The 117,473-nt window shown below is 40.6% G+C and overlaps 4 protein-coding genes across 5 annotated transcripts; 3 read left to right on the forward strand and 1 right to left on the reverse strand.

Annotated features, from left to right (window-relative positions):
- The first annotated feature begins 1,809 nt into the window (after positions 1-1,809).
- Positions 1,810-40,029, forward strand: TRAPPC10 (trafficking protein particle complex subunit 10). Its single transcript, XM_064706178.1, has 23 exons — positions 1,810-2,004; positions 11,153-11,234; positions 11,928-12,063; positions 13,093-13,289; positions 14,576-14,771; positions 15,907-16,018; positions 17,022-17,269; positions 19,475-19,621; positions 21,032-21,146; positions 21,636-21,712; positions 23,574-23,665; positions 24,792-24,932; positions 25,824-25,936; positions 27,049-27,563; positions 29,969-30,110; positions 31,320-31,478; positions 32,508-32,737; positions 33,543-33,643; positions 33,993-34,119; positions 34,817-34,987; positions 36,366-36,543; positions 36,945-37,139; positions 37,989-40,029. Exons 1-23 carry the CDS (start codon positions 1,926-1,928, stop codon positions 38,225-38,227), a joined length of 3,792 nt encoding a protein of 1,263 aa, XP_064562248.1. The 5' UTR covers positions 1,810-1,925; the 3' UTR covers positions 38,228-40,029.
- A 2,073-nt stretch (positions 40,030-42,102) lies between these two features.
- PWP2 (PWP2 small subunit processome component) lies at positions 42,103-57,899 on the forward strand. The gene is made up of 21 exons (XM_064706191.1): positions 42,103-42,206; positions 42,317-42,429; positions 43,192-43,286; positions 43,640-43,739; positions 44,234-44,377; positions 44,774-44,909; positions 45,341-45,561; positions 46,033-46,176; positions 46,876-46,946; positions 47,716-47,852; positions 48,927-49,075; positions 49,675-49,822; positions 50,983-51,133; positions 51,475-51,655; positions 52,581-52,728; positions 53,610-53,718; positions 54,017-54,082; positions 54,230-54,448; positions 55,532-55,682; positions 56,700-56,774; positions 56,923-57,899. Exons 1-21 carry the CDS (start codon positions 42,189-42,191, stop codon positions 57,080-57,082), a joined length of 2,736 nt encoding a protein of 911 aa, XP_064562261.1. The 5' UTR covers positions 42,103-42,188; the 3' UTR covers positions 57,083-57,899.
- Positions 57,900-58,572: 673 nt separating this feature from the next.
- GATD3 (glutamine amidotransferase class 1 domain containing 3) lies at positions 58,573-66,689 on the forward strand. The gene is made up of 7 exons (XM_064706205.1): positions 58,573-58,840; positions 62,111-62,163; positions 62,797-62,910; positions 63,251-63,370; positions 64,517-64,609; positions 64,935-65,091; positions 65,695-66,689. Exons 1-7 carry the CDS (start codon positions 58,727-58,729, stop codon positions 65,821-65,823), a joined length of 780 nt encoding a protein of 259 aa, XP_064562275.1. The 5' UTR covers positions 58,573-58,726; the 3' UTR covers positions 65,824-66,689.
- Positions 66,690-73,798: 7,109 nt separating this feature from the next.
- LOC135444486 (V-set domain containing T-cell activation inhibitor 1-like) lies at positions 73,799-107,089 on the reverse strand. 2 transcript variants are annotated; one of them, XM_064706218.1, is made up of 7 exons: positions 106,956-107,089; positions 104,537-104,642; positions 86,112-86,188; positions 85,641-85,693; positions 79,712-80,050; positions 78,543-78,578; positions 73,799-75,426 (listed from the first exon to the last, which is right to left on the reverse strand). In XM_064706218.1, exons 3-7 carry the CDS (start codon positions 86,117-86,119, stop codon positions 75,323-75,325), a joined length of 540 nt encoding a protein of 179 aa, XP_064562288.1. In that variant the 5' UTR covers positions 86,120-86,188; positions 104,537-104,642; positions 106,956-107,089; the 3' UTR covers positions 73,799-75,322. The 2 variants fall into 2 exon arrangements, with proteins under 2 accessions (XP_064562288.1, XP_064562297.1); XM_064706227.1 differs by having other exon boundaries at positions 73,817-75,426; positions 78,543-78,575.
- Positions 107,090-117,473: the final 10,384 nt, after the last annotated feature.

The following is a 117,473-nucleotide window of genomic DNA, read 5'->3' on the forward strand; positions in this document are numbered from 1 at the left end:
TACAGCTGTTCACCTAAACCTGAAAATCAGATGAAAACATTTAATTGTTCTGTATAAAATATTATTAAAGTTTCACTGTGCTAAGAAACAAGTTACAACCAAGGTGAAAGCAAATTTCTGTGCAAATATTCAAATAGGAAACAACCAATAATCCCCCAGTAAAATAACTGGGAGTATTCAGCAGTATTAAGGGATGAAATATGTTACAAGGATGCTGTAATTATTTTTTAATCAACATTATGAGTCCAGAAAAAATGGTTAAGGTTTTACTGAAAGAAAATTCTAAACAAATTGACTTCTATAAATATTTGTACACCCAAACCACCTGAGCACAATGTCACTGTGAAATAAAGAATTATGATTAATTCACAGATTACTTATAGTATTACCTGAGGTTACATTTAGCTTTGCACATGTATGCAGTGTTTTCCATTTTTATCCCTTATGGTAGACTACTTTCAATATGTTCTTCTAGATCTTACTCACTTTTATTTGAGACAGTAAGTGCAAACCCTCTAAGTTTAGGATTCTTTATTCTGAAGAAACTGCAGATGACCCAGGTGAACAGCAGATTTTTTTAAAAGAAAGGAATAGCATCTCAGTCTAAAGTAAAACAAGGTCAATTTTATGGCTCTAATACCACTAATTAGACCCAAAAGAAGCGTAATGGGGTGTTATTATCTCTATGCATTTAAAACTCTACATTATAAACCATTAAACTTCAAGGGCCATATTCACTTATATATTTGAAGTCAGTGGAAAATATGATCCCTAATGCATTTACTCCCACTGAACTAGCCAGGAACAGCCATGGGAATGACACATCAGGCAGCTGCCCACGAAGTCCTCCAAAGCCTCACAGAAGTCCTGCAACAAATTTAAATAAATTTCATTTTAACAAACAGCATCTCTTTTATGAGGAGAACCTGTGGGAGCAGGGCCTGTTTAGTCTAGAGAAGGCTGAGATCTCATCCATACATATAAATATCTCCCAGGAGGATGCCAAGAGGGTGGCGCCAGACTCCTCAGTGGTGTCCAGCGGCAGGACAAGGAGCAGTAAGGCATAAAAAACTAAAAACAAGGGCATAAACTAAAACACGAGAAGTTTCACCCCTGCACAAGGAGGAACTTTCCATGGAGGTGGCAGAGCTCTGGAACAGCTGCCCAGGGAGGGTGTGCAGTCTCCCTGTGTGGAGAGACCCATCTATTCCTGTGTCACCTGCTCTGGGTGACCTTGCCTGGGCAGGTGGATGGACTGAGTGAAATCCAGCGGTCACTGAGCGATCTCAGGAGGTCACTGAGCGATCTCCAGCGGTCACTCCAACCCCGACCCTTCCGTGACTCCCGCCGGCTGTCACCGTTTAGGGCGGCCCGGGGGCTCTGCCCTTCAGGCGCCTCGGGCCGTCCCTCAGGGGCAGGAGGATGGACTGAGCGATCTTGGGAGGTCCCTGAGTGATCTCGGGAGGTCACTGAGCGATGTCCAGCGGTCACTCCAACTCCGACCATTCCCTGACTCCCGCCGGCAGTCTCCGCTCAGGGGTTCTGCCCCTCAGGGGCAGCCCCGCCCCGGCTCCCCGCGGCTGCCGAGGGCCGCAGGCCGGGACCCCGCTCCCCGTCCCCGCTTCCCCTCCATTCCCCGCCGCATTCCCCTTTTTCCGGGTTCCCCGGCGGCGGCGGCGCTCCCCGGAAGCGGTAATGCCTGCCCGGTGATCCAGGAAGCGGATGAGCCTCTCCCGCCCGCCTTCCCCTCCGGAGCGGCGCTGCGGGGACGCGGGGAAGGGGGTGGGGGGAGGCGGGGGGGGGGGGCGGCAGCGGCGGCACCACCCCCGCTCCGGCCCGGCCTGTCCGTCCCGTCCCAGCCCCCCGGCCGTGTTTCCATGGCGCCGGGCGGGCGGGGGAGCCGGGGCTGACGACCCCGCCCGCTCATGGACCCCGCCGAGGAGGAGGAGGGCAGGGAGAAGCCCCCCGTGATCTACACCATGGAGAACAAGCCCATCGTGACCTGTGAGTGTCCCTGCTGGCGGGGCTGGCGGTCCGGCCGGGGCTCCCGGCGGGCCCGGGAGTGGCAGGAGCCGGTGCCTGGTTCTGGGGGGCTCCCGCAGCTCCGGGTGGGGACAGGGCGCCTGCAGAAGGGATCTGATGGCGGGGTTTGCCTCTTCATTGCCCCCCCCCCCCCCTTTCTGATGGCAGTGGGCAAACTTGGGGTTGTTTCTGTAGTAAATAACAAGGCGAATGTGGTACTCAGAGGTGTTTAGGGGAAGAGGGTGAAATGTGAGAATAAATGGTGAACCCCAAACTTCCTGGCAGCGAGCTTTGTGTGGCTTTGCTGGTGCTAAGAGAAGTTGCGAGGAGGCATCCTCTGTGGCGATCCCACTGATGCCTGCCCGCTGACATTACACTTTAATCTTAAACTGCTTTGGTTCCATCCCTGAGAGGGCTTAGTTAACCAGAACGGGATCCCTGCTTCCAGCTGTGAATTAGTTCTTTCAGGTATCAGAGACAGGCAGGTGGTCCTGATGTAAAACGTAATCCCTTCTGTTCTTACAGGTATAGAGAGGTGCACTCAGTTCACTTAAAACAAGCACCTAGGCTGGGCTGGGCCTTAGGAAGCTTTTCTTTAACAGGAGAGGGGTCAAGCACTGGAAGAGGCTCCTTAGAGAGGTGTCTCAGTCTGTCCCAAGTCTGTCAGTGTCTGAGAGATATTTGGACAGTGCTCTTAACATGCTGTAACTTTTGGTCAGCCCTGAAGTGGTCGTATAGTTGGACCAGATGATCCTGGCAGGTTCCTATCAACCGGAATAGTCTTTTTTATTCTAACTATATCCATAATATTTATAAAAAGGTAAAGGGAATGAGATCAGCATAGAGAATTCTGCTTTTTCTTTTTTAACAAAAGGTAGCCAGCGGCTGGTCTTAGTCAGAAGTATCTCTACTGATGATGTAACAAAATACATATTTGCACTTTATCACTAGAACACTGGGAATGCTTTATGTGCCTGTGAATTAGAAACTTGTTTCACAGTTGTGTTGTCTTATTATGGAGCAAGCATTTATTGGTTTAGACCTTAGACCTTACTTAGAAAAAGTATCCAACTGTAACCTTGTAGCTGTATAATTGTGGAACTCTGTGGGTATATATTTTGTCCAGACTCTTTTGTAAATTTGCTTTTTTTTCTTTTCTGTCTTAAACTTTTTTCCTTTTTTTGAATGCAGTTCATAAGCTGAAGTGAACAGGATCTGTACTGAATCTTCTCTACTCACCTGTTTCAAGAATTTTGAAATCCATTTCACTTCAGATTTAAAGTCAGAAAAAATATGCATATCAGAAACATCTGGAAGTTATAGTTTGGTGGTGTTTATGCTACTGTACAGGCTGTAGAGACTTGCTTTTCAGATTTTCTGGCTATATGTGTATTCAGCATTGGAGAGTCTCCATGTGTTGGGCAGTGGGACTTGCTGGTGCAGGTCAGTCTTCCCTGTTCCTGTATGATTTAAGTAATATTTTAGTCTGTTGAAGTACACAAAGTTTTACCTCAGGGTAAAACCTTGGGGTTTTTATTAGGGTGCTGAAAACAACTCTGGTCTCTTTGTACAACAGAATTTTCAAACTTCCAAACTTGAAATTTAACCAGATTTCAATCAAGCCCAGTTGTCTGATATTGAAAACAGTATTAATTTTGTGTGGTGAGTGAGCATACATTATGGTTGTATAATGTTTTGTTCTTATCCCCATCCCGTATGGTAGCAGCAGACTTACAAATGAGATAGGAGGTGAGCATTTTGTGTCACTTGTGTGCCTCACTCCTGGACTGAGGAAATCATTTCTATTGCCCTGGACAAGCACAACAGGAGTATCTTTACTGGTATGGACTGGAGGGGCTTGGTCTGAGACAGCCTAATTCAGGAGTTCAGGTTAATTCAGCAGAATTGCTCAGAGATTACCTCTCTGTTGAATGTAGTAAGGGTGACTTGCTACATTTTAAACCAAAACTTTTGATTTCGATGGGGAATGCATTTTACTGTAACTGCATTTTACTAATGCTTTAGTTTCTCTTCTTCTCTGTTCAGAGGAGAGGAGTGCTTGGAGACTCTAATATTTCAAATAAGTGCATTCACCAATAATGACTTACTTGAAGGGAAGCTCCTCTAAGCATTTTATTGCTAAAGATTTACAGAGAGGTGAGGCTTGGCCTTTCAGGGAAGGGATTGACTAGGTGTGGGTTTGTTACAAAACACATTAAAAGCCATGGTATTAGAAACAGCTCAACAAACACAGTTTATCTTTGTCTGTGGTTCCACTTTCAGGCAGTTGGAGTTTTACTGGGATCAGTGTCCCACCCAGTGTGTTTTTATTGTGTCCCACCCAGGGGGGGCACGTGGGGTCAAAACGGACCTGTGAGAGGATGGCTGGGTTCTGATTTGGGAAGTAAGAGGTTAAATGAGGGTGCTTTTCAGAACAGAAGTATTTCCTTCTGCTACAAGATTCAGATTAATCTCTGCCAGGTAAACTTTTGCATCATGAAATAACTCCTGTTAACTCTTAGGGTTTGTTCTTAATGAGAGAGAACTGAAGAGGGAGTTTTGTTCCTAGTGAAACTTCTTTTCAACACTCTGCATACCAGAGTTGTTTTGTAAACTAATGTTTTTACCTGCTTGAAATAAATTTGACAGTGCTCTGAAAGGAATGCTTCTTTGGTAAAGAATGCTTTCAAACCTCTGAGTTAGTCTGTATTTTAACAGTAGTTATTTGCTATATTGGCACAACCCTTAATTCAGCACTCTGTCTACAGGCTTTGGCCTATGGGAAAAAGTGGCAGGTTCCACTGTCTTGGACATCTGATGCCAGTTGCAAATGCAGTTTTTGTCAGCATTTCTTTCATGTTAGTGCTGTAATTTGATTATTTTGCCCTCAGAAGCTGTCTGTAAGTGAATTAGCCTTGTTTTCATTGTGTTTGCATCACTGGAAACACCTGTAGTTTTAACAGAGAGTTTTTAGGTTCATAGAATTTGGCAATGCATGACCAGCTTCTGGAGATCCTTTCTCTAGGCATGCAGACAACTTTATTTTCCAAGTGTAGGAAAAGTAGTGTATTCACAGAAAGCTGCTGTTCCTTTATGTGTTTTCCCTTTTCTCAGTATGGCAGCACCCCTGAGTGTTAAATCACTCTTGTCAGGTAGGACTGAGTGCCATGATGACTCAGTTCCAAATTAATTTGAGCCATATTTTTTACACTGTCAGTCTTACTAGATTGCAAAGCCCCTGGGGAGTTTCTCTGTCCAGCTGTGGTTCTGCTCTCTCTGGCAGGTTACTTTGTAAACTCTCAACTCATTTGTAGCAGTTTATCTGCATTGCTGCCAGACCTGGGAAGCTTACAAAGTGTTTTGAGTCATTTTACAGCTTTCTCACTGCTGTAGAAGGATTATTTTTAGCTTCATTAATTTTTTTTTGGTTTTTTTTGCAGAGGCAGGTTGAGTGTTTGCATCAAACATCTTGAACTTGAGTAGTGTCCGTAAAATGTTGACTTTACAAAATCTCTAAGCCAGTGCAGCTTGCTTTCCTAGGAAACCCAAACAATGTTGTTTCTCTCTCAGGAATCCAATTTGAAACTTTGAGAAAGTCTTTGGAGCTTCAGTATAATGTTGTTGCACATATATATATCAGCCAAAGAACTCATCCTTAGGTAGCTGATTTGCACTTAAATTATTAGCTCTATCCATATGAAGAGGAGGCTGGAGCCTTAGGACAATTCTGCAAAATGAAGTAATTATTAAGCTTTTCAGAGCTTTCCTAACAAGCTGTTCTTTTGTAATTATCTTCATGCAGTTGTGGAATATTCCTTTATCAGCTCATAGTGTCTGTTTATATTGTCTTCTCTCTGTTTATATTGTGTGTTTGCATGTTTGCTCTCACTGTCAATAACCTGTTTTAGCACAATGAACTTTATATATAAATCTTTGGAGAGAATGGTGTGCATCCTTTTTATCTGGTCCATGTTCAGAATGTGCTGTGACACAGCAAGAGAAAAACCATCAGCAAATGCTTTGTAGGCCCAAGAAGAGAAAATGTTTGCAATTCTCTACAGCAGGAACAGAAAGATCAATAAAAGTAAGGGGTGGGGAGGGAAAGGGAAGAATTTGCATCTTTTTGTGGTGAAAATAAATACTTGCAGTTAAGAATACTGTCCTGGGACTAGAGGAGCTTGATTCAAAAGTTCTTCTGTTACTAGTAGATAGATGTAATAAAAAATGTGGCAGCAAGAAATGAGATGTAGCCCAAGTGATTAAAGTGATTTGCTGCTAGAGACTATTTAACAACTATATCCTATAAATTCATTTCCCTGTTCTCAACCAGAACTCCTGCCTGCATTATAAGTCAGCACTGTTGTGTAGCTGATACATTATTCTGTGCTTAAATATTTGATTACATTTGTCATGACAAGTGGCATCTACTTGTTAGTTCTAACCTGTTTTACAGATTCAGAAGTGCAGAAGTGGAGTTTTGCTAAAAGGATTTTCTTCTAGTGAATCAGCTATGGTTTTTATATAGCAATTTAGCTGCATTGTGTCTTAGTTTTTAGACCTCTTTTGAGTATGAATTTGAGTTAGGAGAGAGGAGGACCTTTAAAAGATGTAAATATAAAAATCTCACCAAAACTTCAGGTAGATCCACTTCTTACAGTCTATTGATTTAAGAAAAAAGATTCATAGTAGAACTTTTTACTAGTGGAAAAGTAAATGGGGTCAGAAAGGTTAGCTGTGAGTGATACTTGGAGATAAAACCCAAACAAAACTACACCAAAGTGTAGTCTTGGCTCTGTTTTCTTTTCAAGGTATTCAAAGCCTTTTATCTCAGTTGACTGGGCTTGTCATTGGTATCAAAGGAAAATATTTGTCTTCTTTAGTCATCTGACCTCAGGAGTTTTTGTTTTAAACTGCCTGTGTAGTTAGTGGGTTAGGATGATTTCCTCTAGAGGAAAAAAAAAAATCACTGTGGTATATTTAGATACTATAGTGACAGAACCTCTTAGCATCTAAGAACTTTGGAAAGTGTTAGGAAAAATATATTATTGGGGATTTTGGTGGTTTTAAGCAATCATGAACCTAATAAATGTCAATATTTTATGGTTCTTTGGTGTTAGCTGCTGCAAAGAGTGCATGTCCCCCTTGATTAGGTGGTCATTCTGGTTTTCACTGTTCCTGTACAAATTTAGAGTAGAACAAGTGTCCTAGATAGGAAAGGGGAAAGGGAGAAAGGTTGCACTGATTTGATCTACCAAAATGTCAGGAAGAAAGACAAGGAGGAAAGAATCACAGAATTGTTTGGATTGGAAAAGACTTCAAAGGTTGTCCTGTTCCAAACCCCTGCCATGAGCAGGGACACTTTCCACTGTCCCAGGTGCTCCAAGGCCCATCCAGCCTGACCCTGGGCACTTCCCAGGGATGGGGCAGGACAGCTTCTCTGGGCACCCTGTGCCAGGGCCTGCCCACCCTCACATGGAAGAATTTCATCCTGATGACTAAATCTACCCTCTTTCAGTTTACAGCCACTGCCCCTTGTTGTGTCGCTGCAGGCCCTGGTACAAAGTCCCTCTGCAGCGCTCTTGGAGGCCCTTTAGGCACTGGAAGGGGCTCTAAGGTCTCTTCTCCAGGCTGAACAAGCCCCTCTCTCAGCCCCTCTGCATAGCAGAGGTGCCCCAGCACTCTGGGCATCTTTGTGTCCCTCTTCTGGTCCCACTCCAGCTGGTTTCTGTCACTCTCATGTTGGGGACCCCAGGGCTGGAGGCAGCTCTGCAGGTGGGGCAGAATCCCCCCTCCCCTGCTGCCCACGGTGCTTTGGATGCAGCCCAGGACACTTTGGGCTTTCTGGGCTGTCAGTGCACCTGGCCTGGCCGTGTTGAGCTCCTTCTGAACCAACACCCCCAGTTCCTTCTCAGGGCTGCTCTGGATCCATTCTCCACCCACAGCAGTGAAGTGTTTAGATAAGTGCCAAAGGCCCTGCCCTTTGAACTTTGTCATGTAGAGAGAAAGGAAACAGGTGCTTTACATTACTGCTTTCAGTTGTTGTGTGTCACCACTTCATGTGCAGGAGCAGCCTGTACTAGCTGTGGTATCACTGAAAGTCTCTGTGTTTTTTCTGTGTTTGTGGGGTGTCTGTTGACATCCAGGTGGGGAGCAGATTAATTCAGACATACATGGTTTAAAAGCTGAGGTAGGTGTTCCAGGAGGTTCTCAGACTCTAATCTTACTCCCTAGTTATCATCTCTAGGGGATATTTGGTCTTATTTGCCTGTAGGTTCTGAAAGATGAAAACCCTTCTCCAGAAGGCTTCTTGATTTTAATTATGATAGGATTCCACAATTACTTTTCCTTCCTATATATGCACATCCTTCCTTTTCCCTTTCAGTTGTATCTGATAATCATTTACACTCTGGCCCCATTACTGACAACCATAGAATGGTTTGGCTTGGGTTTTAGTGTTGAGACCAGTCCACTGAAATGAATTTGCTGTGATATGGTTGAATCATCATCTTTTAAATTTTTTTGTTTCTTTTTCCAAAACACCTCAAACAAAGCAACCTCCTTACCAACTCGCAAAAAATGACAAAAAGTCCTACAACAAAATATTTGCAGCAATTCTCAGACTTTTGTTCAGGCTCTTTGGGGTTTGCTCTAAGTTTGAATTCCAGGGTTACTTGGGGTTTTGGAATGTTTCATTCTAAATTCATAGAACTCAGTCAGATACAAGCAAAAATTCCTGTAGTGGTGTTGTTTGTATTTTCTCCTTTATTTCTTCTTTATTTTCCATCTTATTTTTCCCCTTTTTTATATATTTTGGAAAGTAGATCATAGATACAGAGGCATCAGAGGCATATATATTTATATAGAGCAGAGAATGAGACTTCTGGAATGCTTGAGGTCTCTTGAGCTGTAGGAATCCTGCTCAGCACCACTCCAGAAATAGTGATCTTTTGGGACTTTCTGTTCTGGTATTTGTGCAGGTTGTGCTCCTGTGTCCCTCCCTGCAGCCCAGTAGCACCAGTTCACAATGTATTGTGCATCTGACAGCCCTCACAACTCCTTGCTGCACTTACTGGTGTCAGTGCTGCTCCTGTGTCAGTGCTGTGCTGGTGTTGCCTGCTGATAACTTCATTGTGGTGTTCTTGGCTTGATCAGCTCAAACATGCTGCTTACAGTAGATACAGGGTCCAGTTGGGCAGAACATGAAATGTTGCAGCCCTTTGGGTGCTGGAAATGCGTGGTAGCAGCTTTGGTCTGTGTTCAAAGACAGCCAATGTATTTCACATTGAAGGTCTCTTCTCACTTTTCTGCTAATCCTAGAGGGCTGTGTTGCCTTGATCATAAAACACATTCTTCTGTATATTTGATATACCCTCAAAACCAATGCAGGAGGAAAAGCTGCCTGGTTTTTAAATGAATATACCTGTTTTAAGCTGATAATGTGATGTGTCTGCCTGAATAGCAGGGTGCTTACACATTATCCTTTAGTTCCTCTGTATTCAGTAGCAGTCCTTTTTACTTAAGGTGTTGAATTCTGGAATATTTTTTGTGGCATACATTGAATTTTTAGGTGCAGTGTAGAAAAATTACTTTGTTATACTCCAGAGATAAAATATGTGGCTTGTTCTTTCCAGCAGATTTGGAGCTCTCAGACTCTCATTTTGATGTGGTCACGGTGCTGCTGCTCAGTCACTAAGCCATGTTTCACTCTCTGTGGGCAGTAATGAGTTGCAAATCAATAGGCTGTTCTCAGCTTGGCTCACAGAGGTGTAGCTGGGTATAAAACAGCATTAACACTATCACTAACACTTGTTTCAGTATTCATTCAGGCCATTTGCTTGTGGTCTTAAATAGCATGTGGTATGGTACACTTAATTCAGATGGCATGAAGGTGAAGGTTCAAGAATAAGGTACTTTTCTCGAGAAGCAGGGCTTAAGTACTGATTGTTTTTGTTCTGTTTTTAGCTATTTTATGAAATTGCATTGTTGAATAATAGCTAATGTGATCAGGCATGAGAAGAGCTGTTTTTGTTTGTTTTTGCACTTAATCAGCTTCTTAAACTTTAATTTTTAATATACTTTATTGTGTGGTGATAGAATTGTGGTAATCAAAGTATTATATGCGAGAATAATAATATATGTGAGAAAACTGGGGAAAGGAGGGAGGACTAGAAAAGGATTTCTAAAATGAACTAAAGAATGCTAAAGGAAAGTGGAGGCAATGCGTGGCTTTGTGCCTGGATGTGAGATTGGGGGTTGAAGGGAGAGAAAAGGATGTCAGGCACTTCTGCAGCTTCCAGTTCCACAGGAAGGTGAGAGGATCTTCCTGTTCTGGTGTGCAGAAAGATTGTGAAAAGGAAAACCACCAGGAAATAGCAGAATTGCCTATAAGGCTGTTAAAATCTTAATTAATGTCTTGCCCTTGTCGTACTCTCCCTGAACCTAAGAGAATTTAAGAATTCTTGTTGAAAGGTTACTGGTAATACATTTTTTTCATGTGGTAAATGCTGCATTTTGTTCTGACTTGTATCTAAGTACTCCTGCAGTGGTGTTGTATTTACTGGAGCTGTTTGGGAACTGTGTTAACAGACCTGGTGTTTCTGCAGAACAGCTTGGTAGTCAGGGAGGTGTTTTGTAGTGACAACAGTCCCAGAAAATGAGGAGAGAGGAATCATATCCAGTAAAACACAGAACATGTGCTAAACCACGTTTTCTCAGCGTAGGCCCAGCTACAGAATGATGGGAACCACTCTATTCAGTCCTCTGGTTTGGGGAGTCTAAATTCTGGAATATTTTTAAATATACTTTTTTTTTATTTTAAACCAATGACTCCAGCTAAGGAGCTGTTTGTTTTGTTTTTGGAGTTGGACCAGCTTTATGATACTCTCTTTGGTATATGGATTATGTAGCTCTGTGGAAAATCACAATAAGAAGTTTTTAACAGTGTCTACTTAAAAGTGTTATATTAGGTCTTAAGAGTGACTTAAAAAACACAATTCAATGCTGGACTCCAGTTTCCACATAACAGACAAAATTAAATGTTCTTAGTAACACCAGACCATGAGTAGAATAGCATATTAATATACATTCTGTAATTTGTACATGCTAATATATTAATGCCTTTCATTTTCAGGTGCTGGAGATCAGAATTTATTTACTTCCTTGTATCCTACACTTTCTCAGCAGCTTCCTAGAGAACCCATGGAATGGAGGAGGTAAACTTGAATTTTATTCAGTGATTCTGTTTCAGTGTCTGGTTTTGACCTGGGTAAATGTGTATTTGTTGTGTTCTGAGGAGCTCTTACCATAAATTGAGTTGAACAGAGCAACTGCCTTGAAGAAATTGGAGAAATTAGATAATCAAAGTGAATGTTGTGCACTTGAGGATGATCTTTTCAACCCTTCAACGTTGCCTAAAGAAAAATGATAGTAATGCTGTGTTTCTCTTCCTGATTTTGTGGTTTGTGGGTTTGTCTTGGTGTGCTTTGATGTACTTGGGCTGCAGTGTTCTATGTGTGGTATGCTTTCTCCTCAGTGAGAATATAGGTAGAGCTCACATGGAATTAGATGTATTTCCCTTCAGAAATACATTTAATATATTTGAATGTTTTGTGATTGGAAAATAAAAGGGGGGAGTTCTCTTATTTGGTATTTTCTACTCTTCCTAGAGATACAAAAAATCTTTTACTGAAAGAAAGCTGAAGATTTTCTAGCTGCTGTTCTTCAAAAAGGAGAACAGCATTTTATCTCATTTCAAGCAACACCAAATTTTAGTTGACTTTATACCAACTGCAGTGAGTGTAGTTTGTGGGTTTCCAGTGCCAGAGTATTTCAGTTTATTTCTCTTCCCCACCACACATGTTCATTTTTCTGTTCTGTCCACTAATTTCAGTTTTTCAACCCTGTAGGTCTTACGGCCGTGCTCCCAAGATGATTCACCTGGAATCCAACTTTGTTCAGTTTAAAGAGGAGCTACTACCCAAAGAGGGGAATAAAGCCCTTTTGACTTTTCCCTTCCTTCATATTTATTGGACAGAATGTTGTGTAAGTACTCAGAAAAACTCAAATTTAAAAATGAAATTGTTCATATAAGCATGAAAAGCAAATGAAAATAACAGCACAAGCAGAAAGTGCAAACAGTTAAGTCTGGGTTGCATAAGGATGCATACCTGATATATTGCTGGAAACAAAACTTAGCTTGAGCACTTCTTGCCATAAGCAGTATCTGTTTGTAATGTTACTTGACACTAAGAGGACAGGCATTTGAATAACCTGTTTTCAGTACTTTGTCACAAAGCCCCAGGATCTTACAGTGACACTGCAGTGGCACAGTCCACTTTCTTTGTAACGCAGAAATGTGGCCAGGGTAGTTCAGTTATGATCTGTTGGTGTACTGAAATCTAAATATACAATTTTTTTCTTTAGTTTCATCTTCTGTGTCTGTTAGGTACTGGTGGATGTCAGTAATTTAACTGGGCACGATTTGGAATGTCTTAATCCTGTTTATGTCCAGTTCACTGCCTTTTGGTTTGCCTCTGTTGTGAATTAATTATCCACTTGAAGGACATAGTTGACATCTGATCTGTGACCAGTCAAAAAAAATCCAGAACAGTGTTAAGAATTATCTGTATTTGTCTCAGTAATACCAACCCAGAAGCAAAATAAGCTTTTAAACAGGTTGAGATTCGAGCAGTGCAGAAGGGGGAAATATCACACTTCTGTTACTATGTGAGAATAAAACAGTTCAGCTTTGTCATTTCAAGCATGTTTTTATTGTAAAGCTCCAGAAGGTGTAAAACAAAGAGCTTAAATGATGTTTAAAAATCTTAATTTCAGTCATCTAAAGAATGATAATGTACCAACTACTATATTGAAATACTGGAAATGAATTAAATTAAAAGACTAGAATTTTACTATGCTTTACCTAATTTGATTTTTTTTCAGTAAGTGAACTTACTGTCACTAATTCCATTTGAGATGTCTTTCTGTTTGCCTTCTTTTGGAACAAAACTTGCCTTTTGAAATTGTGCAGAATGTCTGTTTGATTTGATGATTCACCACTTCTCATCCCAGGACACGGAAGTGTACAAAACCACAGTCAAGGATGACATCACCAAGTGGCAGAACGTTCTCAAGGCTCACAGCTCAGTGGACTGGCTGATTGTGGTGGTTGAGAGTGATGCCAAGAAAAAGAACAAAACCAATATCCTTCCCCGAACCTCTATAGTAGATAAAATAAGGAATGACTTCTGTAACAAGCAAAGTGACAGGTGAGCATTCTTGGGCTTGTAAATATTTTCACCTTTTGAGCAGTGTGCTGATTTATAAACTCAGCTCCATATACAAGACATTTCTTGCTCATTTAAAGGCTTCCCTTGATGTCCAGCATTCACACTGGTGGCTCTGTAAGATTTGTGCTTTGAAGGAGGCTGGCACACAGAATAAAGGGAGAAATTTTATTTTCAGTTTTCCTGGGTTTGTGGCAGCTTTGAAATGTGTGTCAAAGAGATTTCAAGTATCTCCTCCTGGCTCAGAGAGGTTTAAGAGGAACAGTGTGATGTTAATCAGCTTTTAGACCTTCAGGGTTTTTTGTTTGCTTAGGTGCTTGCAAATCTTACCAGAGTTGCAGGTAGTGGGAGTGAGGTGAGTAGGGAATATGATAGGGCTGAGTTTTGTACTTTCTGCTATTCACTTAATCACCTTTCCACTCTGAGATAATTGACATAAGCCCAGTTTCTTCAGATGTTTTTATTCTAAGGAAACAGTAATGAATGTATGAAACTGTTCTTGCTTTCATTAAAGCCAACAAAATAGAGTTTTGTTATCAGAAATAGTGTTTTACTTGGATGAGAGATTTTCCTGTCTTTAGAGATATCATTAGTTTTTTGGATGTTAATAAATTGTGATAGAAAAACTGAGGAAGGAAGATGCTCTGAAAAATTAGATTTGTTTGTAAATTAATAGGATCTGTTTATTTTCTGAGAAAAACAGAGGAAGTTTTAGCACATAGGATTGAGATATTTCAAGAATCTATTATGGATGATTATTTCAAATGAGTTAAGAAAGGCTGACTATATGTGAAACTGATAGATCCTGATTTGTATTTTGTAGACTCTTTACCAGGAGTAGCTATATTTGCTGTTCTGCTGATTTGTATTGCTAGGCAGACTTTTCTTTTCTAGGTTAGCTACAGCATTACTTATATTTAAGTAGTTAGAATAATGTATCCATTATTTGCTTCAAAAAAACCAAAAAAAGCTTTAGAGTGCTTATTCTAGGTAAAACATTTAGCTCTTCTCATAAACTGTGACAAAGTTTTTTTAAAAGCTACCAAGCTCCAACCAGAAAAAAAACAACCCAAAACCCCAACACAGCTGCCTCCAAACAAACAAACATAACCCTTATCTTGTTTTTTTTCCCCTCTGATTAAGGTGGATGGAAAACTAAATATTGTTCATTTTGAATTTGTCAGGAATGCACAGTATTCAGCTGGGCATATTTATATGTGAATGATGTGATTTCCTCCTCAAATAGAATTTTATCAATCTCTTCACAGATGTGTGGTACTTTCTGACCCTTTGAAAGACTCTTCCCGTTCTCAGGAATCTTGGAATGCCTTCCTGACCAAACTCAGGACATTGCTTCTCATGTCCTTTACCAAAAACTTAGGCAAGTTTGAAGATGACATGAGAACTCTGAGAGAGAAAAGGACTGAGCCAGGGTGGAGCTTCTGCGAGTATTTCATGGTGCAGGTAAGAGACTTTTGGTATTGAAGAAGAACTCAAGAAGAAAATACTTGAGTCCTAGTTTTAAAAATGGTGCTTTTTGTTGTGGTTGGATTTCTGGTCCTTCTAATGTTCTGATCATTCTTTGAGGGCTGTGGCAGGAATTATGGAGACTGGTTTAAAAGCAGCATTTTTGGATCCTGTTTGCTGCAGGTTTGGGTTACCTTTCAATACAGTTAATGCAGTAATACAGTTTCCTGCTGTTAGAAAAGCAGAATCTGTACAGGCTTGTCAAAATTTTCTGAACCTCAATTGAAGCAAACAAATTGCATCTGAAAAGTGTTTTAGTAGTTGATCTTGAATTTGGGGTAGATGTCCCATTACTGTGCATACACACTCAAACTCACAAGTGGTATTTAATATGAATGCTGCTGTTTTCTTTGTTCAGATTGTTATCAGTATTTATGAAGGTGATGTTTAGAAAAGTGTTCATTTTGAAGTAATCCATATAGAGAGTGCCATGAATTCTATTTTTTGTGTAGTTATAAATGCAATTTTGTTTTAGCTGGTTTAGAGAAAAGCAAGAATGTCTTGTGTGATAAAATTCAGTATCTTGATTCCTTTGGAATTTTCTGGTCCCTGTACAATGCTGATCTCTACTCCACTGCATCCTCCTGTCTCCTTTGACTGCATGTGCTATCTTTTGCATAGGATATATCTTATTTTGAGGCCTTTTCTATTTAGCAGTTTGGCTTTGTGTACAAAAAACCCTTTTATGATGCACTGCAGTTGATGCCTTCATGGTGTAAACTGAGAGGAAATCATCAGCACTATTATGGGAGATGAGTCTTCAGCATTTATTCATTTATTTATTTAAATGCAAACTTTTTATAGATCTATGAGCAATATCTTGTAGTGAATCAGGATCTGGATACACATCAGAATTTACTGGCAGAGCTGTAGGATTTAATTTTCTTTTGTGGACCTCCCTGTATTGGGAAGAGATCTGCTCCAATGGCAGATTTTTCTTATATATGTGAAATAAAAACTAGAAAAAGTAGTTCCTGGAGCTCTGTGGATGGATGAGGACTGAGGACAGGCTGTAATACCAGACATGAATAATGTCAGTAACATGTTCCCTGTGTTTCTTGTGTGCCAAAAGGAAGAGCTGGCCTTTGTCTTTGAGATGCTGCAGCAGTTTGAGGATGCCCTGGTGCAGTATGATGAGCTGGATGCCTTGTTCTCTCAGTACGTTGTCAACTTTGGGGCTGGTGGTAAGTGTCTGAAAATGTGAAATAAATGTTGAGTGCCTGAATTCCTTCACTGTGCTGAGCAGCCCTGGGCTTTGGGCAGTCCCAGGGAGGCTGCACCAGGCAGTTTGTGCTCTTGTTTTATGCTGTGTGCAAACACAAGTGTCCATCACTTACAGTCTTAACAAAATTTTCTTTCTTGTCTGTGAGGCTTAGAAGCAATTTTTAATGAAAACCTGTGTTTTGCTCTAATGGGATGATTGTTACAACCAGAGGCCTGAACTATGAAATGACACAAGTATTGATCTGGCTGAGATACAGCTGCTGTTTTTACAGCTCACTGCTGGGTTTTTCAGTAAAGAGCTTCCTGGAAAAGTGCATTCAGTGTTGCCTCAAATTACACAAGATGTTTGGTAATCACTGCAAAACTTAATAGAAATAGGTGCTTAATCTGCACTACAGAAGATTTAACTTCATTTTTGAGAAAAATTACTGTGCAAGAAGTATCAAATAGCTTTAAACTCTTTTAATGAGCTAAAGCACATGCTGTTATATAACAGCTTTAATCAGATATGTTTTATGAATCTGGTGAAAATATAGTGCAGGAGTAATTGCAGTGAAATAGATTTGTGCTGACTGAACCCAGTGCAATACCTAGAAGTGGGGGCACATCCATCCATGGTAGCTGAGTAAGAAATATTTTAGCAAATAAAGCTTGTTTGTTTTGAACTTCAGGTAGGCTTAATTGCTAAGAAATAAATTAGAAACTGGTTGCCACTATTCTGATAATAAACATACAATGAAGACAAAATGCCTATGGGAAATGAATGTGAAATTCAGTTATCTTACCTTGCTGTGGAAGTTGTGGTGGGTTTTTGGTTTGCCTTTTAAAGGTAAGACAATAAGTCATTTATCCACGTGATGAACTTGGGAAGGACTAAGGCAGCTCACAGCCTCTGGAGGGAGGATGAAGAGGCTTTCCTAGAAAGCAGTGCTTGATTCTTGGATATTAACTTTGTTCACTTAGATGGTGCAAACTGGCTGACGTTTTTTTGCCAGCCAGTGAGGAGCTGGAATGGTTTAATTCTGAGGAAGCCAATAGACATGGAGAAGAGAGAGCTGATCCAGAACCAGGAGGCCACGCTGCTGGACCTGCGCAGTTACCTGTTCTCCCGGCAGTGCACCTTGTTAATCTTCCTGCAGAGGCCATGGGAGGTGTCCCAGAGAGCACTGGAGCTTCTTCACAACTGTGTGCAGGAGCTCAAGCTGCTGGAAGTGAGTCAGTGCCATCTGTTCCATTATGTGAATTATTTCATCCACTGATGATCTGTGGCATTCTCTGAAAAAATCCCTTCACTCAGGATTTTTCTCCTGGGAAGCCTCAGAGAAAAAGGAAAACAATTCTTATCTCATTTGCTTCTCCTGTGTTGTGCTCATGTGGAATGTGTTTGGAGTTTACCCACAGGTGATTGTTTCATTGGATTCTGTGTGAGTTGTTCTGACTCATTGGCCAATCAGGGCCAAGCTGTGTTAGGACTCGGGAAAGAGTCATGAGTTTTCATTATTATCTTTTTAGCCTTCTGTGAGTATCCTTTCTGTATTCTTTAGTATAGTTAGTATATTATTCTTTAAGATAATATAGTATCATAAAGTAATAAATTAGCCTCCTGAGAACATGGAGTCAGATTCATCATTCCTGCCTTTGTCAGGGCAAGTCCCAGCAAATACAATCATGACCTAATGAGATCTCTCAAGTTTAGCTGTTGGTGACCTGCATTCAGTAAGGGCTGGCTGGGAGTTATCAAAATGATGCTGTAAGAACAATTGTGCTGTAGCTGCCTGTGTCATCATGAGGATGTCTTTGGGAAGAAATCTGGAGACATCACATGTGGGAACCAAATCTGTTTAATTAAAGTGTTTTAGTCTTCACCTGGAAAGTTATTCTCTAAACTAGTAGTCATTTGCCTGCTTGTTTCATGGATTTATTACCAATCTGTTGGACTGTAGCTCCCATAATTGAAATCTATAGCAGTGTTGTATTGAAGGAAATAAGGCAGAGTGGTTATTATGCTGTTATGCAGGCTAATCCTCTGTAACAAAAAGAGATTATTTCTGAATATCACTTGGTGGCTTACCCATGTCCTTATCCCATGGGTGCCCTGTTAGTTTTATCTGTGCCATTATAACTGCAGCTGCTAACTTTTGCTTGTCTGACATCGTGGTAGTAAGTTCCATCTGTTCATCTGCATTTAAAAACTGCAAATCTGCTTCAGATGCTTTGCTGACACCTTCATGTGTTCTCAAACTAATGTGTGATTCCCAGAGATAGTATTATTTGTGTGTGCATTTTGTGGTTTTTTTTTTTTTTTTTTAATTTCCAAAATGTAGCCTTCTAGATCTCTGAAGGCACTTCCTACAGTTCCCCTTTTGCTGCACCCCAGGTCTGTGCTGTGCCCCCAGTGTTTGGAGTTTTCCTCTGCACTGTCCCTTGTTTTTGCTGTTCCAGTCTTGCTGTGGTGATCCAAACTGAATGCAGTGTTCTGGCTGTGAGACAGTGACACTTGAATGTGCACAGCTTGTGCTTATCCCTGTTTGATCCTTTTTCTTAGTGCAGGCAAACCTCTTAACGTGGCTTGACACCACTGATCACACAGCAGAAATCTAAACTGCTCTCTTCTTAGGATCTCTATATTCCTGAAAATTCTTTAAGAATTCACTTCTTTATTATTTCTTCAAGTTCATTTTGCTCATACTTTGGACTTTCCTATCCCATTAGTCACTTAGTTTATTATGGGTTTTAGGACTTTTATAGTCTTTCTAAAAGGAACATTTTTGCATTATTATGAACAGGATTTTGAAACACCATTATTTTGTCTATAATCCATGTCTTTAGTTATGCTCATCTTTATCTTAATTCTTGAAAATACTTTAGTATCAGACTCTCTTGTCTTTCTCTATCTTTCTCTTTTTGCGTTCCTTTGTTTGTTTTCATCTCCATTTTTTAATTAATTGTCCATGACAGATGTCTTGTCTTTCAATGAATAAGCTTATTTTTGTGAAGGAATCTTAGAGACAAATTTGTTTTCTCCAGGTTTTTAACACTTCTTTACACTTTTCAGTTCAGTCTCAGTTAGAACTGATGTTTCCTTAGGAAAGTAGTAGTCTTTTTCCAGAAATTTTTCCTAACTGTATTTTTCTTAAGCTGAGTGTTCAGACTTCTGGAATTTTTCCAAGACCTATTAGTCTTCCTTTCCTTCTCTTTCATCTTGATGAATGTATCAATCTAGTTAATATGTTTCATGAACTAATATGTATAAATTATTTAGGAGGCAGCAAGAGTTGGGCTGTGCTTTGTGTCTTCTGAGAGTAAACTCTTCTAAGAGCTTTTGCTGTGTTGTATCAAAAAAAGTACTTCAGCTGAAGTATTTTCTCATCTGATGATGGTTTATTTCCCAGTTAATTTTATCTCTTCATCTCCAGGTCTCAGTTCCTCCTGGAGCTTTGGATTGCTGGGTGTTTTTGAGTTGCTTGGAAGTCTTACAGAGAATAGAAGGCTGCTGTGATAGGGCTCAAATAGATGCAAATGTTTCCCACACAGTTGGCCTGTGGAGCTATGCCACGGAGAAGGTGAGTGAGTGATGTGTTGGGGTGGTGGTATTACAATGTTGAAATAAAATCTTTATTAACCTGGAACAGATTTTGTCCTTTTGATTGTGGAATTTAATACTGGGTTCTGTACATTGTCTTGAGTTTAGTCTAGATAAGACATCCATGTTTCAAATTCCACTTGGTCCGTTGCTATGAAAGAGGTGATGTTTGAGTTTGCTGCTGCTTTCCACTGCTGAAAAACATTTTAGAAAGAAGATCAACTCCAGAAACTATTGAAATAGTCTACTGTGGTATCTGTGGATGTTTTTGAAGACCAACATCTTTTCAAGACTCACCTTTTTGTTTGCACAGCCTGTAGAATATTTGCTCTTTATTTTAATTATGGCTTGCTCGTGTTTCAGTAGACTTAATAATCCTCTAATTGAGCCCTTGAGGTCCTTGTTTTATTACAAAAGCAGGGAAATGAAATTTCACCTTGAAGAGTTATTGCTAAAAAAAAAAAAATGAGGGGGGTGGAGATCAGAATAAAGGAAGCAAAGAATTGTTTAAAATGGCAATTGGTGCATCAGATTCTTCCCATACTCCTTACCGTTTCTAGGGAAGATAAATTCCAATGTGAGCTGGAAATGTTCTTCCCTTCCATCATTTTTCTCACACAAAGGGTAAAGGGAAGAATTTTAGCATAATGAGTAGCAGTAAGGTGGAACTGACTGAATGAAGGAATTTAGTGACAAAATTAAGTGGAGTTTAAGATAAAATTTAAAAAAAAAGGTTAATACCCATCCCCATTTTTTATATTACAAACTGAGACCTTTATTCCTTTGCAGGCTTACCTCTGTAGTTGATGGAGTTTTCTAAGTAAATTAACCAAATGGCCAATAGATAAGAGCTTCTTTAAGACAATATTGTGGGTGTTGAGCCACCAGCTGCTGTCCAGAAGGGGTTTTATGGTAGTTAACTCTGGTAACACTGTTAGCTGTGCTAATCTCCTTTTCAGGAAGGTTTTCATCCAAATATAATACTTCAGGTGGATTTGCAAGCTGCCTGATCACTGTACTGCAGACTTGCCTGCTTTTCTTGATTATGCAGTTTTCAAAAATACAGACACAGCTATTAGAAATAATCTTTGGTCATAACTGCTGAACATCTCAAGCTTTGTTTGTGTTTGTGTTGAAAACCAGAAGGATTTATTCAGATTAGGGGCTGTGCATGTAGGGATCTGTGTGTGTAGGCACATTTGATGCAGTAACTTATATGCAATTTAATTCCTTAATAAGTTACTTGATACTTTGAGAAAAACAGTTAATTTTGAGATCCTATAAGCAGCATAATATGAAAGCAATGTAAATGGAACAATGTAATAGAACAAGAGGAGTTTTATATTGATTTTACAGCCTATTGAAAGCAAGCATCTGCCTTCTCTTACAGTTAAAATCTCTGGGTTACCTGTGTGGACTTGTGTCAGAGAAGGGCCCCAATTCAGAAGACCTTAACAGGACTGTGGATCTGTTGGCAGGGCTGGGAGCAGAACGCCCTGAAACAGGTACAGCCAGGAGTCTGGAATTCCTTCCACAGCTGCCATTATCTGAATTGCATAGCATAGAAATACATCAGTAATACAAATTTTTAAGTATCCCTACAAATACACACACACATTGATAGAACTTTATCTCTTACAAGTTCTTTTAATGCCTATTTAGTATTTCACACTACCAGTGCATCTCCTTAATGTTGCAAGTGTAAGTTTTTCCATCAATTCTCCACTTATCAGCATTTAAGTGAACTTGAACAGCACTGGATTTGAATTAAGTTCTTAATGCTTTCAGACAAGTATTTAAAATAAAACTATTGGAAAAACAAATGGAGCATCCTTGATTGTGTGCAGATAGCTAACCTGCACCTGGAGCTGCAAATATTAGTTTTTAGTTTTCTCTCCATTTTCTACTGGAGAAAAAGGAGGGAAGGGATGTGGGGAGGGCTGTTCTCAGAGTGTGTTTGTAAGTAACACCTCTTGTCCTGCCTTGTTCCAAAGCCAATGCATCACAGAGCCCTTACAAGAAACTCAAAGAGGCCTTATCATCTGTAGAAGCTTTTGAAAAACACTACTTAGTAAGTATATTTATATTAATTTTGTGTGTGTTTGCACTGTAGATTAAATAGGGCCAGAGTTTTCAAACCTGAGAAGATACATTAAAACATAAATTTGTATTTCCATCTTTTGGTATCAAAGGTTATTTCTTGCACACTGAACACAACAAGGCTGATTTATTTAACAGCTGGAACACTGTAGGGGCCCCAAGTTTCAAATATTTGCATTAACTTTAATATTTACAGTTATGAGCTGGAGGTTATTATCTGTGGGCATGTATACTTAGATATTAAAAAAGCCAGTGTCATGGCTGTCATGTTCTGCTAGCCCAAACTCAGAATTAACTGACTCTTTCCCAGAAAAATATTGATGTGTGAATTCAGCTTCCTTTTAAATGGTTTGGGCTTGCATTTTGCAACGAGTATTCCATGATTAAAGTTATACTGTTGATTTTTTTTAAAATATATAAACTGTGGGACATCTGTGGATAGTAGGGTTGTACCTGGCATAGACTGATGCACAATGAAAATTCTAATATTGTGTATTTATATTTCCTTACAGCTCCCCAACTTAGGAGCCATTGTAATGATTTCAGGATTTTTAATTTTGCTGGTTTTGTTTTTCAAATAGAAGATCGTTAAATAAAACAAAAAACTCTTGACTATCACAAGAATATGTTTGATTTTTTGAGGGCTTGGTTTGACAGTTTTTGTTGGTTTTTTGGTTGGTTTTTTTTTTTTTCCCAACCAGTTTTCCTTGGATTTTTTTTTCCTTAAATAATTTCCCTTTAAAATTTCTCATATTTGCATATGGCCAATAAGATTTTCTGGAGAAAACTTGAAGGAAAATGGAACACTTTTTTTGAAACATGGAAACTATGTGATACTCAATTTTACAAAGTTTTATCAAAAGAAAAGATCTCCAGAGATTTTGTCTGAAGATACTGGGTTTCACTTTTATTCTTCATTTATTTATAGGACTAATTGTGTGGCTGGATCACAATTAAAATCTTGAGAGTTGCCAGCTTCTCTTACCTATTCACTTCCAACTTGCACCTGAAGATCTCTGCTAAGCTCATCAGTAACTTCCTAAATTTAAGAGACTTAGTGGGATCTGTAGTGTTTGCCAGAGGAATTGCCATTTCTCTTTGTATTTATGACTGCACTTTTATGCAATAGAAATTCAGATACCAGATACACTCCAAAAGCTGGTTTTCTGTGTTGTTGTCGTCATGTAAATATGTACATTTGATGTGTAACTGTATTTAATCTTGTCCTGTATTCAGTGGACAAGAATTAGTTAAAACTTACTGACACACCTAAGAGAATTTATTTGCATTTTTAAAAAGAAATCTTCTCAGTTTGAAGCCATTCCTCTTTATCCTGTCGTGATGTAATGTATTTTTTATATTTTTATATATCTGGCCAGAGTTTATTATGGACTTTTGAAAGAATTTGGATGTTTGAACACAGTGTGTGTGTTGTAACTGTTAATTTTGTGAGACAGGTTTGCTGCTGTTATTAAAGCTTAGGGCAAGGGGAGGAAGATGACACTTGGACACTGTGGCTGCATTGGAGATTAAAGCTTAAAGATGAGGGATAAACTTCAATTTGGGAAGGCAAACAAAATTCCTTTAAGGCAATCTTGTGAAAATAATTATTCTGACTACAAGTTAGCATTCAGATATGGGATATGACCAGCTGCAGGAGCAGTGAAGGTGACCTGTTACAAACTGCTGTGTGTTTTGTGCTCAGGGCAAATGTGATTCATTCTGGGCATTTTGTTGCAGTAACTTAGTCTCTGGCTATGAGTTTGTGTGAAATAATCATACAGCTGCCAAAAATACATAAAGCTCATAATGGTTTCTTTTCTTTTATACAGGATCTGTCCCATGCCACCATTGAAATGTACACAAATATTGGAAGAATTCGCTCAGCTAAGCTTGTGGGAAAGGACTTGGCAGAGTTTTATATGTAAATGACTCTTTAAATTGTCCTAAATGCATTGCCTTTGAAAAGGTTGAATATTATCCCTGAGGAAGATGTGCTATAATTAAACAGGAATTTCAAAAAGTATTTTTAAAAATGTGAACAAACCCTATTTCAGGAAAAAAAAACAAACTAGCAATCTCTTTTATCAAACCTTAATTCTCACCTCATGATTTTGTACTCTTACCTTTAACTGTTCTGTGTTCTTTAGCTTGATCCTTTCATCTTCTGGGGAGAAAAGGCTGGGAAAGATAACTGTAAACTTTGAAACAAGTCAGAGGCCTCCTTAGGAAGCAGGCTATAGTGAATGCAGTTGTTACCTTAACTAAATATTAAACTGCATCTATCTAAAAAAACAGGAAACATGTCTTTGGAGAGTAATCCATTTAATATCTAAAGTTATCATTGCAAAATGTTTTTTTTTTCCTCCTGTGAAACAGTGATTTGATTCCTGATTTCCAAATTTTTTTATTGTTTTTATGCCTGCTTTTGAAATCCACTGAGAAAACCTCCTGCATTTTTCAATGATATTTTATTTTTCTTCTTATTTAGAGGAATTTGGGAGTCATAAGTGGTTTCTTTTGGAAAATGCATTGGGGCATGCTTCCCACTGATATTCACTTAAGCAGTCTGATCTCCACATTGCAACAGTTTCTCCCAAATTAACTTAAATTTTTATCAGAGGAAGTAATGTTAGGTTTAAAAACTGTCATGGAACTGCTGTGTGGTGATAAAATTTTCATTGTAGTATTCTTCTGCTTTAAAATTTTTGAGGAAGTAAATTTTTAGTTAACTCTCAGAACCTTTGGGTGGCTTTTGTTTCATTTGTGGGAGGTTCCTTCATCTCATTTGCTCTGACTTGGGATAGATCTGCATATGGAATAATGACATTTTTTAAAATTGCATTTCTACTTGCTGAAGTGAATTGCAATAAGGAAGGCCCATATGTTGATCTGTTACCAGAAAATTCAAGATCATAATGGTTTACTGCACTTTGTCCTGCATTTACTTGCAGTGTTCCTCCCCCATCAGCACTTTGAGAAAAGATGCAGAGTTTTCCTGGCTGCAAAGGTTCTTACATTACTCTGTGCTCATTTTTTCATTTTCTAAGGAGGAAGAAAGGTCCCCAGAAGGCAGAGGTGTATCTTCAAGGAGCACTGAAAACCTACCTGGCTGAGGGCTGGGCTCTGCTGGTCACACACACGAGGAAGCAGCTGGCTGAGTGTCAGAAGCAGCTTGGCCAGATAGAAAAGTATCCTCTAAGACAGAGCCAGGACAATGAAGACAGGAAAAATGATGCTTGGGGTTATTTTTCTGACATATCTCTAACTTTTATTTAACAGTAAAGGCTGCCAGACATTCTGAGTCTGAGCTGAGACCCCTGAGTTATTTGATACCACAGAGTGTATTTTGGGGGTTGTTTTGTTGTGCTGATTTGTTATTGGTTTGTGTTCTTTTAGAACAAGATACATTATACATGTCAGCCTCCTGTGCAAATTTGTTATTAAATAAAACAATGAAAGCTTTTCTAGATTTGAGCTGCAGTATTTACAAAATATTCTCACAGCACTTTTAAACACTCTTAAATTTTTCTGCTTCAGTGCAAATGCTCATAAGGAATCTGAGCCAGTAATATTGCATTCTTAGCTAAATAGTCAAGTGATCATTGATATCTCCAGCATTTAAAATTTTAAAGAATGTCTTGTGGCTTAGTTATGGTGAGTGGTGCTGTAACAGCTGGCAGGTTCTCAGCCAGGTAAATTGGAATAAAATAGAACACTCAAGATTATTTAGTGATAAATGTTGGCCAGTGGGATACAAGACACTGTGTCTTTAACTTGCACAGTGCATGGATTATTGTCAAATAATGAATTTTCTATGCTCATGAATCTTTTTAGATGAGGCAAGATTGCACTGGTTAATTATGGATCATATTTTTAGTAGTTCTGCTACAGAAGTATTGAGGTTCTGCAATGCTCTCAGATGATGGTAAATCTTGCATTTTTTCTTTTCTAGTGGAAAAGTGCAGAGATGATAGCAGCAGGTCTTGTCTCTAAAGCTCAGAAAAGCAGTCCTTGAATGTCTTGTTTTCAAATTTGTCATTGTTGTGGGTTTCTGTCTCCTGTTTCCTTAACTTCAGTAGTTATCTCCAAACAAGCAGCCTTTTAGCTGGTGATAATCACTTAACAGAGGAGGAACGCAAAAGATTTTGCCAAGAAATACTTGATTTTACCAATCAGCAAGCAGAGAACCAAGGTGAGTCTGGGTCTTAAAACTTCAGCTGCTCCAATCTGGTTCTTCCCTAAAGGTAGATGGGGAGGCTTTTTCTGATTAGGTTCATTATTTTGTGAGTAATTTCTGAACTTAGGTTTCTTAACTTGTAATTTTTGAACTTGTGATTTATAAATGTTTAAAGCATTTATAAATTTACACTAAATAAGAATAGTCAAAGATGAAAGGGTAATTAACATTTTCATCCTGCAAAGTCTTTGTTTTCCTTCAGTTATGTTTCTCTGCTTTAACAGCCCATCATTTATTGTGTCTTGAGTTTTTTCAATTCCTAACCTATCTTTTTCTCTCAGTGCTAGCATGCAGGTGACAGCCCTGTGATGTTACATCCTGGATTTTGATATTAGATCTGTGCCCATCCACATTGCAGTTTATTATTTTGTCCATCCTGTTTCCTCTCTTTATTCTTCATACTGCTTCAGTAATATCTTCTTATCAGATATTAATAATAATTCAAATTTATATGGAATACTTCCTATAGATCTGCTTATTTTATATGCAGTAATATTTTATATGCAGAAATATTTTATATGAAGAAATATGCAGAATTTTTTTCTTAATGATTTGATGTACCATAAGTAATATGTTACTTTAGACTTGATTCTTAATTAATTTTAGGTACTGCCTTAGGGTTGTTTTTGGAATATAGAAAAGAGAATGAAAACCCCTTGCACAGCAGAGCTGCTGGCTCAGGGCACCAGCCTGATTATTAGTTTCTTAAACTTGTACAAGCTCTGGGAAGCCTGATCATTAGTTTCTTAAACTTGTGCAAGCTCTGGTCACTTAATGCTACTGTGTTCTGTATTAGTGAAATGTCAACTTCTGCTTGGACAATCTTTCTTAATTCAGTTGTTTTTAATAGCCTGGAAATGGAAATTGTAGTGTAAGTAAAACAAATCTTGGTGTCTTTCAACTCTCATGCAAGATAAAAAATTGGAAAGCAGTGATTTGTTGAGACATAATTATTGTTGAAAAGTTGTTGATCCATTCAATTCTAGGGATTAAATTTTTAAGAGAAAAATACTGCTCATCTCCAGCAGTACTGGAGAATAATAAAATCCCTATTTTTATCTTTGCAGGTCAAAAGGTTATATTGCCTATGCACTCCTTTGCCCAGCTGAAAACTCTGCATTTTGACCCTCCAAATGCTGTTGTGCACGTGGGTGGGAAGCTGTCCATCGAGTTGACTTTGCTGAGCCAAATGCCCATCCCTGTGCAGGTGGACCAGGTCGCCATCCACGTTCACTTCAGCATCGAGAAGAACAGCTACAGGAAAACGGCCGAGTGGCTCACCAAGCACAAAACTTCCAACGGTGTCATCAGCTTCCCTAGTGAAATGACAGGCTTGCCTTTGTGCAGAAACAGCCTGCCAGCCCTGGAGCTGGCTGAAATGTACGAGAGGAGCCCCTCAGATAACTCGTTGAACACGGCAGGAATCATCTGCAAGAACGCGCACATGCTGCTGCGGCGCCAGGAGAGCAGCAGCTCCCTGGACGTGCCCTCAGGGCTCACTTTGGAGGATGGGGCTCACGTCCTGAAGTGCAACAACTTGACTCTGGAGCCAGGGGACAATAAAATAACCTTCAATATTCAGGTATGTTTTTGTAGCTGGATGATTTTAGCACTCATAGAAATGCTGGCTTAGGAAGAGCTTGTGCTGGGGAGTGGTGCCTGCTATTGTATATACAGGTATTGCTTCCTGTCACTCTTGGATTATCCATTCCCCTTGCAGCTTTCTGTTCTCCACCATCATTTCCCTTGAAAGGATGCTGTTGTGTTCATGCTAAAACATACAGATGACTCTTCTACTTGAAATCATTTGAGTCAACCTTCCTAAACCTGTTTTAAACATCTTGACTATTGCTGCCAAAAATTGAACTGATAAATTCATATACAATATGATGTACTGCTCATGAAGTCTGCCTGTGCTGTTGAGGTTATTCAGAATAACATCTAAAAGCTTTGATGTGACTTCTTTTTCCAGCCATTCAGTGATTGTGTGGTTAAATTTGGTTGACAGCCTTTTCTCCTCTACAGAGGGTGGTAGAATAATTCTTGGGGGATGCAGTAAACCTACCTGCAACAAGTTGAGATCAGCTACAAGTATTAGAATTTAAAAGATGTTAGAATTAAAATTGTCCCCATTAGTCATCATCTAAGATTACTAACTTATTAGTTATCATCTGTGGAATGGCAATGCAGTCATTTGAACTGCCTACTGACTTAATTTCTGAGGTTTCTCATCCTTTCAAAGGATTGGGACAGGTTAATGGGATTTGGGCCAGAGGCCTTGGTGGCTGGAAATGCCATTTCTGTAAAATTAATTCACATGTATGTAAAAGTGGATTTCAGATGAAGAGAGCTGTTAGGGACTGCACTGACCTGGCATTTGGGATTAGTGAGATTAGGATACAATTGGAAACACCAGGAGAAGAGATGGATGAAAAGCTAGATAGAGATCTGCTTTGAATTTGTCTGATCTGCTTTGAATTTGTCTGTTTCTGCTGTGAATCTGGTGGCCACTGGAGGATGGACAGCATTACTTTTATAACTTTGTCATTTTCCCAACCTTCCTTTCAAGAAAAGAACTTTGCATGGGAAGACTGCTCAGTGTGAATCCCACAATATAGTTGTTTAAGGCATGATTTACCTGTCCTTAAAGGGAAAATCTGAGCATGTTATAATTTTAACAGTGTATTATTAGATAAAACAATGACAGCTTCTCTAGATTTGAGCTGCAGTATTTACAAAATATTTACTAAAAATTCATTATCATTGTAGTAATACACTGTGTCACTTCTACTGGATTACACAGCTGGCCAGGGGATAGAAACTGCTGACAACTTATTTTCTGGATTTTCTTAAAGTAATGCTTAATTGCACCATTTCTGCAGGAAGAGGAATGACTGTGCTTCTGTGACCCAGAGGGAGTTTGATCATTTCTGTAGACCTTACACTGATGATTAACATTATTTATGCTGACAGCAATCTTCCAAATTTTTCCAAGCCTTAAAAGAGATCAGAAAGCTTTGTCTAAATTCTTTAGACCAATATTCCCATCCCATGCTAAGATTTAAAGTATGTGTATATTATATATTACTTTATTCATGCTTTTCTGGTTTTTTAGGGCTAAAATGTAGTGACTTTAATGTCAGAATGCATAATACTGAATTTCAGTCTGGATTTGCCATGTAAATAACTGCATGAGGTTTGGCTGTTGAGTTGGTACAGCTTTTCTCCATAATTTGTAGACTTATTTAATTCTACCCAGCATTGTTATTTATGTATTACACTTGGAAGGTGGCACATGAACAAAAGAAACATTTCCCATTCCCTAGCAGTCTCTAGAAGCAAATAGAATCAAGAATAAATATACTACAAGGTGTTGCAGATTTGCTTTTGTTTTTAATCTTATTGAGAAAAATCCAGAATCCCATTACTCAGGGTATGGGAAGAGTTGGAAATTAAATATGTATGTGTTACTTTCTTGTAAACATTGACTCAGAGTGTGTGGTGGGGAGTGTGTGAAATCAATAGCAGTGAAAGCTGTGCCTTAGATAAATGCTGTGGGATTTTACAATTGTTTTTATGAATTAGCCAAATAAGCACAGGTGTTGTTTAGGTACTTAAAAATGTTTTTTTATGTATGTTGCACTTTGGGGGGTAACCAACCAACAAACAAGGCAAAACACCCCAAAGTAACAAATTGACAGCACAACTATTACATTAGTTATCCTGATTATTAGTGCTGGTTAATTATGATGTTTTCTCTTGAATCAGACAGCACCCTAGAGCTTCTGTCTTAGTGAGGCAAAAGGTGCTCCTTTGTGTAAATCTTGTCATTTACTCAGAAAACTGAGCTTTCTGAAATCTGCAGCTTTAACTTACAAACCCAAAGTACCTGATAAAAATGAGATGGAAACATGCTGTTCTTTAGCAGAGGGCTTGTTCCAGGAGTATTTTCTTAAACTTAAAAAAATCAAATGTTTTTCTTCCAAGGCCAAAGAACCTGGGACATACACGCTCAGGCAGCTGTGCACTTCAGTGGGCAAGGTGCAGTTTGTCCTTCTTCACATCTACCCCATCGTGCAGTACGATGTGTACTCCCAGGAGCCCCAGCTCAAAGTGGAGCCCATGACTGGTAGGTGCAGTGGCTGTGCTGAAACTGCTTTGATGATTCCTCTTGTGCTCCTGTGAGAAAGTGTTTCATGGCTTCAGTATTACTCAGTTTGCCTTACTCTGCCTTGTGAGTCTAAAATCCAGCCTTGCTTTTCAAATTACCCATCATCATGTCCTGCCAGTGATGGCCCATTTTGGACAGCTGATTGCAGTGCTTGGCTCTGGACACAGAGTGTCACTTTTGAACCTTGATTTGAGCATGCACTGTCACTGAAATATCAGGTGTGATTTGAGCTGCCACACTGACCAGAAATGAATATTTACATTTGTGATTGACTGAGCTCCATATTGGTTGTGATCACAGGATCATTTAGGCTGGAAAATACCTCTGGGATTGAGTCCAGCCTATGGCCAAACACCACCTTGTCACCCAGATCATGGCTGTGAGTGCCACATCCAGTCTTCCCTTTAAACACCTCCAGGGACAGTGACCACTTCCCTGGGCAGCCCATTCCAATGTGTATTCTCCCTTTCTGTGGAGAAATTCCTCCAAACTTAATACTAGAGTCCCTTTGATATTTACAAGAAATAAGTAAGGAGTGGAATTCTGTACTAGAGAGGATATAAACTTATTAAAAATGAATACTGAGTGCATCCATTGGTTTCAGAGAAAGCTGAACACTAGTTGTTGCAGTGTTTATTAAAGTTAATAGTGATTTGTTTTCAGCCTACTGAGAGTGGCAGCTGAGGAGTTAATACAAATTTTGTGCTGTCATTCCAGGTTGCAGTGTGTGGCTAAGGAAAGACAGGCATATTGGGTATATATCAAATTAGGGACCCCTGTGAAACTGATAGCTGTGATTCTGTGTGCACACTGGCATTCCTGTTGTGCTGATCATGTTAATACAGCACGTGGGTGTGACTGGAATCACAGAGCTGTCTGCAACCTGGAGAACTTTAAAAGCTTAGTAAATTCTTTGGGGTTATTGAATTTCACTAAAATCTGTCTAGAGAGCTCATCTAAGCCATCCAAGATGCAGTGGGTTTGAGCTCTCAGGCTGAAATGTGGTTTTCCCACAAGTTGTATCTGAGCTGGGTTTAATGTGTCCCATAACAGCAAAACCCCACTCTTGTAAGTTACCCCAGTGTGTGATCAGCTGTCTGCTAACAAGGCTTAGTGCATTGTCACCACGTCCTGGGATCTGTTAACAATTCCTGCTGTGTCCTGCAGAGAGCCTTTTGGCTGGCATCCCCCAGAAGGTGAAGTTCACAGTGACCACTGGGCACTACAGCATGAAGAGCGGGGACACTCTGCAGCTGAGCAACGCCGACGCCATGCCCATCCTGTACCACCCCGAGAGCAAGGCTGTCATCTACTCCAACACCAGGGGTAAGCAGGAACTGGAAACCATCATCTTTAAAAGGCTCACAAGTTCAGGCATCCTGAAGCTTAATACTTACAGCATTAAGAACACTGACACTGTAAATAGTCATTATTAAGAACAATTGTAGGAATTTACAACTGAGTATTTCAGTCTCAAGTTTTCACCCTCAAAGTAGTAGTTTGAATTTTGAGAAACACAACTGGACAATTTTAGTTCCATTGATGAAATCCAGAAAGCATGTGAAACTGCTTGCGTGTCCAAGGTTGCTTGAAGTGGAATGATGAGGCTTAACAAGGTGCTTTCATGTCACAGACATCTTTTGTGTAAAATCCTTTCTTTAGGATTTTTCTCCTTTCTGAGAAGCTGTGGCTTCAGCACCAAAATGTAAACAATGGTTATCTGCTGCTGTGGAATGCAACAGTTGCACCTGTGATTGGTCTTCTGTAGATGTTTGGATTTACTGACCACTCACGGCAGAGCTTTTCTTGCTTTCTGCCTAGACACAAAACTTTGTTATTGATTCCTTTTCTATTCTTAGGGTAGTTAGCTTCTGAGAACTTTCTATTTCTTTTTAGTATAGTTATAATGTAATATATATCATAAAATAAGAAATCAAGCCTTCTGAACATGAAATCAACATTCTCGTCTCTCTCTTCACCCTGAAAAACCCTTGCAAGCCCTGTAACACTTTCACTTTGTAGAAACTTAATAAGTGTCTTATGATGGGCTAAAGTAGCTCTTCAGCTGGTTTGAAGTTTGTTGTTAAATTGCCCTCTCAGTTCTTTCCTGAACATTAGGAGCCTTTTATTACGTGGAATGTGGTGGTTAACTTCCTGCAGTTAAAGAAGGATAGAGCATTACTCCTGCAAAGTTAAATATTTAACATGTGTAGATTATAGCTGGTTTGAAGAGATTACTGTGGAGTTTTTTAGCATGGTTTCTCATTGCTGTTTTTGCAAACATTGCTGAGAAGTGGTTATGGAACCACATATTTTTCTAATATTTTCTTTCTATCCCATTCTACACATCTGTAGAAAAGATCTCAGAGTCATCATTAAGGATTCAGTCTTCTGAGAAGATCACAAGCATCAGCTTGCCAGTGGCCCCTGCTTACCATGTGATTGAATTTGAACTAGAAGTCATGTATTTGCCATCAGCCACACAATCTGCAGTGGAGAAGGAAAATACTTCAAATAAAGAAAATCACAGGAAAAACAAAGAGAAGCAGAAACAGGACAACTGCATGGCTACTGTTGATCAAAAAGTAAGGTGTAGTTGTAACTTTTTTATTATGAAATGTATTTGATTGCAGGGGTAAACACTTCACGAAGTAGAAGTTGTGAGGGGGAACTTACTTTTTTGGAACTTATTTTCTTTTAAAAGAAGACATATATGCAAAAATCATACTGAATGTTAAAATGTAAAGAAATTGTAAATATAAGCAGAAATATACACTGTTGGTAATAAATTGTCAACTGTTCCCTTGGCTAGTAATCTAACTTTTAGTGTTTTAACCCAGTTTATAAAGCATGGAGGGTACCTGTGTCTTTGTAAAAGGTAGCATGGTGGTCTTTTAATTCCAGCTTCTGATTTATGGGAAAGATGAAGTCAAGTGTGCTGCTTCAAATTAAAACAAATATACATTAAATGCATTTATAAAAATATTTTGATCTATTAAATTATTATAAAGCCATTTAAATAATAGATCTTACAGCAGTTTATTTGATACTGACCTTTATGGGGGTAAAGGTGTCAGAGATGCCATTGGTGTCCTTTTTTTTTCTTCTATTCCTCTTCCTTTTTTTATAGTCTTTAGAACTGGGTATGTCAGTTCCTAGAGGAAAAGCTGCTTTGAGATTTCATATCCCACTCACAGGCAAACAAAAACCTGTCTTTTTTCAGATTAAATTTTACATACTGATTTTTAAAAAATGTTTATTTCTTCACCTCCTGGATGCATTAGATATAGACATTTGATGAGAAAAGTTTCACTTAGAAGTAGAAGAAAAGCAAAATCATTGTGCCAAAGACAATTGCAAATAAGAACTGTGTTCCCTCTTTTCCTGTAGGTGACCATTGATTGTCCTTGGTCAATTTACTCCACTATTATTGCATTAACATTCTGCATACCCTTCAATGCCAAGCATTCCTTGCTGTCAGCTGGCAAACGGTAATGTACTCATTATTTATTTATTGTTTCTTTCTTCTTACAAAGTATGGAGCTGTATGAGGTTTCATAACTCATATTTATAGCAGGTTTTTTTAAAAATATATAAGTTGGGCTTTCACTATCTTCCCTGTGGAAGCTTGTGCATTTCCTTTTGTGTTCTTTCATGACAATAAAACAAATTTGTGGTTTTGGAAATAAGACCACAGGATGAGCCCAGTTATCCTGTTTGTGTGTAGTTTGGCTTTGTTTACTGTGAAAGAGGATGTTTTGCAGCCTTGTTTTATGAACATGGACTTTTCCAATGTAACTCCTCAGTTTTTATTGAAAAAAACTGTGTTGCATTTTTCAGGAAATATGTGCAAGTCTGTGTACAGAATTTGTCAGAACTCTGTTTCCAGCTTTCAGACTACAGCCTAAAAAATTCTGCTGAGTGTACAGATTTGCAGCTGGTACCTCTCAACCCTGCATCTCAACAGGTAAAATTCACTTGCTGGTTTATTCAATTTATTCATCTTATGGTTGCAGTTTGTCATTGGGTTTTAGGAAAAAAAAATCAGGCAGAGACAGATTTCCAATTAAATACAGCTGTAAACCAGTTGAGTTGCAGAACAGTTTCTTACCACAGAATTATAGAATGGTTTGGTTTGGATGGGGATTTGAAGACGAGCAAGTTTCAATCCCCTGCCCTGGATTGGGGATTGAAACAGCTTCCACTGGACCAGGATGCTCAGAGCCCCATCCAACCTGGCCTTGAACACTTCCAGGGATGGGGTATCCACAAGTTCCCTGGGCAACCTTGAAGTTTCTTTCAGCCTTGTCTGAACATATTAAATTGTTCAGTCTTGGTGCCTAGAAAAAGTAAGGAAGGAGATATTAATAATTTTATTAAATTTTTAAATAGTTTAAAATATGAAATTGAACTTCACTGAATGTGAAGTGTTTCCTCTTGAAACATTTGATTCTGACAGTGAAATGGATGCTTCCTTTTACAAAGATGTGCATTGTGAAAAAGATTCACTGTTAGTCATTTTGTTCTGTATTTCCCTAATGATTTATTGAGTTTGTTTCTCTAAACTGTACCAATGTCAGAACAGACAAACATATTCATGTGTGCAATTTCCTCTCCTTTCTCAGAGGAAGGAAGCAGCTAACACTCTAAACATTCTCTTTCAGGTTGTGTACAGTAAGCAATCAATATTCTTTGTATGGGAATTGAAGTGGACAAAAGAGCTTCCTCTCTCCTTGCAGTGCCTGTTTTCAGTCAGCTTTTGTCCAGCTACCTCTGAAGAACAGTCTCTTATCTTGAAGCCGTTCACTTATGAATTCCAAGTGGAAAATTTTTTTGTAAGTACTCCCCAAACTTATAGGGTACCATATCTTAACTGAGTATGGTTTCCTAAGAAATTAAAAGGAAAAATCAAGAAATATATTAGAAAAATTCTGTTTATATCATGAGGTTGATACCTACTTAGAATCATTGGAAAGTCAGTTTGCGAGTGACAGAGCTGCAGCCTGATGTGATGTGGTGAAATCACATCCTTGCCACAGAAATGTGGTAGAGCTGTAACACTTGTGCTTAATTGTGTTCCATTTTTTACTGTTCTCACCTTTCTGGGTTGGTGCCATGGAGAGTGTCTGCAGCTTACTGAGCTGCTTTTTCCCTGCTGGCTTAAGATTGTGCTCTCCAAAGCAAATTGCAATTTCCAAAATATCTTTGCTATTGAAAGCATCTGAGTAGTTTTTTGCAGTGCTTGAGATGAGCTCCTCTAATGAAATATTTAGGGTTTTCTAGGCCATTATCTGAAATATTCTTCTTCCCCTTTATGGACAAACATTTTATTCCTTTGATCAGCTAGGAAGCTTATAGGCTAGGTAGAATTCCTTTAATAGGAAGTTTTATCAACATTATTTAATCTCATCTCTAAACTCAGTGTTCCCCTTTGTGATGCTTGGGTAAAAAGCAGCATCATGAGAAGACTCTTGTTTTTTAAATCCTTTTGTCTGTTTTCAGTGTTTCTACCTGCTTGTTGCAAACTGGCATTGAGCAACATTTCAGGTGTTTGTTTGCCTACTGCCATGTAACAAGCATTTTTGGCTCCTCTATCAGCATCTTTCTGGAGTTTTTAAAGACAACTACCTGTGTGAAACAGTGGGGGTTTTCTGGTAGAAATTTAATTTTGTAGGAATTAAAAATCAGTTCTTTAATGTGGGCACTGTTATTCCAGGGACTATGACAGGAGGAGGGATGAAGTAGTTCTGTATTACTCAGAATCTGAGTGATGTGTCTGTAAAGGGAAGAACTAAGAAACTGATAAAAATTGTTTAAATAGTAAGATTGGTGGCTATTTAGGAGCATTGAAAGGCTGTGTTAAAGTACAGAAGTGAAGGAAAAAATGATATTTTCACTGTTGGTATCAAAAATAGGTTGAATCAAGTTTGATTTGTTGTACTGGAAGATGTCCCTGCCCATGGCAGGTTGGACCCAGATGATCTTTAAGGCCCCTACTGTTGCACAGCATTCCAGGATTCCATGTTCTATGATTTTATTAAACTGAGCAAGAAAATGAAGTGAACATTACTTATAAGGGATTCTTGCATGAAGAAGATTTAACATGATGTGTCTGTTATGTGTAAAGTTGGTACTGTACCCATTGTCCAGTTCACTTTAAACACAAATAAAAGCCCTTTTTCCTTGATAACAGCTCTGTTTTCTTCCTGACAGACATTGTACCATGTGAAAACTGAAATCTTCCCACCCTTGGATGCAGAGTACTGTAAAACAGGCTCACTCTGCTCCTTAGAGGTGTCCATCACCCGGCTTGTGGAGCTCTCTGAGGTTGACAGAGATGAAGCATTAACAGAATCAGATGGATATTGCACAACAAAACTTATGTATGAAGGTAAGACTATTTTTCTTAAGCATTTTAATAAATTTGCCCCTAATTTTTTCTTGACAATGACATTTGCCAGACTTGCTGTGGCATAAATTCCTTTATTGTGAGTACAGCTGCTTAGTAAAGCAGTTTACATTTTGCAAGACTGGGAATATTTTATTTTCCCCTCATTAATCTGCCTTCCAGTGGAGTAGAAATGTTCTTCAGACTGGATGGATACATGCTTGTGGCCCAACTGTGGTCCCCTCTGTGTAGGGCTGTTTTCTTACCTTGCACAGCTCTTCACACATAAAATCTGGTGGGCTTTTAGATGTTGCTAAAATGCAGATTTTCAAAGTGCTCTAAAACTATCCTGAGTTCCATTTTTCACAGAAGAACTTTATAGTGTTTTCTCTTTATTCTTGCAGTTGTTGACAACAGCAGTAACTGGGCGGTCTGTGGAAAAAGCTCTGGAGTGATTTCTATGCCTGTAGCACCTCGAGCAACTCACAAAGTGCACATGGAAGTGATGCCACTGTTTGCTGGGCATCTGCCTTTCCCTGATGTCAGATTGTTTAAATACCTCCCTCACCATTCTGCTCACTCCATGCAGCTTGATGCTGGTAAGGCCATTTTGATCATGTGGCTATTTACAGAAATTACTCTGCTTTTCCTCTGTTCTTGTAAAGAGAAAAGCAAAGCAAGAGATACACTGACAATACATGAACCAGGTACTCACAGGTGTCTTTGCTACCTTCACACACAGTCCTAAATTCAAACTTGCTCTAAGGGGAGCTTTGAATTTGGGTTGCCACCTAAATTTTTGAGGAGGAATAATAAATGCATTGTTCTCTTACATTTCCTTTAAAGATTAATATGCAGATGAGTTGTCATTGGATTTATAATCAAGTGAAAACTGTTTGATAACCCTCTAATCCTGCAGTTCCATTTTCTCTAAATGTTGTGTGTCTTCATTAGCTTTGAGATTTTTTCCCTGTTTTCAAGGGATTGAATGTGAAATAAAAGAACTGCTGAAAACATGGGCCATTCAGTTAGATGCAGAGTTGAAATTACCACAGCCATGTAGAGTATTTATCTGTACTGAGTGAAAATTCACTCATAGAAACAATATAGCTTTTGTCAATGGAGCAGTCAGTGTGCATCCTTCTAGCTTGTGACAGGTGGAAATTCACTCAGAGAAGCAACAGAACTTTTTGTCAATGGGGCAGCCAGTGTGCATCCTTCTAGCTTGTGACAGGTCATGCTATTGAAATCTTAAATATTGAAATTCTGAACCAGTAAAATTCACTCTGTTAGATCTGGAGCTGGCCAAAAGTGTGCACAGACTGCTACCTCAGCGGAGATGATCAATAACTCTGAATATGTGTTAAGCTGACTGTCAGAGCTCTGAAATGACCTTTTAGACTTAATTGGTAGAATAAAGCTCTGTTTTTCCTTTTGTTTCCAAACAGATAGCTGGATTGAAAACGATAACCTGTCTGTGGACAAGAATGTGGACGAGCAGGCTGACAGCAGCAGCATCAGGAGCAGGGGCAGCCTGCACTCCACAGCCAGCGGGGAGCACAAGGGGCTGCCCATGCCCCGGCTCCAGCCCTTCTCCCCGGGCCAGGTCTTCAACAGCAGCACAGGGATGCAAATCCTGGTCATTCCCAGCAAGGACGACCACGTTCTGGAGGTCAACGTCACGTGACAGCTCGGAGTGACACCAGGAACCCCTTAGGAACTGGATCTGAAAGCACTTTATGGGATAATGACCTGCTCAGTCCTCGTTGCAACATTAACTCCAGGCGTGTACTGGCCGTGGAAGCAGCAGACAATTGTATCAATTTCAATGTACAGTGAGCCTTGTGTCAGCTAGTTTATATTGCCACTTTAGTATGTTTCGTGTCAGCTGTTGGGTTTTCTTCCTGCAGTCACATCCCTGCATCACAACAACCAACACAGGGCAACAAAAAGCAAAAAAATCCAAATCTTTGGACCACTTCTTTATTTTTGTTGGGCAGCTGAGAGATTTGTTTCATGCTTCCTACATATTTTAGAATGTAGAGTTGGATGATGTAATTATCCAAATCTTGAATTTTTATGTAATAATTTACAGGCTTTTCCACACATGTGCCAGAAACATAACAGAGCATACAACAACACATTCACTGGTGTAACAGTTGCTTTTCTGGTTTGCTTTTATTTTGTTTGTTTGATCATTGTTAATTCCTGCCATTGCAATTTTATATTAAACTTCCATCATTTGCATACTTAGATGCATGGAAGAGCTACTGCTATAAACAATCTTAACTGAACAAAATTCCTTATTTTTCTGAGGCTTTCTCCTTCACAGAGTAGACACTGTGATGTCACATATATGATTTTTTTTTTTGGGGGTGGGCTTTGGGTTATCCTCTTGCATATTTCTTACCAAAGAAAGATATTGATAGGATTTAATAATAAATTATTTGGCTTATTGAGTTCCCAGATTAATTTCTTTTATTACCATTTCCAAGTGGCTTGGTTTGCTGCCTCAATTTTGAAGTTGGGGCAAAAATTTCACTATGATGTGATACTTGAACAGTCAACCTTTCATCATAAAGGCTTAGTGTAATTATTACTGATTAGAGGCCAGACTTGTGCATTCATGATGAAAGAAGGAGGTTGGTTTGATACAGGAAAGCTTGCAGATGTAGAATAATCGTGAAGCAAAGTTAAAACATGTAACTTAAAGAATTTCATTATTTATATCTGAAATGTAAATACAAAAAATGTAAAAAAAAAAAGTGTAATTTTTGTGAATGTTGCAAATTCACCTGTGACTGGAAAAATTACAACTTCTTCTGATGTCCTGCTTCTGATATTGAAACTTGTGCATTTAATGTGAGAATGACCTTTTCTACTTGCAGATCTATAATGGTGCGTTGTCAACAGACTCCACAGAGGAAACAGTCCCATGTCAAACACTTGTCAGCAAAACTGAAGTGAGGAGCTGCTCATTAGACAAACTCATTGTTATTATTTGCTTTTCTTCTGCTAAATTACAAAGGGGAAATAAAAAACAACCCCTCTTTGAAAAAAGAATCACAAATAAGTTGAAAAAGGAATAGGCACCCTGCACTGGTCTAAACATTTTACTTTAATTTTATTTTTTATTTAAAATTCTAATTAGATGTATAAAGTAGACCTGCTAGCTGAAAATGTTCTTATTATGCATCTTCTTTCTGTGAAGGAATGCCCTTTCTCTGTGGAAATCATACCATTTTATTCTGGATAAAACCCAAAGCATCATTTAGTGCGAATGACTGCTGGGATTCTCTGACTGGAAAAGGTAACAAGTTAGTGACTTTGACACTGCAGGTATTATTAATTCCATTTTCATGGTTTGCTATTAAATCATTTTTCACATTGTTCTGTAATATACTGTTAGATCAAACACATTGTACTAAGATTGTTTAATGAAATTGTAAGCGTTACAGTTCTAAATATACATGTTTTAAAAAGAAATCACCTTCTCTGCTCTGTGAGTTCTCTTTGGTCTGGAGGAGTGATTGCTTCACCTGTTTTAACCAAAGCTGCTTTTGTCTGCCAAAATCAGGTTTGTTACCTGGTGTGCAATTACACACTCAAGAGAGACATTGCTTATTTATTTATTTCGGAGTTGCCCAAACCTGGAGCCTCTACAGTATTCCCCTAATCCAGCACACCCCTCCAGACTTTTCCTGCTGTTATTTATACACAGAAATTCAGTGTTGGCAACCTCCCAGGTAGAGCCCCTCTATTATGAATGGTTAGTAATTTCCACACAAATTGTGGAAATTATTTCTGATTTCTGTGCATCCTCCAGGGAAGAGTCTTTACCTGGGCAGGGTCTTTTTGCCCTGTAGGTCTGACTTTTAGTATTATAATAAGTTGTTTACTATAATTATTATATTAACAATAATAATTATGCATTATTATTATAATACAATCAGTTATAGGGTACCTGGACCTGAGTCTTTGCCAGGTTAGCAACATATACATAAGACATACATTCATATCTCGATTTACTGCATCCTTAAAGCTCATTAGTTATAATGAGCTCATCAGCTCATTAGGATATCCATAACTAAGGGACACTGCTATTTGTACTACCAATTAATTCTCCTTCCTTGCTGATTAGGCTTGGAAGTATACAAAGATCAACCATCAAAGAACATCCTGACTTAATTTTGACATATTCCACATTTTGCAACACTAACACCTGTGGGTGTTTATCCAAGGACCCAGCTGAAGGAGCACAGACAGTAAGGATTAAATGGATCGCTAAGCCTCAAACACCAGTAACCATTCAAATGGGAAACACCAAGATAGGGCAGCATTTTTCTGGTGCCAGTTTTGCTGTTCAGGTCCATGGTGGCCACACAAGTCCCAGTGCGGGTGCAGAAGTGGGGTCATGGAGCAGGCAAGACCGAGAGAGGGGGACTGAGACCACCAAGGACCCCAAAGCAGCCCCTGACACCCTCTGGAACTCTCCCTCAGCAGGTGCTGTGTGCCTTGTGTCAGACATAAAGAATTCTCTTCCTGGGGAGGGATCTGGGTGTTCCAATGCTGATCTGACTGTACATAATCTGGGGAACTTTTTGTTCTGTGGGCCCCCATCCCCAAAGAATCAAGACTGTGACCATGTCTCTAACCAAGGGGCATCGAAATGCCAACACTCAACTCTCATCACCAGATCCATGAGTGCTGTTATGTTTCCACTATCTACTCTTACTCATTCCTTCTTTTTCTTTTCCATATGTGTTTTCATCGTGATATTTTTGTACTTTTACTGAAAAGAATCAAACTGGCCACCAACATCCTCTCCACTGCAATAAAACTGCTTTAAAATAAAATAAAATAAAGCAGCTGCTCTCACATCTATACACTGGGCATTCAGTGTTGTTGCACTCTAATTACAGAATCTCCGAATAGTCAGGGTTGGAGTGACCAGTCCATTCCTGCCAAGGCAGGGTCACCCAGAGCAGTGACACAGAGCACATCAGGTGGCTCTGGAATGTCTCCAGAAAGGGAACTCTGTGTCCTCCCTCAGCAGCTGTTCCAGAGCTCTGCCACCCTCAACATAAACAAATTCTTCCTCATGTTGAGGTGAAACTCCTTGTGTTTTATTTTACAGCCACTGCTCCTCGTTCTGATGCTGGCCACCACTGAACAGAGCCTGGCAACATCCTCTGACACCCACCTTGGGTATACTGATATGGATTGATAAACTCTCTCAGCCCTCTCTTCTCCAGAATAAACAGGCCCAGCTCTCACAGCCACTCCAAGGCATTTATACTAAAAAGTATAAATACCGTAATATATTTACTAAAAAGAACCAGAGCTCCCCTAGCTCCTGGCGGCTGCTGGGGAGGACCGGGAGCGGCTGAGGGGGGCGGCGAGCCCGTGGCTGGGGAAGGGCAGAGCGATGCCACGGCCCGGGAGCGGCAGCCCACAGTATAATATATTCCCCATACTATAATACAACCCGTGTCAGCCCGTCCCTTTCTCTTTCTCCTCCCTTTCTCCTCCTTTTCTCCTCCCTCTCTCCTCCCAGTCCCTCCCTCTCTGCTCCCTTCCTTCCCTTCCCCTCGTTCCCGCCCCTGAGTGCCGCAGTTCCGCGGCCGCGCTCCCCACGTGTGGCCGCCATGCGCTTCGCGTACCGGGTGAGCGCGGGCCGGGGGCAGCCCCCGATCCCCAGCACCATCTCCCCATCACCTTCCCCCGATCCCCATCTCCGCAGCCCCTCTAACGCTGCCCTTTCCTGCCCCCGCAGTTCTCCGGCCTGCTGGGCACCGTGTACCGCCGCGGCAACCTCAGCTTCACCCGCGATGGCAACTCCCTGCTCAGCCCCGTGGGCAACAGGATCTCCCTGTTCGACCTCAAGAAGTGAGAGCGGCGAGGGGCGGGAAGGGCACACAGGGCGGGGGTTTCGGGGGGAATAAAGCTCTGAGGGTGTTTTGGAGCCCGATCCATGGGGCTGTCCGGGATGCTCGGCCTGCTGAAATATCCTGGGAAGGGTCTGCTTTAGCGTTAAAAGGTAGAAGGCTGCCTGATGGAATACCTGTCACGGTGTTGTGCACGTACACTCGTGTGGAGAATAGCAGAGGAATTATGTAAAGGTGTATTTTAGAGGGAAAAAGAAAAAGGAAGAAAAATATTTGTGTTTGATTTAGTTGTATGGTTTCTTTGTGTTCCTCTGTATTGTATATAACAAAAGTTAGAGCATCAGCAGCCTTTCGTGTGTGCCAGAGTTGTGATCGATGCTCCCTGTGCCTCTGTTCCAGTCAGGAACCTGGAATTATAAATCTGTTATGCAGAATTACAGACCATCCTGGAGCCTGAAATTATAATTCTGTTATTTATGCTCCCTGTGCCTGCATTCCACTCAGGAACCTGGAATTATAATTCTGTTATGTAGAATTACAGACCATGCTGGACTGGAAGGATCATCGAGTCCAGCTCCTGGCCCTGCACAGAACAACCCACCTACTTGGTGTTCATGAGATTGTGACAGCTGAACAAAGTTGTCAGGGTTTTACATTAAATTTTGTCTATGGGCTTACCAAAGGTATCAAACCATATTTTACTGACACTGATGTTCTTCCTGCTTTCCCGTCCCCATTTTACTGTTGTGTGTTTTTGTTGCAGTAACAAGTGTGAGACGTTGCCCTTGGCTACACGGCTCAATATTGTGTGCGTGGGGCTCTCTCCAGATGGAAGCCTTGCCATTCTAGTTGATGAAGGTACTTGCACAGAGAGACATCTGTTTTGTAAAAGAATTCAGTAAAAATGCAGCCTTTTGGGGAGGAAATCTGTATTAGGTGTTAGGTGTTCAACCTTAACACAAAGTTGGAAGTGGTATGCTTTAGAAATTGCATTATAATTTTTGGGTAAAGTATCTTTATTTACAGAACTTTTTTACAGACTTTGTATAGTGTCTCATAATTTGGACTGTATTTTTTTTTCATTTTAATAATATTAACCACACTGTCTTGAAAAGTTTTTCCCCCTCCTCTTGAAGAAAATAATGTTTTCTAGGGTTATGATTTCTTTGGGAGCTCAGTTATTCTCATGATCCTTTTTTCTGCCCTTACAGAGGGAGCTGCCCTGCTTGTGAGTTTGATTGGGAAATGTGTGATACATCAGTTTTATTTTCACAAACCAGTTCACAGTGTCAGCTTTTCCCCTGATGGCAAGTAAGTAAAGTGCATGCTTCAGAACAAAACAGCAGAAATTGCCCCATAGACTGAAAGTTGTGGTTATGATGACATCCTAACCAATCTGGGAATTTTTCCTGTTCATGAATGAGGGGAGATTTTGAGCTGATCAGGGTCACTTCGTAAAATTGAGAGGGGAAGAAAAGGAGGAAAGCAAAGCCTTGGAAATAGAATATCCTGGTTTGAGTGTTGGAACTTTTCCTTCTGTTTTGGGGCTTTGAGAATAAGAATTTCATTATTCAACTGCAGTGATTTTTACTGAAGGCTTTCTCTTTTATAATGTTTAAGTTGGGAGATAATATCAGTCTGCAAATACTTTGTTTTTCATTGAAAAGCAGTCAATTTTTATTGTTTCAGTAGTGCGGGAACCTCTTTATTATTATATTGCTTCATTGTATTGCAGTCTATACTGAACAGTTGTTTGCTTTATCAGCTTTGTGTGCAGTTATGTCTTTTTCCCCCCATTATGCCAGGAAATTTGTGGTTACAAAAGACAATCTTGCTTACCTGTACCATGCTCCTGGGAAGAAAAGAGAATTTAATGCATTTGTTCTGGACAAAACCTACTATGGCCCATATGATGAAACAACTTGTATTGACTGGACTGATGATTCCAAGTGAGTTGTTAAACTGAAGTTGTTTACCTGCACATGTTGATATTTCAATGCTCTTTGCATTTCCTCTGAAGTATTGTACTAGCTTTAAAAATTGTGTCTTTAATTAAAAAATACAATTAGGCAGACCAGAAAGTATAAAGAATGGGAATCAACAGTTTTCTTATTTGAAAATGCATAGTAATTCATAAAAGGAACAGATCTTAGGATTGTGAGCAGGGTTGACTTTTTATGTATTTTAGCCCCTTCTACCTCTGCTGCAGTCACCAATCACAATTTACAAAACTTGTTAGTAAAATTAAAGTGTTGACTGCTGGATTTGAGCTCAGAACATTCTCCACCCAGGGAAGAGTTTTGCAGCCCAGTGTTCTGATTTTCTTTTCTGTTTTTCTGTTGCAGGTGCTTTGCAGTGGGGAGCAAGGACATGTCCACGTGGGTGTTTGGAGCAGAACGATGGGCAAACCTGATCTACTACTCCCTTGGAGGCCATAAGGATGTCATAGTTGCCTGCTTTTTTGAAGAGAACAGCCTGGATGTATGTATAATCACACAACACACCTGAATGTACAATAGTGGAAACAGAACTTATCTGTAGGTGGCTGTTTTGACAATATGTCAGAATTTAGAAAATACGGAAGTGTCTTTTGATTGCTCTGCCATAATTATGTGTTTAAATTTGTTTACCCAAACCATTATAGCTTTAAATGTGAAAAAATGATGTAGTTTAGCTGTGATGCTGACTGGTTATCAAGTTGTCTTTGGTCCTTGCAAAATTTTTCTGGGGCCAGGCAGATAATTCACCAGTTCTCAGGACAAGTAAAACTCCCAGTTCAAAGCACCTTGGAGTCTTATCCTGAGAATAGAATGCATGCTTTTTTAACCCTTCTACAAGTCCATATATTTATATTTCTGCAGAGCACAGAGCATGGATATTGGACAATAATAATTTGTGTGTTTGTGTTCTAGCTGTACACAATTAGCCAGGATGCAGCTCTGTGTGTGTGGCAGTGTGACACTGAGCTGGATGGTTTGAAGCCCATGCCCCCTAAAAAAGCAGCAAAGGAAAAGGAGGCAGCAGAAGATGATGAAGAGCTGCTTGAAGAGCCCAAGGGTGAAGAAATTCATGGGAAAGCTGATCCAAGTGAAGAAGAGACTAGAAATAAAGTTAAATATTCACGTGTTGCCAAGTAAGTGGTTTTCAGTTATCAAAAATCAAAGTAGTAATGGGGATTTATTGTACTGGGCTTTTTTTTTCATCTGTTATAACTTATTCAAAGCAGTATAAAACTGTCCAGGATTTAGAAATTTACTGCACATCCCATTTTAAGTAGTTCTGGCAGAACTACTGTCTGTCTTACCTTGATTATATGATGGGCACCACCTTTCACCTTCAGAATAACAAGTGCAATTTTAACAATATAAGAAATACTGACTCGTGGTGTGCTGTTATTTGGAACTCAGAAATTGTAAATGGGATCTTTACTACAGTACCCTCTGTGAGTCTTGAGGCTTTGGTTTCTTGCCAGAAGGGGTTGGTTGACTTCAGGAGATGACATAAAGGTGGCTCATCAGCCTCTTTGGTGAGCTGCTTGGAGATGCAGCTCTGACAACATCCTGTTCTTCACCATTCACCTTTTTTCTTGTTTCTTGGGTGCCAGGTATTTTTTCAATAAAGAAGGAGATTTTAATAACCTGACAGCTGCAGCCTATCACAAGAAAACACATCTTCTAGTCACTGGTTTTGCCTCTGGAGTCTTTCACCTCCATGAGCTTCCAGATTTCAATCTGATCCACTCCTTGAGGTGAGCCATGGGCTTCTCACTATATTTAGTTTGGTTTTTGTATGGGAAAGGAATAGGTTTTTTGCAGGGGTTTCATGTTTGTTTGATTGAGAACACATCATGTTAAGCAGTGAAGGATGAATAAAAAGAGCACAAAAATCTTAAAACATGACTGTAATTTCTGGAAAGGCAGGACCATAAATTTATGTAATAAATACTGTATAATTCCACTCCTTATTCTGGAAAAGTGAGGTTTGAATAAGGAAACTACTCAGGAATTCCTGGTTGTTGGTCACACTTCTTTAACTCTGTCCATTTTAATATTTTCAGTTTCTTTCTAAAAAATATTAGCTGGAAAGTTCTGCATATGGAAAATTATCTGTAAATTGTGTATAAGTTGAGAAATCAAATCAGATTCTTTTCCATAACTATAGACAATTTCCATGTACAAAAAAATTCCCTGTTTTATTTTCTTAAACTTGGGAGTTTCACTCTGTTGGCAAGTACATTTTTGGGATGCAGATACTCTGCCTTCATTCTGAATAAGGAATATTTGATGGTTGGAGTGGAACAAAGGAATGAACTTTGTGTTTTTTGGTGTTACAGTGGTACAGAAGTTCAGTAAAACAATCAAACAACTTGCTTGAACAGCCTTGATAAATATTAGACTTGAAGTTTTATCACACAAGCTTGTTTATTGGTTAATTCTCTTTACTTCAGTATTTCAGACCAAAGGATAGCTTCTATTTCTATCAACTGCACTGGTGACTGGATTGCCTTTGGATGTTCAGGTTTGTCAGGCTATTTTTGGTCTGTGTTCATGGGAAAAATAAGGAATGTGGTGGACATGAGGCCCAAATTCCTCTTGCTAGTTTTGACTCCTAATGTTAAATAATTGATGGTCTCATATCTGTGGTATCTAGGTATAGTAAAGAAAATATCACTGATTAATCTCTCACAGAATTCTGATGATTCAGAAATATCACTAATTAATCTCTCACAGAATTCTGATGATTTAGGAAAATATTTTATTGATACAGGAAAAAACACTTCCTATATTTTATATACTTCCTATATTTTATATAGGAAGGCTTTTAACAGAGTTAGGGAGACCCCAGATCGCCTGTAGTTAATTTCTGCTTTCATTCTGGGCTGTTCTTTCTTTGCCACATGTTGCCCTTGGCATTTTACAAACCTGCCTGGATGTTCCAGCATTCCTACTCTGTCCATAACGGTTTGCATGAAACCCAAAATTTTACTTTTATATTCAGCCCTGCTTTTCTTTCCAGCTCATTTATCAACTGGTTGATAGCATTGCTGTTGTAGTATTGAAAACATTATTCCATGTAACAGCTTATGGAGGAAATTTTTGAGGAAATTTCCTTGAAGTTACAAAAGGAAAAAGCTCCTAGTAGGACTGAAAGATGCAGAATTCAACCTGTCTGCATTAACCTTTGGTTTGTTTTGGATTGTTTTTTTTGATGTTGCTTGCCAGTGTGTGTTTTGTGGCCTGCATTTGCATTGTGTTGGTGGCTGTGGTTAATCCTGCTGTGCTTACAGGTCTGGGTCAGCTCCTGGTGTGGGAATGGCAGAGTGAGTCCTACGTGCTGAAGCAGCAGGGCCATTTCAACAGCATGGTTTCCTTGGCATATTCTCCAGATGGACAGTACATAGTAACTGGAGGGGAGGATGGCAAAGTAAGTGATGGCAAATATTGCTGGAATGTGAGCTTTTAATAATGTACTAAGCAGCTTGACTTTCCATCTTATGTAGAAAGCTCTGTTACTGTAATTGGTACATATTTTTCTTACTATAAAGAGATAAATTTTTATCCTCTCTTTCCTTAAATGTTTTGATTTTTCTCTCTAGATTATATATATTTTCTTTTGTTGCTCCCTGTGGCTACAAATTGCATCACTTATGCTTTCTAACGGTTGATTTTTAATTATTACAGGTCCAGTCACCATAAATGCAAAAGTAACTAATTCATCAATGTTAGTTTATTTATGGTCCCATGGTATCTTGGGATGAATGAACTCCAGCCACCCAGCTTCTTGCTCTTCTACTAATTGTTTTTTGACATGAATTCAAATGATTTATGCAAGTGTAATTCTTTGTTTAAATGTGCCATTCCAGAAGCTTGTTATTTAAGAGAAAAATTAGCTTCTCATGGATGACTTGCATTGAAATGATAGGCTGTGTGTACAGGTGCTTTTATTTTAAAAGGTGTTTTGCCACAATGTCTTGGCACATAAATGGGACAACAGTAGTAGCTGATTTCCTATCAAAACTTTTCAATGACAGAAAAGATCTGCCACTTTCTGCCATTCAGGATGAAAATTGGCCCAAACCGAGAAGTCTCAAACTGCAGAAAGCTAAATGCATAACATTTTTGTTCAGGAAAAAAAAACCTGAAACAACTGGAATATCATCTCAATTGTAACTTTTGTAATGGCTTTAGAGTTGGTTTTGAATTTGACACCTGTCTTATTTGACAGTATAAGCTTGGAAGCTCAAGATGCTCACCAAGTGTTACTTTCCTTTATTAACTTTGTTTCAACTTTGTTTGTGTCTGTCTCCACTTAGATTTTTATGTTGCAAAAGAGGTTTAATGATAAGCTGTGGCCTCTTGACTGCTATTAGTGAAAGTCTTTTATGCTGTTGCAGAGTTCTATAATTAGATTTTCTTTACTCTGCTGCTGCCTTACCCTTATTTTCTCTCTTTACTGATGATGGCGATTCTAAGAAGGCTTTTCTTGTCTGTCCTGCAGGTGAAAGTGTGGAACACTTCAAGCAGCTTTTGTTTTGTCACCTTTACAGAGCACAACAGTGGTGTAACTGCTGTAACTTTCACTTCCACTGGTTATGTTGTCCTGAGTGCTTCCCTGGATGGAACAGTGCGTGCCTTTGATCTGCACAGGTAACTCTGCACGAAAGCTTTTGTGTCTCATTTAGTCCTCAGCTTCCACACTCCCCCCAAAATACAGCAAATTGCTGATTGCTTGTTTGAAGTCTCATAAGGGTGAGCAGCACTGCCTTACTGGTTTTTGGTTCAGCCTTTGATTTAAATTTAGGTAGTTATTAAAAATGCTCTTACTCCATCCAGTTTCTGTGAAGAAAATTGTGGAAGAACTTTCCTCAAAGAAGCTGGAAATCCAGGAAAATCATTGTCTGGCTTTACTCAAATGGGGAGAAAGCACTTTCCATAGTATAATACAGCTGTGCACAGAACTGGGTGTGTAAACAAGCCCATGTTTCTAAAAAATTGACACATGTCATTTAATAGAAGAAAGCTCCTCTGAGTATTTCTGTCTCCTATTTCTGCAGAGCTTTTCATTTTGAATCTTGTAATCATGTTGAGGCATCACATCTAATTTTATAAAAACAATATTTTTTCTGTACATAGCTTAGAAGTCTTTACAAAACAAAGGAACTCCTTCTGTACATAAACTTGTTAAACACACATTTAAATAAATCTACATAAAATGTTCTCATAATTTCTTTTCACTTTTTTAACAGGTACCGGAATTTCCGTACTTTTACCTCTCCACGACCAAGTCAGTTCTCCTGTTTAGCTGTGGACTCCAGTGGTGAGATTGTGGCAGCTGGTTCCCAGGATTCCTTTGAAATATTCATCTGGTCAATGCAGAGTGGGAGGCTGCTGGATGTAAGTCCCAGAGTGTTGGCAGGGCTTGAATTTCACCCTGTGTGGAGTGTGGTGATACTCAGCAACTTTGGGATTAGTCAAGGGGGTTTCAAAACAGCATGAAGTGTTTTGTTATATTTATATTTAAAAACTGGAGCTACACTATGTTGCTCTCAGCATTTTTAAAATTTTATTTGTTTCCTGGAACTCACCCAGAATTTGTGTGGGAAATAGTTGTTAAAATGTTTGAGTAATGAGCTCTTTCTAGTGATGAAGTAACACCAGTGTTGCTGAGCTAACACATGGGCATGAAAGTCTTTCCCTCCTTGTTCAGAAATGTTCTTTTCCACATATTTTCTGCAGGCAATGAAGAAATTGTAGTGGCTGTATTAAGACTGATACAGATTTCATGAAGGGTTTTGGTGGAGCAGAGCCAGGGGCATGATTTTTCAATTATTTTTCAATTCTTAAGCATTCCTGTACATCTTGTACAAGTAGAAGAGCTCAGTGATTCACGTATTTAATTTGGCACAGCCATGGAATAGAGATGACTTCAGTAACTCAGGATATACTTGACTGGATCTCCAGAGTTTTGAGTATAATTTCTTTCCTTGATATTTTTTTTGGAGGAGTAGGAACTCCATGAAATTAAAATCTCTGTTACTCTTATTCTCAGTTTTTTATTTTTATTTTTATTCTGAAGTGTTATCACCTGCAAGAGTTATTCTCAGAATAATAATATTCTCAGAATAATGAATTTTCAGAGCAATGACTTGGTTTTTCACAATTGGTCTGATTGTTTTGAAAGGAGGGAGGAAATTGGCACACTGCATCCCTAAAGTGTGTGCATAGGAGTGGTTGTAGATGCCTATATCGTGGTAGCACTTCAGGGAATTTTTTTATAACTTGTAGAAATAAAAAGTTGAGAATCACTGGTGTGTATCATGCCCTGGGTCCAAAAGTGATCTCAAAATGAATTCCTGAAACTCTTTCCAGATTTATAGTGTGCTTGTGTTGAATGGGCAGAACTCTCAAGCATACTAAGTTAGTTGGCACTAGACTTAAAGTGCCAACAAATCAGGCATGGTTTATTGGCTGTATCTGGAGTTTACTGAATGCAGACTACACAGATTTCAGTTTCTTTCACCTAATTCCAGGTTATTCTTTTCTTCTCTTTTTAGGTCTTAGCAGGTCATGAAGGTCCCATCAGCAGCTTGTCCTTTAATCCAATGAAGTGTGTTCTAGCCAGTGCCTCTTGGGATAAGACTGTGAAATTATGGGATATGTTGGACAGCTGGCAAACTAAGGAGACATTTATAATAAACTCAGATGGTAATTTTTATTTCATTTCTCATCCTTTATCAAATATAAAAGCACTGTGTAAAATATGTTTGTAACAACACATGTCAAATACAGAGACTCATTCATGGAAATGGAAATCAAAGGTTCAGAGACTTCACTCTTGTGCTTGGTTAATAGTGCAATAAATGCTTTAATTCTAGCTTAGCGTTATAATTAACTAAACATTTGTATGTTGTCTACGGGGAAAAAGTACAGTCATACTTTTTACTCTTCAACTTTTTCTATAGCTGAGATAAGATCCTAGAGGAATTAGGGTATTTTCTTAGAAAAGCATCTGAGTGCATTTTTAACTGTTAATTAATTCTTTGCAGTTCTTGTTGTTGCCTTCCGGCCCGATGGCAAGGAGCTGGCAGTTGCTGCCTTGAACGGCCAGATAACATTTTGGGACCATGACAATGCAGTGCAGACTGGCTCCATTGAGGGCAGGCACGACCTGCAGATGGGGAGGAAGGAGCTGGATAAAATCACTGCCAAGCAGGCAGCCAAGGGCAAGTACGTGCAGGGGGCTGCAGTGACAACAGGGTGCCATGCTGGGTCACTTTGGAGTTGTTTTTTCCATTTGTTTTCTACATGGAGATTGCAGAGTGCATCTGTTGTTCAGATATTCCTCATTCTGAATGTTAAAAGCCTGCCTGACATGTAGATGCCTCCCTTTTGTAGCTGGCTGTGTTCTCTGACTGCTCAGCATCATTCTGAGCACTTGTTCTTTCTCATCTGTTAGGAACTTGGGTTGCCAACATAATATTGAGCTTCTCAGGCCAAGGTGTTAGTTTCCTATGTATTAGGTTTTTAGCAGATATCTTTCTACAGAAATAGTAGTGTACAACAATTAGTATGTAGAAACTATTACATTTTTTAAAGAAAGTCATTATGGGGGTTATTACCTGTTGCTATGCATGTGAAGTAATGTTTAAATGCAAGCTGAATTTGTGTGCTCTCAAAAATTATCTTAGAGAAATATTTTATTCTTCTCTTTCCCCCCCTTTTTTTTTCCATATTGCTTCCACTCAAAAAAAAAAAGAAAAATAGCCTTTTGGAAAAAAGTTTTAGAAAAAAGCAGTATTTTTTGCTGGTGAGCTCTCAACCATGCTTTTCCAACATGCCATGGCATTGGTTTTTCTGTAGCTCTTCTTTTAGTGTCATGCATGATGTAGTTGAGAGCTCCTTGACTGAGCTGTGACTTAGATTCAGAAATATGGAAGTATTTCATACAGATGTTGAAGTTCTAAATTGTCTGTGGTTCATAGTAAAGCACCAGATGCTTTGTAGTAAATGTGTGTGTGAAGTGCATACTGTGTGAATGAAGATCTCCACTTTTACCATGGAGTGGTTATTTTCTGAGACTTCACATTGTACTCATATCTTTTAGCTCAGATGTGGCAGTGAAATTAAACTGCTTTCTCTTTTTCTTTACCAGATCTTTTACAACTCTGTGCTATTCAGCAGATGGTCAATCTATTCTGGCAGGTGGATTGTCAAAATTTGTCTGTATATATAATGTCAAGGAACAGATTCTTATGAAAAAATTCGAAATTTCATGCAACCATTCTTTAGATGCAATGGAGGTATGTGAGCACAGGAGTCTTCTTTAAATTTCCTCACCCCCACAAGACTTTGGTTTTGATATAACATCTCATTAAGAGTGATTCATGAATGTTTCTTAAAGAATGGGTTTATTTTTGTGCAGGAGAGGGGGAAGGAAATATTCCTCTTGGAACAGAATGAATTCCTGAAACCCTTCCAGATTTGTAGTGTGCTTGTGTTGAATGGGCAGAACTCTCAAGCATACTAAGTTAGTTGGCACTAGACTTAAAGTGGAAGTGAAAATTTAAATTACCAACCTTTTGTACTAAGCTAACTCCCCAGGTGTCAGTTTGTGTTAGCAAAAAAATGAAGGATTTTTTTTTGTGGACACAGAACAACATCACTGACCTTTATAAACTCTGTTTCTGAATATTGCCAAATACCAAATTAAATTCCTTCAAAAGTAAAGTGAATTATGAAAAACATCAGAAGGGAAAAAATTTCCAGTAACCCTTTTCACCATCCCCTTAGCAGGAAGGATGATAATTGTTCATGTCAGGCTGTATCTGACTGGGGTTCCAAGTATTCCTTGTCAGCAATGGTCTGTGAGCTGGTGTAGCTCAACATCTGCCTTGAAAGAAAGTGAACAAGCAGAAACAGAATCCTAGAGGGGATGGCTATTAAGGGGGACCAGGGAGGTCCCTAAAATCTCATTTGCAGTGTTCTGGTCACACAGCCCTTGCATTAGCACAGTGGAACCTGCAGGACAGAAAGAGCAGGGCTGCAGCTGAGGAAGCAAACAGTGCATCTCTGGAGCAGAACAAAGTTATAAAAATGTATAAAAATTTAGCACAGTCTAAACTGAGCTCTGCTATTTGAGAAGAGATTCAGTGCAGTGAATGGAACTTGCATGTCTTTCCAGGAGTACTTAGATCGGAGAAAAATGACTGAATTTGGCAGCATGGCTCTGATTGATGAAGGTGGTGGAGGTGATGAAGGTGTTGCCATCCCTCTTCCTGGAGTAAAAAGAGGTATGGCTTTGGCTTTGCTCTCTTTGTTTCTGCTTTTGTGTGCATCAGAACCTTTGCCACAGGTAAGAAGGGTTTGACTTGTTTAGCTCAGTTTTAACATCAGGATTACAAAATTTGGTCCCACCAATTAAGCTGTAGGATCTCTTGGACATGGACTGTGCCTTCCTTACCCAGTCTTGAATTCTGCCAGGTTTTACCATGCTGCACATTATTTAATGGTAACATCATAGTCAGAGTTGATAACTAGACTGTGAACTTGTGATAAATCTGTTAAATCACTCCCAAATTTCTCTTTTAGGTGACATGAGCTACCGACACTTTAAACCAGAAATAAGAGTGACTTGTGTGCGATTCTGTCCTACAGGTTAGTACCAACAGTTAATTTAGGATTTTTTTTATTCCTTCTTTTTAAAACATGTGAAAGAATAGAGTACTGGAGGATTATCATCACTCTTCTGTTTCCATTCTAGAACAATTTATTTGTTGTTAAATATTGTTATTTCTCTTCCAGGACGAAGCTGGGCAGCCACCAGCACAGAAGGTCTCCTGCTCTATTCACTGGACTCTGGGCTAATTTTTGATCCTTTTGAGCTGGATATTGATGTCACACCCAGCAATATCCGCAAAACACTGGGTCAGAAGGAATACACCATGGCTATTGTCATGGCCTTCAAGCTGAATGAGAAGAAATTAATTCAGGAGGTGATAGAGGCTGTCCCTAGCAGTGAAGGTGAGTGGATCTGCCATGGAACCAGGCTGAGCTAGCTGTAAACAGACATGTGTGAACCAAATTGAGGTGTAAAGGCAGACTTTTCAGTGTTAATTTATGTTTTAATTTTACCCATCTGCTTCATGCTCATTTAGTGACTTCTCAACATGGAATTTGATCAGGCCTAGAGGTGCAGGCAGAGTTTTTGGATGTCAGCTGGTGTTGGAGGGGCACATCAAGTTTAACCTGAGTTAATCAGACACTGTGTCTGTGTGATGAAGTCCATTAACCAGTAGCAAGGATGTAATCAGCAGTTTGAGGAATGTGATGAATCTTGTCTGATGAGCACTTGTGGCACCACATCAGGAATACTGTGCCTGGTTCTGGGACTGACAGCACAAGGAAAGACATTGATACTCCAGAACATCTGGTGGAGAGCTTGGAAAATGATTGGAAGGCCAGAGTACAACTGGGGAGAGGCTGTTGTAATCCACTGTTAACAGGATAATTGTGTCTCTGTTTCTTAAGCAGAAGCTGTTTTTGAGAGTGGGTTATATATAATATATAGTGATTTAGTTATATGTAAGATTAGTTTGGATGCTTCTAAATAGTGTTTCTTTGTGCTGTGCTGTTGCTAACAGCATTCAGACACTTCCTGTGTGGGCAGGTGACTTTGCTGTCTTTTCAAGTATCACTGCCTCTGATTGTTGTGCATAACTGATTCCACTGAATACAGAAATTTGGGTGAGGTCAGGAGCAGCAACAATAAAGTCTTTACTTTAGAAAAGAGGAGAAAAGGATGAAGTAAAAATTCTGAAGGAGAGCTGCTGAGGAGAGTACTCTGCTAGGAAGAAGAACTTGGAGAGGGAGGAGTTAATTTCTTGCTTTTAAACACAGTAGTTTTTGGAAGGTTCAAAGGAGGAACATTTGTCCCCTGAGAGACTGTGGTACTGTACCCTGAAATACAGCACTAAATACCCACCACTTGCCAAAGTGCTGCTTTCTTCTTCCCCCTATGCTTTCCTGTGGTCTCCTTCATGTTATTCCAAATAGTAACTCAACTCTATTGGATGTTTATGGGGTTTTATTTTCCTTTTTGCACAGTTGATGTTGTCTGCTCATCACTGCCAGACCTGTATGTGGAGAAGTTGCTGGAGTTCCTGGCCTCTGCTTTTGAGACCTCTTGTCACTTGGAGTTCTATCTTATTTGGGCTCATAAGTTGCTTATGCTGCATGGACAGAAGCTGAAAACAAAGTGAGATCTCATGAAAGTCAAAATGCAGACATGGATATTAAAATTAAAAACCTGTCAGTTTAAGGCTTTTACTTAACATTTACTCACATTCTAGATAATACATGCAGTACAATTGGAACACTTCAGTTTTACAACTTCTGTGCTAATGATAAAAATTACAGTTTGGACTTGATCTTAAAGGTCTAAAAAGATTTTAAAAAGTATGTGTGACAGAATTGGAATATGTTACTGGATTTGTGAAGATACATTGCAGAAACATTTTTCAAATACAACAGGTAAAACTTACTTGAGTTGCTAAGACAATAACTGCATAACAATTTCAAGAGTGATAGCAAGATTTTGGCAGTTGTGTTTTTAAACATTTATGCATCTTAAATGTAACTGAAAGGTGATGTGAAGGTACTGATTGCATTTTTACAGACCTAGCTTGTGATTATAGCTGGTAGTACTCTGCCTTCCTACAGAGTACTTCAGAACTACATGGGCCTGGTCTGTGAATTCTATTCAGCCCACCCCTAATATGGAATTTTAGACTTCTAGGAACAAAACCAAGCAAATTTACAAATTTAAAATGGGCTAAATGAAAGGTAATCTGAGAAGGAGTCCTTCAATTTAAAAAACCAGTGCATTATGTAACTCTTCCTTGCTTCAACATGGATGTTAATGTTTTAGTTACTGAAATGACTGTTTTGTGTCTGCTGAGTTTGAAGAGGACAATTTAAAACAAACTCCCCCTTGTTCAGAAAGTCTTGTAGTATCTGAAAGGAACTGTCATTGCTGCAGCAAGCAGAATTAGCTCTTCAAGATGCACTTGGGCATTAGAAAAAATATTTCTCACAATATATTACTTGTATTGAGTGTAATTATTGTGGGCAGAGACCTTTGTTTCTTTAGGATTGTCTTTAAAAGCTGGCATTGAAGTTGTATGCTTGTTAGAATCTTGAGAGTATAGAAAAGTTCTAGATTCCATATGTACACATGAACTGCACTGCAAATTGCCTGTTTTCTCCATCCAAGGTCAGTGAAGCTGCTCCCTGTGATTCAGTTCCTCCAGAAGAGCATCCAGCGTCACTTTGAAGATGTTTCAAAACTGTAAGTATTGTTACACCTGAAAGTCCAAATCAAACACCTGGAGTGATCTGGGGGATGACAGTGTGCTATTAAAGCTTTTGAGACAGCCTTCTTTTAAAGTTGTTTTGATTTTAGGAGGAAAACAACATTTTCCTGTTTATTTTTACAGCTGTGAGTGGAACATTTACAACATCAAATATGCCTTGGCCATTTCCCAGCAGCGGGGCATGAAACGTGCAGCAGAGGAGACACCAGGAGATGAAGAAGAGTTGGATTCTGACAGTGATTATCTTATGCAAGAAGCTCATAAGGATAATTTGAGTTCCTAATTGCTCCTTGTGAGAGGGAGAGAACCTCAGACAGTATTTTATGCAGTGGTATTCACTGAGAATGAGTGGCCCTCATAGTGGCAGCAATTCCTAACAGTGTGATGGAGTTCCATGTGATGGAGTTTCCATGATGGAAATGTGGGATATGCCATGGATGGCACTTGGCCTCTTTCCTCTGCCATTTGGCTGTAAACTTGACAGCATTGATTTCTTGATTAACTGATTTCTTTTTTGTTAATAATTCTGATTTCAAGTAAGAAAACAAAAAAGTGTTCTTAGGGAAGTTAGAAGTACAACTGGAAGAAGTTTATTCTTCATTAAAAATACCTTGCACATTAAGTATTGTGAATTTTATAGTGCAAGCTTATCCTAGACTGACTCTGAATTTTAAAAATGATAAAAAAAATCCTTGATTGGAAATACACTGGTCTCAACTTGTTTTAAATGTTGTTTTACTTGGATTTTGTATGTACATATTTGTGGAACACTGTTTTCTTAGTTCTGTAACCTCCAAGCCTGATGAGATTTCAGTAATGAGGAGAAATGAGGACCTGTAGCAGCAGCTATTGGAGAAAATTTATGGGGCTTTACAGCTTGTGTTGAGGTTTGCTTGACAGCCTTGAGATACTGTAGTGAAAATTTGTTTGGACATTACCAACTGAATAATGTGACTTAAACTGTAAGAGAATGTTACAAATGTCATGGCTTGTTGGATTTTCTTTTTGAGTTTTTTTAAGTTTTTCTTTTTTTGATGAAAGCTCTTTTGTGTCTTTTTTTTAAATGTTGTTTATTAACACATTAAACCTGAAACTTTTGATTCCCTCTGTTTTTGCGAATTGATGGGAGAACTGGCTCATAAGAGCAGGTACCTGAATACAAAGAATTAGGTTTGTCCTTGTAGTACTTTGAAGCCACATGCTGAAAGGGCTTTGTTAATGAAGATACTACAAAGGATCCAGAATTGATTTTCTTAGCATATTCTGCTCTCCTGGATTTGTTTTATGGGGCTTTAAATATAAAAGGTAACTGCAATGAGGTCTCCCCTCAGTCTCTTCCAGGCTGAACAGACCAAGTGCTCTCCACATGCCTTCTCCTCAACACCTTCACCATCTTCACTGCCCTCCTCTGGACACTCTCTGTTGTTTAATACCTTTCTATTCAGCCTTTCATTCCCCATTCTGTCTGTATCTCCAGGATTGTCCCATCCCAGATGCAGAATCCAGCACTTTTCCAATGTTCAACTTCATAGAGATGGTGATTGCCCCTCTCTCTGATTTAGCAAGGTCTCTCTGCAGGCCCTCCGTGCCCACCAAGGACCCAACAACTCCTCCCAACTTTGCTCCGTTTACCAACTTGTTTATTTTTCCCCTGTCACATCCGCACCGTTATCTTTTTACTCTCAGTTCCCTTCCCACCGCTGCCATTCCCGATAAATGAGGGCCCGGAAGGGACCAAGGCCCTGCGGCTCCCGGCCCTGAGGCGGCCCCTCCCCGCCGCCAGGGGGCGCCGCCGCCGGTGCCGCCAAGGGCGCAGCGGCGTCCGGGCGCGTCTATCCCGGTTCCCGTGGGCCTCGCCCGCTTCTCTTCCCGGCTCCTTCGCTCCCGCTCCCCGGCTCCCCCGCCGCCGCTGCCCCCGCCCTCAGCCATGCTGAGCTCCCGAGGCCCGGCCCTGTGCACGGCGCTGCAGCGAGCAGTGCCCGGCGGCCTCGCTTCCCTCCACTCCTCCGCTCGGCGCTGCCGCCCCGCCCGCGTCGCTGTGGTGAGTAATGGAGGAGCGCGGGGGAGAAGCGTTTGTCTGTCTGTCTATTTGTTTGTTGTTTGTTTGTTTTTCCACTGTCTGGCTCTCCACAGCCACCCTCCGCCCTGCAGCCGGGGTCGCTCCGGCAGTGGGGCCGGTGCAGGGGAGGGCTCGGCGGGGCGGCGGCCTGGGAAAGCCTCGCCTGGTGGCTGCGACCGCTGGAAACTCTGGAGAGACGCTGATTTTGAGAAGAAAAAGCTGCTTGCAGCTCAGAAACTTGGAGGAAGCCAGACCAGGAGAAGGAAACATGTAAAAATTGGCGTGTGTATAGTTGTTGTTGGCCTGGAGTTGATTTGGGAAGAACCACAGAATGCCAGGATGGGTCAGGCTGGAAAGAGAGCACGGTGGTCGCCAGGTGCAGCAGGGCCTGCCCAGAGCACTGGCACAGGGTTGTATCCAGACAGTTTTGGAATATTTTCAGTGAGGGACACTCCATACCCTCCTTATGAAAAATGCCAATCACTTGTTTTTAAAATTTTAAAAGTTTAATCGTAATAAAATGGTTATAAAAATAGTGATGTAATTACAGTAATAAAAATATGGACAATTAGGATTTAGAACAATACGAGCCAGTAAAAGCAAAGAGTTATGAACAGTCCAGGTACCTTTTTCTGGGCAAAATAAGCCCGAAAAAGGACACATGTTAACAGAGGATTAATACCTAAAAAACAGCCTGTTGCACCTGTTGCATATTCATACACTTCATACATGATGCATAAATTCCATTCAAACAAAGGACTCTGTCTGGTCAGTGTCAACTTCTTCCTCTTAATCCGAGCGGCATCTCAGGGCTGAGCGAGGCGGGAAGAAGTTCGTTTCTACTGACAGTGGGGCAATAAATTCTTTTTCCCTGAAAGATTCAGGTGTCCTGTGGCTGCAATCTCAGTGCGAGTCCTTTCTTGAAAAAAGTGTCTTACAAAGCATAGTTTCTATTTTAACATTATGTTATAACCTAAAACCATATTTAACACACTTGTTAAGAAAATTAATACAGCATTACTTTCTAACATAACACACATAATATTCATTTTAATATTTGCGAAAAGCCTGTCATAAAATACACATTTTCCACACTTGTCAATCTGTCCCAGTGCTCAGTCACTGCACAGGAAAGAAATTGTTCCTCATGTTCAGGTGGAACTTTGCATTACTTTATGCCCATTCCTCTTGTCCCATTGCTGGGCACCTCCAAGCAGATCCTGGCCCATCCTCTGACACCCCCATTTAGATATTTGTACACATTAATGAAGTCTCAGTCATCTCTTCTTGAAGCTGAACAGCTCCCTCAGCCTTTCATTGTAAGAGAGATCCCTCACTCATCCTCTCTGCCCTCCACTGAATCCACTCAGGAGGCTCCATGTCTCCTTTGTTCTGAGGAACCTGGAGGATTTTACTTGAAATAGTTTATGGTGTTACTGGGTGAGGTACTGGCAGTGAATGTATTTAAATTGGGTTATGCTTTTTGGCAGGAAGGGGGTAAAACATTGCAAACCCAGAAGAAAGCAAGGAGGTGGCTACAGATTGCAAAGGAAAAATCCAGGCTGTCACAATGGTGGTGTCACAAATGGATGCACAGTTTTGGAACTCAGTGGACAGGCTTTGAAGCTTGAGCTTTGCATAGTCTAGACAGCATTAAACATAAAAGAATAAGAAGACATTACCTGTATAAGGAAATGTTTGGGAAAGGGCAGAATGCTGGTCCAAATGGCTAAAAATTAACCCAACAGGAGTGCTGTCATTTTAGCAAGTCACAGCTTTTAAACAGACCTGGGAAAACAAATGTGATTTTTGACATTAGTGATGTAAAATTTTTGACAGCGGTAAAAAACAGATCTATTATCAAGCAAGTACTGAAATAACAGAAGATTTTATATTTAAAAGAGTTTACAATAATAATGTTACAGTATTTTGGTTTCACTGAGTTTCAAAAACATTTTAGAAGTGTTGCTCACAGTGCATAACCCTAGCACAGTTGCTTGTCTCTTTATTCAGTCTAAATTAAATGAAAGATGAGAAAAAAAGTTACAAAGCAAAAGGCAGCTCTTAAATATCAGAACAGGATTAGCATGGACAGAAGAACATTCATGTATCCTGCTCTTTGGTGAAGTGATGGTGATATTTGGTGAGAACAGACACCTGGGTATTGTGACCAGAAAGTCCCTTCAAGTCTAACATTACTAGATAAGACTCTTTCAGTTGTGAGCTTCTGTTCATGTGTCTGTGTTTAAAAAGTCTCAAGCTTCAAAAAAAAAAAGCTGAGGGAAAATCAGAAAGGAAGAGATTAAAGTTAAGAAAAAAAATTAATAAAAAGAGAAAGGAAAATTGAATTCCTAACAGGATTTTTTCCTTTCAGAACAAAGAGCCAAACAAAAAGCCCCAAAAGAGTTCACCTATATACTTTCAGGATTTAGATAAACCTTTGGATTATTTTGGTTTTGTTTCATTCTTACAATGGCTTTTGGGAAAAAAACCAAGTTTTTTATCCTTCTGCTTTGTCAGATTCTCCACCTAGGGTAGCTCACTGCTTTGTGCTTTTTATTATCTGATGTGTATAAGCAAATTAAAAGTATTATTTCCACATAGTTAAAGAGAAATATGGCTAATATGGCATAACTGTATTACTGCATTAAAAGTGATTTGGCTGTTGATCTCTGATGCAGATGCTCAGGTAAAAGACAGCAGCAGGTAAAGCAGTTTATTTTAGGTGCCACCTCAGAGTGCATTTCTGTCCCTCTTCTGGTGGATGTGCACCTGGATGAGGAAGTGTTTCACATGGATGTGGACACTGCATAAGAAAGATGAGTGACGCTCAGAACAACCCTCTGTGTGCACAATAAAAACATTCCTAAGGGCAACATACCAGTTTATTAAATGTAGTATAAATAAATATTAAGTATCAGCCAGGAAATAAACAGTGGTTATTTCTGAGCCCTGTGATGGGTTGCTATAAATAGGAAATGCCATTTCTGCAGTCTGCCAGGTGGTGACACCAGTGCTAATAGCATGGTGTTCACTGGCATTGTAAGAGCTTGCTTTTAAATTGTTGTTAACTATTTTTTAAAATCTTACCTTGTGAAAGATCCTGTGGGGAGTTTTTTGTCACCTGTTAATTTCTCACTAAATACTCTGTTGCTTCTCACAATACTCTGTTGATTTCTCACTAAATACTCTGTTGCTTCTCACAATACTCTGTTATTTTCTCACTAAATACTCTCTTATTTCTCACTGCAGGTCCTGTCTGGCTGTGGTGTCTATGATGGCACAGAAATCCACGAGGCATCAGCGTAAGTTGCATTTTTGGGACTGCGGGCTCCACAAAAGTCTCCATTACATTGCAGCAGTTTGTTTAATTTAGTTTTGCTGTCTCTGGATGTCAGAATTACCCTGCGAGATGAATGATGAAGCTTTCTCCCAGTTTTCTCACAGCCTGCATTCTTGTAGAACTCAGTGACTGTCCAAAGATGCAGCACCATGCATGTGATGCCAGAAGAATGAGTCTGAGAGAGACTCTCTTCAGAAACAGGAATTCAGAATTTCAAATTCAATCTCAAGAGGGTCAAATACAGATTTAATTTTAGAACAACTTGAGTTTCTGTTCCTGGGGCTAAATCTAACAGCAAAATTGTTAATGCTTAAGTGGAATTAACTCTTACTGTGAATTAATAAGAGATGTGTCACCTAGACCTAGACCAAATGTTGATGACTGTTAATTGTGAGGTTCTTCCATAACACCTGGGGACTTGGAGAAAGGAAGCTTTTGTTGTTCTTGGTTACCTGCTTTGGTAGAATATGTATTTTTTCTCATCATTTCAAATTCAAATTCCACCACCAGTTGGTGGAATATTTGTAGCAGGTTTAGGGGGCAGATAAAGCCTCTTCATTAAAGTTTTCTGCCTGTTGTATCTCCATGTTTGCAGTATCCTGGTTCACCTGAGCCGTGGGGGAGCTGAGGTTCAGATGTACGCTCCAGATGTCCCTCAGATGCATGTCATTGACCACAGCAAAGGGCAGCCAGCTGAAGCTGAGTCAAGGTGGGTCTGGGATGTGTTAGGCTTGCTTCAGATGCAGCAGCCTGTAATAACTCTTGTAGCACTTGGCTGAATGCTTTCAGTAGCTTTGTGCCAGCTGTGGTGGTTTTCTTGGAGAGGAGGTATTACATGAGTGTTCTGGACCTGATTATACACAGTCTGTCAGTGCCTGTGTTTCCCAGCAGTAGCAGTTCAGAACCTTCAATAGCTTCAGTTATTAAATACCCAAAGCAGTTCTTGCTTCCTCCCTTCCTCACCCACCTCTTCCTCTGCAAAACTTTGTTTACTCTGTTCTGTGTGCAAATGCTTAATTAATCACATTGTTTTATTTCTGTTCTTTAAGGAATGTGTTAGTGGAATCTGCCAGAATTGCTCGTGGTAAAATCACAAGCCTGGCTAAGCTCACTACAGCAGACCATGATGCTGTGATATTCCCCGGTGGATTTGGAGCTGCCAAAAACTTGTGAGTGCCAACTAAACATCAGATTCCTCAATTAAATATTCATCATTAATATGCATAATCAGCCTGGCAAAGAGAAGGCTTTGAGGTGGTCTAATTGCAGCCTTTCAGTACCAGAAAGATGGAAAGAGACTTTTTACAAGGGTCTGGTGTGATGGTACAAGGGGCAATGGCTTCAAACTGAGAGTAGGTTTAGATGAGACACTAAGCAGCAGCTGCTTGCTGTGAGGATGGTGAGGCACTGGAACAGTTTTTCCAGAGAAGCTGTGGATGCCCCATACGTGGCAATGTTCAAAGCCAGGTTGGATGGAGCTTGGGGCAACCTGGCCTAGAGGGACTTGTCCCTGATTATGGCAGAGGGGTTGGAATGAGATGATCTTTAAGGTCCCTTTCAGCACAAACCATTCTCTCATTCTGTGAACTAAGATTCACACAATAAAATCCATAAATGGCCTTATTTACTACAAATGTAACTCCTAATTAATAAGGATAACTCCTTTCAAAGTCTTCTCATTGCCTTGTTCTAAATTCTCTGAACAATGTTGATGAGAACTTAAGAGTTCAGATAATGCATAAGTTCTTTTTCCTCCCCCTAGTGGTGTTTCTTTTTGGGTCTGAGGGAAGTGATGGTACAACTTTAATGGTTTCAGGTGCTTGTGGTGTTATTATTCTGTTTCTTCCTCTCTGCCTACCAAAAAATCCCCTCTTGCATTATAATTATAAAACAACAGCAAACTCAGAAAAAAAAGGAAACAGAAAGTGTTAGCGATGTGGAATACTGGTTATCTTAATCTTGTGATGCTTTTCTGTTGGCTTGGAGAAACGTGAATGTTACTTCCCTTTTCTTCTTACATATTTTTCTTCTTTGAAAAGATTGCTGTTTAACTTCTCAGTAATCCTAGAAAGCTGATTTGATGATTCTCATTTTAAGATGCTTTTATTAAGTAAGGGACTTTCTGGCAGAACAAAACCTTAGAAAAAAGCCATTTTGGTTGAAGCATTAATGGTCATCTAGGGAGTGTTTTTAACCAGTTTTTCAGTAGCTGTTAAGTTTGGTAAGACCCTTTGGAGCCAGTTTCACAGCAGACAGGCAAATACCTCAGTTTGTAGGTTTAAACTGAGCTTTGTGTAAGTTTCTTGTTGTGACAGATCTACCTTTGCTGTTGATGGGAAGGATTGCAAGGTGAACAGAGAAGTTGAGCGAGTCCTGAAAGACTTCCACAAAGCAGGCAAACCTATTGGGTATGTATGTGAGTTGGATGGCATTTGTTTCACAGTGTGAGCATGGAGACAACCTGTGTCTTGTTGAAATGTGCAGCTGTTGCTGTTGGAACTGGAAAAAGGATCTTCTGTTTTGTATCATTTGCAGCCTGTTTTTTATATGTGTTTTTCAAGATTTCTGTATGTTGGTGTTTGTCAAAGGAGAAGCTGGGGAAATGCTGAGAGGAAATTGCTTTGTGATGTATCTCAGATTTTCAAGGCTGTGTCCATTTAAGTCATGTCACTTGTGGGCAAGTTCTGGACTAGTGGTGTTGTAGAATTGCTCTTACAGTTCCTTCTGTTGCAGCCTGTGCTGCATTTCCCCAGTGCTGGCAGCAAAGGTGCTCTCTGGTGCTGAGGTAACTGTGGGCCATGAAGAAGAGGAAGGGGGCAAGTGGCCTTATGCTGGGACTGCAGGAGCCATCAAAGAGCTGGGAGCAAAGCACTGTGTGAAAGAAGTAACCATATCCTTTCCTGGTCATTTCCATGTTGGGAGACAGCTCAGAAATGTGGCTTTAAAGGAGTGAACACATGTAAAATCTGTGCTTTTCCACATAGATTTTCATGGGAATGTGCAGTGGGTAGCAGATAGCAGTGGTGCAGTGCAGGATTAGAAATTCTTCTGTGCACAGCTGTGTAACTGCTGCTGTGTAACTACACACTGGGAGTCAGAAGTTGTTCTCAGTCAGCTCCCTTGGGCACACAGTAATACACTAAGTGCTGAATGAATTTGCACATAAAACTGGTGTGGGTTACAGCTGGTCAGTTCTCTTTGAGATTTTTATTTTCCTGAAGTTTATTGCTGCAGACTGTACTCAGAGACATTTGACTACCATCAGTGAATTTTGTAGGTTTTCTTGTGTTTCTGGGTGTTTCCACAGGTTTCTCATGCAGCATTTGTATTTCTGGCAAAAAATACCTTGTCATAGCTTGGATTATAGGTTGCAGCTGTCTTTACAGCTGGATTGTATACCAGATTTGGAGGAAGTTTTATAGGATGGAACTGTGAAGTTTTCATTTTGCAGGCAGCATCTGCAAGTGCTGTGTTTTCCTTAACTCCTTTTTACGAAGCTCACGTGGATACAAAAAATAAGGTGGTGACCACCCCAGCATTTATGTGTGAAACAGCATTACACCATATCTTTGATGGCATTGGGGCAATGGTGAAGAATGTGCTAAAATTAACTGGCAAATAAAAGCAGAAATTTAAATTTAGGGTGTGGTAACAAACCAAATATGGACCAATGGAGATCTTCACACCTGCTTGTCCTGCTCACACGCTAGTGAATGCTGATACAAAGCTGACTGATTCCCAGCTGCAGGATTTTCCATGCCTTTTTGAGAGAGGGGCATTGCAGAGGACAAGGAGCCTGGCCTGAGACACAGAGGATTTTCTTGAGCTTTTCCATCTGGAGAGAGCTGACTGGATGTGTTCTGAAACAAAGTCTTCCCAACACACCAATGTCAAACCAGTTCTAAGATGGGGAAAAAGGGACTCAAGGCCCTTTCAGAAGCTGAGGGCAGATGTGTGGTAGGGAATTGGCACATGGCAACATGTCTAGTGGATGAAGAATGGGAATAGAGGAATGAATGCATGGTTCAAGGTGTCTAAGGTCAGGCCTGTGTCTGGGAAGTAACAGCCAGGGTCATCTGTTGAGGGAAAAGACATCTTCCACATCTTAATTTAACTCAGTATTAATGAAAAGATTTTGTTTAAATTTCAAAGAATGCCACTTTCACAAAGTCATTCTGAACACCAATCAGCAGCAGGACACAACTGCCACAACAGCAGCACTTTGAAAAACTCATCCATTGGCCCATTATAGTTTTAAAAGTTCTTGAAATGAAGAAGAAAATAAGAAAATAATATCCGCTGACGTGACGCACAACTCTAAGGACAGCACCCCGGTTAAAGCAATTGTATGACAAGTAGTGAATGGAAAAAACAATCTCAAAATATCCTAACTTCCTCTGCTTTAGGGCAATAAAGCTTCTCCAAAGAAGTATTATTGAATGTCTGGAATAATGATGTATAAATAAATAAATTTCTGCCTTTATCTTATCCTTGTCCTTTTGTTTGGGAGCTACCTTTGATAACTTACACTGGTCAAGACATTTTAGCAGTTTTTCTGCTTTTCAGTTCACAAATTTTGTATATTTTTTCCATATAGAATCCAGCATAATCTTTTCCACCTCTTCCAAGTTTTTTATTACCTTTCTATTGAGCAGGACGCAGCATTTCTCAAATTCAGACAAACAAAAAAGCAAAATGACACCCATTAACTTGGATTACAGTTTCTCTTCCATGAGAGAGACTTGCTAAGTGAAGCCATATTTTCAAGGGAGAATTGTATGTTTCATAAATGAATCTACAAGACTTAGACTGAGTTGGTCTATGGCAAATGTCATTTATGGCTGAACACTTGCCAGGGGTGTGGGGTGACTTTTTTTATTGGGGTGAGTGAAGAGAAACCTTGAGAATGAGTGTTGGGCATGCTCAGCTTCCTCAGTCAGGATTCAGGAAATAAGCATTTTTGCTTCTGGGGCTCCTAATGATTAATTTTTTGTCACTAAAATAAAAAAATCATATCTGGACTTAGAAGATTTGGATTTGTACTTCAGTGCTGGCACTGTTTTCTTGGGGATTTCAGAGATTGCCTGAGCAGATCACCAATTCCAGTGAGGTTACAAAGGAATCATACCCAGACACCAAGTCATTGTGGACGTAGATATGGTTCATAAAGTGGATTTTGGACATTTCTCTGAAATCTTTTTTGCTTATGCATCAGATTCTTCATTAAATTTTCAGTATCAAATTGGTAAGAAACAGAATTTATAATTCAGTGCAAAAACACCCCTTCATGAGCTTTGCTTGTACAAAGTGGATATTTTTAGGATCAATTTTAGTGGATATTTTAGGATCAATATGGAGAAGCTTAGCAGAGGACAGGAGGTCATTGTTCATATAAAATACAATAACATTTTAAAGTGCATGTGTTTCCCACATCTGCAGGAGGTTTAAAAGAAACTTGGTAACAGAATAAATATCACACAACAGAAATGGTATTGAAATCCCCAGGGTGGAAGGAAGAGCAGCTGTTGTGCCTGTGTTAACATCACCTCCTGCTGCAAGAACTCAGCTCTGGGTTAAACCTTCCCATGAACTCCCCACCACAGCAGGGCTGAGGGCTGCTGGAATTCAGGGTTTCTCATATCTACAGTTCCTGGTAAGTGAAGCTGTGGTGGCACAAAGCTTCCTTAGATGCCGAATCTTCAGACTCAGGTGCCCTGAGAAAAAAGATGATCTTTCAGAGAAATTGCTGTCAGTGAGCAGCTGTGGGAAGTTGGTGGTTGGATCACCCAGCTGGTGCCTCTTTACAGTTCTCAACTCTCTTTACCCTTCTTTTTAAATTTCTCTCAATTTAGAGACAATGGGGTTTTTTAAGGGAAAAAGAATCATGCACCAGAATTGCCTTTCATTTTTTAAATTATCTCCAATTTCCCAGTAATGTGCTGACCAGAAACCTCTGATACACAAAGTTTTCAAGGATTTGGTGGTGTGGGTTTTTTGGTTGTGTTTGTTTGTTAAGTGTTTTTTGTTTTGGTTTTCGTTTTTGTTATCAGAAGAAAGTTGTTTAACTTTGGTGGAAGATGTAGGATTGTCATCTTGGCCTTGAGCCTGTGTAAATTTGGAGGGAAATTCCATGTGCATTTAGAGATTATTCTTACAGATTTGTCTGCAAAGCTGGGATTTTCCTTTCCTTCAGTAGGGTGGATTGGAGCTGGTGAGAGGTTTGCTGCCTTCAGCCAAGGGGACAGGAGTTTATGATTCATATATTTTGCTAAATGCTACCAGAAATAAGAAGTGAAAGAAGCTTCTTGAAGCCTCCACCAGGAGTCATGCAATACCTGGCTTATCGATCCCTGACATTTCTTATCTTTGGGAAACATTTGAGAGCTTTGTGCTGCTGAAAGGGAGTTGTAATAATCGTGTTTCTGCTCTGGTTGCTTTTCTAGTGCTTGCAGGATTAACTTGCAGGGGTGGGAGGAGCTGCTGCCTCTCAGCTGTGATTCTGTCTGTCCTCTTTTGCCTCATTGAAGGTTACACACAAACCCCGTTTTGTGAAAGGTTTCTCTGCTGGTGGTTGCAGCGTTCACAGATTTGGCAGCAGTGCTTTTCTCTTCTGAAAGCAGAAATGAGAGTCGGGGTTTGAGAAGCCCGTTTTGTTTGTTACCCTTTGGTTTGTGGCTGCAAGAGATACTTTTTTTTGGGGAATAAAAAGCCAGCAGAGGGCACTTGGTGAACAACTTTCTGTGCAGGGTTCTACTCACCCAGGCATGATATTCCAGCTTGTGGTATCTGGAACGTGGGACAGTTCTGCAGGACAGGTTTTTTGACATTTTGGATCCATATGGAGAATAAAACAAATATTTCTTCCTCCCAGCTTCACAATAATAGCTAGGACATCCAATTCCATCGCAATGGATGCTTTTGTCCTGCTGTGTTAAGATTAATTTCTTCAGCACAGTTATTTATCTCCCTGAAAATACAGTAGGAAAACATCAGTTGAGCTCTAGCCCCTTCCTGTGATATAGATATCTTGGGAAAAAAAATGAAGAAAAGTGTAGTATAAAGTCATAAAGGTACACAGTGAGGTTTGGAGGGTTTTTTTATAGGGATGGGTCTTTTCTTTTCTTTTCTTTTCTTTTCTTTTCTTTTCTTTTCTTTTCTTTTCTTTTCTTTTCTTTTCTTTTCTTTTCTTTTCTTTTCTTTTCTTTTCTTTTCTTTTCTTTTCTTTTCTTTTCTTTTCTTTTCTTTTCTTTTCTTTTCTTTTCTTTTCTTTTCTTGTTTGGCTTTTATTTAAACACCAGTGGTGTTATGGCCAACGTGAATGAAAATTAAGGTTTGTCAGGAAGGACTTTTTATCAGGCCTAGAGATATCCCTGGAAGGAAACACACTGTTTCTTGAAGTGTCTGTGGCTTTACAAGCTAGCAGTACTTTATGTGTGTGAATATGCACTTACTTATAATTTTTTTCAGAATGGGAACTTAGATAATCCTCCATTTGCAAATAATTAAGAGTTGCCTTCATTCCAGGGCTTGAGTCTTTTGTTTGACTGGATTTTTTCTTCCTATGGCTTCAAATGCCGGAGGGGAAGCTTGCTTATTGAATGGGTGAGCCTTAGCCCTCAGGAGAATTAAGGAGCTGATATTTGGTTATTTTCTCCAAGGTGATTCCAGTGGTGGCCAACATCTCTGCAGAAAGAGAGAGAGAGGGGAAGGGGCTAAACTGGAGCTATCCCAAAAGCTGAAACACAAATTGCAGTGAGGATTGCAGCAGTGATAGCCACGCGATTTCCTGATGCATATTTAAAAATAATCACCTTCCTTACTTGTTTTCAGTATTCTGCTCAACTTCTGGGTGTCAGGCTATGGAATGACTGCCCTCAGGCTTAGCTGAACTAATGGTGAAAATTCCAGTCTAGTGGAAGGTGTCTCTGACTATGGCAGGGGGTTGTAACTGGAAGATCTTTAAGGCCCCTCCAACTCAAAACATTATAAGATTTTATGATTCTGCATCAAATGTGTCCCCATTAATTTCTTGCTGATCTTCTTTATGGTCCATTTGTCCCACATCACATGAAAGTAAAGGGAGCTGATAGAGGAAAGCATTAACTTGTTAATCTGGCCTTGCTGTAAACTTAGAAAAACATGATCAATCTAACTCCTGGTTGTCTCTTACCAGTGTCACTGCCAAATATTGAAAAACAAAATTAATTGGCTTTTACAGCCATTCTTTGGCAATAATAATGTCCAAAGACCTCTTGAAAATGCAATGTAACTGCAATGTAACACATTATCAGCCATATGCTGCTGCCATATGGAATATGTAGGTGTGGGCCACCAAGGTACTGCAAGTGAGAGAAGTGGAGATTACTCCTTAAATGTGTGAATTTTTGTTGTGCTTCTTAATTTCCAAAGCGATGCCTCTTGTTCCCAATGAAGCTGTGGAAGACACAAGAAGTGTGTGCTCCTCACATTGTGCACAGTAGGGAACTTTCAGGACAGACACCTCCTGTGTCATCACCCAGACAAGGAAGGACAACTCGAGGTCAGCTGGTCACTCAAACCTTCACTTGCAGAAATTGGAATGGTGGTTGTAAATAAGCACTGGAATGGCATGAAGTACAGCTCTGGGAAAATATAATAAACAGGGACAATTAAACATCCCAAGTGCTGCTGCAAATCTGAGTCATAAGAAAGAAGAGTTGTAAACAGCATTTAGAGGTCACCCAGGCTCTTCTGTAGTCACACAGCTCACACTTGTCAGGGGAGGTGCTCGCACAGCACAGAGCAGCACACAGCAATAATTAAATTTAAAAACAGATGGATGATACAACAAAGAAATAAATGTTATTTTCCCAACAATAGCACAATATGCGGACTCAAGTGTAAAAAGTTTATGCCATGTGAAGCATTTAAAAAACATGAAAGCATCAGAGTCTTATACAATGGCTTTACAAATCAGTTTTAATGGGCTTGATTTGCAGGTGATAATCTATTAACACCAATTACTTTCAGTAACTTTTCACAGCAGCCATAAAAACTGAGTTCTACAGTTTTTTTGGTAAAGCTGGTAGAAATTAAATAGTATATAATACAGCTCATATGTTTGTACAGGGCCTATTACTGACACCCTTTAGTTCCATATGCATCACACTGGATGTGTCTGTGTTCTTGTGCAGTTATTACAAGGGTTTTATTTTCACAATACACTCTGAGAATTAATACATTAGTCCATTTACATGATTGGACTTCTAATATTTTTTCAGTTTATGACCAAGGCATTATGATGCTGATAGAATAAATGCCCAATACTGTGTAAAGCAGTAGCTAGGAAGTTTCTCCTGCTTTTGGCACAAATCAAACCTGAAACAAAGTGAGGAATCTTGACTCAGGTTTCTGATCTGTCAACAATGTCAGCTGGAAAAAATTGTTCTGCTTCAGCTTTCTCCCCCTAAACCAGGGATGACTCTTTTCCATCACTGCACAGGTGTTGGGGAGCTCCCTGAATTTATAGAAATGCTTTGAGCTGCCTGCATCAAAAGGGTCACTGAGAAAATGAGATTTCTGCATTAGTGTCTTCTGTGCTTAGAGCAATTGGGAACTTTGCCTGCCTTTTGTGCCATAAAGGAATTCCTGTAAAAGACTGGTTTGGGGCTGAAATTGCAAGGTTTCTTTAGCCATGCAGGTGTTACTGAAATGGATTTTCTTGTGTTTCAGTTTTCTTCTCCTTTGTTGGAAGGTACTGTGAAAAAAAGGCAGCAGAAGTCCTCTCTTTATTCCAGCAATAAAGGTGCATCTGGAAGCACCTTTATGGGCAGGGAGCACAAGAAGGACCCTGTGCTACCACTCTGGATTCCTTAAATGCAATTTTAAGACTATTTGCATATTTGCTTTTGCAATTTACAGAACCTGTTTACATAACAGTTTACATTACAAAACCTATTAATATTACATCTTCAGTGATCTATCAGTACCTGATAGGTTCTTGCAGCTCAGTTCTTGCTGCTGCCCTTGCACCACTCATGCCCTGGCTTGATCTCTCTTTCTCATCTCTGGCCAAGAAGCCCACAGTTTTGGCAGGCAATTCTGGCAGGTAAAAAAGATTGCCATCAGTAAGTGTAATTTGGAAAATTCCATGAATCTCCTTCTCCTTTCCCCCCTCACATTAATTTGTTTGCTCCAGATCCTCATTCTTAAAATTCTTGGTATTAAGGAAACAGGAACTGCTTGGCCTGTGTTCTTATGCCATATCCTGAGTGTATAATGTATGATGATACATTTCTGATAGTCCTTTCTTCTCTAAGGGTGAGGTAGAAAAAGAATTTAGAAAAAAGAAGAGAAGAAGTAATTAAAAACTAGGTGAGGGAATATTTTTGTTCTGGTTGGGGTTTTTTGTTTGTTTTTTTGCTGTTTCATATTTCTTTTGTGACTCTTGTCAAATGTCTTTCCATACTCAAAAAGTATGGAAAAACATTTTTAATTCCATGTAAAAGTGGAGAAAAATGCTGTTCTTAGTATAGGCAAAATTAGCATTCACACAGTGCCTGTTGATCTAGAAGGGATGAGGCAGAGCTGTGTGACTGATGTGGGGAGGGGAAAGGGAGGAATTGGGAGAGAGGGAGAGATTTTAGATGTCTTATGTACAGTGTAACTGGAAGGCACCTGGGATGAGATATAAACCCAAAATCTGGCCATAGTTTAGAAAAGAAAGGCTAAGAGAAAAGATTTAAGGAAAAGTCTAAAGGGAAAGGAGAAGAGAAGGGAAAGGAGGGAAGGATATTGTTAAAGGAAGAAGATGCCCAAGTTCCACCAACATCTCCAAAAAATCCATCTGCATTGGCTAAAAGATGTGACCTTGTCTTTTTTGATGTGGCCATCAGTGCTATGATTAAGGAATTTTATAATTCCAGTCTAGATTGTTGCTACACACAGCACTATGTGGGAATGCAATTAGCACAGCTAGAGCAAATTATTCCAGGATGTGCTGTTTCGACATCCCTTTGCCTTGTGACACCCTTTGCAAAGAGGAAAGTTTGCTGCTAAAATGCACTGGCTCCTGGTTTGTTTTCAAGTGTGACACAAAACATGGAGTTTAGTTTATAAATTACATATGGTTTGAAGTCCTGGCTCTTAACAGAGTGGTTTTTTTCTGGCAGCCCTCTGGACAGGGACACTGCTGGCAAGGGAATTTGTCTCCATTCTCTGTCTGGACACGTGTTCTCACACACAGCTGGCACCAAAATGTTGAGATTGTTTAACTGAACTGCCACCCCTGGGTGGATCTAAAGGATGTGTAGATGTGGCTCTGAGGGATCTGGTTTAATTTTGGACTTGGCAGTGCTGAGTTAATTGTTGGACTCAAGGATCTTATCCAGCCTCAACTATTCTGGGATTCTACAATTCCTGAGAAATGCTGGGCTGCTTAAGTGGCTATCAGATTTTTAGGGGTCATGGAGTCCTTGAGATGAGGCAAGCAGTCCGGACTTTAAGGGACAACAAAACCACACAGATGTTACCTCTTAAACCTTCTAATTGCAGAGGAACCTCTCTAACTGTAGGGAGCAACTCAAATACAAATAAAGAACTCTTACAGTCCAAAGCAATTGCTCTCATCAGAGTTTTTGGTTTTATTTCAGGTTTTTATATGTAATCAAATTGTGTCTTGAAAAATACACAAACTCTGAGACAAACGTTTGGAGGGTGGGACACAAAAAGACAGTCACAGTATGTACAGTTATTACAATCAAATCTCTCTGTGCACTTGGACCCCAGCTGTTCCACTGAGCTGCTCTGTACTCAGGGTAGCCAAATATCAGCTGAGCTTCACTGCAGCACCAGCACAGGCCACGTGTGGAATTTTGTTTCTCTTCCCCACCATGGGGAAAGAGCCTTTAGTTAAGAAATTCAAAGGTAATTGTCTCTTCTGTGTCCATTTTCAGCTCTGATTTATTCTGTCCCTTCCTTGCAAAAGTCTTGTCTCTCCAATGGAAAAATAAAAAGGTGAAACTGCTCCAAATCAGAGGGACTTTGTGCATCCTCGTGAATCATTCCCCCTGCCCGAGGCTCAGCGTGTTCAGTCTCTGCTGGTTCAGTCTCAGCTCTGTTCTCTGGATGCTTTTTGGTTGTGAAACAGGGGAGTTGCAGTTCTGGCCTGAAAAAACTTCTGCACTGCCTCAGCATTGTTTGTATGCAGGATCCTTTGGACCCAAGTTTTGCACAGGACACCTCTGCTACCTGAATTGATTATTTCTAGAAATAAACCCATGTAGTTTGCATAGATATCAGTTACAAGTACTCTGATGAGTTTTTAAATGGTTTTTTCCCCTCCAAAGGTACTGTTTTTAAAGAAGTAACATTGTCACAGTAACAGTTTCTCATTGCACAGTTCCAGCTTAAGAATCCAGCTTTGCCATGTTTCGTGACAGAAAAAGATAATGCTGAATTCAGCCTTCTGAAGTTTTTGGCTTATTTAGCTGGATTTTATAGTAATACATCACTTCCTTCCTCTATATGGATATGTTATGAACTTCTACATTCTTTCTCGGTCAGCTTCACCCTTCTGCTGAAGAAATACTACATTTCTTGTGGAGAAAAAGGGTTCTTACTCATAGCCCATGACGTTTAGGAGTGAAAACAGAAGCTGAAGTTCCACATAATCAAGTTTCACAAGCTTGCCATCCTCACATTTCAGACAATGGGAGTGTTTTCCTACTTGCAGTTTTTGTCTGACACAGAGAGTAGTTACTCCCACTCCTCCTTTCAGTTGTCTTGAAGGACAGCAGATGAAAGGCAAAAGATCTCAGTGGGATCAGCTAAAATCTGATCCTGGAGTTTTGTGAGCCTTTCCTCCTGTCATTAAAGCAAACCCACACAATCTAAAATAAATTGTATATCCTGGCAGCACTAAAACTGGACTCCAAGAAACAAATGCAAAAGCAGATTTGCCACTTCAGAGTTTTGCTGCCCTTGGTTTTGTGGAACACCAGAATGTGGGATGAAAACACCTAATAATGCTTGGTCTGTTCTGAGCTCTTGGAGCAGGTGTCACACTGACCCCACAGACCTGTCCTGCCCAGAAAGGTCCTCTGGGGAGGAGAAATTCCCAAAGACAAGGTTGGGTTCCCCTGTTACAAGTGCCAAAGCCCCAGGGGGACCAGGAGGAGGAAAGAGAGGGGAAGCACAGCCAGGCTTGGCACATCCATGGAGCCTCCGGAGGGAATCTGATTCTGCTCTGAAAAATTGAAAAAGAGGAAGTCAGCATGTAAGTGATGGCTTGACAAAAAAAATGTAAGTTTGCATGACACATTTTACATGAATGGATGGAGGATTGTTTTTAAAGCAATGGATTTTGCCTCATTTTCAGAATTCTCCTTTTTTGTGTCTGTACAGAGTCCAGACAAAAAAGGTCTCAAGTTACTGGGACAAATAAATTTTTGTTTATCACAGAAAAAGTGCAGAAACCCAGCAACAATGATTGCAGCTTTTCTGAAGGACTGAGAGTTTTTGTTTAAAATCCTGACAGAAAAGCAACAACCAGCCAGGTGTTTATTGGGAGCTGTCCCTGCCCATGGCAGAGGGGTGGGGACTATGGGATCTCTGAGATGCCTTCCAGCCCAAGCCACTCTATGATTTTAGGATGAAAATACATTTTCCTTCTTCCTACTCAGGGCCTGAGGGAGATGTTTTGATTAAGAGTCCTTAAATAATGGTAATAAATATTAAAAACTCTAGGTCACACACACTTTAGATGGTAACAGCATTGTGGGCCACTCTTGGTACAAAACCCACAACATGGACAAAGGGCACAAATTACCCTTGGCACAGGTGGTACCTTCAACCTGTGCTGGACTTAGTACACAAGTAAAAAGAGATTTTCAACCTTTGACTTAAAAAGAAGAGAATTTTTTTCCTATAAGTGTTCCAAGTCCTTCTCTGTGAGGAGCAGGCTGTATATTGGTTTTCATATACTGAGGGCTGTTCCTATTGCTGTCAGTATCTCAGTGGAGTCAATTTATCTCTAGCCAGGGTGCTTCCCCCTGTTCCTGGGAAGAGTTTGTGATATTAATGTGCAGAGAACAATTAAACATCAGGTAAACCTCAGTAATGCTTTGAAATAAATGTAGAGTTGTAACAACAAGCATCCTGGCCTTTTGTGTCTTCTCCCAGGCCCAGGCCCTTTCATTTTTCCCAGAAAAAGTGTTAAACTAGTAGTTGGGAAAAATAACCCATGCAGCAAACAAACAGATATGTAGCCATAGTGAAACAGATGAAAATTGTTTCTGCGTGACGTAAAAATAGTATTTGTTGATCCGGTTGACTGCGAAATGTGAGAACTGTTTCTGTATATAATGCCTTTGTTCCCAGCAGCTCATTTTTTAATTTTCCTAAATCCCTTCTGAAATAACAGCTAATATAAAACAGATTGCCTTTCTCTCTTGCTTAAGAAATGGCTGAAAATATATAAAAAAAAGGGGGGAGCGGTGGCTGATGATTTTCTTTAAAAGAAGTTGACAACAGGAAATATATTTTCCCTTTTTGCAAAAAATTACACTTAAAAAGTTAAGCTTTTGTTCTTTCCTCATCCCCAAGTCCCTCAAAATCCTGCAGTCCAAGAACCACCAGGTGGCAAAGGTGTGTGTTTCAGTTTATATTCCTAAAGTGAAACACTCCCCTTGTGTTTCAATAATTTATTTGTTTTCTTCCTCAATGAAAATGCCTTTTTGTTATTAGAAATAGTTTATATTCAGGGGTAGTTGTCAGGAAGGTTTTGGCTGAGTGAAACATATATACAACTATCTCCTTTAAATACAACCCACTTACATTTGGTTTTGAAAATCTTCCACTGCTTCTGCATTAAGAAGTTTGACCCTCAATAATTTCTGATTTCTTGTGGAAGGTAACAGCTGGAGATATTCTAATTCCTGTTCTATTAGCTTTTATAAAGTAATGTGAAAGCACATTATACCATCTTGAATTTAGCTTAATGTTTTTTAAAGACCTTCAGGCCAGCTAGATTACCTAGCTTAGGTCTAAAAATTAATATTTCCTGTATTTTTGCAAGTTGTTTTTTGCTTGTCAGGCACAAGAACCGTTGGGGTTTGTGGGAATATTGCAGGGGTTGTTTTTTTTCCTTCTGTGTGATCATGAGATAAAACACTGGAACATTTCTCTTTCTCAGTTTCTATTTGAGTTTATGGCAGCCTAATCTGTCTGTAATGTCATAGTGTGGCTGAACTTATCACATTAAATGTAATATAATAATTACTATGTAAAGATTCATATCTTCCAGCCACATTGAGTAAAATAAAAACTGCTGCTGCTGATTTTATATGACAAAGTGTTATAGGTTTAATGCCAAATTAAGATTTTGTAGCACTAATAAGAATCATTTGACTTGCAAGGAAGATTTTTAGGGAAGAAGTTACTGACAATGGTATCTAGAAGCTGGACACCCCTCCTGCATTGAGTTCACTCCAGAAGTGTTTACAAATGACCTTTGTGTAGTTTCTGTAATTTATATTACAGAATGTTCTGTAATGACCTTTGTGTATTCTCTGTAATGAATAAAGCTAATGATAACATCTGCACTATATTGCAATATTGCCTTTGGATGAAATCTACCTTAATTTCCCAGAAGAGCTTATTAGAGTCATTAATCATGTGTTTGTTTTTAATATTTATTACCAATAGGACCCCCCAGATCTCTTGACCTGGTACCTGGTAGTGTAACTTCAGAACTACCTGAGAGGAGGGGGTAGTTGGGTGGGATTGATCTCTTCTGCCATATTTCAAATGAAAGGATGAGAGGAAATGGCCTTAAATTATGTCAGGGGACATTCAGGTCAGATATTAGAAAAAAATTCACTGAGAGAGTGGTTGGAGGCATTGGAATAAGTTGCCCAGGGAGGTGGTGGAATCCCTGTCTCTGGAAGTGCTCAGGAGAAACCTGGATGTGGCACCTGGGGACATGGTTTAGGTTGATGATGGTGGGGCTGGATGACCTTGCAGGTGTCTCACAGCCTTGATAACCCTGTGGTTTATCCACAGCAAGGTAATTTACAAAGGCCTTCACTCCCAGAATGGAGTGGCTTCTGTGTCCCTTGCTTTTTAGTGGTTTTTATGATGCCCATACTGGTGAGTGTCTTTATGAGACTCCTGGCCCTTCAGCCCAGGTCTGTCTCAGTGCTGGAGATGTTTTTCCCTCTCTGGGACAGCTTAGTGAGGGAGAACAAGCACCCCAAGTTTATTGGACTTTCTCCATTCAGCACGTTTTGCCAATCTTGCCAACACAAAATAAAGCACAGGAGAATCACCCAGACACTTGCAAGTTAAGGAGTGTTGCCTTACCAGAAGGGGAAGGTGGCTCCTCAATCCTAGGTGCTGCTGGGAAAAAAACCCACAATAATCAAGGTTAATCATTTCAACCTAGAACTTTTTCTCTTTTTCTGATAATTGATCTAAGGGTTAATTTTTTTTTTCCTACGTTTGTCAAACAAACTGGAAGTTTAAGTATGATCACAGAATAATATCAAAGACACCTTACTGCTCCCAAAATTTAGATGACTGAAACATTTTGATTCTGCATTTTCAAAATATCTTTTTTTTCCATTTTGAAAACTGCAAAACATTTCACTTCAAAATTTTTTGAACAAATGTTATTTCACTTTACATTTTGAAAGCATTTTTCTCTTGAGAATTATATGCATTAAAACAAAGATATTAAAAGGTTTATATTATTTGAAAACAATTTTTTTCCTATTTTAAGAACAAGTAAATCTATGTGGTTGAGCATATGAAAGTTTCCAGCTGTTTTATTCAAGCAAGACACTTTAAAAATGTATGATTTGTTTTGATGTGTATCCCTTTTTTTTTTTAATTTTCTTTTTCAGTTGGTCAGCTGGTCAAACTCAATGCCTCATCCTTCTGGTTTCTATGCTTGTAGGTAGCTCAGACATGTTTGGCATTATTCAAACATGTGTTATGGTATCACTCATTTTCCTGAGGAGGATAAATAAAAATTCTTGTTGCATCTGTCCAGCCATGCCACCAGATCCACATCTTCCAGCTGCAAGGGAAAAGGAAAGCAGCAACTGGCTGTCATTGCTCTGAAAGGGAATGTGACCTGGACCTTGGATCCAATTGTCAGGATTAAATTCTGCTTCACAGATCCACATGCAAACAGTGAAATTAACTCTGCTGCTCCTCAGGGAACAGTGGATCAAGGACAGCACAAACCCATAAATAACCAGAGGCTTAAATTTGGGAACATTATTGTCTCCTTAAAGGGAGGATGAAGAGGCAGGTGCCTTGCCTTTAGGAGTCCTGGAGTGCTGAAGCTGAACAAAAAGGATTTATCTTTTCTTTCTCACATATTCTTCCAACAAAAACAAGAATGAAACTGAGTGAAAATTTGCTTAAAAAATTGAAGTAATCCCTCTCAATGGCTGCATATTGCTTATCAACAAGAAATGGTGCCCTCAACACCCTCCTCTGTACTAAAAAAAAAAAAATCTTACCTGATACATTGAGTTTAATTGTAGACTTCTTTGTTTGATGGCTCTCAGTCTGTCTGTAGATGCAGGAATATTCAGCATCATCCCCTAACTGGACATTGGAGATCTTTAAGGAAAAGTTGCCATGTTTCATCTGGTCCAGAAAAAGACTGGTTCTGTCATGGAACTTTTTGTCCTGGCCCTCCAGTGAATCGTGCCCATTCTGAAAGAAGTGCACCAGCTTGGTGCCAATCTGCCAGTAGAGCATGGACTTGGAGAGGGCCAGCTCTCCAGGAGGGCTGGAGGTGCAGGGCAGGACCACAGTTTCTCCAACAAATGCATGGCACGTGGCGTCCAGCTGACCTGCAATAAAGCCCAGACAGTTCCATCAGCGTGCAGCAGAGACAGGGGCACCACATTTCCAAGAATTTGGCTCCACCACATCATTGCCACTTTCCCTCCCAAATTCTCCTGTTTCCAGCCAGGAGGGCCATGTGTGCTCAGAGCCCAGCCAGCTGTGTGTAAACCCAGGGCACTGGGAATATTTCTCTGTCTGCTCTGGGGTGCCCTGACCTCCAGGGCAGCACTGACTCTGACCCTCATTCATGGAGAAAGTTTCCCAGGCTTCAAGATAGACTGGAATCCACAGAAGTGTGAAATAGATTATAGAGAGCAGTGTAGGTGCATCACTTAGGATTTTTAGTATGTTGTGGATGGAAGCAAAATGGAGGGCACAGGGTGTCATCCTGGGTTTCTTCTTCTTCCTTCTTCTTCCTCCTTTTCCATGGGTTTGGGTGGCATTTTGTAATTGGGCAGAAAAGTCCCCATTGCAGCTCTTTGGGATCAGTTATTGGGTTAAAAGGGAAAATAATCCAGATGTCAGTTCTTCGTTGGATAGTTTAGTCTTAAAAGACCTTGTAACGAGATTGTTGGCCATTTTGTGCCTTCTAATGAAAAGCTGCCAAACTCCCAGTAGTGAGACTGTTTTACTGATAGGAAATAATAAACACCTGAGTCTGAACATGAATTAGTGTCTCAGGTGTCTTCAATCCAGACCCAGAGAAACTCACAACTGAGACCCCCACACAGCAGGACAGATGCTGATATGTGCAAATTGCCTCTGCTTTGGAAGTGTGCCTTTTGCCTGAGCTTGTTTCCCCTTAGTTGGTGATTTTTCTTCCAGCTTTTGGCAATCTCAATCTCTGGGGTTAGGTGTCTGATTTGGCTTTAAATAATAGGCCAGGTCACAAGAGGAAAAGGGGATGTAGGGAAGTGGAGGTGGGCAGATATCATGAAACAAGTTCTGGTTTTGTAGGAAGTCTGTCTGAAAAAAAGGAGAAGTGTAAAACCAGTGCTAGACCAGGAGAAAAATCCTGGATGAGTTTGATCTCCCACAACTCCCATTATTTGACTACCAGATCACAATTCCCAAGTTTTAAACAATGTGCTGGGGGCTCCCATCCCCCTTTCCCTGCAAAATCTTGCAGAGGGTCTGACAGAAAAGAGCTTTTTCCTGCAGGTCTGGTTTGGTGCACTCTTGCTGATCCCTGTCTGGTGGTCTCACACTCTTTGGTGCTAATTTCCAGCAGCCAGAAAGAAGAGTCTGTCATTCCTACTTTAAATACATGGTTTTTCCAAGACTTTGGGGAGACTTGGTGGATGTCTCTGACATCAGGCAGAGGTGTTACCAACCTTCCCAACCAATTTTAGCACATGCAAGAGCCAGGATGAAGGGATCCTGCAGGTGGGCAAACAGGGACACACGCAGGGCAGGCAGCTGCACCCAACTTACACACACTGTTCATTTAATAACTTTGATGCCATTTATTTCTATAAATCCTTCCAAGTGAGCTGAAAGCATACTAAAATTTGCAAAAATGGGTGAATCTGCCACTATCAGGTAGGACAATTCCTATGAGATTGCAGTGCCACATTTTGTAGGGTAGACTGGGTAATAAAAAAAGTTTTAATGCATTTATAAAGCACGAACAACTAGGTATTTCCAGCACAGAATGTGGGCTTAAATTAGCAATCTGGCCAAACCTGTTGCATAAAATAATGTTATAAATTAAATGCAGATTAATTAATTTGGACGAGAAAGTTATTCCCAGCACAGAGCAGAACAAAAGCTGTGTGAGTCTGTGACTGCACCAAAAAGAAAAGCTAAAATTCACTGTGAAACAACTCAATCTGCTTCCATGGCCAAAGTTTTGTGAAGCATAAGGGGCAAGTATTTGGACTCAACATAGAAATAAATGTTTTTGGTTGCAGTGGGGTCACTCCTGTGTTCCTGGCTTGCATCAGCTCTCTGCATATGTCAGGCTAAAGACCAAAGAGAGTTCGTTTCCCCTTGAAGGCAGTGACATCGGCCAGGGCTCAGCTTGTCACATGCTCATGCCTCTGTTTCCATATCAATCAGCCTTTTCTGGTGTCACACTGTGTTTATCCAGGCATGAAAGCAGAAGGAAAAGCACGATCCAGACAGCTGAATGTGGGAGCCAAGTAAACGTCTTCAGTTATAACTCTATCACCACACATCTGCTTTTCTTTGGTTTTCAGCTGAAAATCCCAGCCCACTTTGCCCAACAATGTCAGCTTTTAGCTGAAAAAAACACATATCCCAATACTTTTTTCTGGTTAATGGTGGAAGGAGAATCCCCTTGTTGTGTGGAGAGCTGAGCCATTTGGTCATTGTGCTTTGGCCATGACAAAAAATCCTTCACAGGGTGATCAGACCTGGGAACAGGCTGCCCAGGGAGGTGCTGGAATCACCACTCCTGGAGGTGTTTAAGGAAAGACTGGACATGGCACTCAATGACATGATCTGGGTGACAAGGTGGTGTTTGGTCACAGCTTGGACTTGATGATCTCAGAGGTCTTTTCCAACCTAACTGATTTTGTGGTTCTGCAATTTTCAGAATGTATCAGCTGCTGGCCAGGATTTGCTTCTCAAAGGGCATTTGAATAATAACAAAGCTCAGCCTCCCCTGTGCTGTGCCCTTCCTGCCCCTGCATGTGTCACCCTGCAATCGGTGACACACCCAGGCAGGGCCATCAGCTGTCCCCAGCATATCCCAAGGGGCCACTCCTGGATGAAGGAGGGGATGGAGTATCCTAAGCCCCTTCCCTGAGCTGTTGGGGCCTGGGGAAATGTTGGAACCCTGGATGATGAGAATTTAAAACTTTCTGTGCTGAAAGGACAGACCCTCAAGAGAACACTGCATTTGACCTGAGGCCGTGGAGAAGGGTTCCAAAATGGAATGGCAGAACTGGGGTTGTGGGTGTGCAGTTTGAATAGAAGTCTGTGATATCGCAGGGTGGAAAACTTAGAGTTTAAGGGTTTAGAATATAGTAATATGTATTGTGGTGTTTGCTGAGGTCCCCAGGACGATGTGAGAGATGAGAAATCTCACTCCATGTTCTCAGAAGATTTATATTATATTATATTATATTATATTATATTATATTATATTATATTATATTATATTATATTATATTATATTATATTATATTATTTTGCTATACTAAAACTATACTAAAGAAAGAGAAAGGATACATCAGAAGGCTTAACAAGAATGAATAATAAAAACTTGTGACTGACTCCTCAGAGTCCCGACACAGCTGATTGTGATTGGTCATTAATTAAAAACAATTCACATGAAACCACTCAAACATGCACCTGTTGGTAAACAATGTCCAGACCACATTCTAAAGCAGCAAACACAGGAGAAGCAATCAGATAATTATTGTTTACATTTTTCTCTGAGGCTTCTCAGCTTTGCAGGAGAAGAGATCTTGGTAAAGGGATTTTTCAGAAAATATGACAGTGACAATATATAAAGCTAAATTGGAGGTTTTAGGGCAGAGGCTGGTCCTTCTTTTTCACCTTCTGCTCCATGGGTTTGGGTGGTATTTTGTAATTGGACAGAAAAGTCTGCATTGTGGGATGTGAATAATTAATTACTGGGTTAAAAGTAAAAATAATTTAGGTGTCATTTCTTAACTGGGCAGTTTTTCCTGAAAAGACCTTGTGCAGAGATAGATATGGGACCATTTTTTAGCTTGTTAGTAGGATGCTGTAGAACTCACAGCTTGTAAGATTGTAATATAGATTAGAAATAATAAACATTTGAGCCAGAACACGAAATACCATCTGCAGCCCTTTCCTCCTGATCCTGACAGGGAAAGGCTGTGCTCAGCACTGTCCCCAGGGCATGGCCATGTGTGAAAGCAGATTGTGGTTCTGGCTGAGCCTGACCATGGCCAGGAAACCACAGAGGGAGGGGAGAGTCCCTGAGGCTGCTGCAGGGGAACAAAGGAGCCTCCAGAGGAGGAGGGAGAGAGACTTTCCTGGTGGGAAAGGTCCTGTCTGCAGGGTGCTATGGGAGAGAGTGTGCTTGCAATGCATCCAAAATCCATCTCTTTTTGGATGAAGAGAAGATGATAAACAGTGCTTGTAGCTCCATTCAGAAATATGGACAAAAAGGATTCTCCCAATGAGCAAAGGAGGGAGGAATGGTGTGGGTCCTGGCTGTGGACACTGTACATTTGATACTGGTTTTAGCAGTGCACCTTTCTTCTCTTGATTCTTTCTCTTGAAGGTGGAGGACAGCAGTATTTAGCATATCTGAGCTGAGCCATTCCCTCTCCTCCATGGCACGGTGTACAAACCTTGTAACACTCATGAGGACCCTAAAAACACCCACAGGGTTCAGCCCACCCTGCCCTCGCTGCTTCCAGCTGTAAAATCAGGGCAGAAGGAGGCAGAAAAGGAGGCACTGCTGGAGCTGGCTGGGATGGGAGCAGGTGACTGAAATCTGCTGGAAGGAGTTATTTAATCAGCCCACAGCTGCAAGAGGCCTTTTGTAGATGGGGAGAATGGACTTCTATAAGGACTTGTAAGTCAAGTATGAGTCCTTATACAAGTCTTGAGAAGAAGAGTAAAGTCCTGCTGAAGGTTGGTGGTGCTGGTAAAGCTTCCCACTGGGGCTGTTGCTGCAGCAGGAGATGTAGAAGCACGGAGCCTCCTGGGCAGAAAACTGGAGTAGTTGTGGTGGCAGTTGTTGCTGAGGTATGTAAATCAGGATTAATAATACTCATCTTCCCTATCAAGAAAGCTTTGCACATGGAAGGGGCAGTTCTCCATCTTGGAGATGAATGTTGCCACACAGCTTTCACTTTCAGTTGTAAGAAAAGTGGGATGAGTTTATTTTGTGGATTAAAAAAAAAAAAAAGTTGTAAATATTGCTGAAATGTTTAAGCCTGTTAAGATGAAGTTGAATGTGACAATTTAGCCAATCTGTAAGATTCCTGTAATGAGAGAACACTCCTGCTTCAGCAATCAAAGTGTGGTGCAGGGAAGCTCATGAAGATTGGGTTTTTTGTTCCCCCCTTGTTTTCCAGGTGAAGTCAGCATCCTTAACCACCAGAGTGTCTGGCAAATGTGAGGCACTTGTGGGCAAACAGAGGAGTCCTGACCACACACAGAGGTCTTACTACTGCTGTCTTTAAACACCAATAAGGAAACTGCATCTTGTATAAAGTTCTCTCAACAACATGTACTGGTTTATCCTTTTCATAGGGAAGATGATATCTAATTCATGTAATGTCAGAAAGTCAGCTCTGGTAGAGCTAAGCAGATGCAAGATGGTTTGGGGTTGTAAAGGATGAGATTCCAAGTAGTCTTTAATATTATTAAAATGATAGGGTACTTTTAAGGATGTGGCAGGATAAATTTTGTAGGTAAAGGTTTATGGGTCTGAAACCCCTTGAATTTGAAAACCACTTCTTTTGGATACAGAAGTTTATCTGAGGGTTACGACCTGTACTGGCAAACCTTGGATTGTGATGAAATATATGCAAAGCAATGCATTCATTTGTCTGTTTTGCTCCAAGGTTCTGCTTGCAGCTTGTGTGTCTGCAAATTCCTGGGTGTGCACTATGGAATATTTACCTCTGGGCAGAGAAGCAAGCAGTGAGCAGGCAACCATCCAGAGAGCAGTCTCCCTAATGAGGAGGAGAGAGAAGAGAGAAAGGTCAAATGCTTTGTTAGGCTGCTAGAGCAGAGATCAAAGACCTTTCCTCTGGTGTAATTTATGCCATCTTTCCCAGCTCCCTCCTCTGTGAAGGTAATTTGGATATGAAGCTGGGTGGGTTAGAAACCCCGGCTCGTTTTGCCATCCAGTCTTGGTGTGGGTTTTATCTGCTGCCTGTAGAACTGAGGTTTCTCAGTGTTCATGATGGGCAAGGCTTCATTTGCCAACACCAGACCTGCACTTCCCTCCTGCCTTCACATACAATGTTAATTGCATCTATATAGTCATAGTTTGATCTTGAGATTATTTTCTGTTGGTAATTAAATGAAATTCCTTCTGCTCCCAAATTCCTTCAGCTCCTTCACAGCCCAAGGAAAAGCACAACTTACCATTTCATTTTTGTGCCTCTCAGCCCTCGGGAATTGGTCAGGAGCTTCACCAGACACTTCTGCTGCCACTTGTGTCTCTGCAAAAGAGTGAAAGGCTCTTAATTCTTGCTAGAAGTGTTCCTTATAAGAGAGAAGAGCTTATTTACTGGTGCTTCATTTGCTGTTTTCTTTCACTTGGTGTATGTAAAACACAGGGTGTTATATAATTTCTGGGTATATATCATTTACAGTCTGTGTTTGTAGATTCATTGTGTGTTACTTTTGGTTTTTTTGCACACACTCTTGCAATTCCAAGAATGTATTTTCCTGTGTAGGACGGATGTGACTCACAAGCCCTGCACTGACTAGCCCTCAGCTCTCAGCCCAGTGATGGGATTTTTGTTCTGCAGCCAGCTGAGAGTAGAAAGTGGAGAAACCTGATGGGTGTTGTATTTGTCAGGAGGTGTAGGCACCATCCTACAAACTGCTGAATACCACCAAAGCTGCACATCTCCCAACAAAATAATGACCCTGTAAGGAAAATGAAAAGATTTTCTTTGAGGAGGCTTTTAAATCAGATACTTTCTCAGGAAAAAATCCAGAATAGAACAGGAGTGGAGATGGGAACAAATGTAGAGTTTGGGCTTTCTTTTGCCATTCTCATAGGATCTTGTAGATTAAAGAGTACAAATATCAGAGTGATTGTTCTGTGTGCCCAGAGATAATGCTGATGGTGGAAGCAGTGGTTTATCCAGGATTCTCTTCCCGCTGAGGAAGCTCTGTGTGGGGAAGGTGCTGGTGCCTGTTGCTCCTGCCACAGTGTGGCTTCCTGGGGAGGGCAAGAGCTGGATTTGTGTTCCTCCCTCTCTCCTCATGGCCAAGCCCTGCTGAAGAGTTATTCCTGCTCTGTGGTACTGTGGCCATGTCCACTCTCTCTCTACATTCAGGTGGTCCTTATGATAATCTCCTTATTCAGAAACAGCTAAACATTTTGGCATGTGTGGCCAGCTAACAGGCCTTTTAAAAGGTGCAGTGGCAGCAGACAGGAATGAGCCACAGGGCAGGAGCTCCTGAAAGTTGTATCATTCTTCTGGAAGGTCAGTAATGTTCTGACAGTTTTCATTCTGACTCCAGGAAAACCTGGGTGCCTCCTGAAAGTTGTATTATTATTCTGGAGCATCAGTCATTTTCTGTTGGATTTGATTCTGACTCCAGGAAAAGCAGGGTGGCTATTCCTGCAGAGCTGGTTTGTTTGTGTCCTGCCTTTGGCTGCCTTCCTCCCACGGAGTCCCTGTGGAGTTTCTGCTTCTCAGAAATGCCTCTCTGGAAGTTTTGGATTGGGGAGTGACTGAGATCAGAATTAAGATACACAATTCAGACACAATTTGGGCTGTTGAGCTCTCTTGCCATCCACGTGCTGGTGTCACTTCCCCACTGGAGTGAAGCTTGTGCATAAGGAGAGCAATGCAGGTCTTTTTAAGGAAGCAGAATTAAACCACAGGAGTGCTTCAGAGGGTCTAGCTGGAGCACATGACTCTAATTTAGCTTAATGCAGTGCTGTTTAGTTGAAATAACATTTCTTTCTGGTTTGAGCTGATAACTCAATGCTCCTAGCACCCCAAAGGAGAGATGTCTTCCTGTCTGTTCAGCTGAGCTGGTGTAAGATGTTTCATTCATCATGTGGATAAGCACTTAAAACATTTTAAGCACTTCACACTTTGATATTTCATTATTCTTATTTCCCACTTCTGGTTTAAATTAAATGGAAGCTTGGAAACTTACAGTTTTTTCTTTCTAATTTTTTTACAAATTTAAAAATTGACCCATCTATTGGTCATTTAAATTAGCTCTAGGAATTATTTAGGACATCTTTTTCCAGAGGTTAAAATAATTAATAAAGTAAGGCTTTGCAATGAATAATCACTTCATGAAGAATTCAAATGATAATTAGTAACTCTTTAACATGCTAACCTACCTGAAATAACATTAGGCATTGGGTGCAATTAAAATATATTATTAAATTGTAAGATGTATTATTAACTTGTAAAGCATGTGATTAAATTGTGAAGTGATGATCTTCTTGACAATCTTTGTGTCAGATTGCAGCTTTTGTGTCATATGTGCAAGGCCATGTATTGAGCACGCTAGCTCAGCCTGCATAAAAAATAAAATTAATCAAGTAGTGAAGTAATGAAATGTTTCCAGCATAACAGCAGGGCTTTGTGTCCCAAAGCAAATGGATTCCAATTGTCCCTTTGCAGTGCAGGAGGGATGGGGTGAGAAAGGGTCTAAAATGCTGCTGTTGAAGGCTTAATGCTGTTGGAGCACTGAAACTCTCCATGTGTGGTATCACAGTGTGCCACTGATACCAAAGTGGTTGTGAACTAAGTGGGCAGCACAAACTGAAGGAACTGATTTGCTTTGTCAGCTCTTCCACCTCCCCTGGCACTTCCATCCAGCACTGGGCACTGAATGAATGTTGTGCAAGGTGGAGCAGACACCAGCTGGAGAAGGCAGCAGCAGTTCTGAAAGGATTAGCCAAAATCACCCACAGATGAATGAAGGCCTCTGCCAAGGTGGAAACTTCTCATTGTGCACCTGGCAAGGCTTGGTAGCTTAGTCACTGGTAATTTTATTAAGCATGTTTTTTATTCCCCTCCCTCCCGTGCATACCTTTGGCTTTAGAGAACAGATTTATGCAAAGTGACTCTTGTTACTGGTGCTTGTAGGAGTATGGGGAGGCACCTTTCTCCATGACTCTGTGAAATCCTGAGTGTACCCTGAGCTGGAAAATGCCACCTTGCTATTCCTTACCCACATCAAGGCCATTTTCTGTCATTTATTCAAATGCTCTCCTCTCATGTAACCACAGTAGCAGTCCTATTACATTTAGGTAAAAGCCATTAGTTAATAGAAAGCTAATGAGTGAGTTTGCAAGTGGAAATTACAGTCTGGTTTCTTAGAGAAAGTTTTATGATGCAACAGCCTGCACCGAAACTGGGTAATTACTTCTGGTCTCATCTGAAAGCAACCTATAAACAACATGAGGCATCATTTACAGGCTTGCCCTATAATTAGTTCAAGGACAGGGATTTAAGACATCTTGGAGAGGGATACATGCTGATACATAGTCAAAACCAACAGTGGCTTCCTCTTCAAGGATTCTAGGCTCTGAAATTGCCCTAATTGGAAAGCAATCTTCTGGAAGTTTGTGAGTGTAGTGGTGGCAGCGAGTGTTTCTGTAGCCACCCTTGTGGCTCAAGGCAATGGGAAGGAAGGAAGGAAGGAGTGTCCTCTGCTTCCTTGGGGGACTGCCTGGAGCTTCAGGCTGCAAAATGTGCTGTGGTAACAGCTGAGTTTGGATTGGGATCCTGCTCTTCAGGTGCCCTGCTGTGGGTGGCTGGCCTGGTTTTCATGTTTGTTTGTTTTAGTGAACTTTATGCAGTTGTAATTCTCCGAATTTCCCTCATCTGCTGAGCACTGTGGGTCTGTGCTGCAGTCACACCAGCCCAGCTGTGGAGGTGGTGGGTGGGGTGCTGCCTTTGGGCTTTCCTGTGTTTCCCCACGCTGCTGGAATTTCCCATTGCCTGTTTGAGGCTTGCTGTGGGCCACAAACAGGCTCTGGGGACTGAAAAGTTACCAAAGGCATTTCTGATCTGAAAAGATTTTCCTTCTGGGAACAATGAATGAATGAGTGATGGTGCATGGTTTGCTCCCGGTGGAAAGCTGTAGAATCAAAGAATCATTAAAGTTGGAAAAGTCCTTTAAGATTATCAAGTCCACCTGTCAACCCAGCACCACTGCTGTGTTCACCCTAAACCATGCCCTCAAGTGCCACCTCTGTATTTTCTGACCACTTCCACAGATAGTGACTCCATCATTTCCCTGGGCAGCCTGTTCCAGTGCTTTACAACCCTAACATTTTTTCCTGATATCTAATCTAAACCTCCCCTGCTGCAACTTGAGGCCACTTCTGGTCCTGTCACTTGTTGTCTGGGAGAAGAGGCTGACCCTCATTTGGCTACAGCCTGCTTCAAACATTGTAGAGAGTGATAAGGCTTTCCCTGAGCCTTCTGTTCTTCAGGCTGAGCATCCTCAGCTGCTCCTCACCAGATTTGTGCTCCAGACCCTTTCCCACCCCGTTGCCCTTTGTTTGCTCCACTGTACCACATACAGGTCCTGCAGCAGGAACTTGGAGCCTCCCTGGCTTTTAAATAAACAGCTTTGGTAAAGAGGAATTTATCTCTGTGCATGGAAATAAAATGTGCAGGGAAAACAGGGATTTCAGTTTATAATGGATCAGTTTCCAGAATTCAAACATAAATAAACACCTTCCCAAGGGTTTGAAGGAAAATAACAAAACTCTAGAGGTGTCTGGCAAAAACCAGACTGTATGTGACCGTGGACGCTTAGCAGGCTGGAAGCCTTGGGAAACTAGACTGTGTTCTTGATTTCAGTACAGCCATTCTAAATAGCTCTCAGACTAAACTGAGGTAGTCTGTGGCTTTGTAAAATGGGAAGAGTTTGAAGGCTCAGGGGACAGATGCTAAAAGTGGCACGTTTCGTTTCAAGTTTCAGGGGGAAGGAAGCACGCTCTTGGTATGCAAGTGAGCAGAATTCAGCCCCCAGCAAATGAAGCTACAGCCTTGTGGCTATTTGGTGGTTTCATCTTAAGTCTGGTCAGATTGAATTCTCAGACAGTCAAGATCCATGGATCCAGCTGTTATTTCTGAGAAATGTGTCTGCCATCTGCTCGATTGTCTTGTGTGGAGGCAAATCCAAGAACGAGGAGGATTTTTGTGCTCGTTCCAGAGGGATGTTGTGTCTCTGCTGCCTTTGGGTGTGGGAACCCAGGACATCCCTCTGGCTGTCCAGGATGGCCAAGACCCCTGCCAGGGGGCTCAGAAGCCCTGGAAGGAGCCCAAAACATCTGTGGGTTTGATTATGACCCATGGAGAAAATTACCAACCTTATATGAAGATCAGCAAGCCACAACAGTTTAGGTAGAATAATAGTGAAGTTATCACGGAGTGGAAAAGTAGATTTTGGGGTTTCCAGAATGGGGGTTCAGGAGGCAAGATGGAGGGAACTGGGCATGTCCAGCCTTTCTCCTTCTTCTTCTTGGCCTCCATCTTCTGCTGTGATGTTGGCACTTTTGGATTGGTTTAGAGTAGAAGCTCACTGTCTAACATAGGTGATAGGTATTGGAAAGTAATTGTAAACATTGTACATGTAGTTTTTAGTATAAAGACATAACACTGCCCTGGGGGCAGGCAGAGTGCCTGGACTGTCTTGCTGGATGGCCCTTGGCTGGACAGGAGAAAAAATTTTATGGATAAGAAACAATAAACAACCTTGAGAGTGAGAAATTAAGAGCTCCAACTCATTCTTCAAGCATAGGGCTGGTAAAAGAGGCTTTCGAACTTTTCTTGGGGTCACTCTGATAAGCAAGAGATCCTGACATTTGGGGTCAGGGTTAGGCAGTTTGGCATGACATCTGTCTGTAATTTTCAGTAGAGGGCTCTCATCCCATTCTCTTAAGACATGCTTTATTTTCTGAGATAACTTTTGAGCATTTAACTTATCAAGAGAATGCTGCTGCTGCATGGCAGGGCAGTGCCTTCCATTTCCTTTCTTCCTGTTGCAAAGGCTCTTGGCATAGGGAGGGATTTCTTCCCTCTAAATCCCTAGGAAGTGTTCCCAGCCCCACCTTGCCTTGTTAGTCCTAAGCCCTTCTGGGACTGAGTTCTGCAGATCTGACACTCTGTGACACCTGAGGAAGCACAGCCTAAGCAGTATAAGTGTGTGTATATATATATATATATATATGTATATATATGTATTTATATGTATATATGTGTGTATATACACATATGTGTGTATATGTATATGTGTGTGTATATATATATATATATATGTATCCCCTCCTTGACCCTTGTGCTCATGGGTGAGATTTATTCCTTGTGACTAGTGGTCTGTGGTGGTATCATGCCCTTTGATGAAGCTTCTGGAATGAGACAAAAAAGCCATGGTTCCTGTTTGTAAAGTCCTTCTGACAGCTCCTACAAAAGTTCTTCTTTTTCTCAATTCCTTTTTGCCTTTCTGAGACTTTCCACTGCTCTTTATCTTCCAGTTCCAACAAATATATTTTTTCCTCTTTTGGTGAATAAATTATTTTTCTCAAGAATATAGATCTCTTCTTTCAAGAGATTACAGTTATGTGAAAAAGGCACAGGAGTGTGAAGCTTTACCTTTTAGGAAACTGTAGCCTTAAAGAAGTAGCTCCTAAGTGACAATGCAGAAAGAGACAAGGATTCATTCAGCTTAATCTATGTTATGTATTTTTTTCTTATTTTGGAGGCAGTTCCGGCCTGAACATCTGCTTCTAATACTCTCTGTATACTGGTTTGTTTTAGTGTTTAACCTAGAGAGGTATTGTAGGCTAGAATGTTAACATGAAAATAATGATTTAATTTTATTTCTTCACTGGAATCTTTTTTTTTCCTCAAGCACCTGCTCAAACTAACCCTTAAATCAGTGATATTGCCTGACTCTGGAGTATTCAACAACCAAGCAGCTAAGCTGATTCTTAGATTAAATTATGTAAAGAGTCCTGGAAGCATTATTAGTTTAACTCATATCAGTGAAAATGTTTGGATTAATACAACATTGACCAATACTAATACTTCTAAAGTATTAGTATTGCTCAGTGAGCAATATCAATACTTCTAAAGTACTTTTACATCTGGCGATGTAAAAATGAGACTTGGTTTTGAGGCGTGATGATCCAGTGTGGGTTACCAGCATCACTTTGGAGCAGAGAGCTCAGCTTCTCTACAAGTGTGCTACAATCTCTGAAATGATCATTTCACTTTCTTACTGACTGGATGTGTGTGAGGTTCTTGCTAGATACAAACTGGAGAGAAACCTATTGGAATAGGAGAGAAGATGGGTGAAATAAAAATACCTCTCTACCCTTCCTCTAGCCTTCCACACATGAATTATGTATGAATTATGTCAAATGGTAGGAATTCCTGAGTGCACCTCCTCACAAGACAGATACAGGCAAGAAGGACCAAAATGGGTTGAAATATGTGGGAAGTTCTTGCACAGTATGGGTGTGGTTGGCAGGTATTTTGCCTTGCTTTTTCTCGTGGCCTTTCTCTGCAATTGTAGTTACTACTTGCCTTAAAGGGCTTTGTGCCACCTGGATTAGAGATTCCCTAAGTGAAACAATTTTGTCTTGTTAAAAATGAAGATGGAAGCCTAATCCTGTTGTTAGTCTGTTACTTGCAGAAACCTCCCTACACTGAAATATCTCCACCTAGTTTAAATTTATTCAAATAGTTTGCAGCTCCAATATTCAATGGGCTGAGCTCCTCTGCTTGCATGGAAATCACAGAATTATTCGAGCTCTTCCTTTGTTACCAAGCTCCCACAGAGGGACAAGGTGCATGCACAGCTAGATGTGCACAAGGCTGGTTCAGGCTTCTTGGAAAAGCAGAGTCAAGCGGGTATTGCTGCCTGAAATGATGGAAAGGGCAAGGAAAACTCAGAGAGGATGTAACTTGATAATAATTGAGTTACTGAACACTAGGTAAGAGCCCAAGGCCAGGATGGATGAGGCTCTGAGCAACCCAGTCTAGTGGAAGACATTCCTGCCCATGGAGAGGGGTTGGAATGAGATGATCTTAAAGATTCCTTTAAAACCCAGACCATCCTATGAACATTATTGAGCTGTTAAGATTGTAAAGCTCCAAAATGATCCATTTTAAAAGTGTGGGGTTTTTTCCTGTCCAGTCTGCAGCTATCTTTCACACAGAGCCAGGATTATAAAACCCCCTTGGTAAATGTTATCAGCCCAAGGAAGGAAAGAGGAAAACTCCCTCCCTTGGAAGTTTTGTATCCAGGTAGTGGATATAACCTAATCAAAAGGGAGAGGGAGAAAGGGAAATTCTGGGGGAATTTCTTAGGAAGCAGAAGAGAAACTATTTCAGGTTCAAGAGACTGCTTTGAGCTGACAGAATAGTCAATAAAATGCCTTTATTACTTTTGTTTGATGCCTTATGTAGGAGGAAGTGTATCACACAAATGCCAGAGAATTTCTATTCTCCAAAATGACTTTCCAGCCCAATATTGTGAGAGCAGGGAAAATCCTGACATACAGATGTTTATTTTTGCTAGCAAGAAGCTCCAGGATTACCAGTTTCTTTTCCCTATTGTGATTCTTCTCTTCCCTTAGCTATTTTTATTTGCATAATGTCTCAAAAAGAGGTTCTTTCTACAAGAAAGTAGATACATATAACAATCTCACCAAGCCTCAGTAGTCAATTTATTTTTTTCCTCTATCAGACTTGTTAGGATAATATATCTCATCCCTGACTTGAAAGGCCAAAATAATTGTAATTATATTTCCTATCAGACAAGAAGAGGAAGAAACTTGGACCACGTTCAGAAAATGTTTTTGTTCTACAGGAGGGAGTTAAGTATTCATCAACAAATTGATGAGCCTGACAGGTAAATGAGGCTAATTAGCAGCCTGTGCACTGGATGTGGAAATGCTGTGAATGGTGGGTCTGAAAATGGAACTTTTGTTGGGTCTTCCCTGGAGGGTAATGTTCACTTTATGGGGACTGAGGTGACAGAGTCCTTGCTGGAGGTTTGTACACCTGGAAGACAAACCCTGAGCACCAGAAACCACCTGAGTCACAGCCAGTGTTTTTCAGCTACTAAATGCAGTTGTTTGAACATGTTTATGAGCAACTGTTCATCACAAGGATTTTATAGACCTGGAACAAATCCTGAGGTCAATCAATGATCATAATTAGCTCACTGATGTCAGAGCTTAGGAACCAAAAGCAGCTGGTCTCTGCCTGAGCTGGTCTCTCAAGGAGCATTGCTCTCTTAAAGTAAAAGTGAAGGTGTCTGTCTGGGTTTTATCTGAGGTTTGTTTTCTCACAGTTCTTGTAAAAGACCTGCAACTGCAGTTTGTGAGAACTTTTCAAGGACAGAGGAGCTGTTTATAGAGTAACTTTTCCCATGTGGTTCATAGCATGTACCCAGTATCTCTGGTGTGCTGCTGAATTATCTCTCATACTTCTGCACATTCCAATGGCACCTTTTTTTAAGGAAGTTAAAAACCAGATGTGTAAATAATTAGAAATGGAAAAGCTGTTCCCTTCTCCAGGAGTCCAACCTGGCTTTTTCCATAAATGCCCATTGTGAAGCACAAAGTATTAATGGAATACTTTGTACTAGTAAAAAGATGGACTCCTAGTGGTTCAAGGGCTCTTGAACCAGTGACAAAAATAATACTGAGAATTGCCAAATATTGCAGGCTTAAACCTGACCCCCTCTTCCCCATGGAATTGCTTTGCTAACCCCTGCTTTTTGAAAATATTTATGAAGCTGAAGCCTACACAGTCTTTTAAAGCTAGCTGCTCTGGTGTTGGAGCAGAAAGCTTGCAGTAGTATGGCTGTGTTACAGCCATGGTAATATTAATGTCCAATTAACTTCTGTTTGTCAGAGATATAAACAAGATCCTATGCACAGACCCTTAAAAATGCTTGTAAGCACTTCATGTTTCTTTTGCTAATCTGCAAATAATTGTTCCAAGTGCAGAACAATCATACAGACATACTTTGCTCAGGTGCTGAAGAACTGTAGACATTTGGTTTCATAGTTGAGGTGGATGTATTTTTTTTTGTTTGTTTAAAGAAAATGTCTGTACAGTCAATTTGTGTGAATAGGAGAAGGAAGAGTGGGGATCACAAGCACTTCCTGCAGGCCCCATGATCTGGAATGTTTCCTCAATGCTCTTAAAGCTTTCAAATCTTTTTAATGCCTGGTTCAGATTTAGTTCAGCCAAATGATTTTCTGTCTGGGCACCCATCTCTCAAGCACTGTGTAAGCATGATCAGATCTTGTCTCATTCTTGTCCCACCAGCAAAAGAGCAATTTCTGTTATTAGTGCAATAGCATTAATAGCATTTTTTACCCCTGACTGTAATCACAGCCACACAGGGAGGTGCTGGCTGCTTTTCAAAGTAAAAGGCTTGGGATTTGGAAGCAAAGCAAGGAACTCCTTTCTTTTGAACCTCTCTAAAAGACCACTTGTGTTTGCTTCCTATTTATGCCTTTCTGCTCAGCACCATGGCATGAGAATGAGGTGGCATCTCCCCTCCTACCCTCTTCTGACAACAGGGCCCTGTTCTTCCCATGGCTGTGTGCATGCAAATTAATTTTCATATTACCTGCTCTCTCCTTTAGGTCTATATGGGGACCTACTGAAATTTGTTTCATTATTATCTGTACATGTATCTTGGTAGGGAAGGGCTATGTGTTACTTTTGCTTTTTCTGGGGTGGTTCAGTGCCTTGGTTTTCCTGTTGGAGACTGTAGGACTTCAGCAGGAATTTTTTTTTTTTTTTGTGAATGATTTTTTAAATAAAAGCCATACTTGGTTGAAGTGTTTCTCTTTTAGAATTGGAAGATGACCAACCGCTCTGGTTTTAAAAATCCAAACCAGCTCCTCCCATTCCAGCTCTCCCCTTTCCCCCAGTGGGCAGTAAAAGGTTTCTTCCCCCAGGAGAAAGCAAAGGAACAGTGTAAGATGGAAGCCACAATTCCTTATGCTGTCACCTTTCTTATTGCAATTTCTTTCTGTGTCTTCCCTTTCCTATTGCAAATCAGCTCTTGCAAGCTCTTATCTGGGGTAACTAGGAGAGAGAATAGAAAATCCAGCTACAGCAGCATTACAGATGATTTTACAAAGGATGAATTTAGAACTGGGAAATAGCAGTTGGCATAGAAATGTTTTGCATTGGGTGTTGCATTCTCTGATAGACTGTGTTGAGGGAAGGCAAACTGTTGTTCCGTAAGTGCTGTGAGAAAAGTGCATGGAAAGGGCAGATGAATTCTGGTATGGGGTCTCTGATGTCTCCTGATGTTAATGCTTTTGCCCTCTAACACAAATTCCCTGGACTCAAGAGCTAACTTTACAGAACTGTCTTCGTTTTGTCTTTTCTCTTGCCTTGAGAAGAGAATCTCTTTGGAGTTTTTATTTTTTTTTTTATGTTTTGCAAGATTTGTTAAAGGGCTAGAAGGGATTTTGGGGGGGAAGAGGGAGGAATTGAGCAGGTGTTTTGCTTTATCCAACAAACCTTACTCTTCTTAAGAAACTAGGTTGTGAACTGTTAATTACATCTTTGTGCAATTGGCTGGTGCTCATCTTTGAGTTGGGATAGAGTGGGAAAAGTTGAGCCAGTCCTTGAACTTAACAACTGAAGATCACAACCCAATATGTAAATTTATTGTAGCTTCCAAGAACTAGGGGAGGATATAATCCTAAAAGTTACTGACTTCTTAAAAAGTCTTTAGTTTGCTCTTCCAAGGTGAAATGGTTCAGTGAGAAGGGAGCTCTGGTAATGAACTGTCTCATTGCTTCAGAGGATGCTGATTTTGGTTGTAGCCACATAACCCTCTCACCAGTGAGTATGTTTAATACCAGAGAGTCCTGAAAGTAGGACACAGCTGAAAATAGGCTGGAGAATGAATATCTGAAATCAGCCAGATGGTATCAGGCTAATAAATTCTGCCCAGATGTCTTGTGTTGCAATAGCATCTGGTGGTCACTTTGTAGTGGGTGGCAGGGTCATCCTGGGGGGCCATAGGGTCATCCTGTGGGCTGTGCTGTGGTCCCTTTAGATATGGCCCTGGGCTCAAACAAATTACCTTAGCAGTGAGTCACTGGATCAGCTGTGTGAGATTGTTTTCTAAAGAAAACTTGCTGGCTATGCAGGCAGCTGCATCTACAGCAGGGGAACAGCACACGGGTTGTTGCTGTCTTGTCTTTTTTGCAGTCTAGAGTGCACCAAATGAAATCTTTCTCAGTGCCAGAGATGCCAAACAGCATCTCTTTTAGATGCTTATGCTGTTTGGAGCATGCTGGTAAGCACTGGCTTGGAAAGAAAGAGCAGCAGTTTGTGCAGAACCACAAGGTTTCGTGCTGTGAAAGATCAGCCCAACCTCTTTGTGGCTCTACACTTTCAATGTAGGAAATCCCCCTCTGAAAGTTTTAGGTGATCTTTGTTTTGCAGTCTATTTTCAACTAGCCCTGAAGTGGAAGTTGAGGGTGTGAAATGCACGACCCACATAAGGCTTGAAAATTCAGCAGAGCATTGCACTGCCCCACAGCTGGGTCTTCAGGAGTTGCCTTCCTGCAAATGACTGAGCCCTTTCCTTTCCAAAACAGCAACATTTACCTTCACCAGTGTTGTTGAGGGGTCTTGACAGTGCTCTGACTGAAGCACTGCTTGTGTGACATCTCCTGCTCCCAACACTCATCCTTGCCTTGAACTCCTGCTCTTTCCTTTCCATTGATCAACACCCTGTGAAATATCTTCCGATGCTATCTCACAGCAGATGTTTTGCCCCTAGGATGCTCCAGTGCCTGTTTCTGCAACTGCAGGAACAGGCTGTAGTTCCACAGTTGTGATTGGTATCTCTGGGTAGCTGCAGGAGCTGTTCCAGTGCCACAGACACAAATCTCCTCTGCCACAGTAGCCTGTGGCACATCTGCTTTGGCACCCTCTGAACCCTTGGCTGGAGTTTTGCACAAGTCACGAGCTTTTGCATCACCTAGATGACAACTGGTCTTTGGAAATCCAGGAAAAATGGGTTGGAGCACTACAGTGATTACGTCTGTGGCAGTGATTTTGGAAACACTGTTAAATACTTGTATTATATGGCAGCTAATTTCTGGTTGGGTGCATGATGTGTCTTGGAGCATAAAGGGCAGAAAGATGCACTGGTTGCTCTAACCATGTCAAAAATCCAGGAGATATGTGAGTGGAAATCTCTAATATCACCTAAGACCTCTGAATCCTTGGATATCTTCTCCTGGAATACCAGAGAAGCAGTGTCATTCATGAGGCCATCCATAACTGAGCAGGAGGTTATGTAGTATGGCTGTGTAGTGTCAGGGCCAGCCTTCTCAAAGGTTTCTGTGCTCACATTTCCTAGAGTCATGACAAAAACATTGAGCATCCAAGCTGTTATAACTTTTAAACTGGTTACTTTCAAGCTCCTCTGACATTCTCTGCTTTAGTGATCTCCTAAGGTGCAAATGGACCTAAATCAGAGCCAGGATCTCAGCTTTCTCTCCTATCATTCTCATTGAGAACTGTAAACACCAGTGGACAGCCCTGTTCTCTAGAAAAGCAAGATGTGTAAAGTATCAGCTGAAGGAACTGTGTTCCTTCACATTCACTTCACATTCTACACTTTTTGTACACAGAATGAGATATATGAGAGATCATTGCTTATATCTGGGTTTCTCTAGTTAAGAATGCCTGCTGCACTTTCCTTAGAAAGGACTACTTTCCTTTATTCTGTTCTTGCACAAAATGTTTAAAATCATAGGCCAAATACTTTATTATTTATCCACATTCAGAATAGAGGCAGGACCGTGCCTGGCTGGGCTCTCTTGGCATCTCGTAGTATGCTGTGGATATTTTGTTTGGATGGAAGGGATGTCCTTATTTGCATGTCTTAAATTACTTTTCAGCATGTTGCCAATACACTGAAAGTGCGTGAGAGTCAAACTCTCATAAAACACAATATTATTCAATGCACAGCTGTTGCTACCAAAGTAAACAATTGATTTTTCTGCTTTGCCATCAGATTCTGGGGAAGTAGGCACTTCTAACAAAGCTGTAGTCTGGAGGATTTTTGTCATTGCAATGTGCTAGGCAGATGTAGCAACTATTATTATAGACAGATGTAGCAATAGAGTGGGTCTTCTTATGGGTGGGAAGAGTTGTTTTCCCTGATGTTTTCCACAGCTGGACTGTCTAAATTCACATCATCTCTTGCTATCAGCTCTTCATGAAACCCCATTTTTTCGATCAGCCCAAAGCTTGAGTTCTGAGTAGTTGTGGTAAGAGATGGCCAGACTTGGGCCTTTAGAAATGACTAAACTTGAGGTGAAAACCGCACAGAAACTTTGATTTGGAAAGGCAGGACTCCTTCTCCAAATTGGCTTTGCTTATTGGTAAAAAGAGCTGATGCATTCATTGGGAACTTGATTGATCCTTGATAGGAATGTGACAATGACCTACTTCTTTATCTTGTAACTTCAGCTGGGGCAGTGGGGAGGAGTGTTGTGTGGGACTTCTGTGCAACCTATTGCATCCCTAACTCTCGAGGGAAAAGGATGTGATGTCCTCAGATGGGAAAGTACCAAGTGCTAATTGAATAGCTATAGCATTTGCATATTTTACAGGCGGCTGCCAAACATCTGGAGGCCTCATTATAATGCAGGCAAACAAAGAATTGTGTTTGGATCTTTAGAGCACTATGGAATGGCATTAAATATTAAACATTACAGCTGCCCTTTCTGCAGACACAAATGTCCATTTGTGAGAATATTTCCTCCCCTTGCTGACATATTTGTGGAAAGTTAACTAGTAGTTATTTGGTGTGATTTGTCCTGTGCTTTAACTGACAGCTGTCAAATAAACTCCTAGCTTCTGGGTTCAAACCAAGGGAGAAATGATTTGTATGAAGCACTCCAGGTATGTGAAGTTTACATGACCTAGTTTTGAAGCACTTCCTCAGAGCACTCACAGAAATCTTCTCTAGATGTCAACATGCTGATCCCATATTTGTGGTTCAGAGCCCTTACATTCCTGTCTTGCTACCAGATGGGATTTGAAGAGCCTTGTTAAGTTTGTCTCTTTCAATGCCCCAGATTGTGAGGAAATCAAAGCTGACCTCGCTGCTTCTAGGACTGTTTATTTAGAGGACTAAGAGTGTTACATGTTGGCCTTTTTATAATCACTCACGATGTAAACCATCGTTTGAGAGTGAATTGGCAGCTGAAGGACAGTGAACACCCCAGAGCAGCTCTGAAACATAACACAGGTTTCAGAAACTGAAGCTAATCCTATTTCTATGCAGTTTTTCAGGGATGGCAAAATGTCTGGGCCTTGCAGCCCCTGTTCAGGAGCCACTCAAGATGAAATCTCTGCCCTGGCCTAACCAGAGCAAGACATGGGGTGTCTCTGATCCAAGATGAAATCTCTGCCCTGGCCTAAACTGAGCAAGACATGGGGTGTCTCTGATCCAAGATGAAATCTCTGCCCTGGCCTAACCAGGGCTACACATGGGGTGTCTGATCCAAGGTGAAATACCTGCCCTGGCCTAAACTGAGCAAGACATGTGGTGTCTCTGACCCAAGATGAAATACCTGCCCTGGCCTAACCTGAGCAAGACATGGGGTGTCTCTGATCCAAGATGAAATCTCTGCCCAGGCCTAACCAGGGCTACACATGGGGTGTCTCTGATCCACACCTTGCTGGCAGGGAGTCAGTGGTGGCCTTGCCATGATTTTTGTGTTACCCTCCTGAGTTCTGTCTCCTACAGCTGCTTCATCCCCAAATCCCTGCATTTTATGGCCTGCAAATGCAAGGCACGCTGGAGCTAAATTTCCATTTATCCTTGGAGATAACCCTTGACATGAGGGCTATTTCTGAGTGAGAACTTGTTTGTGCATCTCTCAACATGGAAGAGTAGGAGAAAATAGGAGCCAAGCTAATAAAACTGTATTTTAACCAAGGCTATCCTAAGTTAGATCATCCTCTCTCTTCTGAGGTGTGGGGCACATCTGTGGCTGGGCTTTGACAACCATGTCAAGCCAGCAAATCTGCACTGACTGGGATCAGCTCCTGCAGATCTCTCTGCATCTGAATTGAGTTGTTCAGCTTCACTGAAAGCAGTATTTGGAAAACACCTGTAATAAAATGGTTTCTTTCCGTGACCACCATGAAAATTGTAGCCACAGTGAGGTTCTCAAAAGGTGAAATGAACTGTGTGGAGGATAATCTTTGAGGACAGAAGTTTCCCATGAGGAAATTCAAAGATCCCCTAGGCAGGCCTACCCTACAACCCTGCTTTTTGGTGTTTTGCTTTTTGGTTTGAGACTCTGAAGGTTTCATCCAGGTACTCATGCAGCTCTATCCTGGTGTAATAAAAGCAGTTTGTCCTCAGCAAGGCACTGCTGCTTTCCTTGGCTTTAATAGATCCCAAGAGTGGGCCCAAGCAATGTTTATGGAATTAGGCTTCCCCAGGGTACACTTACTGGATGGATGACAACACTCTAGTACAAATCAACACACTCTTTTCTGCTTCATTCCTCTGTGGTGAGTGAAGAAATGGGGGAGGAGGTAGTAAAATGTGTTGTAGCACAGGGACTTTCATGGCTCCTAGGGATAAAATGAAATTAAATTCTGACCCTTGACTCTCTGGCTTGGCATAGCTGTCCTGTAGTGGGGACCTTTCCAGGAAAACCTTTTAGCCCTAAAGCTTTTAATTCCGTGCCTCTGCTCCCTTTCCCAGCAGAGGATTTAAAAAGTACAAGAGATGCAACACAGCATGGGGACCCCAGGGAGTTTTCATCCCATCCTCACATGTCATTGCAGAATTTCTTGTTGAGAAAAAAAAATCCTTCCTCATCTTAAACAAATCATTCTGTAAAAGAATATTGATTTTGTTATAGGAAACAGTTGAAGCTCTGGTAGATTCTATTCTATGGATCCTATCACTATGGGCCTTTATATTCATACAGGGTCATGCTTTGCTTTCAAAAATCTCTGTGAAGTGTAAGTGTAGTGCTACCTATAGTGCTGCCAGAAAACTTGGCTTGCAGCCTGAGAATTCAGAAGCATCACTGTGGGTGTCTGAGTGAGGAGTATGTGGGAATGAATTAACCATGGAATGGCCCTTGCTGCATCTGTGATAGAGCTGGAAAAGTGGTGACATTCCTGTCTCCATTTCCTCTCACTGTGTGGGTTTCTCAAATGCTTCTGGGCGTCTCCTTTTTCCCCTTCATTGTTGCTATTAATAATCAAAGAAAATGTCATCCTCTGGATAATACATTGCATTTGGGTGAGAAGAACAACCAAGTTTAAGCTGGTCTTGTCTAGTATATGGAGTTCTCTTCTCTTTATCCCTAGATAAAGAGTATCTCTTCCCTTTCCTGATGTCAAAATAAATCACTCCTCTTTGGAGATACAATGGGAAGGATCTGCTTGGCTTTAGCTCTGATCTCTGTGGTGGCATCCATCATTGGCTTGGCAAGACTATTGATAAAGGATCTGAAAGCAATTTTGCTTTTACAGAACTTAAGCACATGCCAATGTAGAGCATGGGGTGCTCAAATGTTAGAAGAGAAGCCAGAGTTGGAGATTACATTTAAATGCACTTAGCTGAGAAATGTGTTTGGACTGTACAATTAATTAACTATATTCATAAACTTATGGGAAGCCAAAAAAAATCAAGCAAGCAGCAGTCTCCTTAGTCTCATTTAGTGTGCTCTTTTCAGCAGCCTTGCAATGTAGAAGGAGCTAGCAGCAAGTCTGTTAGCTAAAAAAGCAAGAAATAAAAAGAAGAAGAAGCTGATAAAGAGCTTTCTCCAAAGCCATAACCAAGGAAATCGAGAGAAAGAAGATAAGAGCATTCTGCAACTAGATGAAGCGATTTTAGAAAGTTAAGTAAAGTCAGAGTAACTTTTCACTAATAGCATGATATTAAATTATTGTAACCAATAGCTAAAGTAAAAGAAAAGTAAACAACTAAAAAGTGTATAAAAAATCAACCATTTTCATTAATAAACTGTTACCAAGTGTTACCAACTGAAACTACTTGTAATGTCTACTTTATGTCGTGACCGCCTCAACTGCGACATTGCAAGGAAATTGTAAGTGGAATAAAATAATGTGAAAAATGGCATTGTAACATGTGCACAAAGTGGTGTGAGAGGAAAATACATGCAAAACTAAGTTGTGGAAAGAATTTTAAAAATTAGAACCCTATAGATTATGACCCATAAAAGTTATCTAGATAATAATTCACCTTTTTTCTCCATCCTTCCCATTCTCTAATAAAGTTGCATTCTTCAACTACACCAAGCAAAAGCTGGATTACACCACTCACCAGTGTTCTTTTTGTATAGAACAGAACTGAATTTGGAGTGAAACTTTGAGTATTGGAGTGATGCAATGAACAAGTGGCCTTCAGCATGTGGAGTTCATGCCCATGCAATGCTCCAGCACTTCTCCATCTCCTGTTAGCACAGACACCTCTGCACCACACCTTGCTCTGAAGATTTGCCTCAAGGTATTGAGGTGCTGTTTTGAAAACATGTGACCTGAAATCAATGAATGGAACTCTCTGAGGCTCAGGCTGCTTTGAAAAATATGACAGCAGGTACACTCACAATGTGTACACATCCCCAAATGCCCCTGAAAATTGTCAGTGCTCGATGAGCACAGTCACTGAGGTGTGTTCAAGTGTGTGTGTGTATTTAACTTAAGGTAGCAGAAAAGTATCTCATTGCTCAGAGGACAGTTTTATGCATTTTCCTCTCCTTCCCTTATTTCTCTCACCTGTTGTTGAACCAAAGCTCAGTCATGGGCATGTCCCAGCTCCTGGACTGGATCTTTGGTGGCTGTTCAGGGATGCTCAGCTTCCATAGGAGGCAGGTGCTTTGTCCTGACAGGGAGGAAGGGCAGTAACACAGATCAGAAAAGGAAAGTGAGAAGGGTGTGGAAGAAAAACCAGCTAAACTCTTTCAAAGGATTCTAAGTACTCATCATAGAATGATTTGGAAGTGACCCTGAAAGATCGTCTTGTTCCAACCTCCCCTGCCATGGGCAAGGACATCTTCAACTACACCAGTGACACATCCAATCTGACCTGGATGCTTCCAAGGATGGGGCATCCACAGCTTCTCTGGGAAACCCATTTTAGTGCCCCACCACTCTGACAGTAAAGAATTTTTTCCTCATGTGCAACCTGCATCTACCCCTTTTCCAGTTTAAAATCATTGTTGTTTGTCCTGTCACTACAGGCCTTGGTAAAAAGTCTCTTTTTTAGCAGCCCCTGGAAGGCCCCTCTGAGATCTCCACAGAGCCCTCTCCAGGCTGAACAACCTCAATTCTGTCTGTGTTCAGAGGAGAGATGTTCCAGCACTGACTGGTTCTGTGGACTTCTTCTGGATCTGCTCCACCACCTCTCTGTTTTATGTTAGCAGAAAACTGTAGATAAGTGATAAGGTGGGGAAACCCCAGAAGCCCCCTAAAGACCTGACTCCACCTGTGTATTGGCTTTTTTTTTTCTTTTTTCCTTAAAGAATATATATGTTTTTCTTTTACAGAATGAAATGTTCTTCTCCCACCCTGCCCTCACCTCCCACCAAACACTAAGTGGCTTCTCTGGAGATAAAATGTGCAGAACTGGTGACTTTTCTACCAAAAGATCAGTCTCCTGAGTGTAGTATATACCCATGCAATCTTTTTTTAGCACTTTCCCACTGGGGAAAGCTTAACAGAATTATTTGTCACACTCATCTTTCCAAATATTTCAATAACCTGGTCTGTATTATGAGAAGAGCATTAGGAGCTAAAAATTTCCTGTCATCTCCTTTCCCTCTCCAGAAATGGATAAATAATTTCTCTGGAATTAAAAATCTGTGCTGATTTCCACCTTTGCATTATTTACACTTGTGTTACCAAGATAAACTCCGAAAAATGGCAAGTTTTGATTTAATGAGAACTGAAATCTACAGCTCTGTCATTTCACTTCTTCCTCAGGATTCACTTTTAGTCAGCTGGTGAAACATTTCTATTTATCATTCAAAAAGGCAAGATTACCTAGCATGAGCTGGTTCTTGAGGGGGTCTGAGTTCCAGGTTCACATGGAGGAGGTGTGAGAAATTGATCTTTGTGGCATTTGTTGCTCTGTACTTCTCCCAGGTGTCTTTCTCCTCCTACCTTCCTCTGTCCCTGCATTAATTTGGGGGGTACAGTCCCCTCTAAAGGCAGCAAGGTGCTACCAAGAATAAAATTAGATTTTAGGACAGGAAAGTTGTTTTAAATGCCTTGTTATAGGGATTGGCTTGTACATCTATTGCTGTGTAGGTTTTGTGGTTTGTTTTTTAATTAATCTAATATAAATCTGTCAAAATCAAGGCACCAGGTTTCTCCAGAGCTTATTTGTGCAACAGAATTTGATTATGTTTATTCTATTTTTTTTTCCAAACTCCACCACCGCTTGTAATAGAAACCACAGTGACTCAGTTTGGGAAAACCCTCCTGTGCAGTTGTTTGCTCTTTCTAGTCTTGTCACTCTTACACTTGACTTCTTCACTACCTGCAGCCTGCACCCTGGGACCTCTTGCCTTCCTTTTTAGCTGCTGTTACTCTCTGCCAGATTGTGAACAGAGACCATTCAGAACCTGAGGAGTCACCCAGAGCTCCCTTTCTGCCTGGCTGCTGAATGTCCCGAGCTTTTGCTCTTGCTCAGGTGACATTTTGAGGCAGCAAGTGTGATTTGATTGTTTTCAGCCTGGTGTTTGTCCCCTGAATTTCACTAAACTCCCTATTCAGTCACTTGTGTCAGTGTGCCACTTTAGTGGCTAAGGAAAAGCAAAAAGATAAGGGCAGAAATAAAGGCAAAGTGGTGCTCAGTGAGAAAACTAGTTGGAAATGCCTTTTGTTTTAGTGGTGGCCTCACTTTCCATTCTGCAGTCTGAGCACACCCCAGCTGGGAGCCAGCACAGGGGAGGGCAGTTACACAAATGGGAACCCCCTCAGTCTGGAGATTTTCCTCTCTGGAAAACTGTTGCTTATGACAAAGAAAAATAAAACAACCTCCCAAGCCTAATCCACATGGTTTCTTTTTCATTTTCACCCATGGAAACGTCATCTGAAGCAAGTGCAAAAGACCTTAGCCAAAGCCCACAGCCCAAGTACTGAAATTTTAGCACTTTCTCATCCAATATAGAAAACTTGATCTCTTGCTTACCTCTGTGGGATCTCCCTGTGTCCCTCTGCACGTGCTGAGATCCAGACGTGCTGCTGCTGCAAGGAGCTGCTGTGTGAATGAGGAAGTGCTGGAGCAGGGCAGGATGTAAGTGAGCAGTGACTCAGAGAATTCAGGGGCTGTTTCTCCAGCCAAGCTGGGGAATACATGGAAATATTGTCAGCTCTCACCATAGCCTGCGCAGCTGACACAGGCTCTTGCAAACTACCAATAGAAAAAGCTGAGGAGTTACCACTTTACCAATAGAAAAAGCTCAGGATCCAAGTTTGATCTTTTCCCAGAATTTAGCTATTTATGATAATGCAGCCTTCAGGTATTGCAGTTCCTTCTAGGACTGCCCACCTTTTGTCTTATAGTTAAGCATTTCTTTGCATGAATGTGCTGCTTGAAAATGTTCAGAACAAGGATTTTGCCAGTGTTTCTGAAACAACTCTTGTCTCAGCTTAAGCAGGCACTTGAGACTTTGCTTAGTTCTTTCTACTGAGGAAAAAAAATAATTAAAAAGCTTTTATCTTACATTAACATCAGTCAAAAGTGATTGTATTTGGTTTCCTTTACAGCTGAGCATTGATGCTAGCCCTTGCAGTTTCTAAGCATTCCTTTCCAAACTTTACAATGCCAAAAAAGCTGTTTCTTTTATTTGCTCTGCAATCAAACAAAACTTTTTCCCTGGCTCTCTGCTTCTGATGTGCAGGTTCTGAGCAATATTTACCCCTTATGTTTTCAGCCAGCCATGGCAGAAGCCTTTGTTTTTCTCCTTGAGAGCTCTTGCATGTCACTGAGCTGTGAGTCTGGCACGATCTGCTGTTGCATTTCATAAAGAAATTTATGTTTTCCTTTCAGTGGGAATTTGCTGCCAAGGGCATTTCTTCACTAGGGTGGTTTGGGGTTTTTTTGCACATAGTTGCATAGTTGCACAATTCAGCAATTGTGGAAAAATATGTTTGGTGTACTCTGTTCAACACTTATTCAAACTCTGGTTTCTGGGTAGTCTCTCTTGCATTGAATTGAATCCTTCTGACATCTCCCTTTGTTTACTTTACAGCTGTATACACACACTTCTTAATTCACTATTAGTGTTGAACTTTACATTATGTTAACATGCCATAAAAGGCATACCCTTTTGATTTGAATTGATTTGAATTATTTTTGATTCATTGATTTGAATTATTATTAAAAAGTATTAAATAATATCTGCTCTTAAAAAGAAATAATAGTAATACAACTACTGTTCTCATTTATCTCAGCTCCTTCTCTGCTTGGGTTAAATAGAGAGTTTGCTATTTAATCATGCTGGAAGAATTTAAATATTAACATGGAACACTCATACAAAAAATTACTTAAACTTTAGAATAAGCCTGTTTGGTTTTTGTTACTTGTTTTTATTTTGGGGGTTTTTTGGGGGGTGGGTTTTATTTTTTTGGGTTTTTTTGGGTATTTTTGTATTAAGCTAGAAGTTAAATAATTGAAAAAAGTCTAGAAAATCATCTTTCATTATACTAGAAAACACAGCCACTCACACTCTATTTAACTGTTTTAAAAGTAAGACTTAGCAAATCAGTCAGCTTCATGGTATTATTTGAGCAATATGTAATTTCTCACTCAGGGCTGTAATGGATTTGCTCATTCTCCCCTGTGGCAGTGATAATCCAGACTATTTCCTGAGGCACTTCACTTTTGGAAAGCTTTGAATGTCTGATGCAACTCATATTTAGATGTGCGGAAGACAGAGCAGGGGAATAAACTTGTGAGCTTGTAGAAGTTATTTTCTCTCTAGCACTGAAAGACAGAAGTGGAAGGCTTCCAATACTAGAATTCATGATTAAGTACCAAAACCATCTATGGCTGCACTAATGTCAAGAGAAAGTTGTCTTTGTGGTTTTTTCCTCCCTCATTCTCTTCTGAGAGCTACTCTTCTGGAAGATCCTAATCCTACTCTGAGAGATCCTCTCACAACAGCAGAAGTATTGTCCAAGTTAACTCAGTTGCTGGAATCTGACTCAGAGGTGCCATGTCCTGCTCCAGATGAAAGAAAATCACTCCATAACAGAGATTAAGGATGTGACCTCAATGCTTCATAGGGTAATTCCTTCTTTACGTGCTTTGAACAAGCCTAAATTTAAACTATCAGCTGAAGTAATTCCCCTGTGTGTCCAGTGATTCCAACAGCATTTTCCCCTACATCCCTTTAAAGTCCTGTCTTTAAACACAAGTTTTTCTTGTGTTTTGTTTTCCAAGTGCCCTGCCTGGTGATTAAGTACCAGCTAACAAAAAAACTCATGAAGATGGAAAGGCTGCTGTGTTCCAGCTTTGTGCTTAGATACCCTCGGTGCCTTCCATTAATTTCGCACATTATTGCTGTCCTCCCATCTTGCAGGTATGGATCATTAATCCATTCTTTCAAAACCTCTCAGCTGTGGGGGTCTGGATTGAAGGCACTTGAGACAGTAATTCATGTTCAGACTAGGCAAAATATTGCCTGCAGGCTGAGGGAGGTGATCCCTTCCCTCTCCTGAGCACTAATGAGGGGAACTTCTGGAGTTCTGGGCTCCCCCATACAATAAATATATCAATCTAAAGGGGAGAGATAGGTGTTTATTATTTTTTATCAGTAAAACAGTCTCACTACTGTGAGTTCTGCAGCTTTTCATTAGAAGGCACAAAATGGCCAACAATCTCTTGTTCCAAGGACTTTTAAGACTAAACTATCCAATGAAGAACTGACACCTGGATTATTTCCCAGTTACTGGGTTTTAACCCAATAACTGATCCCACAGAGCTGCAATGGGGACTTTTCTGCCCAATTACAAAATGCCACCCAAACCCATGGAGAAGAAGGAAGAAGAAGCATGAAGAAGAAACCCAGGACAACACCCTGTGCCCTCCATCTTGCTTCCATCCACAACACACTAAAAACCCCAAAACCTCAATTTCCCACCAAGTGATGCACCTACACTGCTCTCTATAATCTATTTCACACTTTTGTGGATTCTGGTCTATCTTGAAGTCTGGGAAACTTTCTCCATGAATGAGGGTCAGAGTCAGTGCTGCCCTGGGGGTCAGGGCACCCTAGAGCAGACAGAGAAATATTCCCTAAGCTCTAGGTTTCCACGCTCAGCCTACAAAAATACAGGAGACACAGACACTTGTGGACATTTAATGGTCAGGATAAAGGCTGTGGGTCTGGTGGGCACAGCCATACAGTTTTAACTCAATTTGATTTTCAGTGATAAATACTAAGGAGTCATACTGATCTGTGGTGACTGCTCACCAGGATAAACCTTTCCAGTGTGTGGTTGAGCTTTGGTTTGGAGTTGGTTTTTGTTGGGAATGAATTTTTTTTTCCAGGCTCATCAATGGCTCATGTGATAGAAGAGAGGTGCTGTGATTGCTGGGTGTTCCACTGAGCATAGTCAAACTTGGAAGAAAATTAAGACCTGGCAGCAGTGCAATACTGAGCAAGTTATAATTGTTTATCTTGACAGAAATAAAAGACTGAAAGAAATATTTTTCTCTTCCTAGTCTTCCTGTTCTTCCAACATTGTCCTATTAGACTTAGCATGGGTTGAGTGACCTGAAGGAGAGCGCTGTTATGGCTGTAAGCTTTTAAAACTCAGTCATAATTTTTCCACAAAGTGGTTGAACTTGGAAGAGACCTCTGTAAGTGATCTGGTTTTGCTCCCCTTCTCAGGCCAGGTCACCTACTTGATCTTCAGACAGAGCCTTCTGTGTGGGCCCATTTCCTCTGAAGAGAGCCTGGCTCTGTTCTCTTTGCACCCTCCCTGGAGGCATTTCCATACTCTGATGGAATCCCACCTGAGCCTCCTCTGCCCCAGGCAGGACAGCCCCAGCTCTCTCAGCCTTTCCTCACAGTCTCTTCAGCATCCTTGTGGCCCTTCACTCTCTCCCCTTTAGACTGATATATTTATTGTATGGGGGAGCCCAGAACTTCAGAAATTCCCCTCATTAATGCTGAGGAGAGGGAAGGGATCACCTCCCTCAGCCTGCAGGCAATATTTTGCCTAGTACAGCTCAGGATGCCTTTAACCTTCTTTGCCACAAGGATACAGTGCTGACTTGTGTCCAACATGGATCCTTTCTTTCTCTTCTTGAAGATGGGGTGATGTTTGTTCTCCTCTACCTCTGCTCACAATTGCCATCATCCATCAAGGATTATCCAGAGTGGCCTTGCAATGATATCTATCTGCCAGCTCCCTCAGCACTCATTGGTGCACCCCATCAAAACCTTGAATGGATCAAAATCCAGGTGGATTTTGTTTTTTTTAAACCGCATTTCTACATGCTCAGACAGTGTCTCTCTTCCTTCCATGTTATCCACCCCTGCTCCACCCTCTTCCTGCTTCCTTTTGTCAGGATCTCCTTGTTCATCCTTTCAGGCCTCTTGGTATGTTCTTGCTGGTTGTTTTTTTTTTGGCTTTCTGCACATTGCAATGAAGCAAGCACAAAACAAAACCTTGTTGAGACAAGCTACCAAGCCAACACAAATCCTTAAGCTGGATCACTTACTACAGGGCATTGTCTAATGTCTTGTTGGTTTTCAGTCCCTGGGGCTCCTCACTTCAGTGTTTGGAGATGTTCACATGATCAGTACCTTTGTCATGCTGCTTTTAGGGTGTCAAAATGTGCTTTCTCCCCTCTATTTGCGATATCCTGCATATTTGCTAAAAGGTTTCCAACTAAAGCAAAATACAGCCTGCTTTTCCACAGAACACAACTCCCTTTTTTTTACCAAACACAGTTGCCCACACATCTGCTAATTCAAACACTGTGAATCAGATGCTTTCCAAAATCAGAGCCAGACTGTTTTCATCACCTATAAGTGAACTGATGGAAGAATGAACAGCTTATATATTTTAATTTCCTGTATCTGAAATTTAAACTTGCATTCAACTAAGTACTGGTGCAGACTGGTCAAGGGACTTGTGTATTTTCATTTGGTGGTATTATAGCATGTTGTAGCCTTGCAATATTCCTTTTTCTAGTTGTTTATTTCCTCTCTGCTTGTGTTGTTATCCAAATGGCTCCTAAGCCTGCTGGCAGAGTTCTCCATAAAAGTGAGTATTTTTTTGCCTGTTCATCTCATATTGGTGATTGTAGCTGGTATAACTGATAAATGTGAGTTTTTCTCTTTGCCCTGCCCCATTTTGTTATCAGATTAACCAAATAATACATAATAAGACAATCTCAACCAAGCCCTCCTCAGAAGGAAAATGCAAACTCCATTTGTCATTCTGAGCAGGAGACAGCAAGGTTGTTTGGGTAAGGCAGTACAGACCAGCTGTATCTTGTCCTGCCCACCTTCTCTGCTTCCTGTTGATAAACCTTAATCCTTCTCCAGTTCAGGTGGAAACCAAAAGACTTCAAATGAGGTTAGTGAGCACCTGAATCTGTGTGCTTTATTTGTCATTTTGGATTTGGCTGCAGAGTGGGGCTTTCCAGCCCTGGTTGTGCCTGCTTTCCCTGGTTTCCCCATGTTTAGCTAATACCTTATGTGGTTAGGACTCTTATCCCAGGGTGAGGGCAGATGCAGACATATGAAGAATTAATGAGTTTTCATGTTGGCTTTTGAAACACTTGAGCAACAGTGGGAGACCTTTCCTGGTGCAGCCATAGTAGCAAAAATTGAAGCAGTGTGTTCAGTTGCAAAGGAGGAGGTGACAGCCAGCAGCATTGCTGTCCAAGAGATGTGTAAGTCCTGGCAACGGGAGACACTTGGCAAGAAATGTGCATCTGTTACTGAGGCCTGATGACCTGAACATGCCAGCAGGGATGGGAACAAAAATTCAGCTTGACTGTGAGAAAGGAACGAATGTGAAGCTGATCTTTGCTACTGCTTTTGTCAGTCTGATCCTTTAAATGATAAAGCTTTTGGGCCAATCAATTAGCTGCTTGTTGCTCTCTGAATTCAGTTCCCCCCTTTTTTCACCCTGCAGTGGGTGGCTGTTCGACGGCTCAGGATCTCACACACTCAAGGGAGGATTTGTATTTTTCTGTAAAGGTGTTGATGGTTGTATTTGCCACGAGGCTTCTGGATTTTCCTAGGGAATAGCAGTAAGCACTGGGAGGTGTTGGAAATGTAATTTTCTCCATGTATGGTTGCTTTTCTCCCAGCATAAGCAAGACATAAAATAGACTATTTCAGTCAGGCAGGGCCTGCTTTAATCACGTGGGGGGAAGACTCTGCTCAGCCTAGAAATGTGCAGGGAGCACACCCACCTTTTGAAAGGTATTTAACATTCCAACCAGCTCATTTGCAGCTATAATAGTATTTGGGGGTGTAACTGGGTTCCTCTCTGGGTCTGTGAATTGTGTAAGTCAGGAACTGAACAGAGGTACCTGGGGGAGGTTCAGCACAGTCCCAGTGTGAAAAATGTGTATTTTATGATTGGCTTTTCACAAATATTGAAGAGAATATTATATGTGTTGTGTTAGAAAGTTATGCTGTATTAATTCTCTTAAGTAGAGTGTTAAATGTAGTTTTAGGTCATAAAAAATGCTAAAATAGAAACTATGCTATGTAGGATACTTTTTTTAAAGAAGGGACTCACAGTGAGATAGCAGCCACAGGACACAAAAATCTCTCAGAGAAAAAGAATTTATTGCTCTTATCAGAAGAAATGAACTTCTTCCCACCTTGAAGGCGCTGTTAGGATTCAGAGGAAGAAGGTGGCACTGACCAGACACAATCCCATGTTTGAATGGAATTTATGCATCGTGTATGAGGTGTATGAATATGTAACAGGTTTTTTTTTAAGGGTTAATCCTTTGTTAATGTGGGTCCTTTTTCAGGCTCGTGCTGCCCAGAAAAATGTACCCAGACATCTGTAATTCTTTGTCTCTATTGTCTCATGTTGTCCTAATTCAATTTGTCCAAATTATTATTACTGTAATTGTATTAGTATTTTTATAATCATTTTATTACTATTCAACTTTTAAAATTTTAAAAACATGTGATTGGATTTTTCATACCCAGCAATGCCATCTGCAGTCCTCCACTGATGCAACTGCTCAGGCCAAGGCTCATTATAGGAGAGGTTCTTCTATTTCATGGCAGGGATACCACGAGATCCAAGAACAAAAAATCCTGCAGCTTGGTTTATGCTGTCAGAGCTGTTCTCTGTGCTGTCCTGTGTGAGCTTTGTCAAGCCTGACGTGTTCATTTCTGAACATGACTGCAGATCCTGCTATATTTTATAGAGGATTCTTTGTCTCTGAAGGGTTATGTGTCAATGTAAATGCTAGCAAGCAATGAAAGTGCCCATTCTGCAGTTGTTAATGGCAGTCCTTTATCCCTGGCCTACCAGAAGTTTGTCTAATAGTGGGGAAATTGTTTAATTCAGCAACACCTGCTGTGCTGTGAGTGTCCAAAGGCCCTTAAAGCAGCACCTTCCCTGTGGCTGTGACCCACAGGGACAGCAAGGTGAGCAGGGACTTTGTGATGGGAGAGGTATATAGCAGCAACTCTTCAGATCTTGGAACTCACCTTATCTAAAAATCAAAATTTATTTCTAAATTTCATGAAAGAAACCCAATTTTTCCTAGTGTGAAAGTTCAGGCAGGCCCTAATAGCTGTCTGTAATTAACTTGCTGGTATTCTGCCAACCTGTGGGGAGCAGCTCCTCAAGAGGGCACAAAATAGTCTGTGCTGCGTAGGCAGTGAACAGGGACATGAGCTTTGACATGTTGGGCTGCAGGGGAGACAGGAATATCAATCTTCCCTACTGTGCCAGTACCAGTCATTGGTTACTCTGAGTCTGGATTGAAGGAACTTGAGACAGTAATTCATGATCTGACTCAGGTGTTTATTATTTCCTATCATTAAAACAGTTTCACTACTGGGAGTTTGGCAGCTTTTCATTAGAAGGCACAAAATGGCCAACAATCTCTTGGTACAAGGTCTTTTAAGACTGAGCTATCCAACGAAGAACTGACACCTGGATTATTTTCCCTTTTAACCCAATAACTGATCCCAAAGAGCTGCAATGGGGACTTCTCTGCCCAATTACAAAATGCCACCCAAACCCATGGAGAAGAAGGAAGAAGAAGCATGAAGAAGAAACCCAGGACGACACCCTGTGCCCTCCATCTTGCTTCCATCCACAGCATACTAAAAACCCCAAAACCTCAATTTCTCACAAGTGATACACCTACACTGCTCTCTATAATCTATTTCACACTTTTGTGGATTCTGGTCTATCTTGAAGTCTGGGAAACTTTCTCCATGAATGAGGGTCAGAGTCAGTGCTGCCCTGGGGGTCAGGGCACCCCAGAGCAGACAGAGAAATATTCCCAGTGCCCTGGGTTTCCACAGCTCACCAAAAAACAAACAGGCTGAATGAAAGCAGTGACATTCCAGTTGTGTTTGCATCCAGCCTGTGACAGTCCTGCCACCCACACAAGGATGTTTTGGGAGCCATGTTCTTTCTTGCTTATCTCCTTGCAAAATTTGACCAGCATTTGACACACTGCTGAATTTCACTTTATCTCTGCTCAAATACACTTCTGCATGTGGCTGCTTTGTGCTCACCTCTCAATTGTGCTGAGTGCTTGCATGGAGCTTCCAGCTGAGATAGATCAGAGATATGATATACAAGTGTTTATTGCCAGGCTGGGTGCTCTGCCCCATCACCTGGCAGGGCAGAGATTGAGATTATATCTTGCTTTAGATTATAGCTACAAGATTACAGTTTGCTTTGTAAAAGGTGTAGTGAGAGATCAGTAAAACTGCTGGGCTGTAAAGCCAGGCCTGTGTAGGAGGGGTTTAGGGTCCATTGCCAGCTTCTCACCTGATTTCTGCCCAGGTGCAAAAGTGCAGTGTGTTTGCCGTTTGCTGCAGCGTTGCCTGGAGACTAAACCAAACAATTCCTTTCCTGTCCTGCCCTTCAACCACACCCCAAATCTTCTGAAAAATGTTCAGGCAGGGGCACACCTCTTGTGCCTGGGATCCCTCGTGGCTGTAGGGTGCTTGAGCCTGAGCACCTGTGACCTGGGAACAATAAAACCAGGTTTAATGCAAAAGTTGATAAAGTATAAAATGGAGGAGGTGTTTGACACATGGATTATCTATTACTGTTTCCCAAGACTTGAAGGTCTATTGATGCAAAAAATGCAGCCACAGACTCTGGTGGATTCCTTTGGCCAAGTTTTCTGTTTCTGAGGAATCATTTTTTGACTTTGTTTAGAAATCATTTTCTACCCAGATTATGTTGTGATTCAGTAGGAATTTCTCAAAAATGAAGCTGAGACACATTATATGAAGTTGGTCTGCAGTTAACACGTTGCCAAAAATGCTGATGAAAGGCACTGACTCGCTCTGTGCATGCCTGATAGTCTTTGGTTAATCATTCCAGCTGGCCAGAGTGTATGTTTGGTAGCTCTTCTTTATGGGCTATTTTAAATAAAAATAAATTAAAAACCAATCAATTTCCCCCACAACCCTTCATCTCCTGAGAACTGGCAAATTGTCACTAAAAATAAATTAAATACTAATAAATTTCCTCCACACGCCTTCATCTCCTGAGGACTGGCAAATTGTCACTGGGCTGGAGCAGATTAAAATATTTTATTTTTTTCCCTCTTGCTTTCTTGTTCCTCCTCTCAGCTGGATTGAACTGTCCCATACAAAACAACATGGGCAGGCAGCTGTCTGTCTCATGGTAGGCATGAAAAATGCAACTTCAAATAATGAACAGATAATCTGAAGTTAAACAGAACAGTTGTGTGAAGTTTGAGGGTTACTTATTTATGTGTTTAATTATGTATTATTTTATTTTTTCCTGCTCAAAGGCACTTACCCCTCAGCAGTGGGGTGTGCCCATGATCCCTAATGGGATCCCCACCTGATGAGAAGTGACCTGGCACCAAGGCTCACCCTGCCAGGGACTCCTGGAGACTTCCCTGTCTCCAAAGCCACTTCCTCAGCTTCTCCAGCCCTTCAGTTTCTGGGCATGCTTTCTGTGCCAGCTGGTGCCAGGAGGGCAGGAGACCTTCCTGGGGTGGTGTCCCTCTGCCTCACCCTGTGCAGAATCAGTCAATGAAATCTCATGGAAAGTGTGGGCATTATCTGGCCAGCTCTCCTGCCTTGTTCAGTAGGTCAGGAACCAGCACAGAGCTGCACTTTTCTCATGGTTTTGATAAGAGAATTCAATAACATATCTTGAATAAGATAGCAGCCCTCTGTGCTGCAGACACAGCCAGGTGGAAATATGGGCATACCCAGACAGCTCATGAGGGCAGGGAAAACCAAAGCAAAGGCTTTGAAAGACCAGGTTTGTGATAGGATTTGTAATCCTTTGCTGACACAGAGTTTAATCACACTGATCTGAGCTGGTTAATAAAACTTCCAACAAGATGATAAAGATATTTCATGTTTGCCTACTGTTATAAAATTAGCTACAGCTCAGGCATTTTGCACCTTTATTCCAAGACCTATTTTTAGTTACCGTAACTGTGATAACTGCAGTGGTGATGCATTTTAGA

Source organism: Zonotrichia leucophrys, chromosome 1 (assembly GCF_028769735.1).
Source record: "Zonotrichia leucophrys gambelii isolate GWCS_2022_RI chromosome 1, RI_Zleu_2.0, whole genome shotgun sequence".
Classification (NCBI taxonomy): Eukaryota; Metazoa; Chordata; class Aves; order Passeriformes; family Passerellidae; genus Zonotrichia; species Zonotrichia leucophrys.

Excerpts from the sequence above, each read along its gene's own strand:
- PWP2 (XM_064706191.1), top strand. Across the intron at positions 49,823-50,982 it reads AGAGTGGGAGGCTGCTGGAT|GTCTTAGCAGGTCATGAAGG; the intron begins GTAAGTCCCAGA and ends TTCTCTTTTTAG. Across the intron at positions 54,083-54,229 it reads TGTGCGATTCTGTCCTACAG|GACGAAGCTGGGCAGCCACC; the intron begins GTTAGTACCAAC and ends TTTCTCTTCCAG.
- LOC135444486 (XM_064706218.1), bottom strand. Across the intron at positions 78,579-79,711 it reads AATTAAACTCAATGTATCAG|CAGCACCTAGGATTGAGGAG; the intron begins GTAAGATTTTTT and ends TTTTTTTCCCAG. Across the intron at positions 75,427-78,542 it reads GGAGCCACCTTCCCCTTCTG|AGCAGAATCAGATTCCCTCC; the intron begins GTAAGGCAACAC and ends TCAATTTTTCAG.
- TRAPPC10 (XM_064706178.1), top strand. The coding sequence starts at position 1,926 with ATGGACCCCGCCGAGGAGGAGGAGGGCAGGGAGAAGCCCCCCGTGATC. Across the intron at positions 21,147-21,635 it reads AGCAGAACGCCCTGAAACAG|CCAATGCATCACAGAGCCCT; the intron begins GTACAGCCAGGA and ends CTTGTTCCAAAG. Across the intron at positions 34,120-34,816 it reads TCAACCCTGCATCTCAACAG|GTTGTGTACAGTAAGCAATC; the intron begins GTAAAATTCACT and ends ATTCTCTTTCAG.
- GATD3 (XM_064706205.1), top strand. The coding sequence starts at position 58,727 with ATGCTGAGCTCCCGAGGCCCGGCCCTGTGCACGGCGCTGCAGCGAGCA. Across the intron at positions 62,164-62,796 it reads GAAATCCACGAGGCATCAGC|TATCCTGGTTCACCTGAGCC; the intron begins GTAAGTTGCATT and ends CCATGTTTGCAG. Across the intron at positions 63,371-64,516 it reads TTTGGAGCTGCCAAAAACTT|ATCTACCTTTGCTGTTGATG; the intron begins GTGAGTGCCAAC and ends TTGTTGTGACAG.